Source organism: Chroicocephalus ridibundus, chromosome 3, assembly GCF_963924245.1.
Source record: "Chroicocephalus ridibundus chromosome 3, bChrRid1.1, whole genome shotgun sequence".
NCBI lineage: Eukaryota > Metazoa > Chordata > Aves > Charadriiformes > Laridae > Chroicocephalus > Chroicocephalus ridibundus.
The window spans coordinates 112,972,521-113,116,699 of NC_086286.1; the positions used below are offsets into that span (position 1 = coordinate 112,972,521).

At 41.9% G+C, this 144,179-nt stretch overlaps 3 protein-coding genes across 5 annotated transcripts; 1 reads left to right on the forward strand and 2 right to left on the reverse strand.

Moving 5' to 3' along the window:
* Positions 1-9,100: 9,100 nt before the first annotated feature.
* On the reverse strand, positions 9,101-67,626 carry NOL10 (nucleolar protein 10). Of its 3 annotated transcripts, XR_010070459.1 has the most exons (23): positions 67,538-67,621; positions 67,016-67,061; positions 66,156-66,254; positions 65,255-65,332; positions 63,395-63,432; positions 58,929-59,065; positions 58,121-58,186; positions 56,589-56,649; positions 55,980-56,065; positions 55,543-55,621; positions 54,227-54,376; positions 51,815-51,881; positions 46,298-46,350; positions 28,683-28,809; positions 26,936-27,015; positions 26,657-26,755; positions 25,913-26,002; positions 23,969-24,142; positions 23,329-23,576; positions 17,911-18,013; positions 14,039-14,571; positions 10,192-10,262; positions 9,101-9,565 (listed from the first exon to the last, which is right to left on the reverse strand). XR_010070459.1 is itself a non-coding variant. In XM_063330474.1 (21 exons), exons 1-21 carry the CDS (start codon positions 67,601-67,603, stop codon positions 14,452-14,454), a joined length of 2,067 nt encoding a protein of 688 aa, XP_063186544.1. In that variant the 5' UTR covers positions 67,604-67,626; the 3' UTR covers positions 14,039-14,451. The 3 variants fall into 3 exon arrangements, 1 of the variants encoding a protein (XP_063186544.1); XR_010070458.1 differs by having other exon boundaries at positions 9,101-10,262; XM_063330474.1 differs by lacking the exons at positions 9,101-9,565; positions 10,192-10,262 and having other exon boundaries at positions 67,538-67,626.
* A 5,218-nt stretch (positions 67,627-72,844) lies between these two features.
* ATP6V1C2 (ATPase H+ transporting V1 subunit C2) lies at positions 72,845-95,864 on the forward strand. The gene is made up of 13 exons (XM_063330476.1): positions 72,845-72,943; positions 73,671-73,829; positions 75,388-75,455; positions 82,315-82,400; positions 87,004-87,098; positions 88,113-88,204; positions 90,552-90,650; positions 91,747-91,815; positions 92,741-92,833; positions 93,260-93,353; positions 93,654-93,751; positions 94,158-94,287; positions 95,465-95,864. The coding sequence occupies exons 2-13, from the start codon at positions 73,701-73,703 to the stop codon at positions 95,558-95,560; spliced, it is 1,149 nt and encodes a 382-aa protein (XP_063186546.1). The 5' UTR covers positions 72,845-72,943; positions 73,671-73,700; the 3' UTR covers positions 95,561-95,864.
* Positions 95,865-96,892: 1,028 nt separating this feature from the next.
* Positions 96,893-111,782, reverse strand: PDIA6 (protein disulfide isomerase family A member 6). The gene is made up of 13 exons (XM_063330475.1): positions 111,672-111,782; positions 108,689-108,830; positions 107,450-107,507; positions 106,525-106,651; positions 105,926-106,032; positions 104,352-104,485; positions 103,822-103,936; positions 102,741-102,881; positions 101,571-101,655; positions 101,405-101,477; positions 100,173-100,331; positions 98,119-98,215; positions 96,893-97,385 (listed from the first exon to the last, which is right to left on the reverse strand). The coding sequence occupies exons 1-13, from the start codon at positions 111,703-111,705 to the stop codon at positions 97,317-97,319; spliced, it is 1,341 nt and encodes a 446-aa protein (XP_063186545.1). The 5' UTR covers positions 111,706-111,782; the 3' UTR covers positions 96,893-97,316.
* Positions 111,783-144,179: the final 32,397 nt, after the last annotated feature.

Genomic DNA, 144,179 nt, shown 5'->3' on the forward strand with positions numbered 1-144,179 from the left:
CTTCTTTATTTTTCAATTCCCTGGGTGATGATTTATCTTTCCAAATCACTTACAAATACGTGGGGGAGCACAGGGCTCCACACAGGTCCCTGGGAGACTCCACCGCTACCCTCCTTCTGTCAGGGAAACTGCCCATTTACTGTCACCCTTTCTTTCCTAGCTATAATAAATTATTAACCCACAGGAGGACTCTCCTCTTACCCCACAACAACTGACAGAATCCAAGTCTAGTTTCCAAGCAAAAGGCAAAATACATTATTAATAGCATTTCAGAAATCCAAGTGCACTGAATTGCTTGTGGATATCCCAAACACGGGGCAGCTTCTGTACAAGGCGTGACTGAGTAGTTCAGGACTCGAGTCTGGAAAAGAGATGACTTAAAAGGGTCACGAAAGACGTCTACAACATCAAGAGTGTTGTCACAAAGAGGATGAAAAGGGAACAGCTGTCTCGCTATTTCTTTGAAGCCAAGAATGGGAACGAAGCTCAAGTAAAGCCACAGAGCCAGGGGCAGCACTAGCAATAGGAAGTGTCTCACCACGCAGTGGCAGTAGATGGTGTGGATGCTAACATCTACAGGATTCAAGGGGAAGCTGGAGCAGTGCACAGAAGCTGGGGTACCAAGGACACAGAAACCATATGGAGCTAAGGCTGTCCCCAAGCTAAACAGTGCTGATAGCTGGGTGACTATTAGGTAGAAGCCACTGCTGCAGAAACAAGTGTTACACCTCCCAGCAGACATGGGCTACACCATAACTAGTCACTGCTCCAGGAAAAGTTCTGCAAGAGAAGTACCAACTCATTTGGAGCTGCACATTTTCATAGGGCCTTTGTCTCTCCCCAAGCGCTCTGACAGTTTGCAATCCCATCGCCCTTGTCTTAATCCCATAACCACGTAAGAAACCTGTGCAGTCACCAACAGATACTGAACCTGTTCTCCAGGGGAAACTTCAAAGCCTTCTATGTATAAAATGCAAGCAACAATGGCATTTAAAACCTGAACAGCTCCTGGTTGTGGCTGCAGACATCTTTGTGAGCAGGATCCATAGAATTTCAAGGGCACAAAGTACCAAAAGTAGACTCTGCTGGTCTCCCTTGGCTCATCAGAAGTAAAGCAGAAGAAAAAAAAAATCAATTAATTGTTTTGTTTATTTCCAAATATTTTTTAAAGATTCTCCTTTTTTTCCCCCTCTCAAATTGTATCTTCTCAGAGAAAAGTGTGTCTTTGGTTTAAATCCTTAGCAACAGCAACTGGGGCACGGCAATGTTTTGACAAGCACTGTCTCCAATTTCAGAAACATTACAGAATCACAGAATCACAGAATGGTAGGGGTTGGAAGGGACCTCTGGAGATCATCTAGTCCAACCCCCTGCCAGAGCAGGGTCACCTACAGCAGGTTGCACAGGAACGCATCCAGGCGGGTTTTCAATGTCTCCAGAGATGGAGACTCCACCACCTCTCTGGGCAGCCTGTGCCAGTGCTCTGCGACCCTCAAAGGAAAGAAGTTCCTCCTCATGTTGAGGTGGAACTTCCTATGCTCAAGTTTGTGCCCATTACCTCTTGTCCTGTCCCTGGGCACCACTGAAAATGCACCTTTGTTTTTCCTGCCTCCCACGTAAGGCAGCACCCATTTGCATTTAACCACCTTTCTGGTGTATGATGTGCCATACTGCCAGGAAATCAACGTGCAGCTGTAATAGGTCTTGTCCATCAGAGCAGACCGAAACTTCGGCTCCTTCCCGTGCCTGTTAAGTCATTGCTCTGACAGAACCACTCAGTGGATTCAGAAACTTTCACCTTGCTCTTCTGAGACACGGTCCTTGTCTCATCCCTTCCCGTTTCGGGACCCACTGTAGCACATACATTGGGAACGGGTGCAAAGGGAGGGAGCAGCAGAAATCCTACAGAGCTTCCAGTGTTTTCCTGTGTCCTCTTTCCACTTTGGGAAATTATTTGGCACCCAGGAACTGGGTCTATCCAAAGCATACGGCAGGTCTGACTCCCCGAGGAGGGCACCCTGCTAGACTTGTGCAGGGCAGGAATCACGGGCTACGCTGCGTGGCCATCATTAGGGCTCGGGGCAGCAGCCGTTAGAGCAAGTGAACTCACCACACCTAAAGAGCCGTTTTCCCTTACCCCGATATGATATACTCCTTCCCCTCAATTCCACCCACCAGAACAACCCAAACCACCAGGCAACCAGTAAGGCAGACAGTACCTTGCAACTGTCCCAGTAAACATACGGCCAACACCATCTCAACACGGGCAAAACTCCTTTGATGTCAGTGAGAGCGTTGCGTCAAAGCAGCAGGATTGACCCTGTTGTTTCGGAGGCTGTGTAGGTGGAAAAGACAAGACCTGCAGGTGGAATAAAAGCCCGAAGAAAATGAATTGAGAAAGCATTCAGTCACAGTTCAAAGCCCCGCATGTGGGATGAAAGCCGGCTTATGCTTAATAAATCTAAGAAATGATTCAGTACTAGTTCATCCTGTGCAATGGATTCCCTGTAATTAATGTAAGCAGCGTCCATGAAAGCCAATACAAATTAAGTACCAGTCGTTCAAATTAACTCTTTGCCTTTGGGCTGCTTTACTTATGTACCAAAGTAAGAACTTTTAATTGAGAGAAAAGTAAGTCTTTCTCAACAATCACGTGCTAGTCAACCCACGCTACAGATCTGTTGTTGAGGGATTTGGAGCACAGTCACCACAGCTAGCTGCTATGGTTGCTTCTCTGGTAAAAACACAAGAGATCCCATTGATATAACAGAATTTCCCTCTTTCGGTGCTAGAAATCCGCATGCAAAAGGGTGTTCAAAGAAAACTGTTCAAGTAGCTTTCAAATTTCTTGCTTTATTTTGAGGCATTTGCATCAGATGCTTTGAGAGATCGACACTGAAATGCCTCAGAATTGCTTTTGTTCCTTGTTTATTTATGCCCTTCTGCCTTAGGGCTTAGTCCTCCTGTCTCTGAACCCAGTGGCCAGCTTTTCTTTACTTTCAGAAACTTAATATTTATGGAAGAAAATAAAATCTACTACGGACAGTTTTGGTTGTATTGCTGTTCAGCTTGGTGGTGAGGAACGTTGCCTAGGCCCCACAGAGAGCTTGTGGTACCTTTCTGAAACACCAAAGGTATTTCTAGATACATTGGCCTCAAAATGCACTGAGTCATCACAAAGAAAGGATCATTCCTTAAAATTTAGCTGCATTAAGTCCCTGATAGTTTTGTCTGCACAGCAATCCATTTGAGTGGCAGTGCTAGGGAATCTCAAAGGGAAACTGCTTAAAAAGGTTCTTTTTTTAAAAAAAAGAACATCCTCCCACCCCATCCAGAAATGTAAATCAATAAAACAGCATTTAGAGAATATGAAGCCCTCCCTGACCTTATCATAGAATCACAGAATGGTTCGGGTTGGAAGGGATCTCAAAGACCATCTAGTTCCACCCCCCTGCCATGGGCAGGGACACCTCCCACTAGACCAGGCTGCTCAGAGCCCCATCCAGCCTGGTCTCTGAAGGCTTTCAAAAGCGAGCAGGAAGATTTCTCAGAGAATGCACGGTAGAAGGACGGCTAGAAGCATGGCGGTTGCCTGGCTCTTAGGACAGCCTTGCGCTGAAGATTTCTGAGTGTGGTCAAAGCGGGGATAGGCCTACGTTCTTAAATTCAAGCACCTTTGAACGCTGAGCAAGCCTGGAAACCAGTCCGAATTCTTGCCTTAGCCAAGAGGCAGAAATGTTGACCTATGGGAATTACGCAATCTAATAAAGTAGAAGTTGGTTGGCCGTATGAGTACCTTACACTGTGACAGATTCTTAAGCCCATCCAGTTCTTCAGCCTGGTTTGTATCTTGATGTATTAGTTTAGATGCCCTAAAATGCATTACTTAATGTGGTGAGACAGATGAAGTGATGCATGAAGCAAGCCAGAAGTAGGCTTGCCTCAAAGCCAGAAGCTCCAAAGCTTCCTGTGATTAAGAAATTATTTCCACTTAGCTCCTATCAGTTAGTTGTCACCAAATCCCAACTACACTAGGAAAAAAAAAAACACATCAGCACTGATAATAATTTTCATCCCCACTATTCCTACTTAGTGCAGAAATTGGTTTGCTGTTATGACTTAAGAGCTAAAGGCAGCTTGAAGAAACGAAGAGGTTGTCTGTCAAACTTGCTGTAACTGTTTCATCCTCTGAAGAGCATTCGCTAAAACCATTTCCCAGCAGCTGAAAGGAGGTTGGGAAACCTGTTGCTGACAGCTGCTGTGGGTCGTTTTCTGGATACCGTCAGTGGCAACACATGCCTACCCAGAAGGAAGGGAAGACAGAAAGGGTTCAAGGCAGCTCAAGACTTCAGCAGTCTGCAGGCACTTCAGACTGCTGCTCCACAGGGGCGCTCACTGACTCGGGGCTCGTGATTAGATAATGCCCAATTATCTAACCCCCAATAACTCCAGATGTTGAGGGGTTGCGGGGAGAATCAGAAAAAAAGTTTGAAAGAGTTTGCATTACTGTTTCTTCCTGACCAGCTCTAGTAACCTTGCCATTCCGGCTGGAGGAATCCACTTCTAAAAAGACACTGAAGTGCAAGAAACCTGAGCAGCTCAGGACAGGACTGTACCCTCGAGGAGAAAATGGTGGTAAAATTAGAAGCTAGAATGTCTTCACTGAGAACCCCAAACCAGAACAGGTTAGTTTCAGCTCTTGGAAATTTGCCTTTTACATCTATAAGCTCTTTTCTCTGTTGGAATATGTTTTAAGAGAAACATTTGGCCAGATCTCAAATGATTTTCCACCTCTCCTCTCTCCATCCCTTCCCAGCTGCTTCACTGACTGCCTCACTAGACAGTTACTCTTTTTCCAAATGGTCTATGAGAAATTCCTCTAATTTCATGGGAAGCAGTTGCCTTTTTGAAGGACGGAGCTCTGCTATTTCTTCAGAGATCTTCAGAGGCAAGGGGAAATAGGGCATCTTAACTGACACGAAAGATCAATTACTTTTCTGTGATTTAGAGGAAGCATGAACATGCTCCAGTGCGCCCAGGTGGCCAAGAAGGCCAACAGCATTGTGACTTGTATCAGGAATAGCGTGGCCAGCAGGAGCAGGGAAGTGATGGTGCCTCTGTACTCGGCACTGGTGAGGCCTCACCTCGAGTGCTGTGTTCAGTTCTGGGCCCCTCTGTACAAGAGGGACATTGAAGTGCTGGAGCGTGTCCAGAGGAGAGCTACCAGGCTGGTGAGGGGTCTGGAGACCAGGTCACCTGAGGAGAGGCTGAGGGAGCTGGGCATGTTTAGCTTGGAGAAGAGGAGGCTGAGGGGAGACCTCATTGCCCTCTACAACTACCTGAAAGGAGGTTGGAGAGAGGTGGGTGTTGGCCTCTTCTCCCAGGTGAATAATGACAGGACCAGAGGAAATGGTCTGAAGTTGCGGCAGGGGAGGTTTAGGTTAGATATTAGGAAGAATTCCTTTACTGAAAGAGTGGTCAGGCACTGGAACAGCCTGCCCAGGGAGGTGGTTGAGTCACCATCCCTAGAGCTGTTTAAGAAACGTCTAGATGTGGCACTTCAGGACATGCTCTAGTGACAGAGATTGTAGATTGGTTGGTTGTGGTGGTTTGTGTTGTTTTTTTTTGGTTTGGTTTGGGTGCTTTTTTGGTGTCTGTATGGTTGGACTTGATGATCTCAAAGGTCCTTTCCAACCATGAAGATTCTATGATTCTATGATAACTAGAGGCCAAGACAGGGCATTACTTTCCAGAAACTGCTTCAGTAGGTATCATGTACACATCATATAACAAGGGAAGCTAAGAGAGATCCTCTGGAAAAACGCTGGAGAGAAGGAGCTGCCTTGACTGTTTGGCTGTTTCATCCTCCCGTACCCTGAGGCACAGTGGCCTCTCCACTTGGGTGTAAAATCTCCCTTGCTTTGGTCACATTAAATATCCCCCATAGCCCTGCCCTCACATCTGTCCAAAATGCCACCACTGAAGTCAGCTTTCATTTCCACCATTCCAGGGAGGTCAAGCGTTTCTTGAATACCTGAAATAGCCTCACCTCCCCTCTGAAAAAGTTTCCACCTTCTTCCCATTTTGCCTGGAACTGCTCATGGTTTGAGAGACAGACCATGAAAATAAAGGATCGTCTCTTTTTAATTCTCCCAAAGTAACTTTCTCTAGACTTCACAATACTTCTAATTTCTTCCCTTAACTGGCAAACTGCAGTTAATTCAGTGGTACTAGTCCCCACCAACATGCACATGCGGGATATTACACACGATGTTCTTGCTTCTGTCCATACTCGTAAACTGAACAGCGTCAGGCCCCGTCCTAAACACCGGGGCGTGATCATCTGTGCTCTGCTTCTAGTAATATTTAAAATGCAGCAACGTAGTTACCATAGCATTGTGCAAAAGTGATTTGTTGTAACCTGTCTAAAATATCTCAGATAGAGGATATATATTTGCTGGGGAGATCTGTTTAAAATATTGCCCCATATTTTCAGTACAACAGTGTCATAGTCCCGTTGGGCAATCTCTCATTTACATCCAGGAAAGGAGAAAAACACAGTAGCTATGATGGGAGTGTTGCAAACTTCCTTTTGATTCAGTTTACAAGAATATCAGCAAAATCCTAATGGACAAGATAATTGCTTTTCACAACATTCTCATTTGCATAAGATGATTAAATCCTTACAGGTAACTCAACCACATCCTGGGCTGCATCGAAAGAAGCGTGGCCAGCAGGTTGAGGGAGGTGATTCTGCCCCTCTGCTCTGCTCTTGTGAGACCCCACCTGGAGTACCGTGTCCAGCTCTGGAGCCCTCAGCACAGAAAAGACATGGACCTGCTGGAGTGAGTCCAGAGGAGGGTCACAAAGATGATCAGAGGGCTGGAGCACCTCTGCTATGAGGACAGGCTGAGAGAGTTGGGGTTGTTCAGCCTGGAGAAGAGATGGCTCCGGGAAGACCTTATAGCCCCTTCCAGTACTTAAAGAGGGCCTACAGCAAAAATGGGGACAAACTTTGCAGTAGGGCCTGTTGTGATAGGACAACAGGTGATGGTTTTAAACAGAGAGGGGAGATTTAGACTAGATATAAGGAAGAAATTTTTTTACAATGAAGGTGGTGAGACACTGGAAGAGGTTGCTCAGAGAGGTGGTAGGTGCCCCATCCCTCGTAACATTCAAGGTCAGGCTGGATGGGGCTCTGAGCAACCTGATCTAGCGGAAGATGTCCCTGCTCAGTGCAGGGGGGTTGGACTCGACGACCTTTAAAGTCCCCTTCCAACCCAACACATTCTATCATTCTAAACATGTGGTCTTTATGACCCCTACTGTATGCACTTCACTTGTGATATGAAGTTCCAATATTACAAAGGTTAAAATACATAAGAAAATCCATTTACAGAAGAAGTGCTGGTAAATGGAATGGACATAATATTAATTACTGAAGTCAGATGATAAATAATTTGAATGCTTTTGAATGTTGAACGTTTTGTGCTATTGTATACAATGTAATGTAATTGTGCATGTATGTAACTGTACACTGGAATTGTACTAACACAGTAGTAAAAGTCTTGAAAAAATTATAAAACAACTCCAGCCAAAACACCCAGACCCTTACTGAAGCAGAGCTAGTACAGGGGTACAGATGCACACAGAGCGGTAGGAATAGAATTTTGGGCGGTTAAAGCAACATTCCCCCCTGCCTATCACTAACGATATGCACAGGAACACGTGCCAGCTCTCCGAATCCCCCCCATGCACTTTGATGTCACAGCTCCCCACATCTCCAAGTTTATACAAATCCTTTCTGCTCAAGGTGTGCCTAGACACGACCTGACTACTGTTACCATTAGTGCTCGTTCTCAAATCTGTGCTATATCTGTACAAATTTGTACTATAGATCCTGATATTAATAGAAAAACTGGAGCATAAGGATAGGCGCTCCACAAGAAATAGCCAGATGTTAAAACAAGAGATAATAAGGAGACAGAGCAGCTTTGGCAGAAACCGCTGTAGGGAAGGGAAGGGTGGTTCCAGGAATTGGGAGTATAAATTTTGATTAGGGCTGGGCTGGTATTTCCCACTTCAACTGCCTAGTTTTCTCTTTAATGAGGAAACGGGATTTTCACTTTTGCCCCACTCAATGAAGAATTAAATGGGAACAAGGGCTTGCCTTCATAGGTAAGCTGACCCAAACGTCACTTGTAAAGCATGACCACACTGGGAACGGTAGTGTTTTAAACTCATACCTGGTCTTGCTGTAAAATTATTGTACTTAAACTCTAATTGAATGTAGCTGTCAAAGGAAATGCAGTACTTATCTCTGCAATTATTTCTTTCAAACAGTAAGAGGAAAATTAGTACTTTCTGAACATGCCGAGGGTTGATCTTCACTCCTTGTACGTGCACCACCATCTGAAACACTGAGCAAACAAAGATCAGAGGATGAGATCCTGAAAAACACGGTCAGCAACTGACACGCATTTCTGAATTTATACTAGTATGGATGATTTACAGTCATCGCTGTTTTCAGAAATCAGTTTAATTTACCTTGGCTGATGTGTGAGCGTGCAAACTTGTCTGCAGCACAGGATGCCCAGAAGTATTTTGTACAGAAATGCCACTTACTGTAGAAACACAGGGTCACGTGTGATACTATCCATAGAAATTTGCCACTAGGCCCCATGTGGATCAAGGATGTGAGCCAAATTAAAAAACAAAGGAGGAAGGAAGTGATAGTAAAACGCAGTTAACACAAGCAGAGCTATCAGAGAGAGGAAGGGGGCAGAGAGAAAATGCCTAAATTATAGGCGGGGGAATGGGTGTGGAAATTAGCAATACCCAGTTTTACAGACAGAATGATTTATAAACCGCGTCGCAAGGTTTACAGTTACCCATCGACAGAGCCTTTAAAACGCGGGAATTCTTTTTCCTCCAGTTGTGTAAACTACAAGCTCTGCTAAACCTGATTATTTTCTGCAGGCTGTGCTATAAATTGTTCATTTTGGTAACAGACTAAGACCACTTCTTCACGTTCATCACAAACAGTCAGTTGTTGAGTAAAATCAGCTTTGAAACACAGAGATAACGATCAAGAGCTGAAGTTTATTAATAGATTTATGTGCTTTCATTCAGCTTAAAAACCCCATACTTCCCAAGATCAGACAAAATATATTAGCTATGGAGACAAGCCAAAAAAAGTATTTAATCTTTATGAAAGAGATAAAAAGATAAAACTAGTGAGTGATTCAGTTGAAGGACGGGACAAAGGGGGAAAAATGACTCCAGTCAATTAATGCTGCATGCCTCTTCCTTATGCCCTACAACCATTCATGGAGTCATTGGGCTGGAGAGGTCCTCTAAAGTTCATTAATCCATTCCTCCTCCTCAAGGCAGGCTCCACTCTACCTGTGGGGTTCCTGCAGAGCTTTAATCTGACACTGCAAGTCTCTTGGCGGACACTGCACAACCTCCCCAGGTCAGCTGCTGTACTGCTTTGCTGTCCCTTCTGCATCTGGAAGTTGGTCCTTTCTTCCTGGAATTCAAGTCTATTTACTCGTTCTGCCGTCTGGAAGGAGAACACAAATATAAAAGACAGCCGCAAAGCAAGATGGAGTAATTTGAAAACGTGTTACACCCTCCCTCACAACTCTTCCCGAAGCTGGTAATCTCAAGCTCCGTATATAAATGAACCCCATGAGTATAAAAATGTGTATATGTATTTTTCACACACTTGCTATTTATGCAGACGAATGTTTTAAATCATATTTCACTGTTTTGTTCAGAGATTAGGAACCAGCAGTGTGGTAAATTCTTTTATTGTTTTGTATAAACTGATGGATGCTCTCTTTTTCAGACAATTATACCAGTCACAGGAACACAGCATGCTGCTTGGCTTGGTAACAGCATTTTGGAAAGAACATTACACAAATAGTTTTGGTCCAACGTTTGTTCAATGACTAATAGCCCATCTGAAGTAAACTATATTACTTGTGGAGTAAAAAAGTATTGACTCATCAGACCCAGGTCTTTTCTTTATCTCACTAGGATTTCACTCACATTTAACCACTACCTGTAAATTTTTTTAAAAGGAGTTTTTAAACTGATTCTCACCACTAAATTCTCATACGTATGAAACAATCAGGGTTTCCACAAGGCTACAGCATCTGATCACTCTTACCGTAGGGTACGAACCTTAAATGTCAAAAAGGACCCCAGCAGCTGCTCAGCTTGTAGGAATGGCAATACTGGATCAATACTGGTTTCTGCAGTATGGAAAATAAGTACCGTTGAATGCAAAACGGTTGATGTAATCAGGCTGATACCCAAGAAATGCCTGCTTTTGTTCCATTAAGTTAATTGGTTGCAATGATGTTGCATTAACGCGTCAGCTTCTGATGAAACTCGCAAATCTTCCCCCAGATATCTGTTCAAGGACATTAACCTGCTTTATCAAACTCAAGAATCTAAACATGCTTCATGTCGGGTCCCTATGTAGGACTTTAGAGCTCCGCTACCCCTCCCCCACCTTGCCAAGGGTTTGGCTGTCTGTGCTGCAAGCCAGCTCTGGGAACAGTATGGGCAAACAACCGGGGACCAGACTGCTATGAGAAGAGATGTGGGAGAAAGACCCCTGAGCAGCCTTGCTTTGCTTGGGAGCCGCATCACCCTTAGTGCCCAAGCGCCTCACGGATCCCGACCTGCTCACTTGACCTTGGACATCTCTCTTTGGTCTGTTGGTTGAACCTCATTGCCGTCACCCTACTCTATCTTGCTTTTAGATAACGCAGGACCCCCAGCCTGCCTTCGCTCATAGGGCTGCCCTCCTGCTGCTCCCCAATACCTCAAAAACAAAGCTTGCAAGGAATCTTCATCCCTATTTCACCGAAAAGCTCTTGGGCTCAAATGCGTGCCAGGTGACTCGGCACAGCCTACCAACTATAGCTCCCCTGCGTTCCAGAGTTCCAGCACTGGACACCCTGAAGAGCCATGCCTCACTGTTAGCAAAATGCAAACATCCAACACTTCTGACCAACGTGAGCAATACCTACAGAACACCACCCTCTTTCAAACATTTAATAGTCAGATCAAGGTTAGGAAATCGACTTTTCTGGGTACTGCTGATTCTAACCACCTGCTGGTTCATGGGAAAAAGTAGCAGGAGAGTAAATATTAGTTCAATTAATTTATGAATTTTAAAATTATATGCTATCTTCCTGCTTTAGAGACATGCTGGGTTTCCCTCTGCCTGTATTAGAATCATATGTCCTCCCTTTGGGAATACGGCTGCAACAGGAAAACACTTTTGGCACTACAGACCTGTTTTTTGGTTAATTCTCTCTGGTCTTTCAAATTCTACACGAGCCACTAGTTATCCAGCAGAGCACGAATTCAGTCATAGCTGAGACAGAGACTGCACAGAGCTTTACTTCTTCTTCACCTTACACGAATGCCCTATTCCACCACGTTCTCAACCAAGCCCAGCGCACAAAGGAATAAACTGGCCAATGATGAAACATCGCCAGGGCAGGCGTTCCTGGGCAAAGACAAGCAGACGAATTTACGACGCAGTACAGTCTTCCTCCTTGGAAGGGCACCTCACAACCGGTTGTTACATCTGTCGTTCACAAGTATTAAGATTCTTGAGCCAACTCTAATATTCTCATTAACAAATGCTATCTGCGACCTCCAGTTTTCTAGGATTGTTCTCCAGAATAGCTGGTACCTATTACTCACACTTCTATCCTTAATTAGCCTTATTATAGCAAGATCATATACAGCATATACATACACATAGTAGCTAAAATACAGCATACTTACAGGCAAAGCTTGCAGTGCTTTGGGAACCCCAAACAGTAGGGACAATTGTAGAGCATTTGCTAAACAACATAAGCTACTATAAATGCATCAAGCCCATCTTCCAGTTCCCACATTGGCTTTTTATAATATGCAAACCACAGTCACAGTCCTATCTTTCCAGGCATCTCACTGGTTATGCCTAGTATATTTAAACACCATTGAAAGTGTATCCCAAATATCCTTTATGTGAAATAAACGGTGTGCTAAGCAAAGTTTACGCGTGCTTTTTCTCTAACAGTATGAAGTATGTTCTTTTAATCATACAAGCTCCAACCTAAATACATGGCCAATATTATCATAACGAGGTACTCTAAGTGCATGAAAAACAAAACATACACTGACCTAAACCGGTGCCAGTCAGGAGAATCTCAAAACAGAAGAAATACAGCTTTTTTTTTTTGAAGCTGAAAGTTAACTGCTTCAAACTCAGTTCACTACTACCCTGCAGATCAACCATCTATTTTTTTTTACTGCTCTTGACAGCCAATAAAATCATTGCTGAAATACAGATGCCTGAAACCACAAATGCACCTCTAGCTCTTGATCAAACATCATGGGATTTAGGCCTACCATGAGAAGGAGCAAAGTCCTCCGAACTCCTGTTCTTACAGAACCAGTTCTGTCCACCTAATCCCCAATTCTCCCTGTTTCAACCAGAATGGTGGCAAGTTTCCACCGTTAATCTTTCCACGTTCAGGACAGCCATGTACATGAAGCGAACACACCTGAATTGCACAAAGATAATTTCCAAGAGATAAAACAACACTCCAGGGGAAGATGCTGCATTAGTACAAACTTTAACTTGTCACTGCACTTGGATTTCAAAGGCTTGAACGTTATCAAAAGACAAGGCTCCAAAAAGGGGGACATACCCTGGAGCAACTGCAACTGCGTTACGTTTTCTCAGTGGCTAAGGCAAAGTAATAATGGTACTTCTTGATATACAGCATGGGTGAGACTGACATTGGAATACCAGATAGTTCTGTGTTAAATAGAAAGCAGGAGAAGCTTGTGGGCAATGCAGAAATTTGACTGTTAAGAGGTAAAAAACAGGTATGGAGAGACTCATCCTTTAGTTGGAACGCAACGACAGAAAGGTGATGATTATAATGTATGTTTTAAACTGAAAATACCAGGTGCAAAAGGCATTTTTAAATTAAAGGAAACAATATAATTAAAAACAGAAGCACCAAGGAATTAAAGCAAGTAAAATTAAACCAGGGAGAAGAAAATAAATTTAACCATGTGACTGATTAGTCTACCATCTTAAAAATAATAATAAAAAGCATCAGGCTGCGAGAAACCAAGGTTTTTACTGAAATAACTGCAAAAATTCTACGGTAAATAGTGTCCAGGAGACCTGATCAGATTAATAACCTCTCTGGCTTACAAAGCAAAACACTTAAGAACCTCCAAGTCTCTTAATAAGATTTACAGTGATGGGGAGAGTCACTGATTCTTGTTGGATTCAAAGTTCACAGTTTCTTGGCTTTAGCAAAAAGACAATTTCTAAAGTCCTTTGAAAAGCAATAAACAAAGCGCCTTTAGAATCAAAGGTAAAAATTAATTTATTTGCTTAAATAGTGAACTGCTTATGTAAATGATGGGTTTGCAAGATAAAAAAATCAAGAAGAGATGTTGTATCCTGGTTAGCAACAAGCATTCTGTTTGGAATCAAAAAGACAACATAGAAAAGAATCAATCGTTTCCTTAACATAGGTTCTAGTTTCTTAAGTTATTTAACTAAATTAACTTTTTGAATAATAGGACTCTACTGTCATGGCCTTAACGTGCTTATTATGTGAACATGTACCACTTGATCTATGTAGAACCACGGCTGGCTTACCAAAACGTATTAAACCTGGTCCTAAGGATTCTGAGTAAGGGCCATACTTACCAAATTTAACTTAGTAAGACTATCCTTCCGAGATTCCCCTTTGTACATCGGTGTGGCAAGAGAAGTTTCCTTATGGAGTGATTTAGAGGAACCTACATCAGGCATTCTATTCTCAGTTGCCCTCAGGACAACCATTTGTAGCTCCTTCTGGCTACTAAGGCAACCCAAGAATACAAGGCCACAGTCAGTTTTTAAAAAAGACAATTGTGCATCATCCTTCAAGAACCATGAAAGGAAAATTTGTTGTGCCCTTGTAAAGATAAATTTTTAGACAAAATAACTTACCCTTGATCTTCTATCTAAAGAGTCACAAAGCCTTCAGAAAGCAAAAACCCACAGCTCTTTAAGTTAAATAAAAGACAGGCAGCCTTGTTGTATATATAAAATCTTATATAGAAAACATCCAGGGTTACACAAAAACCAGTTGCGCGTGATTTCTGCACAAATCAGTTCACACTGGAGTTTATAACACACCATATTTGTAGTGTCCTTTGGTCAATACTTTACTTTCATAAGCTTTTCAGTAATTAACACGGGGTTTAGCAAGTTCTGTTTTTTGTGTTCACCAATGAATCAAAATACAAATACATTGGTACTGTGTCCCAATTTGAAAAAGTCCCTTTTTCAAATGAAAAAGTCCCTTTTTCAAATGAAAAATGAGATAAAGGAAGTTTCTTAAAAAAATAATATAAAATAAATCAATGAAACGGTCGTCCTCTTCCACGTTTGCTCTTGAGATGACTAGCAGAACGCCGAAGAGTTTTCCTCTCTTGACGATGCTGTTTCTCAGCTTCCTGCTGTTTCTTTTGCTGCTCTGACTGGAATGTTAGAACAAAAACAGACTCAAGCTCTTGTAAACTTACACATCACCTCATTGTTCAAGCATCTATATATCAAGTCAGAATTCTACTAAGGAAATCTGGAAGCGTTACTTTAAATGGTCCCATGCTACCTTGTCTTATACCATACCTGTTGATTCTGGGTACTCCAGGCATTATCATTCTAAGTAATTCACAGCACACATTTAAGGCAAAGATATCGAAAAACATGAAAAAAGTGAAAAAAAAAAATGTATTTCAGATGAAAACCAATGTCTAACAATAGACTGTAAAATTACACTCTGGAAATTATGTTTTAATGCCCTTAAGGTAGAGCACAATTTGAGGATATTTAGTATCTCCTTTGGGTAACTAGTTACGCATACATTTAATATTTGCACAAATGCATTTTAAAAGACAGAAAAATTAGTTAAATTTGCTGAAACGTACAGGTTTTCTACAAAGTGTTCTTACAAGTTCTTGAAAGAGTTTGATATGCTGTATGCAATTCTACAAAGACTTTCCACATGAAAATAATTTAAAATCTCTGCTCCTGTGGCACATGCTCTCTTAATGTTTTTCCTCTTCATCAAGAACATGCTGAAAGGGTTTCATTTACATACCACATAGATGAAATGACTCTTACAGCCATAAACTACTATTTTCTTTGGAAGACTAAGGCTTGTCTTCGAACTAATCATAAATTTGAACTAGCAGACTTGAACTAGCCAAGCTCAGGCAACTGTCCATGCTATAAAAAACTCTAAATATGCTATAATATACTCTAAATAAAATTAGAGCAATTTCAACAGCATCACAGGAACAGTGTGACAGAGTTACTGGTCATGCAACTGTATCCCCACTGCATCTAATCCGTAATCAGCAGCACTTATATGTCAGCCCACCTCTCCCTGAGTTTCCCATTAAAGTACCATTTAAACCTGAGCTAGAGATTTGCACGCATAGACAACATTTTGGCTGAGGTGAGATATGAACCAATCTACCAAATGTAGCAATAAGCCCATACCAGTATCACGGTAATAAAAGCTAGTGAGCTTTAGACGTCACTGAAATTTATTGACTCCCGTTTCCACTGCAAGTAGGGAAACTAGAAGCCCGCTATGTGAAAATGTAAGTAGTTTCTCTCTGTCTCCAGACTTTGTCTGAAACGGTCTGGAGAAATCTTACTTAATTTAATGTTGACTGTTACCTCTAGTGTACTGAATGATCTTGATTTGCATTTGAAGCTTTGTGGATTTTTTTTAAAAACGTCCTCTATACCTCCCTAGTAGTGTAAGTACTTAGGCATTTTAGAAACCCTGCTGTTTTGTCATAGCTATTTGCTATCATAAAGCACGCTGAAATTGAAAAACAGGATGCCACACTGTAGGAACCATACTAAAAATCCCCTGAAAACTAAAGTGTGAAATATCAATGCCAAACAATTTCCTCACTGGATCTGTCAGTACTTGCTGGCCATTTGGGAGGCTGCCAACATATCACAACTGTAGCAGCAAAGTTCAGTCTCAATTCCACCGATCTATAAGGTCGAGTGATACCAATCCCAGAGAAGCACAATTCTCTCCTCCACTAAATCTTTCTACCTACTCCCAAATACACTTGCACTTTAAGGAAAGGGCGTCACAAAGCAGAAGTCGATGATCAGAGTAACACTAAAATCCCTTTTTGGATTTGCCAACTTCATCTCTTCATCCTCTGAAAAGGAGCGTCAAGACACAGCATACTGCATAGCGTGAGCTCTTCCTAGCTCTCCCTGCTCCATTCCCTGTGACTTCAGAATATATACAGGGCGTCTGTTTATTTGAGAGAAGACTTGTAAGTCTTATTTTGCTATTCTGTTGACAGGAGGAAAGGTCTCTGTAGATGCGTTATTTCTCTTTTAATTAGACTTCCAAAAATATTTTTAATGCAAACGAGCACAACGTACGTATTTCAATAAAGCAACATCAGTTAACAGTTAGCAGCAACATAATTAAGAAAAATAAATCAAAACTATAGCATATCTGATAGAATCAAGTAAAATAGCATTCTGAACCACTGCTGTATCTCTCTTCTTCCACCTTACTCCCAAATTTTCACAAAACTGTTAGCAAAAGGTGATCATTTATTGTTCAACACCAATTGCAAGAAACCTTCTGGCTCTGCGCTTTCTAATTTAAGGCTACTATAAAAAAGACCGTGCTTCCAAAGCCCTGCAAAGACCATTTAATTAGCTGCAAGACACTAAACATATCAGTTACAGCAGTTGGTAAAATCCCTGGAATGGTTATCCTACACAGCACTGCAGAGGAATCTGTGACTTATTCCACAGTCACCACATTTTAAATTCCAGCAATACAACAATCAAAAACAGATGAAAAAGAACATCTGCAAACAGACAATAAATAGGTAAAACAAGTAAGGCAGAAATAGTCCAATCAATTTGGTTATTTAGAATTTTTTAAGGCATACTTGATGTGACAATCTTGGCCATTCTTATGACAGCAGTTTACCAGCGAGAACAATATTTGACCACTGGTAAGGAGATATGTACTATAGCAAAGAGGCTTACTGAGGAAAACCAGTTTAACTGAAGTTCGTTTTGTCAGCTCAAGTATGAATCAATATGGGTTTTCAGCTTTTATAACGTGTCCTTTCATCAGTTCTAAAGCCATTTTCTAGCAAAAAATCCTTAAGTGTTCTACAGCAGCAGTAGATGCACGCATGCATTTAACTCTGCCCACACTATGAAGTAATCCCGTCTGCAATCTACAAATTTCCTTAGGATGGGAAATCAAAACCCTTTGGGAAAGTTAGATAGGCAGCAGTTAACTACACACTTCAAAAGGAATTTGGCAAGCAGAACAGGACCAGAGCTCATTCTTGCAATCTGTGTTACACAAGTTCAATGACAAGGTCGTTAGGAGCTCTGTTTTGATCATGCTGAGACCTAGCGATGTGACCAACCAAGAGCAAGCCAGTCACATACAGCATCCTGATTGCATTTGGACCTGCAGACCAAGATCTGACCAGTCCTGGCACTGAAGTCAGGTAAAGTCACAAGCTTCTGATGGTATGTCTGCAAATAAACTATCAAAAGATGGAAGGCAGTATTTTCCACCGGAATATAAGATTTTATGAGCGCTGTCTGAGTTATAAGGGTATAAACACACAGTGTACTACCGGAGGCTTTCATTCTCTTGGCAAGAAGCAGAAGAGTTGGCAGCTTATAAAGAAATGAAGAGGGACATTTGTTTGACGGTTTCAAAGTTCCTGTTCTTTCATGCAAAAACTAAAGTTACTTGTGTATTATCTTAAAAAATTATATATATAGCTCACCTTCTTTAATTTGAATGTTGCCTGTTTGCTGCCTACTGTGGTATCACACACATTGAGCGTGCCAAGTTTTTCTTCAAGCTTTAAACGATCTCCAAGAGTTTTCCTGTGGAGAATAATTAACGTTAGTCCATATTCTTGCCATCTTTTTACTACAATAAAGGCTGATAATGCAGTCAAAACTAATCTCAATTTCTCTGAAAGCCTGAAATGCCATGAGTCTAAAAAATAAACATTCAGTAAACAGAAAAGACAAGTTCAAATCATTCCCTCCAGATACTGCTTTCAGTAGAGAAACACTTTTAAAATTTATGTAAAGTTCATTGTTTTTTCTGCTAAAAAGCAACAGGACTCTAGTTGAGAAAGAAACCACACCCTTCTATTGCTATATTTTTCTACAAAATGTCAGAAAAAGTCAGGAATATTCAGTTGCAGTAATAGATACATTCACAAATAAAAAACCAATAAGGCTGGATATATACAGCCTTCTTGAAATCTTGTAATTTCTGAATTGGAAACACTTTTGAGGGAAAGGAAATAGTCTCGACTACACATCAGAATGAATTCGCCACCAAGCGAACCACTTCACTGACAGAGACAAGCTACTTAGTGCAAACACAAATGACTGCTCGGACACTGCGCCTGTAACAGTCTTAATGCAAACAGTTTTCTAAATTAAAGAACGATGCAAACAAGCGAATGTGTTAAGACAGACAGACCCTGACCCCAGAGAGGAGCTCCAACGTGAGCATTCGCCTTCAAGCGCACGGTACTCATCAGTTAGTTTCTGTGAGCAAGCTGGTGTCAAGCCTCTCCCCTTGGGCACTGAACTCCAGCATTTCTACGGAGCAGGTAGCTGTTGTGGTCAAAACTGACAGTGTTTTCAGCTCTCCCCCCACTGGAAGTTAGCGCCCCTACAAAAGCAAGACACGCCGATGTGCCCCGGCTGCTCCAGGTTGCGAGCTGATATTTAATATCCCCCTTGCTGACTTCAGTAAGCCGGGTTGTAAAGTGGAACAGACGAGGAGTGGAAATACACCTTGATCCCGCGTAGCCTCCAGCACAGGGGTGAGGCAGGCAGGCAGGGACGCTGCTGGCTTCAGCCACCCCCCTACAGGCACCTGTGAGCCCTGGCACGGCTAGTCCTTCCTCTGTAATGTGGGCCCTACGAGTATAGATAGTGCCACCTGAGAATACGACATGTGTGATCAAACTCACTCTGTCTGGAAAACATTCGCCTAACTGTAAATGAAATTAGTTCTGCAATTTGAGATGCTGCTGTTAGCATCTTATTAGATCTCTCTGAAGAAGGCTGAGAGACGTTTTTTTTGTACAGGTTTTAAAGTGGAAAATAAGTCATCATAAAAATACAGGTGATTAGCAGCCACCACCGTCAATGGCATTTCTATGGACAAAGGGCTCGTGGATTGTGGCCTACGTACCAAGTCTCTGAAGTCCGCTGAATTTTGGTTAATGAGCCATTTTATGTAACAAAGACTTTTCAGATTAGCAATTGAAAATTACTGTCAAGAATTACTTTATTTCTCATGACTAGGTACTTTGATTGTATTTTTTTTCTTCCCTGTAGTATATTTTTCAGTGAGTACATGTAAAAACTTGTTCCATCTGTGCGAATCGGGAAGACAAGCTAAGCCTTAGAGCTAACTATGGCAGAAGATCAGTCACCGACATTGTGGTGGGATTTCTACATTCAAGTGAAGTCCCATTTTTTCTCCCCTTTGAAAGCAAACTGGAGAAATATGGCTACTACCCAGCAATTATTTAGCATGACTGCCTAGATACTGCTTCAGTCAGGAGAAAAATTAAAATGAGGAGATACTAGCAAAATGCTGTGGGCTTGCCATTTTACTGAATAATTGCAGGTACGGCTGTTATTTATCTGAAAATGCACACACCTCAAATGATAGTGAATTGCAAGCACTGATACACAAACACAACAGCTGGGTTGTTTGGGTTTGGTTTTGTTTTGTTTTTTTAAATCATCCTCAACAAATTGATTCAAGGGATACACTAACAGTGTTATTAAAAGCAACTTCCCCTGCCCTACAGTAAAAAACAAACAAACAAAAAATTGCCTAGGCACTTCATTTTTTGGGGTTATAAAGTTTTTCAGGACTTTTCCTGCTGTTTTACTTTAGCGATACCGAAGAATGTCAACGGTGCTTTTGTTGGCTTTTGTCAACTTTCTTGACCATCTCTGAAGATACGACCACTGTACTTTTTAATTTTGCCATGCTCTAACTTCAATAACAAACCTTTTAAAGGGACATCAAGAAAATCGAAAGAGCTTTTAGCACACATCATGATAAAAACCCTTTCCCTTTATGGGTCCTTTTAATACTATGTAAGGAACTTTTGCAGTAAGTAAACAAAGCAAAGTTCTGCATCTTTGCTAATATGTTCAGCAGGCTTTCACGTGTAAGCATAAGAGTGCAAAAGGGGAAAATCAAATGCAGACTGATTTGAGACAAGGTGGTTTTTTACAACCAGGAGTAAATTTTGCAGCTTTCCTGCACAAAGAAATGCGTAGACTGTTGATCTATGAAGAAATGTACAGTACGCACCACTGCTTTAGAAGTTGGGCTTGGAGCCGAGCTGAGTCAGGAACATGTCAAAAGAAACACCCAGTTTTATATAAGCCATAAACTGTTTCCTCAGGTAGAACATTATACGATTAGAGAAAAAAAAAGAACACCTAACCATTAAATGCATAGTGAAGGTATTAAGGTACTTAATTATATTGGTCACAGACCATCATTCCATAACTTGGATAAATCAAATCAAAGACAAACATGCCAGCCTCACCGGATTGTACATGCCACTACAGTCTTTCCAATTTTCAGTACACTACTTGAATTAATTATTTTCATGCTGACTACTTATCACTGAATAAAGCCAGCAGAAGACATATTTAGGTATTTTCTTCATGAAATTCTATTATGTAAAAATGCTTATTAACCAAACAACTTAGCTCACAACACAGACTAAGTCATTATGATTACAGAATCATATCAGCTATACGTTATAAGAAATGGATACCAGCTGTTAATTTTTAAATTTCCTTTAAGAATTAGAGGGATATCAAACTCCACACTCGGAACAATACCTGGATAAGCACAAATTGGATCACTGAGTATAGAGCTAATTGCTTGGCCAAAAATAAAAATGGAAAGACAAGTCAATGAAGCAATTCAGAAAGTCACAAAGGATGTAATGCTGTCACATCCATTTTTTTGTCATCCTATTCTAGACTCAATTTTTTCTCCTCTTCTTTTTGTTTTTTAAACATTTTACATTACGTCTCATCTGTGCATTTACCACATAGAGGGTAACTAACCCAAGCCAGCCTAATTATGCACCACACCTTGCAAAATATTCTGCAGAGAATTAGCAGTGAATCTTAAGACAGATTCTCTCTGCCCTAAAAGTAGTCATTTAGAAGTCGTTCCGTGGTTTATATCATCACTGATATTCCTCCATCCACTGGACAGATCTGTGGTATTTGGTTTCAGTTTTCCTGAACCAAAGCAATAATTTTTCTCCCTCTGTAAACCAGATGAAAGAATTTATTTTGTCCTGCGTCACACTATTTTAGTTTTTTCTAAATGTTTCTCTTCCTTACACCTGTCCGGCCTTATTTACTTAACTTTCAGTATCCCTGTTCACATTTAAGCCTTCAATGTTTTGAATGAAATAAAATCTTAATACTTCAAATTGAGTGTCCTTGAGAATTTCCTTTAGAAGTGCGCAGCTGAATTTGCGTAAAAGAACAGTACGTGAGTAGGCTGCAGCCGTGCTGCCTTTTAGGGAAGTATTTCAATGGCAATGAGAATACAGTGCCATTTGACCACTCTCTCAGGGCCCTTTTCAAATCACTTGCTAACATGACGATAAATCCAAGTACAATGTAAAAAATATCCTTAACCTACAATGCTCTGTCAGAGTGTCCAGAATGGATTTTCTCCTGGACAATGGAAAAAAAAAAAAACCTGACAGAAGTAAAAATTTGCTTCACCTTCTGGAAGAAAGAAAGAAAAATAATCAGAAGAAAGTTGATGGAGAAATCTAAGAATCTTAAGAGTCCAAAATGAGTGGGTATATCCAATATAAAGAACAAAGAAGAATCCCTGTGTGTAAACACTTGCTGATAAAAAATAGCTAAGGAAAACATGGGAAGCGGTTCTGCAGAACTGCTGCAGAACAAATCCCGATTTATAAAACCCACTATGTCTATTTAAAGAGGTCTTGCAGGCACAGCATGGAAATCATAGACTACTAGACTACTGTAGAAACACTGGCTCAGTAGGAGTTGAAGACCATTTTACATGATAAATTCCAGTTAAAAACTTGCACATTAAAGGGACAGGCTGAATTTTTATCAAATGTTTCTTTCACATGCCTCCACCAAACTTTCATCATGAAACAACTAGGTTGTAGAGTCAGTCATTAGTGACATAGAGAAACAGTCCCATTATATGTATTATTCACTTTCTTTTCTCTGACTGTATCACTTCATTCTAAGTAAAAACATAATGGCTATTACAAGATCCATCTAGCCCAGCAACTTGTTTCCAACATTAGTCAAAATTCTGCTCTGCAACCAGTGTGCTGCAAGAACTTTGAAGCTATTGTCTTTCAAGGTTTTAATATTAGTGTCTGCGCTCCAAATAATAAAAGAGTATTAAAGCTCATCTTCTGAAGAGCTCAACTCACCTCTGGAAAAAATAATATCAATGAGATTTGCAGGTATTAAGCACCTCAAAGCCAAAGCTTTGGTTTGACGTGCTCTTTACACAGTACCCAATTACCTGATCATCAATTTAAGGAAATCCACATTTTAAAAAAAGTCTGAATGTTTGTATTGCAAAAAGAAAAACAGAGATAGTGAGACCTGCCAAAGTAAGGATAGCATAGTTTTCTTAAAGTTTCTAGATGCCATAAAAATACCCAGATAGAACAATTTTTGTTTACCACCTTGATCCTACTTACAAAATACTGACTATGCAGTATTCTATATCCTTTTAGAGGGTCAGATGAAAAACATCCAGACTGTAAACCTCAAACTGACGCCAGTGGAGAAATATAACCACTCTTATAGACACCAGTGTTGTTAATTGTGAGAGCAACAGTTCACCAACACTGAGTAATGGATCCCCAAATTGCACTCAGAATATTAATATCTCATTTGTGTTGTCTCTCTGCCATACTTTAAACACTGTATTTGTTCAACTACAAAACAAAGCCTTCAACAACTATGTCACTTTAAGTTATATTCCTGAGTCGCCAGATGTGGCTTTACTAGTAAGTGCTTCCAAGCCAAAATGCCACTGGCCTGCATTGTAAGAGAAATACTTGAGAATCGTCCACCCCCAGCTATTAAAATAGGAACATTAGTCTTACTTCATTAATTTTTGTTTTTTGGCAGAGTCTTTGAAGCTTCTGAATTCCTCTCCTTCTTTAATCTCAAAAAACTGAGGTTTCAGTGATGTTTGCTGATCCTCCTTGAACCTTTCCTGCCGCTTTACTTTTTCCTCTTGGCGTAGAAGCTTGCGCTGTTTCCTGACCTCTTCAACCCAGCCTTTTTCATCATCTGAACTCTCAGAACTTTCTGCATCGCTTGCTTTTCCTTCTGGTTCTTCCTCCTCTTCCTGAAGACGAAAATAGTATAAAAATAAGAAATCATCCACTAATTTGCTTTTCAAACCATTCCTGCAATTACCGTATGTGACAGCTTTTACACAATACAGTTGAAGAGAACTGAAATTTCAACAAAAGCAGTAGCAGCAAAGGAAGCAGAAGATGTATTATAAAATTGTTTCCACCTACATATTTTATGTTTTTCAAAGCTATATTCATGTAGACGCAATATAGTTCATATATAAAAACTAGGATAACATCACACATCAAACTTAATTACTCCAGTTAATAAGACGTTCTTGCATTGCCCCCATCTTTCTAGGGTGAAAATTCTGAATGCTTGAAACAAAGGAAAAAACCCAAACCTATGGGTTTTTCTTAATCCAAGTGCAAAATATTTTACCTGTTCTTGTGCTTCCAGTTCCTCTAAGAGCTTTAGTTTCCTCTTTCTTTTCTCACTTATTTTAGAAACAAGTGGGTTAAGTAGCCTAAATTCTTCACTCTGCTCATCCACCTGGAAATCTGGATTCTCAAACATAACCTTAAAACGATCATCTTTGAGAAGGCTAGGCAGATTCTGGAAAAGAAGCAAAGCATGAGAGAGTTATAAAATTCTGAAACAGACATGAGTAAAATAAGTAACAACTTTTTAATTAAACAAAACTCAAAACCGGTATGTGAAACGCCAGTTGCTTTATCCTTCCAGGTCATGTAAAATCAAGATTTATGCTTACTAAATTTTATTACTTTCACAAAGATCAAATAAATATCACTCTAAGGTACCTGTAAGCAAGACAGGACTTTTTATGCACGCTATGGGCACCTTAAATACACAGTTACTAGTATTTTTGAATTAATGCCTCTCATACATTCTGCCAGCTAGTCTGGAAACGTGTTGATATCTATTGGCTAATCAGCAGTACCTCCAAGGCAAATACCCTGTCTGACAGGGATGATTCTACAACATGTACAACAAGTTATCAGGGTAAACACGTCTTTATGCAATGCTACTACTGTTTTACTGTAAATACATAAGTGTTTCTATACATCTTATAACACTTTTTCTTCACTGCCCACACATACAGAATGGAAAAGACAGTTTCATTCATGTTAAAGTAAAATGATCTCAGTGTAAATTATGCTACTGTTGAATTAGGAACAGTTCAAGCTACAGTTTCAGCTTAGGTGAATACCTGTTGTCATACTTTTAAAATTCATGAATACATAGCTTTTTATTATAAAAAGCTGATCTTTCAACATTGCCAAACTTATACCAGCACATTCATCCCACCCCAGTATTAAATTTCCATTGTTACCTATGAAGTGGGGAAAAAAAAAATAAATACAGAAAACAATAAGTGTAAAATTCAAGCACAGAAACTGTTACAAATATGCGACTTGCAGTCACACACCAAAAAAATTAAATCCCAAAGCCAAAAATAAATTGCTTTTCATAAGACTCTAATGTCATTTCAGGAAAATAACCAGAACACGTATTTTTATGTATACTCTTTCTAGTCCACTTCATAACGCAACCTGTATGTACTCCTAGACAAATCAGCCCTCATTTATTGAGCTCATATTTCCATCGTAACACTGGCTTCGACAGGCTGCATTTAAGGTTTTGCCACCACCTACTTTTTCAGTAGTTCATTCTTCCTTTTAACTGCAACACGCGGGATTTCATTAGATGCCACACGAAGCTAATGCCTGCCTTCCATGAATTCTATAGTCCTCTTGAGAATGAGCACCTATGAAGTGCTACCTATAGAAAGACTCCCTCTCACCAGCTACTAAACATTAACTCATTTTTTCCCCTTAGACTCCGCTTAGGATAAAAATGGATTATTTTCGACATCCGGAAGAATTCCTGTTGCATAAGAGCAAACCATTTTGGCTATTTTACAAAATGTAGTTAACTGTGTACACAAAGAAAGGCAATTCTGTCTTCAGTTTTACAGAAAACACCTATCTTGTGGTGGTCGCCACCAAAATACCAACAAATGCAAACAATAGGTCTCTCTAGAACAACTTTGGTATTGACTCTGCATTTAGCTAACTTCTGGAGTCCTACAAAGTCCGTATCACTTTCACAGTGAGTATGTCATCATTTTAAGGTCTAAGTTACTACATGGCCTTTTTGGTGCTGCGGCTACAGCAAAGTTCACCTTAAAGCCACTTACTAGTTATTTATGAGAAACAGAACAATGGAATTTTTAATCTGTTTGTCCAGATAACACACACAAATAAAAAAGAAAACAAAACCCAACAACAACAAAAAAATAATACTTCAAGCATTACTATTTCTGCATTCCCAGTTAGAAAAGTCTCCAAAACAAAAGCTCACCTTCTGTTTCCTTTTTCTAGTAACCTGTTGCTCTTCTCCTTCTTCTTCAATCAGTTTGAGTGCAAGCTCTTTATTGACTTTCGGAAGTTTCTAAAGAGAGGAAAGCAATTAATCAGTAAATTATGCTTTTGCACATGCAAAAATTGACATGCTTTACATTCATAGATGTGGTGAAGAGAGAACTCTTATTCATTCTTGTAACTTTTGCTGAAAAGCTCCTTGTATGGTTCCAAATATTTCTAGGTACTAGTAAAGCTAAAGCACTTGGAGAAAATTTAAGCAGAACTTTTGTATCATTTCTTCCTTGCAATACATCAGCTTTAGTACTTTAAAAGCAATTATTTCTCCTTGTATGTTGAGAAAATTCAATCTAGAAAGCTACTTATTATAAACACAATACTATTTTTATACATCTCTCTCCAGAGTATTATGTTTTAATGGCTTAAGTCATTTAGTTTGATGACAAAAGTAGAAACTGCAAGTTTTACCAGTGGGTTACCCATTCAGGTGGCAAATGTAATGAGAGCTGCTCGTTTACAGTTTGGTATCAGTCCTTCTCATCTGTGGTAATCACACGCAGGGGAATTTTACGGTTCCATTCAAAAAGTTCTATAAATTACTTTGTGTCTCTGATGATAAACAGAATCAAATCCTAAATCATTACATCTCTGAGATACACTTAAGAATATATTACTCTCTATGAATAGTTTTCCCAGAAGTATACTCATTGTTTACAGCATTTACCTTTATTTGAACTCTCTGTGCACGTGTTTCTTCTATCTTCTGCCTTATTTTCTCTCTTCTGTATTCTTCGTAGGCAAAGGGGTTGGCCATCATTTTTGCCTTTGAACAAGCAGGAGGAAGTCAAAGGAAAACAACATCAATACAGGACACAGTCCATATTTTGGAGGAAAAAAAAACAACCCCAAAACACAAAAAAAAAACAGAAAAAAAGCCAACAAAAGCCCAACACGCATAGTTTATTGTTAAGAATAAAAATTGACGAGGGTCAGTGTCATTTACCTTATGATAAAGTCTTATGTCCATGAAAAAGCCATGCATATACGCTCTGAGCAATGACGATCCAATGAGATGAGCAAGGCCTGGGAAAAAAGTTACAGAGGATTTCAAAGAGGTTTCATATATGAAGAACTCCTATTCCAAACTAGCCACTTCACTTACCCGATTCAAGACAAACAAGCACTGCCAACGCATCAATCTAACAGTCACATCCATTACATCAAGACTAAGTAAAACCGCAAAAAAAAAAAAAAAAAAAAAAAACAGTTTGGCCAGCAAGAAATTTGAGCTGCTTCAGAGCAACAAAATCCATTTTTCTTGTCATAATACATGTTACTGTGCACTTTTTAAAAGTGCCCACAAGCACTATGCTCCATAAAAGTTTACTAAGAAAAATTCAAGAGGATTTTTTTTTAAACTCCATAGATGTTTGACAGTCACTTTTTTAGTGTGGTATAGAGATGTTTTTAATTAAAGAGTTTTGCCTTGGGTCACTGTCTTTGAAGAATCAACATGTTGAAAAAAAATACAGTACCACATCAGGTCATAAAACTGTCACCCTAGGCCCTAACCTAAGTAAGAATGAAAATACTTAAGAGTTCTCCGATTTTCCTTCCATGTATCTTCACAAATTCCAAGACTGAGAAGATGAAAAGCTTTTTATAGAAAAATATCCTCTACAGACCCCAAATCTTTAGAAATTAAGAATTAACAAACAACTTCTAGAACTAAATGGCAAAAAAAAGTGAGAAACCACTGTGCATCTCAGAAAGCAGAGTTGTGTCTCAAAATTTTTTTAACTGTTTCCAGGAAACAGTCTTCCTGTGTATTCCAAAATGAGAGTACTCCAGCTAGTAATACAAAGAAACCCTGATGAATGAAATACAAAATAACCCCTAAACTGGTTCTTCATTTGAAAACTTGCATTTATGGGGAAATTAAGTTGACTAAGTTCTAGTGAATTTAAAGTAGAATAACTATTCCCAGTCAAATCTCTGTGTAGATAATACTACATTGGCTTACATCCCCTTACAACCAGGACAGGGCTCTGCAGGATACATTCAGACCGTCTAGAACTAGAACACTGAAGATGCAGGTGCTTTGGATGACCTCCTCCTTGTATGGCCTCCTGCCAGGCCAAACCCAACTCCCATATTCAGAAGTAAATTAATTAAATTAAACTGGAGCAAAACATTGCAATCAAAACACGTAACAGACAGAAAAAGGACTAACTACCTTGGGAGAAGCATGATTACCTTCTCTGCTATATAATTTTCAGCATTCCAATTCCTTGAAACTGTGTTTCTATTAGCCTTAGAATGATTTGTATTCTCTGGAAATTACGACATTCAAACAGGATAGCCTTTGGCAGATTTTGCTGTAAGTTCCAACATACTATTTGAGCACCTCAAAAATATTTTGAAAACTAAACCAACTTCTCTTCCTATGTCTTCCATTTAGCGTCTGAAAGCACACATGAGATTCCTAGACATATTAAATCAGCAAATATCAATCATCTTCTTGGGATAAAAATCCAAGAAACACAAATATCTCGTGTTGCACAGGTTGGGAACCAAAGAACATAAAGCCATCAGTCTGGTATATTAATAACCAAGACGACTGGAGTAAACTACTGCCAGTGAATTTCTATCAGTCCTCATATGTCACATCAGAATTACAAAACTCACACGTGTAAATGATCAAAAACTGAACAAAGAAGTTAGCTAAAGAGGATATTTAGCTGTTTTACCTAAATTTTCAAGGTCTTGTCTGGTAACGAATTTGTAATCATCATAAACTGTGGTCTCTGGATTCTCTTCCAGTTCTTCAGTCAAGTTGTCCAAGAAGGAACACCATTTTGGGGCAGGTCCTAAAACCTGTGGACATTATAGAAAGTTATAACATTATATATTCTTACAAAAAAACCCTACAGTTAGGCTCTCAGGTACTGTGCCATAATGGAATAACAAATTAATCCCTCTGAGATCAAACAGACTTTAAGAGCAACAGCAATTACAAAGCACAATTAAACCTGTTGCTTGCCTTACCAATAAGGAGTACTATAGATTTTGTAAGCGTTATTTTAATTTACGTCATTTATTTGAGACCAACAACCTAGAGCTTTCCAGTTTAACTGTTTCAAGTGGTCCCAGTCTGATTGATTTATTAAAAGCAGAGAGCCAAACATTATTGATTAAATTATGAACCAATGGCACCAGACAGCAACTAAACTCTACAGCACTGCTGCATCCTGAACTCATTGGGCTCACTATGCAACCATGTTAAATCCTATTCTGCCCTATTTATTTTAATTAAAACACCACAGGTATATTTCATGTATTTTTATTCAAGGATAAGCCCAGACTGTATAAACAGATAAAGGGGAATAATAAAAAACTTGCATATTTCCACCATGAGGCAAAGGATTTATTTGAACAATATTATGTTGCACTATCAATGTACTTTTCCATATAAACTTCCTCCAATTTCCCAAGTTAACAATTAGCTCTCTTCGCTTTTCCCTCCCGCTGTTCTGATTGAAATTCCTCTCTACCCTGATGCACGCAGCCATACTCAACTGTTCCAATGCTGTTAATTTAGTAGGTGAGCTAGCTGAATGGAAAAATCTAACGCTACATTTTTCTCTCCAGAGCAAATCAGCTGACATTTGAGAACGTAAAGTGGCCAGTTAACTCCTAGAGTGGGACTTCTGACGAGGCTTCTGATTTGTTTGCTAAAAATGTATGTTAAAACCTCCGACGTCAACATGACCGTAGGAATGTTTGTGATTCAACAACATTTAAGATCCTATTTGATTATGGAAACAAGTAGAAGTCATTTTATATACAGAAAATACACATAGTTTGTTTTAACATGATAGTGTGGTAATAGTATGAGATAATGCCGTTTATTTAAAAGAAGTTGTTACTACTCATTCAGAAGTCCTCTTTTGCAGACAACTAGATACGAAACATTGTAGAATTGTATCCTAGACCATAATATTCTACTAATATTCTAGTCCCTAACACTCCAAACAATAATATTGTATTCTAGACCACAATTGTCTCTGTATCAAGTATGATCTACCTTTGTAAGACTCCAGCCCTAGCTGAGAACCGTAACATGCCAAATGAAAAATTTAACTTTTTTTACTGTGCTGCATATTTTATTCCATTGAGTAAGAGCTTCCAAGGAAAAGACCTAACATGTCATTAACAGGAAAGACTCTACCTACTTAATGAATTAACCAAACTCCTATGCCTGATCCAGTAAGACTCAGCTTAAACACTATATAACACTCAGACTGATTTCCTGCCAACATTTAAGAAGCTGTTGTGTCCATCTTGTCTTCATCCGGATTTTACTCTTTTCAGTTGTTTCCCCCAAACCCACTTCTTCAAATCTAAACACCAAACTTTAATATTAATAAGAAAGCGGTCTAGATATATTAAACTGGTTCTCATGCCATTCAAGCAATCAATTATCTCTGCTTCATTACCATCAAAGCATGACTGAGGTGGAGGAATATTCTCTAAAGTTTATCTATAGTTTTGTTTTGGATTAAACCGTCTGTCATTCTTACACAATCCAAGTTGCTTACTAACTAAAATTTCATTACAAGAGAAGTTTTAAGTACAAGTTTCTCTGCTGAAGATTATTAGAAATGAGATTAGAGAATCCTTGACTCGCGTCCATTTCTATTAAATAAAAAGTTCCCCTTCGTTCCATCTTGCTGACTCATCATGTAAAGATCTCTATCACTTCAATAAACCTTTTTCACCACTTCCATGCCTGTGACACTACCTGCTCAAGCCTTACAAAGTGCACGTTACTCATTTCGAACTCAGGCCACTCCAGCCACTTACGGTAATCCCCCAATGGGATCTTGAACGAATAACCAATGCAGAAGTCTCACAAATGAGGAAAAACAGTTTATTTGCTCTTTAGCTGTGGCTCCGCTCACTGTTACAAGTATCCCTGTGCTCAAACCCTGATATTGAGAGTAAAACCTTTCATGGCACGTGATCTGTGACATGAAACACACAAAGCCAAAAGACCTGATTATTCATTATCATCTGTGAAGCGAGTTGGACGATCAGATCATAGAAAACAAGGGAGGGGAAATGAGATAATTAACGGAAAAAAGCAGTGGCAGAATACCAGGAAAAAATAGAAAGTCCAACCATTATTCAAATTTCACATGTAATCTGACAAAAAGGAAAACCCTACAGAGATGTCTGCGTATGTTTTATTGCCTATTTCCCCCTCTTCCACCCTCATGAAACCACTTGCCTACCTATTCTAGGTCACTTCAGGAGCTTTGCTTTGTATGCTAAAATGGAACATATTTTAAATCTTAGGAAGAAATTTAAAAATAGAGAAGGCAAACTATACCAGCCACAATCACAAAAACATAAACTGGAAGTGTCCTTCTCTTGCAATAGGGATTCTTCACAGAATTTAATTGCCACTGCAGACTTTAATGCTCTGTTATCCGCTATCAACCAACAGACTTGGCAGGATGGTGCCGAGAGCACTCTGAAACAGCCGGCTCTGCCACTCCTGTGCCCAAGTACAAATGCAATCGTTCAGAGGGCTGGTCTGCGCTGGGCCACCAAGGATGAAACCTGTCTGTCCTCCCCATTCACGGGTCTCCATACAGTGGGCATGCAGCAGAACAGTGGGAACACCTCAGAGCTCGTGCCACCACCGCAGCCTGGTGTCCAGTCCGTGCCAAACCCAGCAAAGCAGCCACGAAGCTGTGGAGTTTGGGGAGGCTAATTAATACACTTGTCAATTAGATTGGGAACGTACAATTCTGCCATACTGAAGGGAGAAAAAAACGCACGGGAATTCACAGCAAGGTAATCGCAGGCAACTAAAGTGACAGATCTCATTTTTATGGTATTCATACAATACCACATTCATATATATTGCTTCTCTGCAAGTTTTAGAAAAGCTGCACACAGCTAATGGGAAAACCATTACTAAATGAGTGCACATCTACACTCAGCTTTTACTCTAAGATAGGAAAACCAGGCATCATCACCAACAGTGATGGAACCAATATTTTTGCTATTTTCATTATTATTCCATTTTCAGGAGGATAACCACTTCTTGAGACAATTTCTGACAATTGCTGGTGAAAGAAGATTGCCTTTGAAAATACTTTTGCCCATCAACAGAGAAGCCTCCCCTGCAGGCTAGGGGAGCTGCTCCCTGCTCCCCTCCTTAACCAACTGGGAATAGCACCCAGGAGGAGACCAAAACACGGTTATCCCACAGCGTGTCCCACCACCGCGCTGCAAGGCAGAGTGGCGGCTGGGTCACGCTGGGCAGGGGACAAGGAGAGCAGCCCTCTCCTCCCCACAGGTGAGCCACGCGGCCGGACTTACTATGGGGGGCTGCCATACACGGGTAACGCAGACATCTCACCACTGCCTTCCGTGTCATATACCAAGCCACAAGAAGCAAAGCTGTGGACTTCATAATTATTAGCATCATGCCATCCAATGGAATTTTTTTTTCAGACACATTAGAATCTTCTTTTTAAAAAGTTTAGACACAGAAAACACAAAACATCATGAGTAATCTGGCATGTAACTGAGTGGAGATGACAAGTGTAAAGCCAAACTGTTCAAGTAAAGGGAGAGAAAAATGTTGCCAGAAAAATATTTGTAAAAATTGTAAAATAACTTCAAGAAACACACTTCTTTGTATTCTATTTTACAAGATGTTTAACTTAGTGATTTTGTAGCACCACAAATCTTACGTGGGACAGCTCTGCAATGTCCCGTTCTTATGGCCATGCCTAATTCCTGAGCACTTGTGTCGAAAATATCACCCTGTCATCAGTCTGTAATTCCCCTAAAATTAATGAACCCTAGAACAGAGCAGGTATTATTCCCAACCCACAACAGATGTTCCTTATCTCCAATCTGGAACACCAGACAGCACTTGTACACTTTTAAATGCCACTCAACAATCTGGCAGCCAGCTCCGCAGAGCCCTTAGAGCCCCAGAAAAACTGGGTCTAATCCTAACTAGTATTAAACATGCTCAACAACTTAAAAGAAGCAAGGATGAACGGCAGCTTCCAGAGTCAGATGTCACGAGATTTAAGTTAGACAGCTTTGAATGCACATACAGACGAGTATTGTTAAGTATCTGTCTGAAGGTTTCAGGGACCAATTCTACACGAGTGAACTGAACAGTTGCTCTTTCCTTGTCAACGAGTCAAAACAGGTTCCAAAATCTATTTTTCAAGATGTTAAATAGCAAGTCCCTGGAAGATTTCATACAAGGCAGTGATAAACTCTTTGGCTGTAAATAAGTTGTCAAAATATATTAAGACTCAACCGCAGCAGAAACTCCTCCCAACCTTCACTGATGTATTTTAGCAATCAGAAATACGCAAAATGTTCACAGACAGCATAAATCAGACTTGAAAATAATTAACTAGAATTTGCAAAGTTTACACTGACTGAATTCCCTCTAGAAGACTACCTTAGTGTATGTGGATATCATTCAACAAAACACTTCCAGAGGCTTTGGAAAGCAGAAGTGTTAGCTGCCGCGGCTGTAAAAAATAGCAACGCACAGTTTCACCGAAACTTCAGAGTTTCATGAAAATTAACACTGTAATGCTGTATCATGTCATACCACAATAAGATAGTTAATAACAGACAAGTATGAAAATACATCATATCACTGCTCAAAAATCTTCAAATTATTTATTGTCATACCTTCTATGGATTTTAAATTAGGCTGTAAGACCTTTACCAGGTAGCAAAACCTGTACTAGTTTATTCAAATAGTATGGCAGTGAATAATTTATGTTAATTACAACAAAAATAGCATATTTTTAAGGCCTTTGACAGAGCCCTGGGTACAGTGTATTGTGTAAAATTACTAAGATAAGAATTTTAATAACTGCAAGGCAAGACAGGAACTTACTAACGAGAAACAGTTTATGCTGAAAGGGGTGCTACTGCCCAGAGAGCAGGTTACAAGTAAAGCTCCAGGGGCTATCCTATTAAATATTTTCAGTAATGACTGCCACATATAGTAGGAAAATGCCAATAAAATCTGCTGGTGGCAAAGTGTCACTCAAGAAGGGTCAAAACCTCTCGGGGGGGGGGGAAAAAGCTACCTTGAAAACTAAGATGCTGGAAATCGGATGAACTATGGAATCACAGAATCATTTAGGTTGGAAAAGACCTTTAAGATCATTGAGTCCAACCGTTAACCTAACACTGCCAAGTCCACCACTAAACCATGTCCCTCAGCACCACGTCTACTTGTCTTTTAAATGCCTCCAGGGATGGTGCCTCAAGCACTTCCCTGGGCAGCCTGTTCCAATGCTTGACAACCCTTTCAGTGAAGAAATTTTTCCTAATATCCAATCTAAACCTCCCATACATAGCCAAATCACTATCAGCTGTAAAGAACAGAATACGAAAAAATGATACCAACTGATCACAAGACAGTAAAATAGTCATATAAAATCATTGTACTCGTATAGGATAGGAATAATGACTCAGCGGAGGCATCTTGTACAACTCCAGGCAATAATGTTCAGGATATGTGAATGCAAACTGTAGCAAGTACAGCGAAAGGCTGCTAGGATGATTTCTGAAACAATAATGCTTGCACAAGAACTAATGCATGCAAAGCTATCACAGCGACACTGTAAATCAGAAAAGTTAGCTAAGCATCAGAGGACTGTGACTCTTCAACAGCCTTTTAATGGAGATAACGAGGAAGAAACAAACAATTAATTTGCAGATTAAATCTGACGTTCATGGAAAAGATTATACAGTCTCATTGCCTGTGATAAGATGGGACTGGACTCCATGACCCAAGGAAGCTCCTCCATTTCTCTGTTCCCATTTGAAAAAAACCAACCCAAACTTAAAGCACTTTAACAAAGAGCGATAATCTTTTCTAGACTAGAATTTCTGTAAATTACATTTTACACATACGACTCAATGACTTCACATACATATTTACCTGTAGGAGACAAAAATAACTTTTGGGGGGAGACAAAGAATAGTAATAAAATCTTAATTTTGGTGTTCGGGGTTTTTAATAAAATGGTACAATAAAAAACATTTTAAACTTTTGACAGGAGACAGTTACTGGAGAAAGCAAATGCACATCTAAACGTGCATATTCTCAGCTTCAACAATGCCATTTAACAGGAGAAGGGAGATTACAGAAGGCCTAATGAGGGAGGAGAAAAAAATAGGTGATCCCCAGGGTGTGGGCAGTGATTGAAATGTGCAATTGCGTTTTAAACATAATTAGCTCTCTAATTGCATAGCCAAGTTTAATTAATGCAATTACATGAGTAATTAATTACTATCCATTTTAAGAGTACTGCTTTCAATGTTTTGTTCTCTAATTTTAAGAATTAGATCTCAATATGTAATAACTTTGAAAAGTTTCCATCTATAAGCATTGAAAAGGCAAAAGAAGAAAGAACACCTGGTTGTACCTCGTTAACAGTCAAGGTTACATCAATTGCAATTGGTTACACTCAAAAATCAGATGGATTATTTGTAGCTTGTAGACATGAAAAGCTGTGGCTCTCCATCCTTGTTTCTCTGCTTTCAGGCCTCAGTCATACCCAGCCCAAGAGCTTCAGAGAGCCCAGGAGATTACCTCACGTTAGAAAGGACCCGTGCAAACACCTTGCCTTGTTACGTTTCTATCCACTATGTTTCCACATACAGTGTTTCCCTTAGTAACCAACAAGCTCTGAACAATTTGTGATTTTGAGTTTTATTCTGCCATTCCTTTCCAATCTTTCTCCCTATGAATGCTTTACAATCAACTCCAATTGCGCCCTGTTAATCTAACGAGTAATTCCATTTAATGTACTGACTAAAACTCTTTAATTCTCTAAATTAAATGGGTTTTGGCAATAAACTCGGAACAAATCTCCCATATATTTTCATTTTCCGTAATTTCATGCTTTCATTCACCCTACATTATATGGCATAGATTTGATGCTTTTACAGCCATCAAGTAGCTCACTGGAGTACAGCGATGACCGAGAGAGACTGAATAGCACATTTTTCCTTTTCGGCATATTACTGACAACAGCACTGCGTTTGGTTTTAAGCCCACGCAATCATAAATTTCACTGAACTATACAACGAATTGGCTCTTTCTCTCATCCTAACTCCAGCACATCCAGACATTTTTGGCAGATTCACTAATCAGAGAGGTTGGTTTTCCTACCTTTCAGTACGCTATGGAAGCTGCCAAATCAACAATTTGGAGGTTTTACTCCTTAGAGAGCATGTTAAAGGAAATGTTGCTTTTAAGATCTTCCCAGTGTTAAACAAAAACTGCTGCAGGAACATGCACGCATCTTCTAGGAATGAGATACTAAATCTTTCTGCCCTGGTAGTTATCAGATAGTAAGTACTTCTTTTTCTAATCCTAAGTAGTCTCTCTTAATAGTGTCGGTGTTTTGTTTGTTGGTTTTTTTTTTAAATCTCACATTCTCTGATACGACAGGTATTACAGTCAGTTAACCAGTCACAGGTCTGCTCTCACTGTGAGTGCCTTCTTGGTGAAGCCACCATCTTTTGAAGGAGTCCTCTTGCTCATAATGTTGGGAAAAAAAATGCCCTCCAACATAGGAGCAGCAAATAATTTTTCAGCAAAGTTACTCCGTAAAATTGTAAATAACATCAGCAGAATAGTTCTTTTCCTCACAAGACAGGAAGAAAAAGGGATACTTCTCACAATTCACCTGTGACTTACCAGCCATGGGCATTAAGACTAAGGAGTCGGATGCTTTCACCAATGTCCCTCTCATGTTCTGACATGCTGACATACATAAACACTTGACACTATTGCTATGGATCTTTTTATTTATCAGACTCCCTACACATTTTAGGTCTTTAGACAACTGGAGCTCAGACAATTTGAGGTCAGAAAAAGAGGTAGAAATTTGAAGTACAAGAACCTGCTACTTCCACATTAAGTCAACTCATCAAATGAGGTAAGAGAGTCTGTTCTTATTCTAATGTAGCAGCTTCTATAGCATTTCTCCTGTAATAACAGAGGCATAAGTTACTTAAATACTGAGCAGTAAGTTCAGCTGAGACTCACTTCACAAGATTTATTTACCTGTGAACATCCGCTGATGGTCTGTTTCTTTATCCATAATAAAAAAAAGGTGCAGATCAGGTATGATCAGCTGTTCTAATGCCTTGCTGACAATAAAAGGCAGCAACCACGTTTTGTCTTTTATTTATATCCACACCTCCCATTCCCTACTGCATCTGGCTATGTGCTCTTACCGATTCCTTTGCAAAGGTTCTGGGATTCATTAGACCCTTCATGAAGCCAATTTACCGTTCAGTGACTCAACGTCAGTGAACCAGCACAACTCCCCTCACAAACACAACATCTCCACATTTTATAAGAAGTCTGAACAAAAAAAACCCCCACCCTATCACAATTCTCCTTGAAGAATAAATCCCTCACAATGCTCTCCCCCTGCATTGGCAATTTTGACTGCAGGGGAGGCAGACAAGGCAATTACAAGTGGGAGACTTCATGACTGCCTTGGCCTTTTTCTTACACAAGGAGAAAACTTCTACACAGGTTCTACCTGGTCCAACACAGTCAGAAGTATGCTTCTCAAAATTTAACAGCATTTCTTGCAATACTAAGGGCATGGGCCATCAATGGACAAAATTTCCACTACTAATCGAGATGAGAGTAACATGTGCATTGATTTTAGTATGCATGTAATAGCCTCTTATCGCCATCTAAATTAACAAGTTAAGAACCAAGAATAAGCCAGAAATGCAAAATCTCAGCAAGTCTCCTTCTCCACTTCTCTGTTGGGACAGCAAAATTCCCAACTGTCATACAGTGTGTGGGGGGACTTGCCCCTCGTGCTTTTAAGTGGCTGGGGACAACAGGGCTCTCACAGTACAAGCCAGATGCCAAGGAACGGTACAGCACAAATACCTTTACAGCCATGAAAACAAAACTTACCGTACTGGCGCTGAAAGCATGACCTGCATTATAGGGAAATTTGAGGGATGCTACAGACATAAAGGTAACGGCAAATCCAGCTGTACGTCTACCTTACATAACCGACAAACTACTGGAAATCTAGGAACGCATGAGCTTCTAATTACTCCCTACCATGGCAGCTTAATTGCTCTTTGCAAACCTGGGAAGACGACTGCTCTGTGAGTTCATACAACTACTGCCAGGCAACACAAAGGGAAGGAAAGGCAACTACCTGTTGGGAATATGCTACTCCTCCAGACAGATAATGAAGATAACCTCAGCATAAACCAACATGCTTTTTACAGAGCATAATGCTAGGGAGAAGAAATTTTATAAAACTTCTGCAATAATTTTCTTTGAGTAGGAAACATCTTTCAAATACATATTTGAAAGCTTTCACATATTTGACGGGTTTATTTATCTCTCAGGTTTGTGTGATAGAAATCTTAAATCCTCACAACTCTTGTTACTATTTTTCTATAAAACAGTCATAACTCACAACACATTTGGTTCACTGAACGCAGCACAAAAGATGACAATACAGATAAGCCACAAGAGTCACTTGCCTCTGCTTTCTAATACAATGAAATAAAGACTTAGTTGAAATTATCACATAGAGAAAATTCTCACGTGCTTTGCCTTCTCTGATCCAAAAGCTAAAAAAGACACTAATACTTATTACATGCTGACAGACCATAGTATAGTACAAACTTTGTTTTCAGCAATCACATTTTTTTATTATCTGTGACTGCTTCTCTCTTCACTGACTGAAGTTGAGCAGCAGCTGCATCTCTAAATTTTAAGAAACCAGGTGAAGAACAGATGGTCCAAAGGAAGGAATGAGTGCAACTTAATAAATAAAAAATATCTTTCAGATACTTACGGCTTACATTTTCTACCGCTTAAAAAGGGGAGCACACTCCCCCCTCAAAACCCGTTTTCTTAAAACAGGAACTCAAGAACAGAGGGTCCCATACTACCAGTTGCTTAAGAAACAGTCACAACATGAAAACACATGTGAGTCTATCAACTGGCAGAGCAATCACCTGGTATAATTTAGTATAACTTCTGCTTAAGAGTTTTCTCCTTTGCTCTAGGAAGGCTACGATGTAAACTATAAGGAAGTATGGACTGAACAGTCAGCATGCTACTACCTACTAAAAAAATAATGAAGAAGTGCTGCCTATCATACTATCATTCACAACTGCAGCATGCAGGGATCATACACCTTCATAATCCATACATGATGTTGAACTACTTCTTCATCACCACCAAAAAACATCCAAAACAAGTTTTACCGGAAGATCAGAAATTGTTTCCTGATTATCGCATGTTGGTGTTTTCCTTCTATATATGTGTGATAAGTGGTACAGTGTCTCTCAGCCAGCGCATGGGAAATGGAGGATATCCTTTGTTGGGAATAAGCCCAGCATGTTATTTTTCAGTTTGAACCTGTTTAGGTTAAAAGTAGGAAGCTCACATTTCTGTTTGTGAAGATAAACAACATTTTTCCTATGCTTGTAAATATTGCGAGATAGGTAATGTATCATTCACCAGACATTCTTTTTATATTGTTTGCACAATTTTCCGTGTAAAGGATTGTACTGTTCTGGATGGAAAACACAGTTCTAAAAGAATGATATACCAAAACTCAGAATTAACTTAAAGGCCAAAGATGCACTCAAGTGTCTTTATATTAATGGAAAGTTTTTTCTTTTAACACTTGGCAGCCCCAAAGCATGACTGTAATATGCTACTTCATAACAACCCTGCTTCCCAGTCATTTCACAGTTCTCAAAATAAGCAAACTAAGGCTAAGACCAACACGTCCCATTCTATGTCATAACTACTGTATTTTTATTTTACAACATTTTTTCCAAGACAATGAAATGTTTTTCTACACTATATATTGTTTCAGGATAAAAAAAGAAATCTCTTAGCACAATTGAGTTTCATGGCTGCTTTCTACTTTACCTAAAATTTCTTAGGTAAGGGTTGTATTGAAGGAGACGAACAACTGTCTTCTAAAAAGTACAGCCTCATCATACGATCTTCCAGAAGAGAACTGAGGCAGCGTTAATCCAGAACAACCTCATACTGCCAACCAGAAGACATGAAAACATCCTAAAAGAAATCAAAATCTCACACTCCAGCCCTAATCTGTTCTATTAGTGTCAAAATGCCAGTCATAAATATAAAAAGAATTGCATCATTTGCTTCATAGCTTTTACCATGCAGAAGCCAAAAATCAGTTCAGTTCTTGCTGTAACTCTAACAGCACCCATAAACCATTTTAATGACAGCTGACTATACAGAACATTGGTCTTAAGGGCATGAAGTACAAGGTGTGGATCAGTGTTTTTCTCTAATTGTATCCCCACCATATAAAGACCCAAGAGAGGAAAAAAAGACAATAAGTAGATGAGAGAAAGGATGAGAACTTTACGTCTTCTGAAAGGCTATGACCATAGAGGTAAGCGTGAAATGTGCTACACATGAGAAACCTCCCACATCTTTTAAAGTGAAAAATGGCAGACTGTAAGGATAGATAGCTGATGATTATAACCCCTCGCACAGAACTAGTGAGACCAGACTGACAGAAAATACTACCCTATTTCAGATAAATGCTTCTTCTGTCGGTAAATGAACTGAACACAACTCTCTGGTCAATCCAGTCACAAGTAGGTTTAGAAGAAGCTGACCTGGAAGCCTACAAGCAAAGCATGTTCATCCTTAATTCACAATCCAGAACTGTTCCAAACTAGTATCAAGGAAAAAAAAAAAAAAAGTGGTGAACTAAGGTATTAAAAAACTGCCTTCACTTGTATTTCCTTCAGTAAAAGTTCTTTGCAGATTTTTTTCATCAAATAGCCAGTGCATTAAATGAAAACATATAAGCTAGTAGAATCTGGTGCCTTAGTCTGTGATTATGCTATTTCAGGGTTAACTACTAAGGAAAACCTAGCTTTTTCTACAGTTTTGCTAAAACTATTTTTTCTAAATCTAAGTAAAAAGAACTTTTTCTTTTTTTTAAGAATGAGCATATTCGAGGTATATTCAAAACAAAAAGACGATGATAAAGAGTAATTAAACCAGGCAAAAAACCTAAAAAAAAGGAGAAATGAAATAATTTAAAATAGCATGTATGAAAAGAAAGAAGTACCAGCAATGGCTGGTTTAGCTGAAAAGCCACCCAATCTGAAGGGGATAAAATTCATAAATATTTCTAGCAATAAAGAGATCCACATATCCAAAGTGGGTATTGTGTTAGAAACCAGACCCATTATAAGATATTCTTGGAGAAACTGAATCATTGAATAGGCAAGAAATACTTGTCCTTGAAACATTTCCAGTTTATAACTCCAACAACTCTGAACTAGGGGAGTGCTAAGATATCAAATGATTTTCCAAAACCACCTGAAAAGAAGCCAGAGACGCTCCAGGATTTATTTTTTCTTAAAGAGCTTAATATCTTCTCTACACCAAAAGTACATTGCTTCTAGCCTCAACAGGGAGTTTTCTGCCAAGACTGCAGGAAAGTAAAAAAAATAATACCCAGAACACAGAATATTACACTCAATTAATTACATGCTTAATTGCTCTCTTCTTTTAACAGCCTAATGAACAGAGCAAGTTTCAGTTTCAGTATGTATATGTAGCCCAAAGTTTCAAGTCCAATAAAGGAGACAGGACTGATTTGAAACGTCTGTGCTAAGATCAGACATGTTCATGTAACCAGTAGTAAACACCTATGCCCCTTGCCTTCCACCCAGAGCATCCGGGAGCTAACACGCAGGGCTTTTTTCTGCACAACCTGAAAAGAGAACATTATGTATCGTGGAAGCTGACAGCCTCAATTAAACTTAAGAGAATCCAGCTCATCTCAGATCCCAGGCCAGTGGACCACCATGTGTTGGTGGAGCTTCTTCCTCCCTTTGCTTCGTTGGCCAGGACCTGGTTGCACTATTGACTCAACTTACGTTTCTGAGTCAGTAGTCTGAAAAGTATCCCAAGGCACACACATCTTTCATTTCAACCTTCCCGAGGCACACATCAAAGCGATATACCAGGAAGCCAGCTGGCAAGAAGTACGTTTCAAATGTTTGCATAAACTGCAAGTTAACTATTAAGCTATTGGCAAACAGCCCAATTCCAGTCAGAGGCACTTGCCCTCATTAAAGCCCAACAAAATAAAACAAAAACAAAGTCTCTAAGCTAGATGTTACCTATGTAAAACAAATATTTCATTTTAATGGCCAGTGAAGGCACAGAGTTACTTCTCGTTCTCGAACTGTATGAATTTAACCAGATTCGGTTTGGCTTTTACTCCCTCCCTGCAACTGTGTACCTGTATAAGGCATCTTCCTGCCATTTAAAAGCAAACCTGCCTGTCCTTTCTAGTAAACCAAAAATCATCTTCTTTTCCCTCTACTAACAGCTTTGCACACAAAAGAAACAAGTGTGGCAATTATTTCTTTTTTTTTTTTTTTTTAAGAGAAGCATAGTTCTCTCAGACATTCCTAGTCTCAAATGTCATTGCTATATTGTTGAAAATTCTGCAGGAAAAGCTGATGCATGCTATTTCATTTACAGACAATATTATGATACCCGTTGTCAACTCTTTTATAATCCTGAAGTTCAAGAGACAGTCATTTTTTTGGTTCTGCAGTGGAAATTTAGCTTTGGCATTAACAATGGAGAGAATGGGCACATGCACACAGATAATTCAGTCAGACATGAGCTCAGTCAGACCATACTCCAAGCTGGCCGGACAGGAGCCAGCTCTGGTTCACAAGCGATGGAGCTGTGTTAGCTCAGCGCTGTGCCCACACTAATAAAACCTGCTGAGAGGCTGGGTATATTGGGCTGGGCACAGTCCTGCGCTGTCTGGCCAACTTCAATCAAGGACCGAGGACGCTGGGTCTGGCTGCACCCATCCGCGTACACATACACTCCTGCTCTGCAAGACTCCGACCCCTGCGCATCTCTTCTTCTTCTTCTGCACATTTTTATTTCTTATGTTGTAAACTAGAAGGCTGGAGCACAGCACCATCCATTCAACACGTTAAGTATCCTCCTTGACCATGACCATGGTAATTCCTTGTAGCTGTTCCAGTGAAGATTTAAAAAGAGAATAGTTACTAGCACTACAGGGCAATGAGCAGGCTAGGGCAATCGAATGGATTCTATTTGCACAAAAGTACTTCCAAGAGCTCTGAAACACAGCTGTCCTTTATAGTAGTAGCATCTCCCCCAGGCATTTATTCTGTTGTGGAATTCAAGAATTCTAACTCAGTTCTTGTCAACATCTCAAAAAACAGATGACGCATTTTAAGTAGTATTCATGTCTATCTCAAAGTAAACAAACAAACAGAAAATTAAGCTATTCACTGGAAAAACAGTGAACCCTAGCTCTTGGAAAAAAGCAGAAAACTAGACTATGGAAAGAGATCAGGTAATACAGCAAATCACTACTTCTTTAAAGTTTTGCTCCAAACACACATGCAACCAAACTCTTCTTTGCCTGTGCAAGGAAATTACTCAGTGTTCCAAGGATGGAAAAAAAACCCATGTCTTAATAATTTACTGACATAGAAACCAAAGGACAGGTGTGCATCTCTGAGCTCAAATAACTAGCCCAAAAGATCAAGGAATAAAACTGTAACATGCACACGTTAATAACATTGAGCTTTCCTTAATAACAAATGCCCTGGAGCACCTTAAGGCTGACACAACTTCTCCATTTTTTATTTTCTTCATTTAAAAAGGAGATTAAAAAAGAAAAACCAAACTCAAAACTGCCAACCAAAACAGATTTACTGAGCTACATACTTGATTTTTAGGAAATGCAGTAAGAAACCCTTCAATTATACAACGCTATGCGCCAGTCCCTTCAGTCTTGCTTGTGAAAAGGCAGACAGGGTAAAAAAGCCAATTACTTAAGCGTGAGACCCCTGTCTCTATTTCAGAGGAACTTCTTCTCATTACCTTTAACTTGTCTATTGTCTAAAATAAGCATTCTGTCTTTTGAAATGAACTACAGCTCGTTGACTAAAAAAAAAGTCATGCCAGTATTTAAGATACCTTCAGCAGCCTTCAAACTCAAAGCCATTGACGTGAACTGGAGAAGTTTACCTTATTCAAAAAGCGAATTTAATCTGGGCAGTAGCCTTTGAATAAAATTTTAAATTTTCTTATTAAAAAATAGAACTCATATTTATTTTTATGCATTAATGTTCATAATTTGGATCCATTTGTATACTCGTGTCACTGTGAATGTAAAACCCATAAAAAGGTATGATCCAAACAAGTTCAGGCAGATTCAGGTACCGCTAATCAGAGAATGGTGACAAAAGAAGATGGTTTAAGGAAAGATTTGTGTTAATTTTCATTGGAATAGCCTGCACGCTGCAAAAATACTAGATAGTATTAGTCAATATTTTGGTTTGCAATAATGTCTGCTAAGTATTATATTTCTTAGCTAAAAATTACTTATCTGACTTCAGAAACATGAATTCAGTATTCACAGAGGATTCTGCAAGAGTAAGATTTCTGAGAGAGTAAAAAATAAGTATTTTTCATTTTGATTTACAATATGTGCAAGAATACTCAAAATAATACTGGCTAGAACGAGTTCTAACAAACATTCATTGCTGGTGACAAGCAGGGCAATGAAATAGTTTTTTGGCTAAACGGCAATGTTGGATATACACCTCTAATATACTATAGCTGTGAAGTTCATACATCATGCACACCTGCATAAAAAAAAAAACAAACTCAGTGCAGAATTTTCAGAGAGAAGCTGAACCTTGCCCTTAGTGACAGAAGGAATGCTTTTTCCATCTGAATTACTTAAATTGAGTAACCAGTCCATTCAAGTTTTAAGAACACATCAGACTTTGAAAACACAGGAGTTTGTCCTCCCCAATCCATTAATTAAAAAGATGATAGATAAAAAAATGCTTGGAGAGTTACTCTCTAAACCTTACAAAGGACAAGGTAAACAGAAACAAAGCGTTCTGCTTCTACTACAGCTAATATTTGTCTTAAATACAAAAGTATTTGTTGCCCCCCCGCCCTTTGTTATCCAAAGCATGGAACACCTCCAGTTCACAAAATATAAGTTGGTTAGAGCTGAATTAGAGAAACAGATAATTTATACCTAAAGAACAGCAATGACACACAAAATATAAAATTTTACCTTTCTGTAAATGCAAAAAATCTAATAATAAAAGCAAATATAACCAGACTACAGAATTGTTTAGAGGGGTATACTGTTGTGTTTAGACATGTCCATACAACAGCTATATTGTACCTATTCCACAAAGAAAAATGTCGACCGATGAACCTCCATCTTAAATGTAATCAAGATCATATGAGGAAGGAAGGAGACGACCCAGAAATAAACTAAAGAAATTTAAATTAAAATTAATTTAAAATTTATTATCTGAATTCAGACTTCTTGGCCGATTTAAAAAAAAACCAGTTAAAAATATATTTCAAACTTAAGAAATTTTACAGTTTGCCCAGAATGTGAATAAAATTAATGAAGATTTATAGTCTGGTCAGCTATTCTGCTTGTAACATTGGCGTATACATCCTACTATTTATCTGCAACGGCGCCAAAAACGCCCTAGTGCATGCAGTGCAGAATCAGAACCAAAACAAGAGTGAACGGCAGGTGTAGCTTTCCGCACCATTCCCTAACAGCAGAAGGCTTGCTGTTGAGTCTCCCTAAAACCAACCTGCAGAGACGTAACGTACCGTTAACCTACAGTTAAGCCTTTCAAGTGAAGAGCTTCTCATGTGAAAAGCTGCAACTCAAGCAGGGCACTGAGCAGAAACTACAGCCACGAGCCATACTTGAAGGCACACAATAACATTTCTGGGTCAGAACAGAGAATAACATTTATTGCCATGACTACGTCACTATACACCACATATTAAAGATAATAATGAAACATTTCGCAACAAAGCAAAATTATTATCTTGAAAGTAAGGTATACGGTCCCTATTTAGGAATTATTTTCTGATTAGCTATCAAAAACTACTTTTTCTGGCAAAGCTCCACTTGAATTTCCTACTGCCACCAGCCAGTTTTGGAACTGGTAGCAAAAGACAAATTACAGGCTGTTTTTTTTAGTAATTCAATGAGTTACATTAATAAATTATAATTAGCTTAAATTTACATTATCATCAGAAGTCAGAGAACGTAGACATGAATTTGCAGAAGTCATTTTCCAACATGAATACCTGAATGGCACCAAACAACTGACTTTTAAAAGAGCAATATCAGCAAGAATTTGTATTACTTACTGGTATATAATAGATATTCATTTTAGGGGCTTCATTGGCAGTCATTAGCATTCCTAAAAAGAGATTTCCGCATTAAAAATATTGGTCACAAGAGGATAACACTACTTTTAAAAAAATATATATATATATACTTGACGCATTTAATTCACATGAAGTAGATTTGTACAGAGAACTTAAAATATCTTTCCAGAGAAAAAAATGGAAAAAATGGAAAATTTGCTGGCACAAAAAAAAAGTTAAATAATTAGAATGGCAACCTGAGTATTTGTAGGGAAATAATCCTTCCTGGGTTAGGGGAGGAGGGGTGAAATCACATTACCCGCAGCTCATACACTACATAGTCTGGGCCGGCAATGGAACAGCTAATCGGGACCCATAATAAATTGTTGTGTCAAATGCTAAGGAAAAAGTCTGATAGCAGCACAACTAATGAAGCTTTGTTTCCTACATATTCATCCCCTTTTGTTCTCCCTCTTAACAAGTGTTCAGCACCACTCCAAGCAACACTAAGTCCTGACAACTGCGGGCTGCCAATTCTCATAACAAATTTAAATAGTTCATCCCATAATAATATTTAGAACAAATCCAGTTAGTACTGCACTTAAAAACTACCTTGGCCATAAACTTGTATTATTAACACAAAGGGGGTTGTTTTTTTGGTTTGCATTTAAACACATCTATAGTCTAAACAAAGTCATAAATCGTAAGGTGGTTTACACCTTTATTCATATTTCATCTTGGGAAATCAACGCAACAGTAGCCTGTCAACAGAAAATGAGAGACACGATATTGTGGCTTCAAATGCAGTTATATTAGTGATATCAGCCAACTGGGGCAAATGTAAAATTTGAAATATCTACGAATATACCTAAGAAACACCACGAATAAGGGTTGCAAATACTCTGAATATAAAAAACTCCTGCGGAAATATTAAAATCCATGGAAAATCTCCAACTGCTACAAGACTTCATGAAGTTCAAAATGAGAAATGCTATCAATTTCCTTCTACAATAACAGACAAATAAGAAGGTTGGGCATATACTTTCACATTTATCTCAATTTTGTCTTCCAACGTAGCCGATCACCAGGTAATACAAGAGATGGAACATGAAGAAGAAAAGAACAATCACGTTAGATAACATTCAGATCTGAAAGTATTGTAAGATACGCCACTGAGACTATGAATAACTGGGTCAATTACTACACACCCAGAGGGTAGAAATATAATTTACACCCAACTAGAGGAACGCAATTAACATGGGTGGAGTAATCCTTCCTACCTAATCCTTTTATTAAAAACACACAATGCAGCTTATAATGTCAGCAAACAGGGGGCTTGCTTTCCTGGCAAAGCAAGAAATTTGTGAAAGCTTAGTCAGCAAACTGAGGCTAAAAACCATACCTGGAAAGGTTTGCAGGCAGTTTAAGGAAAAAGCAAGAATTTATAGCATATACACAAATATACAGACGCACACACACACTCTTGTGCTATATGCATATATTATAGAATAGTATATAGATGACACGGTCCTTTAACTTATCACCATGCTCACTACTGTTTCAGGAGACAAAACTTTTCTCCATTGACTGAATATGAATCAGTAGGGATAAAAGGATAGAAATTAATTCTGCAGGTGCTACCAAGATGACAGTAAAAGGAAAACCTCCTCTTTCAGATTCTTCCACCAATAACTAAAGGAGGGAAAAACGGTCTTTGGAACAGTACATGGGCATATATTGCAAGGGAAATAAAAGAGTAAAAAAAAAAGGAGCAATTCTGTGAAAAGAGAAGTCTACTGCGCACATTTTCATTGTTTCAGCTTGTTAGTTTTAAGCAATTTTTATGAGAAGAGAGACCACACCCTAGCAAACTACCCAGCAGCCTAGTTTGATCACTTTAAAAGAGAAATAAATGAGAACTCTCTTTTTCAGAGAAGTTTTAATAAGACCATCTTTGGAAAGTGGTCTGCTATACAGTATCATCAATTTAAAGCAAAGAAAATATGAGTATGAAGCAACAGTAAATGGGAGAAACCGTTTCAGAAAATGCAAATTTGTAGCTTCAAAACTTTTTTTTTTACAATAATTGAAACAAATGAGGCACAGATTTCTATACGCTGAAGATGCTGTTACGTTTCATTTATATTTTACAACTTAACTGAAGCTGAGTCAAGGCTACTCAGTAAGTGGTAAACCTTTTTTCCCCAGCCCCACTCTGTGCATGTGTGATCAGAGAAAAAGAAATTCATAACTAGTTTAAGAGATCCAGTGGGTTTTTTTATCACCATGTAGTTTGGTCAAAGATACACAAGGGTTTGCTTCCCATGAAAGGCAGTAGTACTGAAGCTGCTGATAAAATAATTAAAACACCCAACTACAACACAAAATACTGTTGAAAAAGAGTAATTCACATTATACTGAAAAGAGTAATTCACATTATACTGATCAACAGTTTACCATAAATATTTCAGGATGTTTTACGTTACAATGTAATTTCACTTTTCCAATTATTTTTTTAGGTTTTTTTTAAATAATTGTGACACTACACTGTTAAAACTATTTCATTACTGCACATGCAGCAGACATTTTGAGGTAAAAAAGGGCTGCAACTAATCCAAAGTAGCAGCTACCTTCTGTGGTTTTAAAACAAAACTTGATTATTACAACTACTGTAATAAAATCATAAATAAAAAATGGAAAAGTAGAATGTGTAGACATACTAGATATCAATTTTCCCTAAACAAAAGCATTCTAAATACAGATTCAATGACTTCTGGTTTGTGGCATTTCTGAAATTGTTCTCTTCAATTTGAAATAAAACATGAAAGTGTTTCTAATGAAACAAATTCTGAATTTTGATCCACATCAGTGAAATAAAACATGGAAGCGTTTTGTGCTTTGCAATGATGAACTGCAAAGCTGTTTTAAGTGAATGTAAGAGCATGAGGGTGAGATTAGGGCATGGTCTTTCTGAGCAGCAGTTTTGTAGAAGGTGTTAAAACACAAGCTAGGCAAATATCTCTTGAGCTTCCTGTGCCACGCTGGCTCCACCAACACCCATCCAGCGGTGCTCTGAGAATGCTGGGGCACCAATGAGAGCACTCAGCCACACCCATCCTGGTACCTAATTGATATTGTATGTCCATCTTTCTACAACTGCAAGTTCGTATCACTGAAAGTACTTCTTTCTTTTCAGATATTCAATCATTATTATTCTTTAAATTCTAAATGAGCATGAGGTCATGCTAAGCACCTTAAATTCTGGAGCAACAGTATTTATGACAAAGACGTAATGCACCACCTCTTACCTTAAGTCTCTTAATTTTCACTGCAACAAGTTCTAGTTTTCCCTCCTCTGCCTCCATATGATTATAAAATACAACCTAGTTTTCATCCCACGACAGTTCTTACCAAAAGACATCAACCTGCTCCGCTACAGACACTACAGACATGCTCGAAGCAAGAACAATAAGAAAAGCAGAACTGACTTAGGGAGGAGACATGGGACACAGGACTGGAATGCACAGTCTTGATCACTGACTTGGATCCAGATCAGACACATGAAAAAGTAATGTCCAATAAGCAACATTAGGGAGATATGTGCATTCAATTCTTTGTGCTACAAAATTCTTCCGGCAGAGCCTTATGAAAATCATTTCTGCAGAAGCACCTGAGGCATGTCTACATACCACAGCGGCTACAGAGCGTCCATAGCTGAGTAACATCCATCCTTGTAGGCATTCAAACTTGACTGGTTATGACCTGAGCAACCTGATCAGATTTGAAGTTAGGTCTAACTTGAAGTTTTTCGTTGCTTTGAGCAGGAAATGTATGACCCCCAGAGGTCCCTTCCAACCTAAATTACACTAAGATTTTACACTGTCAAATAACTTGGTTTACTCCCTGCCTTCAGCCCTTCATTATGAACGCTGCATGGATGTTAATTCACTCCTGGGTTCTCTTTTGGATAAAATCAGTGAACTCAAAGGTGAAACCTGGATGAAATGCAAAAGATAATTCACTCCAATGACCTCTCTCCACAGTCACTACTGGATGAGAGATGACCAGGTTCTTCTACTTCCATGTTGCACGGTCCACACTTTTACCACACAGTTATTCTCAAATACACCCAAATGAACTCATACATACAACCAGGGCACATGAGATGTACCCTCAGCACCATGCCATAAAGTCCCTGTGTTGGCAGGCTTACATTACATTCTTTGCTTACATTATTTCTGGCACTTGGATCTGGGAAAAACGAATACATGGAACGCAAATAAAAATTATATTAATGCCTTTTTGAGGGCTCAGAAAAACCTAGCCCAATTCCTAAGTAGTGAAACACCACTCTGTTTCAGAGGGGTCTAAACCTGAGCACCATGGAAGCAAGTTAATATTTTCATCAGCAAGGTCCTGCAGACCATTACATTTCTGCCGCCGCAGAAGGTCAAAAATGCCCACCCTCTCAGCAGGGATCAGTACTTAAGTGCTCATCTTACAAAAAAAAAAAAAAAAACCAAACCACATTCTCAACTGAAGTTGGCAGAAAAGACAAGATAAGTTTTAACTCGCTAGAAATCTCAAACTCACTTATCTACAATCTTGAATTTGAGCTGCTAGTATGAATCAAAGTCCAAGTCGCTCTGTCTTTGCTGCTACCTCTCTCTAAAATTAAGGTAATAGCAGAGTTTGCAACACAGGCATTCTCTGGATCAAGAATTTTGTCCTCTGCCATCCTAGTGGCCCTAATTTTTATTTCATCTTTTTCAGTACTTTCTAAAAAGGAAGTAGGTGTCACATAGTAGATAAGAACTAAGCAACTCAGATCAAACAGGGAAAATTAAGGCCAGTTGCAATCTGAGGTACAACCAAAACACGTGTGCACGTACAATCAGCATTTTGTAAAGTACTTTTACTCATAAGGTAGGATCTGGATACTTTGGTTAAAAGGGACCCTCAGTTTTGACCTCTAACATAATGTTATGAGACACAGCAATTCTGAGAAGAGTCACAAAAAGCATGCAAATCTATGCACTTATGAATCTACACTTAAAACCAAAGAAATAATTTTCAGGGAGGGCACAATAAGCACAATATCTAAAACGAAAAAAGATCAAATAGTTGTAAACGCTTGTAAAAATTTGTAAACTTGCTGTAAAGAGATTTTTCCTAGCTCTAGAAAGCAAGCTCTGACTTATCTGTGACTTAGCCGAGACAAAAAGCCAAAATTCCTATTCTTATGAAACAAAACACTTCAGATATTTGAAAGGGCAAAAGAGGTCAATCACCCAATAGACAGCACAGCAGCTCCTAGCTGCAAATAGGCTCCGATTTAAATACAGAAGCAGAGGAAACAATGACACAAACTGACAAGTAACCATTTTTTCCTAACTGTGTCACAAGGAGGAAAAGTGGACCTAATTCATATCACCTCAACAGAAAAAAAGACCGCAGCTTGGGTTAACACAAGCTTTCCCTTTTGAACTTATGAAGACACTGATATATCTAACATACCTGAATTTGGATACAGGCAGACATCATTGATACCATATTCTGGCTCCATTGAAGTAAATATCTTCCCCTGGAATTGTATAAGAAAATAGATTATAAAGAATTCCAAACAATATAAATAAATTTAGTAAATCTAAATATGAAGAATAGGCATTACAGAAGCTAAGAAATATGACAGAATAAAGATGGAACAGATTTTGCAAAAGAATAAAATGTTATTAAAGTATCTGAACATAACACAAGGAACTCAGTATTGTATTTTGTCTCTGATCCGATCTCCTACAAGGAAGCGTAGCCTACTGGTTATTGAAGACACAGCAACATACAGTGGCACCTTGAATTTCTCAGCTCACACTTCCGTGTTGAAAATATGTGTGTCAGATCTGCTTTATTTTACTTTATGCACAAGGGGGGCGGTGAGGTCCGTAAGTTCCTGGCACATTGCCAGCGCAACCCTCCTTTTGTTCAAGTCTGAAAGGGGTTGTTTTAAATAATTTTATTTTAGTATCATGAGCTGAAATGATGGACTTGGAGTGGAATTCAATTCTGGAGCTTGGTTCCTCCACCCTGCTCATGCCTACGTAAATGAAATATAGTTCAGCACTTTATCTGTAATTTATAAACTCAGTATTAAAAAAAGGTCTAAATACAAAATAAAAGTAGTAAAAGCATCCTGTGGTATCTAGCTTAGATCAGATTTGAAGTTATAAAGGTTATTTAAGAAAAAGGTAAAAGCAGGAAACAACATTCTCCAAAAAAAATAAGAATTGGAACAGAGTCTGAAAAACCCAGACAAAATACAGGTGCTCTTATAAGCCAACACACAAGACAGCCAGCAAAGGAAGAGTCTCTAAGAACTGGGCCGCAGAATCCGAAGCATGAGAGTACATGCCCACATGGTTCTAAATGAGGGACAGGAACAGAGCAAATTTTGATCCTATTCCTCTTTTTTCTTTCCCTGCAGCAATCCCACCTACCTTTCTGGGCCCTTCCTTTCCCTCCCAGTTACATGCTGTTACCCCACCCACCTCTGGTCTCTCCCCGATGATTAATAGGAGTCCTCCCCCACCCCGGCTCTTAGCAGACAAAAGCCTCACGCTCCCCACCCCAAGGCACGTCTCAGCATGGGGCTATTCTGGTATCAAAGCCATATGCTCTCCACCCCACAGTCTGCCTCTGCAGTTGGTTCCCAGCCAGAGATAGTCAGGAACCAACATCTGGGAGAGGTGGAGCCAGCTGGAACATACTCTAGGAAAGAGTCCAAAGCTATCTTTGCCTTCCAGCAGTAAGAAACCCTCCCTTTTCCCACTGCGGAGGCCACCTGACAAACCTCACAGTCTTTCATGCTCAATGAGGGAAATGTATATACCTAGGAAAAATGGAGAGAGGCCGCTGCAGATGTTTTAAATAATAACCAATAATTTATTTGCTCTTTTAAACAATAAAAAGTAACTGCAGAGGAGCTTCCCAAAAACTGTTTGCGATCACAGAAAAAAAAAAATGAAATGAGGCTGTTGAAAGTTCATGAAGAAGCACAACAATAGAGAAATGACTGCCTGAAATAGTCAGGAAAAAGAGCCTCTAAACTACTGTAACAGCTCTTGGTATGTTTCATTCTAAAGCTGGAAAAGCATAGATGGAGCGTGTTTTTTAGAAGGAATACAATGACTAAACATAGCCCCTCAAATCAAACCAAGTTACAGTAGTGTTCCTATGAATCTATGGAGTAACACACTTTGTGCAACCTGCATTGACAGAAAGATAAGAAAAAGAACAGCACGATATAATGAAAGCAAGTCTTGTGAAAATTAGAGATTTCAACTTCACTTAGGGTGTAAAAGGCAGGGATAAAGATGCTGCCTATTGCAACGCAGTCCATTAACACAGCATAGTACACATTGGTATTTGGATCCAGGCATTGTATCTGCTTCAGTATACAAATAGCTTTCTGTGAAAATAAGCCTTATCCGATTTTAATACATCATAAACTAACTGATCTACCTCTGAAGTTAGCCCTTCTTTGAGCAAGGAGGTGGAATGACCATGTTTTCTCTCATGAAAAACCATAACTGGATGTGTTCAAGCACACTGTGAGAAACAGACAAAGCAAGGCCATGGCTAAGATACTATTTTTTATGTTTAAATCCTTCTACTGAAAGAAGCATCTACTGAAGAAGCATAGGCAGACATGTACAAACAGCTAAAAAAATACCTAAAACTGTATCTTTATACCTGACAGGCTGTTGAATACCTTCCCAGATGTTGGTTTATTTAGTCAGACAGGACAAAATGCTATGTAAATTAGGATACATTAAAAACACAACTTCCTACACTGAATTTCAGCCTTATTATTCAAGCTGCATGAAAAAAAAAAAAAATTAAACATTTTGAAGGCAGCAACATAAAAACACTTACCGTATCTTTGTTCCACATTTTTATGATTCGACAATCTGCAGAGATAATTAAATCCAACTGATGCTGAAACTGAATTGACTTAATAGGCAAGCCATAGTGGTGATCTTTGACTATTAATGGATTACTAGACCGGAGATCATATAATAAAACCTTGAAGAATAAGAGACACATTAAACTTACAATATTGAAAGATCACGAGGAAGTCACGCACACCAGATCTTCACTAAAGGTTAAACTAAACTTAAGATTTTTTTTTACTTAAATACATGGACAGGATTTATGTAAAATAAATCAGTTTAAATTCTGAAAACAGCTTATTAAATGAGCCCAGTTTATTCTGACATATATTTTAACCTCAGAATGCTTCAGTCTAGAAAAATTAAGAGAAAATTTGAGAGCTCACCATCTTTCTAAAGTCTTTTTAATTTCCATTGAAAAAACGAACCATTTTCAAGGCTTTTAGTATTTCTTAATTACTAATATTTCACTTTCAGATTCTTGTGCTGTTCTCACAAGATTTAAATTTTCAGACTCCCTTCCGCATTCAGTATCACTTTCACTCAGTGGAACATCAAGAGAATGTTAATTTTTTATTTTAAGGAAAATAGAGAGTACAGGCCCTGTCTCCAAAGTTTCCTATGGAACTTGAAAAAGACCTTAAATCTTTCATACGCAAAGTTATGAATAGTAATAATTTTGAGAAAAAAATATTATCGGTTTAATAAAAAATATAATCTCCAATAAAACTTGCTTGACATGTATACTGACATTATCATAAATACAACTCTAACATACCTATCTGCTCTTGAATAAGCTACAGTTTTCTAAATCCAACAAAAGAATGATGAAGGCAGAAAAAAATCCCCATACTCCCCTTAACAAATATTATGGTAACAATGAAAAAATGAATCTAAATGATCCCTTATAGAAAGATAACGCAGTAAGAACAATAGTTGAGAGACAATCGCTTCTGCTTTGTTAGCCACCATCAAGATATGGGATACCATATATGTTGCATCGAGATAGTACTGATTCAGTCTCAAAAAACAACAACTTCCCCACATACTTGACTCTTTGAAGTTATACGTATGTAGGTTGTGATGATTTTCAGTGGTCCCTACAGTATTCTGAAGAGCATGACCATTTGACAAAATTAATTTGTAGCTTAAATCTATACATGTAATTTATGCTCTTATAAATGCTTTTATTAATATATATTGACATTACAATAAGCGCACTCAATGTATAATAGACCTGGACTGGCAACTGCAAGAACAGGATCTCCTAAGAACTGCTGTAGATGCAGTTAAGTCTACCTGCCCAGTAGATGTTCCAACAGCCATATTCAAAGCTCCATCAAATTTCAGTGCCGAAACGGACGGTAAACCATCTATCCTGCAAAGCACAATGCTTATAGTTAGACAGTCTTTCAATAAAGGCTGCAAATATTTTTTTCAATCTTAAAAATAGCTAAGATAATGAATGTAAATTAATTTACAGATATGACACAGAAATTCTACTTCAAAAAGCTGTATTGTTTACATTCACAACTTATGGTTGTATAGAAAATTAGCCACTACTACTCATATCAATAACTAAGAGACTCCATTTATGTCTAAGAGAACTCTTTATTCACACTAGCAATGAGAAGACCACGGGCAGCTCATTTTCATACAAAGTGGGATTTGTTTCGAAAAGCAAAACTTCTGAAAAAAACAGAACACCACACTTTGGAAAGGTAGCCTTTACTCACTCTGTGTCTGCTGTCACACTGCTTAAAGCACAGTCCAACAGCCCAACGCGATTTCTAGTTCTCGGATCCCAGCATTCCACTTTACCCTAAACAATTTAGAAAATACATTTCAAGCTTATGCAACATATGTCTGGTATTCTGAAAATGTTTAAATAAAATTATGAATTACTTAGTCTATGAATAATTAATCAAATTTCCTAGGTTGACATGAGTTGTTCTAATAATAGCATACAAGCTCCACACATCTGATTTATAGTTTTAAAAAACGTGATCTGAATCAAAACCATTAACACGAAATTTCTGAAGATTAATGGGGTTCACGTGCTAGTTAATCTCTACAGATGGCTATACTGTAAAGCAACATAACATTACGTTCTCTCCTATTTCCAAAATCTCAAGCATCTCAGCAACCAAGGTAGCTCAGAAATTATTATCTGCACTATGCTCTAAAAAGTCATTTTGTTTAACAGATCTATACTTAATATAGCAAATGAGATCAAATTAATTAATGAGGTTCCTGTCATGATTTCGTCTTATCCTCATGCAAACTTACATAAAAAAAGAAACAAACACTGCTGCCCTTTTTATAAAAGGAATGCAAACATTTACCTCAGCCGTTCCCATAGCAAACAAGAAGTGTACAGGATTTATGTCACAGGCATTACTCTCTCTAAAACAGAAAAAGGAGCAAGTTTAATGACCTCAGAATAATTTAACACATGAAAAAGATTCACAAAAGATTTCTGTAATCATGTATACTATTGCTCAGCTGGGAAAAGCAAAAGCTGGAGGGCGGGAGGGAGGGATGGATGGCCAACTAACAACAGCTTCCCATACTTAAGAGGAGCTTACCAAGAATTTGGAGTAATCAGAGACAGTGCTGATTACTTGAAACAGGTAAGGTTCCAACTGTATGCAAGGATAATATTTTTACACTATGAGGATAATTAAGCACTAGAACGGGTTGCCCGTAGAGGCTGTGGAATTTCCATCCTTGGAGTTTTCAAAACCCTCTGGGAAAATTCATCTGAATTCAGTGTGACCATGCCTTCAGCAGGAGGCTGGGCTCTGAGGTTCTTTCCAACCTGAATGATTCCGTGTTTCTCTGCCCATATCCGCCACCTACCACCACGCCCTGCCATATCGCTCTGCTCCACTATATTCTTAAGCCACTCAATTATGCAAAAATGTCTTCCCAATTACTTACGTTCTGAAGCTTACATCTCCAGCATATTCTGATGAATGGCCTGTCTTCCCTTCCCTCACCCAAGTACTTTATTTCTCAACAGGGCATCCAAGAGCCCTGTATTTCTCCAACAATTCTTCCAAAGTACAAATACTTCTCTTTACACCATTCATCCCAGCACTTTCCAACTTCTTCCATGCAAATCCCCCCATCTCTAACTCTGTAACTCATCCAACTCCCCCACTTCACAACCTTCCCACAACTTCAAGTCTCGTCTCTCTAATTCAGATTTTACACTACACCCTTAGGTCTCCTACTCCAGGATTTTCCCACTTTTTTTTTTTTTTTTAATGCTGCTCGGTTTCTGTATTGTGCCTTCCCAAATATTGCTTCGTCCATTAAGCTATCCTACCCACTGAACACCAGCTGTTGCCCACCAACTAGCCACTTTATCTAGCCAAGTCTGTTCTTCTCATCTGCCTCTCCCCACATGAAAGGAGCCCAGCTCCTGCTCTGGTAGGGTTTTCAAAAGAATCAGACACATGCTGGAGATACAAAAATTCTCTTTGGGCTACTCCAAGAGCAGAAGGACAAAGACATGTCTGGGAAAGTACATACCCTGTGGGTAGATCTCTATATGATGGCTAAATTGAGCAATAATGGCAAAGTTTTAATGAAATGCTCTTAAGATCAAGTTATATAATACCTATTACAAGTCTATATTAAGCAATTTTAGAATATCCACAAAAGAAAACTCAATTAAAGCACAAAAACTAGAACAAAGAATTACAGAACATAAAATAAAATGAGGCTCACACTCAGCATATGTTCCTTTTCAACTCTACAATGCGTTTGGGCAGTATTCAGACACAGTACTGATGGTAAGCATTCTAGTAGTTTGCTTCCACCTGGTGGAAAGAAGACAGATAGACGCCATGCATTACAGATTACTTACGAAGCATCACTTTGCAGGGAGTTGAGAAACCTTCCTTGTTCCAGATTTAGCCTGTATACTTCAGAACTACAAAGGAAAAATCCAAAATTACTCTTCTTTTACGAATACTGAAAATACTGTCATAAGGTAGGAGGAGTTATAAAGATTCTTGCTGACAGCCTAATTTTACCAAATGCACAATTTTCAGACTTCACATTCTGAAATATAAGACACATCTATCCTTCAGTGTGAAAAATACAGAGAAAAATGTGCATGTTCACCAGAGATATTTATTACACTGCGATATCCCTTCTTTTCCCAGGGAAGGGATGCATTAATTCCTTTCTTAAAATCTTTTCATTTACTATGATTTACATTACATCTTGAATTGCTACTTATTTTATTTGAAACCCTGAAGACCTCATTTTATTTTCACTATGTCTTCTCACAAACTCAAATAATTATTTTATGTGATTTGACTCATGCTTTAACAGCAACAAAACACCAACCAGGATAGAAGTTAATTTTCCTTCCTTAGATGCTAATCGCTTTTAGGACAAGACACCGAACTGCAATTTTTATAACAAATTTGCAAATACATAATGTACCTGGTTTTAGAATCGAAGAAAAAAAGTCTTAAAACAGTACAGGAACTGAATTAATCTTAGTCTTCCCACATTTTCCACTGTTCACAAACAGTCTACATTACTAACTTCTAAGGAACTGCCACTTCTTCCAACTTTTAACATTTCTGGTATTTTAATATTAATTTTATTTTTGGAAAACATTGCTAACAAAAGCGAAACAATATAATCCACTTAATCAGTACCTTGCTCCTACAAAATACAGGTCACACGATGGATAGTGATAAGAGAAATCTCTACCAAATTTTGGTATTCTTGTCTTGTAGTAATGGCCGTGTTGCGAATGAAACTCCACAAACCTACCACACTGCAAGAAGACAATCTGAAAATAAAACAGAAAGCACTGAAACAAAGAGAAGCAGATGACAATCTCCTCAACTTGTCTTACAGCATGAACTCCAGTGATTTATTTTTATTTCAAGCTCACACAGGTTTATCACAACTCATTTAAACCACTTCGATTAAAATGAGAGAATCAACTAGTGCTTCATCACTCTCACTAGCCGCAACAAAAAGCTTTATTAATAAAGATTAAATGTATATTCACGAAAGTATATGCCATACCCTGAAAGTGACTCTGCAACCAGAAGCAGCATCATCACCTCAGTGTTATGCTGCACTAAAATTAGTATCTGTACTTCTTTCAGACACCAGAGTTAATAATTTCTTCCAGGTACAATGCCATGCAGACACCAAGATGTTCACAGGTACTAAACACATCCTGACGCATGACAGTGTTCCAATAAACGACACCAACGACCTTAGTGTATTTTTTTTGTTGTTTGCCAACTGAAGCAGCACATTGTTTCTTTCTGAAACTTGGACAAACATCTCACTCTTGGAAGAGCCCACAGGAAGGCGTTACTAGAAGGCTACATCTAGTCTAGTAAATAAAATAAGCCAGAACCTGCCCCTATAGCCCTGATGGCAAGTTAAAATGGCACAACTCACATCCATATGAAGGAATTCTCCCCATTTCAAACAGAGACAGCCTCATCCACACCATCCGTTATACTCATGCTGTACCTCAAGCCATAGCCGGGCACTGTCTGATGGAGGAACAGTTGGCCTGGCCCAAACTCGTGCCACGATTCATGCCAACAATTAAACGAGATGCACAATCACAGGCTGAGTCTTGACTCTGAGCCTCATCCCTATTTAGCTTAGATTAGAAAAGTGCTGGTTTATTTTAGAATATGTAGAGCCCATGCATCTTCTAAAAGTAGTAGATAATGACGATTTTAAATTTCCTACTGCTGGACTACATTAGCAACTCAAATAAGGATGAGAAACTGCGGAAAGGTGAGCTACAAAAGTTATTTTGAATCTGTCATCTTTACTTATATATCTGTATATTCTTCCCTTATGAGACATGGAGAAAGTACAGACCTGGGCTAGTACTTCATGCCTATTTATCATTAAGCCACCCCTTAATTATGCTTTTTCTGATATCAGAAACCCCAGTGTTTCAACTTTTATTCAGGGACTTGCTCATCTTGGTCCAAGACTGAGTAACATCTTTCAGAAGTGTAACTACAACTTTGAGATTACAGATGCAGCTGCACCGTGGTTATACAATGATGTTTTTCATATACATCCCAATCAATCCTGTGTGTGCCTAATGCCTTGATTCTTTCTACCGGAAGTTTACAACAAGCAAAGCTCTTTACTTGTCTGTTTGAAACAATGTCCGTATCAAATCTTTTCTCTGTCATCATTGCAAAAGAATAAACGTCTGCATCTTCATGCAGTACAGAAGCTACCTAAACTATGAGAAGAATACAAAATTAAACCACATTTAATTTAAAAATATCAGTATCACATTACTTTAGTTCACTACCAGCAAGCCACCAAGAACACGTTACTAGGAATAAAGATGCAGTTTGCTTTCAGTGAGAAAAGTGAGTTTTCTTCTCACCAACTCTACCTCCAAAAAGATTTTAGAAAGTTTTTGATAGCTGCCAAAAGCAACCAAATATTCTGCTAATGAATGCCTTAGCTCTAATAATTTTCTATTTTAAGAAAAAAATTCTCCAAAACTGGACTTGAAGACAAGAAGTCTGGAGAGGGCCTTTTTACAAGGGCATGTAGCACCAGGACAAGGGGTAACGTCTTCAAACTAGAAGAGGGTGGATTTAGATTGACATCAGGAAGAAATTTTTCATTATGAAGGTGGTGAGACACTGGAACAGGTTGCCCAGAGAAGCTGTGGAGGCCTCTTCCCTAGAGGTGTTCGAGGCCAGGTTGGATGGCGCTTTGAATAACCTGGTCTAGAGGGAGGTGTCCCTGACCAGGGAAGGGCACTTGGAACTAGATGATCTTCCAACCTAAACCATTCTGTGATATTTGTGTTCTCTTTCATTAGCAGTGGATACAACTCCCTGTAAATCATGTTTGTCTTTCTTTTGAACTAAATTAATTTTGGTTACTACCAGAAAACTACAACTTCAGGGTAGCAAAAGCACAGCCACTGGTGTGTGGCAAAAATACTAAGCAGAAATATGTGTCTCTGCAAAAGGCCGTGGAAAAAAAGACATCACTCTCTCCTAAGTCTGAAACTTCTAAGTCTAAAATTTAGGAGAGCACCTAAGTGTAACTGGCCTTATGGATACGAATACCAATGAAAGCCAACAGCACGCTCTCATGGTAAAAATGCCAATAAGCCTCAAAAGGTGACAAGCTGAAACACAGGAAATTCCATCTCAACATGAGGAAAAACTTCTTTACTTTAAGGGTGGCAGAGCACTGGAGCAGGCTGCCCAGAAGAGGTTATGGAATCTCCTTCTCTGGAGATATTCAAAACCCACCTGGATGTGCTCCTGTGCAGCCTGCTCTAGGTGACCCTGCTTTGGCAGGGGGGTTGGACTAGGTGATCTCCAAGGGTTCCTTCCCAGCCTTACCATTCTGTGATTCTGTGACCTTAAGACGACAGCAGGAGCTGGGGAGAAGCTATTTTTGCTGTGCTACTAAAGCGTGCAGCAGTGTGTCTAGTGTCGGGCCTCCCAATTCAAGAGGGATGTTGAGAACATCAAGGGCTACCAAGACAGACAAGGGGCAGAACAACAAATGTACAAAGAAAGGTTGGATGAATCTCAGCTTGTTTTGTCAGGCAAACAGCACCCTGCAGGACTACCTAATAGCAGCCAGCAACTGAAGTGCAGTTACAAAAATGACAAGAGTCAAGCTCTCTGCAATAGCAACAGTGAAAACTTCAGATTTTCCTGGGCAGGTGGGACAGGAAGGAAAAATTCTTTACGATGAGGTAGTGCAGCATTGCAACAATTTATTCAGTGAATTTGTGGAACCTCCATGCTTGCAATTTTTGACAGTCCTGGTTCAAGCATTAAATGACATCTGGAGGTCCCCTTTCCAATCAACATTTTTACGCTTCTAAGCATTTCAAGTGTAATTTCTCAAATATTGTTCCCTCTTTCTAACATGTTCAAAACATTATGGCAGCTACATGAAATTAATTTTCTTTCGAATGATTTGGTAAGTTTTAGGAAACTAAAACTGAAAATAAGGCTGTATTACATTGTGAAAGTAGGGCTCCATTCTGAAATTTCAGTTGAAAACACACACAAGCCTTACTGTTTGTAACCAGTCAGAAATTTATTTGTGAACACAATGTGTTTGTCAGTCTCCCAAATAACTGTTTGGTCTGTACAACCAGAAACATTCTCCCCCAGACAGACAAGTGGGAGGGTACTGTACTCCATCAGTCACCACCTTCTGCGATTTGAATTCATGCACATTCTCAGAAATTTCACAGGGGAAAAATTTTGAAAGGACTAAAGCTAGAAGGCTAGATGATAATGTCTCTGATCAAATAGAAATATTTATTCAAACAAACCTGTACCAGAAATGCTAACGTCTCTTCTCAGAAAAAAAAGTATTAAAATAAACGTTTAACTAAAAAAACCAACAACCAAGGTTTGTCCTAATGAAATGAGGAAAATTATATGCTTAAATTTCATATTTAACACCTTGATGAATCAGCAAAGCAAAGTTTACAGAAAGAGGTAACATCTATTATTACACCAACTGCTGCAGCTGAAGAAAACAGCCACGTGTTAATCAGAATTGGGTGCAGTAACTGTACTGGGCCTGAAAAAGGGCTGATGGTCAGCCCAGCTGATGGAGGAAACTCAACTGTTTCCTCCATGTACAGCACTTCATAAGAAAAAATAAAATAATAAAAAAAAAAATTACTTCTCTCCACAATTTTTGCCTCATTGATACGCTTAGAATCACCATGGCTACAACAATGCTGACAAATCAGGCTATATAAAAAAAAGGTGCATCTGTGTATCACTTAACACAAGGGACTGTGACTAAATGTTATCCTAGAAAGAATAACTAATTCCATTTTTCATATTATTTTGTTTGTAGAATAGATCATTATTTGAAGTTTTTCTGTACTACAGACAAAAGACTTTAAAAGTGGTAAGGCAAATTATAACACAAAGAGACAAAGAAAACAAACAACATTTTGAATGTACAAAAAATGTTTATCCAGTTTGCTTCTTTAAAAAAAACTTTTCTGTTCCAAAAGTTGTTTTGATTGACTGCCTGTACTATATATGAAAATGCATTTTAATATACATATTAAACGATTTTTTCATTTATACATTGAAAACATTAAACATACCTTTGAGTAATCATCTGATAAAATCTCAAACGTAACCACTAGAGGAGAGAGCAAGAGAATTTTAAGTCAACTAGGTAAGCAAACTTATTTGCAAACATTGGCATAAATCCTGAAAACATTTACATCCATGCTAACCTTTAGTCATGTAAGTATTCCCCACAGGTGTCAGTGCATAATGCAGGCACTGTGATAAAATCTTTAATTATGTAACTTTATTTGCAAAATAGTAAGTAGTTTTCTAAAACTTTAGAAACATATGAAGCATCTTGTAATCTTTTTATCATCTTGTATACTTGACACGTTCCTAAACACAACGTTCAACCATGTATTTATTGGCTCGGGGAAGGTCTAATCAAATAGTTTTCAGTGAGTGTGTGGTCCATGGATCTTTGGTAAACCGTCAAAGATGATAAAAAACGATGTGAGTTTGGACATACTGCACACAAACCCGCACATGCGATCCTTATAAGGGGTCAGCACTTCCACAGAAGAAGTTTTAAGGTTCAAAAAAAAAAAAATCACAAATTTGAAAGCTACTATCTATGATGAAAACTGCAATGTATTGAGATTTGCCTAGCTCTATATGAGATGGGTTGGGAGCATTAGGGAGTAGCTGCTTCAGCTAAATTGGTTCCATTTAAATGAGGTAGCTCATTTAAAGTTACCTGAAGTGACTCTACGATACACTTCAAATTAAACATACTTCTGCAGTCTAGCAAGATGCCAGGTCAAAAAAAACCAACCTCACTTTAAGCTCTAATTACCAGCAAGCATTTACTATTACAATGACTCCTACTCTTTTAAAGCGGGTCTCGCTCTTGCCATACCTTCCTCTCCCCAGCCTCTGAGCCCCTGCCCCTACCACCTCCCCTCCTACTATGTTGTAGCACTGTCCCTTCACCCTACATGACTCCTTGGAGTCCTGAGGCACAGAGTGAAGAAACACCACCACGTGCTACTCCCCTTCTCCTGACCTTTCAGTAGTTGTCAATTTTTATTTTTCACATCACTTTCGCACACATCACAGACCAGTTTCATTCTTCCGTAATGATTTACGATTTCTGCCACTCTGTACTCATCCCCTCATTGCTTTGGTGACCCCTGTATCCCAGTTTTCAGCCATTGGTCTTCTAACATCCCACTCTTTAACAAAAAACAAACCAAAAAAACCAAAGCACCATTCCCCAAATCCATGCACCCTAAAACTCAGAGCCACAGCAGCCCTGACCTCTTCCCCTAGTCTAACTGCCAGCAGATTTTCCCTTTCCCATTGTCTATGTGGCTCCTTGCTTTCCTCACCATAGTTGTTTTCCCTCCAAATTTGTAGCAAATAAGGTGTAATTAGGGCCTTGGCCATGCTACCATCCATTCCTAAGCATCTTGCTTCCAAAACAAACAAATTCACTCTTTACGCTGTAACTCACCTACTGAGCTTGGGCTCCAGAGGAGAAACTGTGGTAACACTGTTCAGTAACAATGGCAGAACCACTGTGCATTCGCCTACTGTACTGCTTCACAGAAGAAAGAAGGGAGAACTGACCACCGCCCAGCCGTTGTACCCGCATCGCATTCCCCAAACAAAACACAGCCTTCAGCCACATTCACTCTCTGAGTCTCACGCTTACTGGATTCAAGGTAAATCTTACACCCTTCACACCGCTCCAAGAGAGGAAAGAACTTTGAAGAAGGAGGAGAATGTAAAACTACAGAGAGAAAGAGAAGGTGACGTTTTACTCTAGATTCTCATGTTCCTCCAAAGTACATTCTGCCCCCCAGCATAGGGAGGGAAATTTCTACTTGAGTCCAACCTGAATTACGTAGGAAAGATATCTTGTACTAACAGCTACAGCTTATACTAACCTTCAGAATCTAAACATCTTTCAAATTTCTGGGATAACTGATAGGTATCAAAACAGCGGATCCTTGGCTTGTAAGTTCCTGAAAGAACAATTTAATATTTAATCAAAAAATTAAAAGATAAAAATAAAAATATTTTTAAAGGATAAAAAATAAAAAATATAATATTAAAGCTTGTTTTGGTTTGGTTTTTTAAATATAATGTCTTACATGCACAGGCTTTACTGTATTTCAACTATAAGCATTCTGATCTTACCAGAGTCTCTGTGACTGGAAAAACATGCCTCTTAGTAACACAACCTTATGGCCTGTTTATTGTCTTTGGTGCCTGAAAGCACCCTGCTCGTATGTAGGTTCTTCTGATTACCAGATACATTTAATAATGCCTTCCAGTAAGTCTGAAAGACCAAGTCTCCTTATGCTGTTAACACCTACTAAAGCATTCATGTTTGGATCCTGCTTTTACAGTTACAAAATGTAGCATTATCCTCCATCCTTTAAAACTATACTCAAACAACAATGTTCAGAAGTTATTTAAAGCAAATTTACATACATACAATAAAAATAATTAAGAACTTAGTTTTCAACTCCATTATAAACAGTTTAGTTTTCAATTGCATTATGAACCCTTGATGGCAGGGGGGCTGGACTAGATGATCTTCAAAGGTCCCTTCCAACTCAAACCATTCTATGATTTTAAAAACACCTGAATTCTAAAAAAAAAAAAGTGTTTCACAATACCACTACCACGACAGCCACTTCTATCTCATCTTAACAGTAAGCTTCCAAAACTCTGCTGATTTAAAAATGAACTCTTATCAATTCTACCTGAAATAATGTCATTCTGCAACCGAAATTTTCTACCACTTTCGGCCTCTTCTACAGAGACACTTTGTTAACTCACCAACTGCCATAATATACTGTCCATCTCTTGATACCTTAATCTTTGTGCTAACCGTGGGCATTTCAAAGTCTTGAATAAGTTCAATTCTTCTACGGATATCTATAAAGAAAAAAAAAATTTTTGTAAAGGTAGCACAGTTTTATCAGTCCAAAGAACTGTAATGGTTTCTTATGCAAGCATGTTGAGTTGATTGAATATAGAGAATATCTTTTCAGACCTTTTGAAGTATAAATATCTTTTAAGTATAATTAACACTTTATAAGCAGATTAATACAACCTGTTAACCCTGAGCAGGTGACCTCCATGCACAATCAATGTCTATTCTGAAGCAACTCTGTAACAAATTATTATAAAGTGTAGTAGCAAACATTTATCACACATTTTACACAACTAAGATGCATGATGTATTCTATCCTCCTTTTAACTTTGTGCATTTTTTTATTGGTTGAGTTTCTTCTACAACACTTCCTATGGTATGTAAATAGCCATTTTTATGTTGTATAACAAGTTTAGGCTAAAACGATGATGTTCCTGCACTCTTAAGACTAGCATAATACTATAGAGGAGTTTATAGTTGGACTTTATCATATGCTACGCATGGAACTAATCCATCATGTTTCTGTACAATCTACAGCCCCGATGTTTAATGTCTGAAACTTCAAACAATATTGGTAATATTCTGTTCACATAGAGCTATAAAGGGTGTTGAAGTAACTATTTATAGCTTTAATTTTGCAGTTTTAAAGAGATAAACTAGGCATGACTTCCATCTATCAGATAGTAAAGTGTCTCCTTTGGGACTTGCATGTTGTATATGTGTGGCCGGGCATTACTGAGGACCCTGTGCCAGCAAAACTCACCCACATCTTTCTTCTGTAAAGCTCTTTTCTTCCTGTCTGAGAGCCACTGTAAGAAAACATATAAATCAGTCTTCAGCTCATTACCCATAAAGACAATTGCTTAAAGTTTATCCAGTTCGGGAGTGTAAGCCATCCAGGCCGTTAATTCTTTTCTTCTTGATTATTTGAAAACTTCCACTGGCAAGTTTAACCATCCCACACCTAGAAAACTCACAAAGTCGCGGTTTTTAAGGGTCTGTAAAATGACACACCGGCAGTTAGAGACGGCCGCACTGAAACTGCATTTTTAGTTTAAGAAGTACCGGTAGCTGGTTTTAGTTAATGATCCCTGTCCTCGGCACCAGGAGGGGCAGGGGCAACCGGGCGAGTGGCCCTGGCCCGGGCTGGGGCTCAGGCCCGAACCCTACAGCACGTTTTTAAAGCCTCCTGCCAAGGAGCCGCCGGCGGCCCGAGGCCCGGCCACCGGAGAGGCCAGGCGAGGTCGGGCCAGCGGCGGCGCGTCCCCTCGCCCCGCTCCCTCACCTCCGGGAGGCTCCTGCCGGCGCTCAGGCTGTAGATCTTCACCTCGTTGAGGCTGGAGACCTGCATGGCCGCGGCCGTACCCGCCTCTTCCCGGGCAGAGGGGAAGCGGAAGGCGGATCGCTGCTTCCGGCACGGCGCTGCTTCCACCCGGCGGCGGCCGGGCCCTGAGGGAGGCCGGGGCGCGGCGGGCCGGGCCGGGCCGAGCTCCTGCGCGGGGTCCAGGGGCAGCCCGGGTGAGGGCGGCTTTTGCACCCTCCCTCTTACAGGGAAGAATCATGGAATGGCGCGAGTTGGAAGGGACCTTAAAAATCACCTAGTTCCAACCCTCCTGCCATGGGCAGGGACACCTCCCACTAGACCAGGCTGCTCAGAGCCCCATCCAGCCTGGCCTTGAACACTTCCAGGGATGGGGCATCCACAGCTTCCCTGGGCAACCTGCTCCGGTGTCTCACTGCCCTCACAGTAAAAAATTTCTTTCTGATATCCAATCTAAGTCTACCCTCCTTCGGTTTAAAACCGTTACCCCTCATCCTATCACTCCACTCCCTGATAAAGAACCCCTCCCCATCTTTCCTGTAGGCCCCTTCAGGTACTGGAAGGGGCTATAAGGTCTCCCTGGAGCCTTCTCTTCTCCAGGCTGAACAACCCCAACTCTCTCAGCCTGTCCTCATAGCATAGCTGCTCCAGCCCTCGGATCATCTTTGTGTCCCTCCTCTGGACCCGTTCCAACAGGTCCATGTCCTTCTTTGGGGAACCTACTTTGGCAGGGGAGTTGCACCAGATGATCTCTGAAGGTCCCTTGCAACCCCTACCATTCTGTGATTCTGTGATTCTTATGCTGGAGACCCAGAGCTTGACACACTACTCCAGGTGGGGTCTCACGAGAGCAGCGTAGAGGAGCAGAATCACCTCCCGTGACCTGCTGACCACGCTTCTCTTGATGCAGCCCAGGATGTGGTTGGCTTTCTGGGCTGCGAGTGCACATTGATGCATCATGTTGAACTTCTCATCCACCAACACTGCCAAGTCCTTCTCAGAGCTGCTCTCCATGCATTCTCTGCCCAGCCTGTATTGTGCTTGGGATTGCCCTGACCCACATCCAGGTCCTTGCACTTGGCCTTGTTGAACTTCACGAGGTTCACACAGACCCGTCTCTCAAGTCTGCCCAGATCCTTCTGGATGGCATCCCCTCCCTCCAGCATGTCAACCATGCAACACAGCTTGGTAGAAGCAGCAAATCCTTCTCATAGGGAAGGATGCAGATCTATGAGAAAGCGAGCTTTGCCAGCACCATCGCTCATAGCAAAACAACTTGGCTGCTACCAGCTTCCCCAAGCGTTCATTTCTAACATTCAAAAAGCACCTGTGTAAGAAGCTGACAGGTGTCACAATTTGCGGAGATGGCAGGTAACAGGGGTGGCTGCTTGTGCCACATGGTCTGTGGCTCTCCTCCTTGGTAGGCAAAACCCCATCTTGAAACATCCAAAGACCTGCGTGGTGCCATTCCGTGTGGCCTGAAGGTTACATCAGGAAGGCAGTAGTTGCTTTTGGAGACTTCGTGTAGGAGGTTAATTTTCTCATGCTACAGTGAACCATGCCCATTACTTACAGAGAACAATCAATCCAGGATTTGTTTGATCAGAACCTTGTCAGCAAATGTAAAAAGACCCATTTTTATTGCTTTGTAGCACCACCATTTAAACAAGAACGACATCCAAAATTCTTAGCTAATCTATTCTAATTTACAAGAGCAATGGCAAGGACTGAAATTAGGTATATCCGATCTATATGCATCTTTAAGAAACAATGAAAATCACAACTAAATTCTTATCACAACAATACATAACTCCAGTACAAGTTGCAAACCGAAGCTGTTTCAAATAAGCCTGAAGTATAATATTCCCTGGATGATGGTTCTCAGCAATGATGATACCAATATCATGACTAGAAAGGACTCTATTCTAGTTCATATTAGAGGGCATGATAGCTGAGATTCATGGGAGATCAACACACCTAAATATAGGTGGTTTTGTGGGTGCTAGACATCTAAACTCCCATTTCAGAGAGCTAAGGCTTCACTTGCTTAAATGTAGGTTCTCTAGCGGCATTTGAGATGCCGTATGGTATCCAGGACACCTAGATGGGGCTGACACAAGACCTATGGAAAACCCATCTACGGCATGAGCAGGCAGGATGTGCAAGGCCATCTCAAGTGGCACTAGAAGCTCAGGCAGCTGAATCTCATGCCTAGTAAAAGCTATTAATGACGCCTGAGGAGCAATGTGGCGCAGTAGCCACTAGATGTCTTCTTCGGGGTGAGCTCAATCATTTCTAGGTTCCACTGTCTAATTACTTAGACCACCATAAGCTATGAATAGACATTTAAAGCTGAATTCACTTGTCCACACCCAGAGGTCTTGTGCCATTCGGGATGCGCTAAGGAATCCCAGACATCCACAGCAGATTGGTTGGTGTGAAGCAAGATGTGCAGAAGACCAGTGCCATCCTGGAACAGTGGCCAGGCAAGGATGCTCCAGGGCTCCTCAAAAGGTGTCAGGAGGGGTCAGGAGGACTGAACCCACGAAGAATTCCTAGGGATATAAAATACTGGAGTTTCTTACAGACTGGAAAATGATGTGACTTTCTTTAGGTGGGACTGCTCAAGGATTCCTGACGTTTTTGTCCATTCTCCAGATGTATTTAGCTGGCCACAGCGCAAAAGAAGAGGGGTAGAACCCAGAGGTTCTGCCTCCGCAGCAGGAAACAGCGTTGTATTTCAAGTTATTTGAAATTAATTTTTTGTTCTTTTAGTCAAATTCAGTTCTCAGGCAAGGTTGATAAATCTGAGCCTCGTGAGTCGTACATTTAAGACTTCCTAGAAAATCGAAGAGGAAAAGATCAACTAGAATGTGGACTATTAAAATTTCAATCCAGGTAATTTAAGAGCAGACAAATCTGCCTGTTACACTTACTACGGAGTTAAAAAAATCAGGATCTGAATGATGAAGGAGCAACTATGACAAAGCATTTTGCTTCCTGTATGTAATGAATCTTTGTTGCGTGTAGTAATTATATACTTTCAGGTTTTCCATTCAGATGAACATAGATGAGCAGGTAGGTGTACTGACTGCAAATAGGTGTGATATAACATGCTTTCAAACAAGAGTGCATCATTTTCCTTGCTTTTTCTTTGTTTTTCTAGTGCCAGAATTTGCTGTGGGCATTACCTGGTGAGACATGATGCAGTATACTGAAACAACATGGTGATAAGCAAACTGAACGTAACCTTTGCTGATTTTAATGATAACTAGACAGTGCCCCTTCAGTACGTACAATACATATGCTTATGTTAAGTATGAGTTGTCAGATATATTCACATTGAAACAACATTTCATTGTACATTTCAGTGTACAAAAGCAATTAATCAGGAAGGTTCTGTTGCAATTCACAGTATGGAGAGAGTGAATAACCAATACTCCAGTATTCTTTAACATAATTAAGAAATAGATACACAGCTAAGGAATTATGGTAAGTGTTTGCACACTAATCTTAAAAATATACATAAAAATGCTTTTATTTAAATAATATTTTAATATGTTAATATAAAGTTATTTAAGAGTTCCTTCATTGAAATAGTTTAGACTATAATTCAAATACATTACTACAATAATAATAAAACACTCACAGATTTTTAAAGATACTTTTTACACAGAGGGGACACACCCCCCCCAACCCCCCCCATTACTAGAAGACTAAACCGGTAATGCACGTAATAGATATGTAAATTGTTTTATAGAGAACTACAGCTCTGTGGTTGCTGTTTTGCAAGCTTAAAACATAAGCTTTACCGTTAGTATCAATGTTATAATTATCTAGGTAATTAATTTTGGTTATCAGTTAGAGAAATTTGCCTCGGGAGATACTTCGAGTAGGGTATTTCAGTGCTCTTAACGACTTTTTGGAGGCAGAGTTTTACTCCTTAGTGTGACATCTGAAGAAGTAGTCATAAAACACAGAGAGAGGCAAAGCCACGGAAAGGTTCACTGCATTAATGGGCCAAAGAAAGCAGAAAGACACATGATGATCACAAGGGAATTAGACAGCTTGGAGATCACACGGCACAACGCACAGTACCAGCCAGGGAAATGGCAGGGGAGACATGAGCTATCATAGCTGTGTTACCACCAGGGTGTGCAGCATGCAGAAGAGAAGCAAGAGAAGAAAAGAAGAGAAGCAAAGGAAGAAAAATCCTTGCTAATCTAAAGAGTCTATACATTTAGAGTCTAAGACCTTGCCATGCACGTTAGCCACCTAAAGTGTGATTTAGATGGAACAGTCCAAGTCCAAGACTATGATGCAGGATATCTTCCATCAGCTGCTACTACCTAGTGCTGGAGATACTTAAACCTGTTTGGGGTTTTCATTTAAGGTTCTTGGAGGTGTCAAGAGCTCTGCCCCCGAGCGTGACCAGACCTGCCTGGCCCGAGCAACTCAAACCCTCTCAGTTGAGGACAGATCATGTGGAAAACCAAGACCATCCTTCTGTTTAATTTCTTGTGAGTGGTACACAGTGCTACACAGAAACATGAGCAAACAATGCACTGTCTTTTGAAGAAAATAAAGCACCAGTAATAGCAGAGATTGCCTAAGTGCTGTAGGATAGTATAGTGATTAGACTATGAAAATGAGAACTGGATGCACCATGTACCCTTCCTGAGGGGGTTGAATTCCCGCTTGCAGAGATGCCGCTCAAAGGCAGGTACTGGAAGCTTTAGACTCTTGCTTACATCAGAGCCCATCTGGTTTAGGAGGGTCTGCAGAACATTACTCCATACAAGCTACAAAGCACTCCCAATATCTTAAGCGAGCTTAAGGCAACTGAAGGCAAACTCAAGACTTAGAAAGGACTAAAAGCCACAGCTACATTCTACCAAGGGAGAAGCATCGCCAAGGCAGGCAGCATCGCTACCTTGCAGAGTCCTGCGCCGCATGAGTATTTCTTAAATAAAGCATCCAGGGAAGTCCCACAAACAAAAGTGTCACAAAAGTTTCTTCATTTGTTCCAAAACCTTCAGACTTGCTAAAGCCAGTCAGCGTTTAACGAGAAGAAATGCCCTCTGCAGTCTTTTCGCGAGTTTAAAAGACAGCAAAAAGACGGAAAGCCGCAAGGATCAGAGCCGCCGCCGGCTTTTAAGGGATCGTCTCCCCGAGGGCAGCAGCCCTCCCTGCCCACCTCCTACCCTCTTCGGTCCGGCTCCGGGGGCTGCCCTCCCTCCCGCCTGCCCGGCCTCCCCCCGCCCCGCCCCTCCCCGTCCGCTTCACCGAGCATGTCCGCGCCCGCCCCGCCGTCCGCCGCCGGGAGCCGCCGGGCTGGCAGCAGCGGGCAGGGAGCGGCGAGGAGCGCAGGTAAGGCAGCGGGCAGGGACACACACACCCCCCCACACACACACCCCCGCCGGCAGCATCGCACCCCCCACATCGCCGCTCGCAGGGCTCGCTTCTGCTCCTCGCTCTCCTGCCCTGGTGAACACCCGTGAAGTTGTCCCCCGTGGGTTCTCGCGACTCTTCTAGCTGTGGTGTTGCTGCTGATATCGTCTCTGTATGTCGCGACGTGCCTTCCTCCAGCTCCTTCCCTTCCTATCCAGCCTGGGGAGAAAAACACAGGAGAAAGTAGTATTCCATCATGCCAGTGGCATCTTTTGCAGCCTATAGCTTGAGCAGAGGTCTTTGCTTTCAGCTTTGCCTGCAAGTGTCCAAAAACTTGCGAGACAATATTTGTCAATCAGAAATCCTTAATTACATTTGGGTGGTTCAGTGGAGTCCCCGAACTCCACAATGGAGGCTGGACTGACAGTGCAGGGTGAATGGAACAGACTGGGAGGGAAAAGGGGAGGAGGAAGCTTCATTTCTTCATTCAGAAACTGGGTGAAACAACCCTGAGAAAGGAGCAACAGCCGTGACATTTTGGAGAAGGTCATGTTCCATTTCAGCCAGAGACACAGGACTGACTCCCTCTCCTTGTGTTTCTGATAAAAAAAGAATCATTAATCTGTTCTAACTTTTTCTGTTCTTAGGGAATAGCCTGTTTTGTGCTGTTCTCTTTTAGCCACTTACCTGGTTTGTGTTTCTACAGTGTCCGGGAGCAAAGGGAAAATACTAGATCATGTCGGAGTTCTGGCTAATTTCTGCTCCGGGCGATAAAACAAATCTGCAGGCATGGGAGAGAATGAACATGGTGACGTCTAAATCGAGCCTGTCCAGCAACAGCAAATTTCATATTCCAGACTTAAAGGTAAACAAGGAAAGGGTTTGGGTGTGGGTGATACAGCAGCATTAACCAGGACTACAGACGTTCGGGATAAATGTGGGATTTATCTTTTGGGATAATACGCAGGGAGTAGAAGAAGATTGGTGTCAGGGACTGAATTGTGTTCAGTCAACTGGAAATTGATCAGAGAGAAAAGAAGTCATTGTGCTTGAAGCTGACCTTCACGTTGGAAGGATGTATGTATAAGGAGGGAAGATGAGTGAGATGAGTTAAATAACTCATCTATTACATTCGATGTACCGTTTGCTCCCAGTCGTGAAAGTCATACAGCGTTGTACATCTTGGATCGCTAATGCAAAGGGAGTAGCTAAGCACGTAGAACCGTGCCAGTGAGGCTGCTGACAGAGAAAACAGTGCTGTAATGTACATTATTCCTTGGGGAACAGATGTGTGTCTATATTCAGCTATATTACCCAACTTCAAATCATCATGTAAATAGGAACGGTATTAATCCATGGGGTTTTTTTATATATATTTGCATTATTTAATCCTTATTTTATAAGATCTGCACCTTATTTTTGTTTCAGTTGTGGCTATGAAAAATCCATATTAAAGTCAGGGGAGCTACTATTGATGTAGAACTTGGTTCCTTGGGGAGTTGCCATAACCCATCACTTAATGAAGCTACTCTTAGTGCATCCAGGATCTGGCTTTAATCCAGAAAGACTGTTAACAGTTATAACTTGAGCTATCCCAGTTACATAAGGATGCAAGTAAAAGGGGAGCGTGGCCTGTTCTCAAGTAATAGCCTACTGAATTGTCGCATGGATCTTTCAGACTGGGAATGTTGCTTTTTGTGCACCTGAGATTGATATGGTTTTTACCATCTATGGGTCTTACCCAGTAGATGTTGGTGCGTCTGCTAACATCATAGGAGATAAAGCATTCACAGTACCTGAAGGTGCAACTGGCCCATTAATATTCTGATCTATGTAAAATTTGTTTCTTCTTCTTCAGCTTGACCCTTCGTAATGTTGAGCTGGCAACATTATAAGAAAAGGTTTGGCAATATGTTGCAATACCATAAACATAAGATTGTGACTGTGACAGAGTCGTACAAAAAGCAGATGTAGGTCTTGGAGGAAATGGCTTTGTGAGAGCCTTAGTCGCTGGTAATAGCAAAGAATGCAGACAGGGACCCCCTTCTGAATAAGTGCTGCTTCCCTTCATTCGCTCAATACATCATATTTGTTTCTATGTATATTGTGTGCATTTCTAGTCACTATTTTATCATGTAAAAGACCAGTCTGTGCTACTTGATGATACAGGAAGGAAAACAGGAAGGAAGACACTGACGTGTAGTCTTGAGACTACACATACGTTTTTTCCTTTATTGGAAAAGGCTTTTTATGCCCTAGGTCTTGGGTAAAGGAATTGCTACTATTTTCCACTAAGTAAATAAAGTTCCACCAAACTACTGGATTCACAAGTGCTAAACACAAGTCGGTGTCCCTAAGACTCTGCCAACAGAAGCCTTAGACAGACTTGTGCATCTTTCACCTACTTCTCATCTTTTGCACAGGTGGGGACACTGGATGCTCTTGTTGGTCTGTCAGATGAGTTGGGAAAACTTGATACCTTTGCTGAAAGGTAAAATAGATCTTATTTACTGCCTACAAATGAGAAACAGACATTGTTTTTATGGGACGGTATGTCCTTGTGTTCACCTCGGTCTGACTCAGTTCAGCCTGGACTACAACCGGGCTAAAGTGGATAGGCTTTGTTTAACCCTTGTGTTGACTGCCATCACAGTCATCACAAAGAAAGGATCATTCCTTAAAATTTAACTGCATTAAGTTCATGATAGTTTTGTCTGCACAGCAATCCATTTGAGTGGCAGTGCTAGGGAATCTCAGAAGGAAACTGCTTTAAAAAGTTCTTTTTTTAAAAGAAAGAACATCCTCCCACCCCATCCAGAAATTTAAATTAATAAAACAGCATTTAGAGAATATGAAGCCCTCCCTGACCTTATCATAGAATCACAGAATGGTTCGGGTTGGAAGGGACCTTAAAAATCATCTAGTCCCAGCCCCCCTGCCATGGGCAGGGACACCTCCCACTGGACCAGGCTGCTCAAAGTCCCATCCAATCTGGCCTTGAACACCTCCAGGGATGGGGCATGCACAACTTCTCTGGGCAACCTGTGCCAGTGTCTCACCACCTTCACAGTAAATAATTTCTTCCTGATATCTAAATCTACCCTCTTTCCGTTTAAAACTGTTACCCTGGTCCTGTCGCTACACTCCCTGATAAAGAGACCTCAATTCTCTCAGCCTGTCTTCATAGGAGAGGTGCTACAGCCCTCTGATTATCTTCATGGCCCTCCTCTGGACCCGCTTCAACAGGTCCATGTCCTTTTTATGTTGGGGGCCACAGAGCTGGACACAGTACACCAGGTGGGGTCTCACGAGAGCAGCGTAGAGGAGCAGAATCACCTCCCTTGACCTGCTGACCACGCTTCTCTTGATGCAGCCCAGGATGTGGTTGGCTTTCTGGGCTGCGAGTGCACATTGATGCATCATGTTGAACTTCTCATCCACCAAGTCTTTCTCCTCAGGGCTGTTCTCAATCCATTCTCTGCCCAGCCTGTATTTGTGCTTGGGATTGCCCTGACCCACGTCCAGGACCTTGCTTTTGGCCTTGTTAAACTTCATGAGGTTTACACGGGCCCACCTCTCAAGTCTGTCCAGTTCCTTCTGGATGGCATCCTTTGCCTCCAGCATGTCAACCACGCCACACAGCTTGGTGTCATCAGCAACCTTGCCAAGGGTGCACTCAGTCCCACTGTCCATGTCACCCAGAAGGATGTTAAACAGCAGCGGTCCCAGTACTGACCCCTGAGGAACACCACTCATCACTGGTTGCCGCTTGGATATTGAGCCATTGACCGCAACTCTTAGGGTGCAACCATGATTTTCCCAGAATATTTCTCTTTAGCCTTCTGCCCCTTTTCAACCAGATACAGGAGTTCTAATGAATAAGTTCTTATGAATGAAGTCTGGAGCTCTCCTCTCTCCAGGCTTTTAAACTCCTTGAAAACCACAATATTGACTCACATTGTATCTTAGAATGTGTTGGTTTGGAAGGGACCTTTAAAGGTCATCGAGTCCAGCCCCCCTGCAGTAAGCAGGGCCATCTTTAACTAGATCAGAGTATCAAACCTACTTATGCAAAAACTCACATGATCTCCTTGCTGATCATTGCCCAGATTGCCTTTTGGGCCAAACTGACCTGGGTGCACAAAGAATAATATAGTACAGCAAGCTGAGAAAATGCCAGGTTGTAAGATACTTCATGGCACAAAGTAGACTTTGTTGTTGAGGCAATTAAAGTACAAGGTGTTGGGGGTTTTTGGGGGGGAGGGGGTTCTTTTTTGCTTTGGAAGTATAACTCACTTATAGTTGTGGTTTTGGTCACAGAGGCACGTGTTAGCTCTGGGGCTTTTTATCTTTTTTTCCCCCAGCCAGGACTGATAAGGATTTGCTTGTCTAAATATGCTTGATAGTTTCATAAATTTTGCCTGGCAATTGCAAACACATACAGAAGCACCGATATAAACTGTTTACATCTGTGTGAGGCAGTTTAGGTGAAAATAAGTCTTCTAGAATACATTTCTCTGTAGTATTTTTTTTTTTTTTTTTTTACTATTTTACTGGTGCTACAGCAGGGCTGTATTAGGATGATTACATTTGATCACTCTGGGTTGCACACAACGCTGATCTTTTTAGAATCATAGAATCATAGCATATCTCGAATTGGAAGGGACCCATAAGGATCATCGAGCCCGGCTCCCTGCTCCTCATAGAACTACCTAAAATAGACCCCTATTGCTTTTTTCAGGATTTTTAGCAGGACAGAACAACTTAATACTCAAGTCATGAAGAAAACCATCTCCATTGTGACCCTGCCAAAAAAACCTGTCCCAAATTCTTTGTAAACATGTTCAGGCCTGTGGTTCATACTGCAGAGATTCTTCCTGAAGTGGTGAAGGGGGCAAATTTGGGGAGAGAGAGTGGCAATACCTGCTGTCTGTTCTACTGGAAGGTGTTGCTAGTCAGGGCAGCAGATCGGCAAGCAACTGTGCAATCTGCGTTTGAGGGCTGCCAAAAATCATGCAGAACTGATTTTCAGAAAGGCTTAGCTAATTCCCAGCTTTGTGAAGAATTAGGACTTCTGAAAAGCCGTCTGTTAGATCTGTGTAAGGTCACGGAAGCTAATTTTAAGTGAATTGTCAGTATGAGCTTCCTAGGCTCACCGTCTCTTTCTGTTACCTTTGTCCTAACTTGACAACGTGGTACAGCTCCTTGTTCAAGCCAAATGCCACTTTGCTCCACTAGTTGTCCCTTTAATGCCAGTAATGACACTTGCCATATGACGTGCTACAGGTACCGAGCAAAGGAGTCAGCAAGGCCCTTCCACCATAAGCTTCTGCGGTAAGGACTCTTCCTATGTGTCCTGTTTGTCCATCCAGTTAGGTCAATCAAGAATGATCAACAAGATTTAAAAATAAGAAAAATGCGTTTAAAAAATAAGAAAAATGCATTAGAGTAGACTAACAGCAGAGAATAGTCAACACAGATCAAGTCCCACACGGACGTTCAAAAGCATTTTGCGTTAAATAAATGCCCAAGGTTTTGAGTCTAAGTTGTGATTCAAGGGTTAAAATGCCAAGCAGTCGCACCTTGTTGAAGTAAATGGCATCCAGAGGGTTACAAGACTCTTCAAATGACCCGAACATTTGTGTTCCTGCTCCTCTGAAACAGCTACTTGCTGAACTGTTGCTAGATAAACAAAACTGCCAGTAAAGCCGGGCAGCACAAACCTGTCAGCGCTGCCTCCTGCCAGGACAGCAGAGAAGGGGCAAGAGTTTGCAGGATCTATTGTTTCCACATACTTTTATTATTTATTTACGCAGGGAGGCGGAGTGTTTTTCCATGTCACACTGTGGTAGCAGGGAGCGCTCTCAAGCTGATGATCCCCTCGGTCACTCTTACCCGAGGGTTCTCCTGAGCCCTCGGTCGGCAGAGCGTTCTGCAGTGGCCTCAGATTGCAGGGCTTCTGCTCCCCACAGTATTTTGGAGTCCTAGCTGGTAGCACCCTTTAATACACAGTGTCATTTAAGGAGTGTTAGACTTTTTTTTTTTTTTTTTTTTTTTTTTTTTTTTTTTTTTCAATTAATGACATAGCAGCAATTTCAGAAGCAAAATGTGAGAGTCTTCCAAGCCATTGAAGGCTCAACAGAGGGACTGAAAGCTCTACAAAGGGACCTGGACAGGCTGGATCGATGGGCCAAGGCCAACTGTATGAGATTTAATAAGGCCAAGTGCCGGGTCCTGCATTTCGGTCACAACGACCCCAAGCAACGCTACAGGCTTGGGGAAGAGTGGCTGGAAAGCTGCCCAGCAGAAAAGGACCTGGGGGTGCTGGTGGCCGGCCAGCTTAACATGAGCCAGCAGTGTGCCCAGGTGGCCAAGAGGGCCAACAGCATCCTGGCTTGTATCAGGAATAGCGTGGCCAGCAGGAGCAGGGAAGTGATGGTGCCTCTGTACTCGGCACTGGTGAGGCCTCACCTCGAGTGCTGTGTTCAGTTCTGGGCCCCTCTGTACAAGAGGAACATTGAAGTGCTGGAGCGTGTCCAGAGGAGAGCTACCAGGCTGGTGAGGGGTCTGGAGACCAGGTCACCTGAGGAGAGGCTGAGGGAGCTGGGCATGTTTAGCTTGGAGAAGAGGAGGCTGAGGGGAGACCTCATCGCCCTCTACAACTCCCTGAAAGGAGGTTGGAGAGAGGTGGGTGTTGGCCTCTTCTCCCAGGTGAATAATGACAGGACCAGAGGAAATGGTCTGAAGTTGCGGCAGGGGAGGTTTAGGTTAGATATTAGGAAGAATTCCTTTACTGAAAGAGTGGTCAGGCACTGGAACAGCCTGCCCAGGGAGGTGGTTGAGTCACCATCCCTAGAGGTGTTTAAGAAACGTCTAGATGTGGCACTTCAGGGCATGCTCTAGTGGCAGAGATTGTAGGGTTTTTTGTTTGGGTTTTTTTTTTTTGTGTATGTGTGTATGGTTGGACTCGACGATCTCAAAGGTCCTTTCTAACCATGACGATTCTATGATAATAATAGGCTAAATGGAGTTGTTATCCGTACAGGTTTTTATTACTACTTCTTGAGGCAGTTTAGCTGAAACCCTCTCCTTTTATAACACATAATTTGAGCATGATATTTGCTCAAGGTGGGATTCATCTCATCTAAAGGCAGAGCTTTAAGGCTTGTTTGTGAATGCTGCTCACTGTTGGATGTCACTATAGTTGATGGGGCTCCTCTGGGGGTCTGATTGCTCTCACTTGCCTCAGACATCAGTGGTACACAGGGTGCGCGTTCTGTCATTGCGTGGGGAATGTATTGGATGAGTGAATCCCGCTTGCATTTCACAGGATGCAAGGCAAGGCACAAGACTAAGCTGGGACTGGAGAACGTTTCTCTGGCCCAGCATGTACACGCATTCCGGCTGGATCCTGCTGCAGGAACATTGGGGCGTGTGGGCTGGAAGGTAGTTGGATTGCTGGGTACACGAAAGCACCTACATGTTCCACCATCTGTACCTAAGGAGACCAGAGCTAACTGTCTCCCAGATATCAGATTAGCCCCCAGCTGCACTCAACAGTAATGAAAGCAGCTCAGCTGGCACCGGGTCCCTAAGCGGCTGCAGCCAGAAAACTGTGGCAGCCCTGAGAGGGCTGTGAACTAGAGTACAATGGTACTCTGAACTGTACCTGTCCAGGACTGTGAGAAGAATGGTTTGGGTTGGAAGAGACCTTTAGAGATCATCCAGTCCAACCCCCCTGCCATGGGCAGGGACACCTCCCAGTAGACCAGGCTGCTCATCCAGCCTGGCCTTGAACACTTCCAGCGATGGGGCATCCACAGTTTCTCTGGGAAACATGTTCCAGTGCCTCACCATGCTAAGAGTAAAGAATTTATTCCTTATGTCCAATCTAAATCACTTTCAGTTTAAAACTGTTGCCTCTTGTTCTGTCACTACAGGCGCTGATAAAAAGTCTCTCTCCATCTTTCTTATAAGCCCCTTTTAAATATTGAAAGGCTGCAATAAGGTCTTCTCTTCCCCAGGCTGAAGGACCCCAAACTGCAGGAATTCTGACTACTGCATTCTTGGCAGCATCAGCAATCTCAGATTTTTCCTCCCTATCACAGGACTGGAAAACCTTTCCAAAGACTGCACAGTCCAAAGACTGTGAGTTTCTTCACAGGAATGGAGATAGAGAGAATCTTTACCTCTATGAATTACTACTTTTAAATGGCCCATAAATCTGCTTTGCAGCACATCAAAACAAATCCTTTTCCCTGATGCTCTTATGATATCTATAGCTGGTCTGAAGACCCTTTCCTGAACTCTTGAAAGCCACAGGATGTCACAAGACACATTGTCCAAACACTGCAGGTGCTCTTTCAGTCTCCAGCTCATCTGCAGCTGTAGTACTCTCCCCTCCGTAAGAAAAGAAAGGGAGAAGAAGCCTGTCATTATGCTCTACTCCATGTCACCATGCCAAGGATTATGTCCACTTCATGCCTCTGACAATTTCATGATCAGGTGGTTACTTTTTCACTGTTGCTTTTTTTTACAAGGAGTAGTCAACCTGGAACTGCTAGGGAACTGAAGGCCAAATTCTGTGAATATTTCTGAGTACAGAAGGATACTAGAAAAAACAGAAAGGCTCTTGGCCTGTATGAGATAGGTACTTTGTCTGGAGCCAGGGGGATCTACTGCTGTAGGGACTTGAATCCATTTTTTAAATAAGCAAAGAATAAGTAACCGTGTGGAGACAATGTTCTCCAGGCGGGGCTTTGTTCAAATCACTGCTCTGAATCGGGCAGAAAGAGGATTTGAATCTAGTTTTCCCACACCTTAAAGGAGTGGCTTGTCCCCCACGCTAAAGAGTCCCCTAAAGAAGAGGAATAAGAAGGAAATTTTCTCTGTCAAACAAGAGAACATTGTCATTTTCCCCTGCGAACTTTGTAAGAACCTTATCTCAGTAAGCCCTCAGGGTTTATTTAGCATCCTATGGAACAGAGTCTCAGCCAGAGTTAGTCTGTATGTAGCCTCTTCTTCCTCCATCACCTTCAGAGTTTAAACATGGGTTTCTTGCCTTCCGGTTTCTGCTATGAGTATCACAAGCGTACAGAAGACTGAATCGTGATCTTCTGAAAGTCTAGAGCACTGGGGAGATGATATTACCTGTATGTTTGCAGAGATCAGTGCATTTAGAAATAAGGCAATATGCCATAGGTTGTTTATCATAATTTGAGTTGCAAAGTAACCTGCCTTGCTTCAGAAATGTTTTGGGTGGGCATCTCCGTGTTTATCAGATTGTTGTGGCAACTGTTTTATATTCATTTTGTTTCTTCACTAACAAAGCCTCTCTTGTTACACCTAAGCGTGATAAAGAAAATAGCCCAGTACATAGGAGAAGTTATGGAGGATTCAAAAGATAAAGTCCAGGAAAATCTTCTGGCCAATGGAGGTAGGTGCTGTGAATGTGTTTTTTTTTTTTCAAATGCATTGATGCTGCTTGTGTTTGCTTCAGAATATGAACATGTGGAATTGAAACACTGACACATTAGAAAGGACAAACATCAGCAACATTTTTTAGTAACACATCTGGCCTGCTCCCATTTTTCTCAAAGTTAGCAGAAGCTTTATCCAGCACCGGCTTTGCTTACAGGAGTGTTCAGTGTCTAGTACTAATGTCTGCCTGAACTAGTTTCTAACGCCGGAGCTGAGGATTGAAGAGAAAAGCAGGAGACAGCCTTTTTCCCTCCTAAAATGACGTAGCACCTTTCTCTGCCCTGTATGGGCTTGATCTCTTACAGGCAGCTAAATCTCATTCTGTATGGCTGCATGAGATCTGTCAGCGATCTGGTAGCGATCTGCCTTCCCTCCTACAGTGCTGGGATAGATCATGTTGTTAACTGTGGATCACGGGTGGACGTGTGAGGCAACAGCTCTAAACCACGGAGCCGGGGCTGCACTCACAAGGTTGTGCCAGGGGCTGGCAGGACATGCAGCTCCTACTCCTGTTAGGAGAAAACGTCCTTCAGTGGTGTCCTGCCCTGGCTGCCAGCACCTGTGTAGCGGAGGAGAGCAGGCAGTGAAGGCAGGGACACTTGGGACATGGGAGAGGGCCATGGGAGCCCACTACCTTACTGTATGCTCCCCTACATCATCACTAAGTACTCAATATGGTGTTTTTATAACCTCCATGAACTAATTTTCCACCTTTGTTATTTAGTATGGTACTCGAGGTCCTAAAGGGAGCCTACGTCAAGGACAAAATTAACACTTAGAAACTGATGGCTCCTAAATCTCCGCATGTTTCAGTAAACCCTGATTGTGTTCCAAAGCAGATTCCCATCTATCCTAGAAAAGTACAACGAAATTGGATGTGTTACACATGGTAATTACAGGCTTGTAGAATGACGCTTGTAAATAAACTAAGAATGCACGCTCCATCACCCTTTGATGCCTGCAGTGTTGCGCTTAAGATCTGTATGAGTAAAGGGTGGGGAGGATGTTCTTTTAGAAATGTTCTCCTCGCATGACGTAAGACTGGCATTTGATGAGTGCAACTGCTTGACGAGTACGATAATCCCACTTATTGTGTTCCAGGGCTAAAGGATAAAATGAAATGTCTCAAAAGTATGTTGAGGATTGATGATTGCAGTGATGTTACAAGCATGCATTTGTGTGTATTAGTGCTAGAGACAAGTCTTGGTCTGGTTGTAGAGATACAGTGATCAGGTTACGATGGATTTCTCAAGTAACAACCTCGTAGCTTGATCACGATATCTCTATGACTTGAGAAACAACAGGTTTCACCTATTTCCTTTGTTTCCTCTTTTTATACTATTTTCCTTCCCTGTCAGCTCTGCATGTATTGTAATAGAAGGATGTGGAAATTACGTGGCTGTGTTACTGATTTCTGTCCTCTGTTTGGATTTGATCATCCAAACAAATCATATTAAACTAAGACATTAACCTTTCCAAGATTATTGACTGCATCTTAAAAAACTGAGTCAGCTTTAGTATATGAAGATTCCCCTAATACATTCCAGTGTCATTCTTCATAAGCAGCAGCAACTTCACTGTATGAATTCTTCCTCCTCCCCCTTCTGGTTAGCAAAAGGTCCCTAAAGTTGAAGACTTCCTCGAGGTCATGAAATCAGAAACAAAATTATAATTTTATATTTATGTTATATTCTTGCTGCATGGTCCTGTTTCAGACTATTAGACCATCCCAACTCAGATTTTGTTTTAAGTGACACTGTATAAGTTTTCTGATCTTAGCTCAGTTGTATATAATCCTGACAGCAGTTTGGTCGGATTTGTGTGCAGAAAAATGCAAAGTACTAGAAAATACAGCACTCTTAGTTAAATGGCCACACACTACTTTCCAGTGGGCAACAGTCGAAAGCAGCCGTGTGGAGATCTCTCTTAGAGAAGGAAAACGTGTGTTTGTGTAATAAAGGGATTCTTAGCATATCACAACAGCAGGAAATGCTTTCTCGCTTATGACAAAATAAACAATGTGAAAGGTAAGGAAAAGCTTTTCTTCAAAGATTCAGTCCAAATTCTCTTTGTTTATAGTAATATTGAACTCAACTGAATTTTAAAATTTAGTAAGTGGTGGAGTAACTCCGTTCTTTATAATGAGCTCAAAACAAAGCATAATGGGAAGCATAACAATTTTGAAGAAGTGTTTTGGAGGGAAAGTATTTAACATTGCCTCTTAGAGCTGGGTGAATAAATCAGAGTTACGAGAGATTCAGGCTGTGGGGTTCCTGGGCAGCTGTGGCTACGTTGGGGTAGGTAGGAAGCATGTCTCCTGGATGTGAAGTCTTTTAGAAGTGACTTGACAGGTTCCATAAATGAAAGGTGCCATTCCAGGAGCATCAGGGTGCTTGGACTGCTTGGCATTTTAAGCTCAGTTCTGCTGATGCATTCACAGTAGTTTGTGCCATCCCCAAGATCAGGCTGCTTAACTAAATTGCACTCATGCCACAGCACTGCTCAAGAGGGAACTTGTAAAATGGGCTGAGAACTCATGCTGTGCTTAACTGCCTAACATTTGAATGCTGCTGAGATTCAAGGAATGCGAGGATAGAAAGGGCACGTGTAGGTCTACAAGGAACTTTCGTATCTTCTCAGCTATATATAGGTCAGAGCCCGTGATTACACTGTTCCTCCGCACAGCCCAGTAATACCATGCTCTTTGCAGGTCTCACTCCTGTTGAATTTAGCAAAGCCTAAGCAAGAAAGCTTGGAAGACAGGCAGCAGGATGAAACCCTTGTGTCGGGTACCCTGTGCTGAAAATGCTCCATGAATTTTATTGCTCAAGTATTTTCGATCTCCCTGCCTTTCCACCAGGGACCACGAGCAAGCGCTGCTGGAGCTGTGTGATAGCTCTCTCTGCCTTCTGCGGTTTTGCCCCCTTCCCACACACTTGCCGTGCAGGAGAATTCGCTGATTCCCGATCAGACCTTAGCAGGAAGGGTTGGATCTTCGCCTCGTGATTCCTGCCCATGGGATGTGGGGGAGGTTTACACAGCTGTAGTTTTAGAAAGAGGGGGAGAACGCCTTCATGCCAGTGCTCTCTGCCTCCCAGGCAGTTTATCCCTTGCTCAGAAGCCTGTTTCCTCCTAACATAAGAGTTTCCATGCTTTAGAAATCTAATAGGGTAAACTGACTCTGTTGTGGGGCGAGAGAAGCCCATGGAAAGGACAGCCCTGTCCTGCCAAGGGTATTCGGTATCACGCGAGACAGGGTAGTACCCTCAGCCTGGTAGTGCGGCAGTTGCACAACTCTTCACATTCCTTCCCGTGCATCTCGGTTCATAAAATTTTCCCCACACCCTGGAAGTCCAGCCCATAAGGAATTGCGCTCAAACCTCGCTATGGGACTGAATTAATTCTTTGGAGAAGGCGGTGAAGAGCACTGAATGGCCCCGGCATGCTCCTCCTTTTACCTGGCACCTGGAACTTGTTTTGGTCCCCATCTCCCCAGGGCGACTTCCCAGATATTCTCCTGGTCTGGAAGAAAGCCTACCCTGCAGGTGACACTGCCTCTGGCTTCCTTGCCTAGACATTGAGACCCTGCCTGCTGCCTTTCTCTAGCCTCCCTTACCTGCAGGGGGACAGTCCCAGCCCCTCTGCTTGCTGTGAGTTTATCCCATCCGATTAAGTTGCTCAAGAACACTATGTAGGAGTGTGTTTGGCACCCTAAGGACTCTCAGGAGTCAGCTTAGGCACAGAGCTGTCTGATTTCATGAGCTGCTGGAGGAGAATTCTTTATTTGGTACCATAATGTACCAAATCTTAATGTTTTCTGATGTTAAGGAGCCCTGATCCTGAGATCCACAGCATGATCCTGTTCTAGAGCGGCTTATGTGTCATCTCCCCTCAATTCTGGGAAGAAGCTATGGCTCCGCTCCCCATGGCCCAGGGCTGCCTTGTTTTGGGGGCTGCATGCACACAAGGCCTTGCTGTGAATTTCTATCGCTGGGTGCTGTGACTGGATTTATCCATTCAGAGAAACACCGTATGGCTTTGTGTGAGCTGGGGAGCTCCGTGTACAAAAGTCAATGAGGAATTCCTCATCCCACCTGAATTGGTTTGATTTCTAGTGAGTGCTTGGCTGAATCACAGAGAAGTAACATCAGTTACACTCTTAATGTCTTTGATCAAACCCTCAATGACCCTGAGCATTACTGCTGGTCCTGGGCACAAAGTATTTTTCTGATAGCTCTTGCTGGGATTAAATTCAGGCAAATTGCAATAATCAAGACTGAGGTATGTTACATGAAGCTGTTTCTGCTGTGAAGATGATGATTAATTATAATTAAAAATATTTATAATTCTAATTATAAAGATGATTAGACTGGGCATATGTTCTGTGTGGATTTGATCTATATCAAATTTCTATAAGGATTCAAAGGTGGGCTTCTGGTTCCTTCCCATCTCTAATGTTAATCAAAGATGTGCCTAGGCCGTAGCTGGGGACTGCTACCCAAACTTTCACCTGCCATCTGGTAAGCTGTCTGCTTTAATGCATCTCTTTGCATTTTCAGTTGATCTAATTAGCTACCTGACACGCTTTGAGTGGGACATGGCCAAATATCCCGTAAAGCAGCCGCTGAAGAATATATCAGAAGCATTAGCAAAGGTAAATTGTACTCAAAATTTTAAGAAGATATCAGCAGGGGGAAACTTGTCTTTCGCGGCTTTTGGTCCCTCCTCTCATGGTAGTCAGTGACAGCTTTGCCTTTGGTTTAGGCTGTCAGACTCAGAAGCGCGCACTCTGTACTGAAGCAGTTGATATTTTAGATTCATAGAACCATAGAATGGTTCGGGTTGGAAGGGACCTTAAAGACCATCCAGTGCCAACCCCCTGCCGTGGGCAGGGACACCTCCCACTAGATCAGGCTGCTCAGAGCCCCATCCAGCCTGGCCTTGAACACTTCCAGGGATGGGGCATCCACAGCTTCCCTGGGCAGCCTGTTCCAGTGTCTCACCACCCTCACAGGAAAGGATTTCTTCCTAATATCTAATCTAAATCTGTCCTATTTCCGTTTGAAGCCGTTACCCCTCGTCCTATCACTACATACCCTTGTAAAAAGTCCCTCTCCATCTTTCTTGTAGGCTCCCTTCAGATACTGGAAGGCCACGATATATATATTTAAATCTATCCAGTCTATAAGTGTATGACACTTTATCAGACTTAGTAGAGTACATTGATATGCTTTCTGCAATAGAATCCCCTTCATTGTAACATTTTATTGTTTTTATATACTGCCATATCATTCTCCATTTTGGAGTTCTTTTGTGAAATCGTTGGCCTGACATTAAATCAAACGCATTGCAGGCTGGATGAATTATATACATGGTCGGTCCATTTGGGAAGGCGTGATGTGTTGTTCAGTATGGATAACAAATAAAGCTGTGACCTTGCCCTTAGAGACAGCTGTAAGGCACAGAACAGCAGCTCACTGCATCCCACTTTCTGCAGAGGCCTTTGCCACAGGGGAGCTCCGACACCGGCTCCCCCTTGGCCGCACTCAGGGGGTTTTACGAGGGGCTGATACCCATGTCCTTGCCCTATGGCGCAGAGGGAGCGGGAAGGGGGGTGAGGACGCCACCTCAACCACCGAGTTGACTCACTTTTTTTACTTTGTTTTAGCAAGTGACTCAAATAGAGACAGACCTCAAGACCCGATCAGCTGCATACAACAACATTAAAGGAAATTTGCAAAGCCTGGAGAAAAAAACCGTGTAAGTATAACACATGCTCATTCGCATCTGGACCGCTGCATGGCTGAACTGAGGGCAGTGCACGCTCACACCCATTGCTGTGCTGTGGACCATGTGTGTTCTGGTGGGAACACATTTTTCTGGCTTTTGGGCACACTGAGCATCTGATGGTTGGACTCGATGATCTCAAGGGTCTTTTCCAACCTATTCTATGACCCAGCGAAAGCTGGAGCGGGGGGAGCTGGTGTGATCAGCGTGTCTCAAAATCAGCTCTGGGAGACTGTAGTTCCTAATAGGATTTTATTGGCAGCGTGGGCAGACAGTCTTGGGAAAGAGTCAAAACTAAATGTACTGTATTGTTCTGATGAGATTTCTGGGAGTCAGAAATTAGATCAGCTGGGTCAACCAGTGGATTCCTTTGCAAGACAGAGCTTTTTCCTTCGGGAGCTCTGCAAATGCTGTTTAGAAAGTCGGTTTTACAATATTCCAGCCAAAGGCATCTGTTCTCCATCCCTGCTGTGTCTACCTCACCAGCATATCCCACTTGCATTTTTCTTTTCTTTGTTTCATTCTGTTAGTTCAGGTGATGATCTGTCAAGGCCTTCCCAAATGTTCTGTCTCCTCTCTTCAACTGCTTATTGTCTTTACCTGTTCCAGGGCTGATAAGCTGGATTTTTCTCTGGGGTATCACTGGGGAGAATAGTAAATTCCAGTGCGTAGGAAATTTAGAGCAACTTAGACCATGCTGTGCAAGCTCTTGTCCAACACATGCTCCTGTGTGTCACGCTTTCCTGCTGAGGCCCCTTGCTCTGGGCACGGGACACAGGTCCTCACCTTCCTGGCGCATCAGCCACCCAGGCTGGCAGCCTGCCTAGAAACCAGCCTTTACCCAAGGAAGATACTTGCAGGGGCTCAAACCAAACCCCAGGGTGGCTGGAATTTTATTCGGAATGTGGAGCTAAAATGAGCATTCCTGGCACCAGCGCCACTGAACCCAACCGGAAACCACAGAAAAAATACTTCCAGGTGGTGGTTTAGAATGAGTTTGTCAAAAAAATGCTATCTCTCGCGGAGACCTGCTCAACATGGGGACTGCAGTGCCCGTGAGGGTCAGCAGAATCATATGCACAGTTACATCTCCCCCTCTCTTGCTGAGTTCCTGTGTCCATACCTCACCACCGCCAGCCAGCACCACTGGCCAGTGCTTCCAGCTTGGTATAGACAGTGTTAGATACATTTGTCTTAGGCTGCGTCCATGTGGATAATAATGGGTGGGAGGGACAAGGGGACAACAGCTCCCATTTCCCTTTTCTTAGCCCCATTTGAATTCCCAGCCGCTTCCCGCAGCATCTTTCCGGCTTCCACATCAGCTTTAAACAACTGGAGAGAGGCAGAAGCTCTGGGTGGGGAACATAAGCAGCGCCAGGCCTCCAGCAAGGTGATGAGGGAGAAGAACAGAGACCTCATGGTCCAGGCCTGTCTTCCTCTCACCATCCCGCCACTTTTAAATAGGGGCGTATCTGGTGTCTACCAGTGCCAGCTAGCTTGGTTTGAACAAACATCTAATAAGATGTTACTGGCCAGTTAATGTTTAGACCGGCACAGTGAACCTCAAACCAAAACCTACTGGTTTAGGTCCTTCTTCACTCCTGCCCAGTTACAGGGAGGGCAGCTCCTCTCTTCCCATACACACCTAGTGCCCACCAGCCATGCCCAGCCAGCCCCAGCCATCTACACCTCCGAGGTGCGCAGCACTAGTGGGTCTTAATGTGATCAAGTGGGCTTAGACCATGAAGAGACTCACTCCCGCAGATCCCACCTGCCTGCAAGACTGCTGCTCCCACTGTCCTTCAGCTGGAGGCATCTCTGTGCCCATGGAGTTTCAGGGTTGCTTTGGTGGCTTGTGTCCATACTAACATTGCTTACCCTGACTGAAGCGTGGTCAGACAGGCAGCTCGACAGGCAGCTCGACAGGCAGCCTTCCGAAGGCGAGTGCCTCCCGCAGGATGCGGCAATGACTGGGAGCGGGGTGGTAACTTCAGGCGCGCACTTGCCAAGCATCTACACCCTTCCTGTAGAAACAACAGCAGCAGAATGGTGTCATTTCACATAAAGGGTGTAAACTACCCTAGTCCTAGTCACCAACATTCTGCCATTAGTATTAGTTGCTTTTTTATTCTTTTTAGTAGCAATAAAAATAACTGAATGGCCATTTTAGAAGTGTAGACGTGTCCTTTAGTCACCTCCTTCCTGGCCACCTTCTACCCCAGTGTACACTATTAGCGATTATACCCGCAGCACAATACCTCCAGTGTGCTGCTGCTGGTTCCCTCCTAATGTTATTTTTTCTTTGTCTTCGTCACCATAGGGGAAATCTGCTGACCCGGACCCTAGCAGACATCGTGCATAAAGAAGACTTTGTTCTGAATTCCGAGTACCTTATCACGCTGCTCGTCGTGGTGCCAAAGTAAGGCAATAGCGTGTGCACACGCGCTCCGTGTGGCATTGAGTTTCAGGCAGAAGCTCCGGATCCAGGCGATACTGGGTCAGGTTGGGGCAGCTCATCAGTGCCGCGGCTGGGGCACAGGTGGAGTTGGTAGCAAAGAGAAAGAACAGTTTCTGCCACGCATGGTGCCGGCACAAAAGAAAGAGACAAAGACTGCTCCGAACTGGGAGCAGGACAGAATCGGGATGTAGGTTTTTAATGGTTGCAGAGTGGGCTCTCAAACAGCCTTCTGCTAGGAATAGTACGAGTTAAAAAAAAAAACAGAAAAGCTGATTCTTACTGGAGTTCAGCCACTTTATAAAAAGAATTAGACCTGTCAAACTCACAAGGCCTCTGCTGGCCGTGATTCGTAAGTGCCTGCACGTAGGATGACTGCCATCACCATCAGCTGTGAAGTTACGCGATGTCCTTCTCGGAAGCCTACACAAAACCCTTCCTCTCCAGATAGCCCTGTCCCAACACACACACATACAGTACCGGCACTTTTCTGTCTGTGAAAACCGTGTTACAAAAAGCTGTCTGAGGTAAGTTTGCTGAGTTTATTTGCACATTCTTTCAGATTCTCCCTATAAACAGACTTCTTGCTTTGCAAACTCTTACCATCCCCTTGACCCCTTTCTCCCAGTGCTGGCGCTCGCCAGGTTTGCGGTGTAGCACCAGATCAGCCCTGGGATTGCACACAGCAGATGTACCGCACCTACCCATGGATCAGGGGCAGCTTGTACGGGGTCCTGGAGCACGGGACACGGTGTGGCAGCCTGGAAGTATGTGCCAAAAGCCACCTTCTTCCCATCATCACCTGCCTGCTCTGGGCCCTTCCTCATGCCAAAACCCAAAGTGAGAATTAGGGGTGCAGCATTGAGGGAGATACCTCCGTAGCTGGTGACTAGGAGAGGAAAGGATAGGAGAGCCTGATGTATCTTAATCACATAACCCAGCACAAAGAGCTCCAACCCTTCTATCCTAAGCCGTTAGCTTAATTAGCTGCATTTATCAACATATCTGCTTTCTAGTGTATAATATTTATTTACTGTGCTTTGTTTTGTGTTGCTCAAAGGTCAAGCTACGTACAGTGGCAGAAGACCTATGAATCCCTCTCTGATATGGTAGTGCCTCGTTCCACCAAGTAAGTGAAATTCCAAATTAAGGTCTCTGTTTCAGAGATCCCTGCCATACTTCAGGCCCTCAAATTGCTGGATCCTGGAAGGAATCACTTGTCTAATGCATGGGCTCCATGTTAACATACAGATTTGCCCAGTCTCATTCTCAATTGAAATCAGAAATTATTCTGTTGAAGGGACGTGCAGATGAAAGAAAAAAAAGTCATCACTTTTTTTTTTTACAATTAGCTGCTTGTTCCCTTTTCCAGTAATCTAGTTCTTTCTACTTTCAACCAGAGCCTTTGTTTTTTGTGTAAAGCAGGCAAACAATTTGTTACTGTAATCCAGGCATAATTCAGACACATGCAATCACATACAACTTTATGGAAACTACTTTTTACAAAGATCAAACACTGTCTTTGCATCTTTAAATGCTTTCTGCTGTAGAATAGGATAATTCAGCGTAGTCATTTCCACTAGCAAATCCAATATGAACTTATCCTTTCACCTGGAGTAAAAAATCCTTCCTAGGAATTAAATATTCCACTGTTTAGCTCCCACAGACCATCAGGTCCAATCCAGGGCGCAAGAGGTGACAGCGCGATTATCTGAAACAGAGGAAGTGGAAAGCACAAAGAAGCAAGCTGTGTGCTACTGCCTGTCTCAAAAACACAAGTGCAGGGAAAGTAGGGGAAAATTATCAGGAAACATAGAAAAAGCAGGCAGGCAGAATGCGCGCGTACTACGGTGGGTTCAGGAACTGAACTTGTGGGAGTTTTACATTGGAGATGGCGTAGCCAGTGGCTAGTTCCCTATTTCAGTCACAGCAGTTCTTGAAAAGCAGGGTGTTGTTCAGTATCATAAATGAAAAAAGAACTGCAGAAGAGGAAGGTAAAGAAGGCATGAGGGATTTGCCATGTCAAATCACAGCAGTGGATTTCCCTCCCGCAGAATGATTGCTGAGGATGCAGAGGGGGGACTCTTCACCGTGACGCTATTTAGAAAAGTGATGGATGACTTCAAGGCTAAAGCCAGGGAGAACAGGTAAGGAGCACTGATTGCTCGGCAGGGCAGGCTAGCAGGCAGGTGGTGAGGGTGTGAGGTTTGTTCTGTGTGCAGTACAGCTGAATCCATCACTGGTTTTTAGGACTTCCTTACTGTTTGGGATGCTGCTGGCCCTAAGGCCACTGAGAAGGCAGGGTGGGAGGAGCTGTGGCAGCAGATACGGTGATTTCTATGAGTTAAGCACCAAACTGCAGATCCTGGAATTGTCCTTCCTGCTCTCGTGCTACTGACAGCAGGAAGCTTGCTTTCTGGGGGTGACTTCAACTCTCACCCTCCACATACTTTAACCAGCTAAATGGCTAGCGACTTTGAAACATCCTGTACCAGCTTGTCCAGAGGCAAAAGAATCGAGCACACACATTGCTTAGACTATGGCTTGTGAGAGCAAATGTCATTCAATTGTAGGTTCATGGTTCGAGAATTTTATTTTGATGAGAAGGAACTGAAATGCGAAAAGGAAGAGCTGATGAAATTAGCTTCTGATAAGAAACAACAATACGTAAGTAGCACATCAAGTCAACGGCCCATGTAACTGCTACAGGCGTGCCTAAGCACCTCTCACTCAGAAATGGCTTTATGGTTCCAACAGAATCCTGTGAGCTCCATTTAGCCCAGAAACCCAAGGCACAGGATAGATAACACAATTTGCCCAAGGTCACTTGAGTTTCCGATAAACTGGGAGCCACGAACAGGCTGCCTGAGAATTCTCTCAGCAGCCCATGATGGACTCAGTGGTGTGAGCTGTGGAGCTGCTTCACCCACCGAAGGCGTTGCAATACTGTTATGTCTGTTCTCACAGGGCCCGTTATTGCGCTGGCTGAAAGTGAACTTCAGTGAAGCGTTTGTGGCTTGGATTCACGTGAAAGCCTTGAGAGTTTTTGTTGAATCTGTCCTGAGGTAAGCGGGTAAACATGCAGTGCGGGCAGAGATTCCTGGAGAAGTCAAAATGTACAGCTCTCTTCCTGGGGCAGTTCCTTCATGGGAGGGAACATCCCTGACGCACCATGCTCCAGAAGCTCACAGGAGACAATACAGATGACCACAAAAAAGGTGAAATACGAAGCTGATGAAAAATAGTTCTCTGGGGGCACTTAGAGGGCAGCAGAAAACAGAAAGACACTATTTAGTTGACTCTTGTCTTAAAAAAGAAAATACTTTCAACTAGAGGCAGCACACCACCATGGAGATTGTTTCTGCAGTGCACCATCAGCTAGTGTGCCTGGAGACTGACGAGGGAGAAGGGCAGGAGTGGAAAAGTGTGCCCCTTTGCAGCAGATGATCGTGTATGTTGATGTGTTTCAAGGTATGGCCTCCCAGTGAATTTCCAAGCAATGCTGCTGCAGCCCAATCGGAAGTCTGTCAAACGCCTGAGAGATGTCCTAAACGTGGTCTTCAAACACCTGGATGAAGTTGCAGCAGCAAGTATAATGGATGTATGTATTTGGTCTACAACTGCACATAGAATCACAGAATGGTTTGGGCTGGAAGGGACCTTAAAGACCATCTAGTTCCAACCCCCCTGCCATGGGCAGGGACACCTCCCACTAGACCAGGCTGCTCAAAGCCCTGGGCAGCCTGTTCCAGTGCCTCACCACCCTCACAGGAAAGAATTTCGTCCTAATATCTAATCTAAATCCACCCTCCTTCAGTTTGAAACTGTTACCCCTCGTCCTATCATTACACTCCCTGATAAAGAGCCCCTCCCCATCTCTCCCATAGGCCCCCTTTCGGTACTGGAAGGGGCTATAAGGTCTCCCTGGAGCCTTCTCTTCTCCAGGCTGAACAACCCTGGCTCTCTCAGCCTGTCCTCATGGCATGCTGCAGCTTGTCTCAGTTTAGCCAATGAACAGGTTCACAGTCCAGGGGTTAGGGCAAGGCACTCCTCACACCTTGCACTGCCAGGGTCCCTGGATGCAGCTCTAATACCTGGTGGTTACAGATCGGGTTAAGGTAACGGGCAGGCTCAGATTATAATGGAGAAGCATAGAGATTGCGTACATTTTCTGCTGAAGCATCTGATGTTTACAGCTACTGGCCTGAAATAGGTCTGCTCAATTACGTCCGTTCCTCTAGGTAAAAATTTTCTATAAGCATTCAGATCAATACAAGCAAGAAAAATGAATTCAGAACTAAATGCTATGAGCGTGATGGCTCCATCCCCTCTAAGAGGCTGTCGTTGACTAAATACCTCAATCTAAAACTTCAGCAAGCAGCAGTACTTGCTTTCTCCCCACCCACCCACCCCCCACCCTGAGCGCACAAATGATTTAGAATAAACCAGTAGGTGTTGAAACAGCCTAAAAACAGCAAGCATAAGATTCGCAGTGCATAGAGGAGAAAGAAATGAGCTGCTCTAGAGCTGAAGCACACAAAAATACGTGTTCATAAACTTGCACTAAGCAAGCATGAATTCTCAGTGCTAACTGCCTTAGGCAGCCTGAAAACACGCAGCAAACGCCAGATTCTCAGCGGTGAATTCCCCATCTTGAGCACAGCAAATACAAAACTCCATTCCACCTGTGGAAGAGGAGCACAAAAGCAATCCAGTGTAGCTTCAAACTGTGAACAGTTTGTTTACTGATACTAAAGTCATCCTGTTTCCTTTTGCAGCCTGGCATGGACATCCCTGGTTTACAACTGAGTAATCAAGAATACTATCCTTACGTTTATTTCAAGATTGACCTCAGTCTTCTTGACAGCAGTTAAAAAAATATTGCTCAAGCTTCATCTATTGTTTTACTGTGACTTCAGGGTCTCAAAAATTAATCTTTAGCTACTGAAAGTAAAATCAAAATGCAGATGCTGTAGCAGGATAATTGCTTAAGGTCTTCCTACCACTTCCAGTAATTTTTACAGTGACTTCATATAAATATCTCTTGTTCATAGTTTTACAAAGACATATTTCAGAGGCAGGAGGTACTATGGTAGTATTTATTTTTTTGGTAAGTTACAAAGATGGAATATCTATTGGACTTGAAATAAAACAATTTAAAGTGTGGTGGCTAATGGATCTACTAGATGTGTACAGTCCTGTTCTTCTAACAAAGCAAACTTAAAAGAGAGAGTAGAAAGTATCAGGAACAAAACCCAATATTTTTTTTAATTTAAAAAAAGATAAAGCTTAAGAAGAAAGATCCTCAAAATTGCTGTGGAACTTAGTGTAGCATGACTTGTAGTCCCAAGTACTTGTAAGTTTAGTTTTTGCCAAGATATTTCAATTGGAACAGTTCCATTTGATTTCAGCTGCTGGGATAACTGAGAGCTGGAGCACAGTTCCTGCCCCAAATCAGCAGTCAATCTGCTGTTGGCTACCTGTGGTTCTTACACTGCCTCTCGTAGGGACAAGGTATGGGCAATCTCTTACAGACACTAAATGACAAATATCCATTTTAAGTTATTTCCTTGAAAGGAGGGGAAACTTTCATTCTTTCCTTATAAACCATCTGATCCCATGAGGGTCACTTCACTAGACCCTGATACACAAGACATTCAGAGCAACAAAATATAATAGTATTTTTATTAAAAAAGCAGCAGTATCCATCCCCATTCCCAGTGCTGATTCCCCTTCCAAGGAAATAGCAACTTCAAATCAAGACAATGCCAGATGGGAAGTGAAGAAATATTATCCAATTTGCTGGAGACAGCACCATGGTGGTTTTCTGTTAGCACCTGGAAATCCTCATGCCCTATAATGGGGAGTAGCTTCACTGTAATCCTGGGGAAGAGACCAACAGCTCCCAGCATCTCCCACTGCAGCAACAACTCCACTTCCATTGTATTAATGGTCTTACAAAGTCTGGCACAAAGAAAGAGAAAGCCCCTGAGAAGGAACAGGAAGACTGAAGAGCATTTAAACTAAGATTGTCCATCTAATCAGGCTTTAGGCCAAACAGTCAGTATCGTTCAACAGCGAGGGAGTGGTTTAGGACTCCCCTCTGCACCAGCTTCTCTATTCTACAGTTCATTTTTTCCAAGAGTCATCCAAAATGGGATAGCTTTTATCACGTGCACCTTTGTTATTCTATACAAGACTAACACTGTGTGTCAAAAATATTTTGTTTTATTCTTTAATTGAAACAGAAGCTGACCAGGTTCCACCTCCATGAAAAAAAAAAAACCACATTTAAAATTGATTACACTAACAGCCTCCAGTACACTCAAACAGCACACTATCCACAAAATAAAAACCAAGATGTTTCAAAGAAATATCCATGATGTCCTCAAAATATTTGTTACACAGAATACAATCAAGTTTACTGGTTATGACAATTCATAGAATTTCTGCAATGTTTTCTTGAGATGCGTACAGTTCACTGCTGCAGTGCATCAAATAGCACAGTGTGTCACATGCTATTTCTCCATAAAAAGGCCACTGGAATATCCATCTGATTGTGAACCAGGTTGGAAACTGCTGCACAAACTCTCCCAAGAAAAAAAAAAAAAAAGAAGTTTCCTGAAGATCTCACAGCTCATCTTTATCCCAGTCATCCAGATCCACATCACTGAGATCAATATCATCTTCAACTGGAAGCTGTGAAAGAGGGAAGGTTTTGAGCACACATTTAGAAGTACTTTAACACCAGGACATCACTGACTTTGAAAGACGCTTATTTCATCCTGAGTAAAGCTCCTGCCTGTCGTCTCTTTCATTCATAAAAAAACAACCTCTAAAGCACAGGACAAGTAATCAGAGTTCAGACTAGAAAGTTGTTTTCTAATAAAAATAATCCAGATGAAGGCACATACAGATAAATGCTGTAACAAAGCTACTACCATATTCTATATTTTAATTCCATTTGAAGGAGATCAAAAGATTGTAGTAACTTTGTTTTTCACAGCAATGTTGAACCTTAAGAACATACTCAATCACTGTGTAATTACACAGGCTTTACCTTACAAACTTTCTGACATTAAGACTTCGATGGTAAGGTCAGCATATTGCAGAACCAAAGCCTCCACAAACATTCAGGTCTTGAATGCATCCACTACCACCTCCCTTACTCCACGTGGGTAGTAACAGGTTTCCGCCTCAAGGGATTCAACTTCCAGATTACACCCTAACAGCCAGGCGGGAGTATCTGTCCAGTGTCAGACAATGAATCTGGTGTTTGGTGTAGTGGCAGAATTTACGTAATGGGAAGCCATCAACACAACTTGCCACAGTCTTTGAAGAACAAGAATTTTCACATCGCCAGTTCTTAGTTACATTATCCTACCTGAACCTAGCAAATCATCAGCTCTTTTAGAGATGGAACACCTCTTACCTCACCATCTTTGCCATCCCAAGGTTCAACTGAATGAATTTTAGGGAAAGCTCCACCACCCACTGGTGCTGTAGAGCCACGACCAACAGAGAGTTCCCTGAGAAAAAAAAAAAAAAAGTAAACATTAAGAAATTTCTCCAGTCTCCATCCACCTGGAACAATGCCTACTTCAGATAAAAGGAAGTTAACTTTGAAGATTGCTCGCATCTCTTGAAGCAAATCTAAACTGTCTGGAAGTTTTTCTTTTCCAGAACTTTCTGGAAGTTCTCATCTTTTCAAATTGAGAAGCAGAAAATGAAGCAGCATTGTGAATTTACCATTGGATCCAAAGAGACAAACTATGTGAGCTACACTGTTTCATATTTCAGCAGTGCCCCTTGTAACGCTCATGAACAAACATGGCCCCTTTAACAGTATATTGTGTACCATCTGAGACAACTCCAAGAGGAGGCTATAATTCTAGTTTTGGAAGTCACCTGCAGCTGTTACTTGAAATCGCTAGTGATCCTTTTTAGTCAGTTCTAAGCTTCCATGGGTATGAGGTAACAGTTTCTGCTTTGAGACACTGTGTCTTGCACTTGCTAGTTACACTTGCTCAAAAAGCCCAAATTAAAATCCTGAAGAGCTAATCCCTTTTCCTTCTTTCAGAGGCAAGTAGGACTGAAGCATTCCTCCCTAGGTGGAGTATACAGTTTTTATGCTCTTCTCAGTGCTTGTTTCCTTACTTTTGGTCAATGCTATTGAGCCTGCACGCAGCAAGCTGAGTTAACAGCCAGCTACAGCAGCTGGGATTGTACTGCTTTCTCTAGGCAGCACAGCTGAGCTGAAGTGTCAAGTAAGAGATTATTCCAGCACGTATTGCTTTGTAGCAAGACAATACCAAACCAATTATCTAATGCAACATAAGCTGTTTACATTGGCTGTTGTGTCCTGGAAGCACCATCCACCCTCATGAGAAAAGGCTTCATTAATATACACTAAGAGAATTTGCTATGCCTGAGAAAAGCAGACATTTCTCATGTGCATTATTAGTGCAGACTGACTGGTATTACTCTTCTTGCATATGAATCCTGTATTTTCACTTGATGCTCTGAGAGCCTTCCCTTTTTGGCACTAAGAAGAAAGTCTGATCCCTTACACAGGTAAGAGAATATAGCACTGTTTCCATTAATCCAGCAGGAACAGGGTTCAATTTATGGTGAGGTGGGGAGGGACTTGTATTTGCTTTTTCAGTTCTGACTGTCCTTTGCCATTCTCCAAGCAAGGACATGGAAATAACACTGCTAATGTAAGCTCTCAGAGGCTCTTACACACCTTATAGCAGGTGGCATTTGCAAAAGCAGAGTTCTCACTTCACTTCGACCATGCTTAAGTTAACAGCTTAAGTTTAGCTGCTCTGTTTCAGTGCTGCTGCTGCCACCTTCTGTCCTCTTCCCCTTTTCCTTTCCCCATTCGATTCTTCTCAGCACTGGCTCCTGCCAAACTACGCAAGAGGCAGTTTCAGGGAACTTGAGCTGAGCAGAGAGCTCTTTTTGGATGGACTGCTTCAGCTCCCCCAGTTAGTTTACCAGATGCCAGGGGAATGGGAAACGGGAAGACAGGACCCAACCAAACCAGAAAGATGAACAGCAACATACAGAATCTCAAGAACCTCAGTAGCACCAGTTTAGACTCCCAAACTGGGAACTTCCCAATTACTAATCAGAATACACCATTTGAATTTAATAGTATTGATTACTAAATCCCACTAATTTCTTGGGTTACCAGAGAACCAGAATTTTTCCAAGATCAAACCTCGCTTTATTTTCAAACTGTTTTCAAAAGTTGTCCTAAAACTACCACTTAAGTTTAAGTGTCCAGCTTCTTCATTTTGTCAACCACAAAGAGGACTGCTTTATTAGCTGCAATCCTCACCGAAACCATTCCCTTACTCCAATGAATGCTCATCATCTTATTTCTCTTAACTGTGCAAGTCTTGTCTGATCCAGGAGAGTTTTGGGCTGGAGTTGCAGCCCCAGTTACAGAAAGACTTAAGTCACATAAAGATTTCATACCTGAGAAACTCATTAATCCCTTGCTCGCTGAATGATCCTTTCAGAAGGGCAAATTTCATCTTCCGAGCATTAACAGCTGCCATTGCTGGATACCCAAAGCCTCCAATCCCCAAAGAGCTCTCAAGATCTGACTGAGCACCTGCTTCTGTCCACAGCCACCTTGAGGAAAAGATAAAATATAAAACAAATAATTATGATAGGCACTACAATTGTTCAGAAGTCACACATACCCTGCAGCCCTGCAGAGTGCAAGCTGGGCTTTCAACTGCCCTTGAGAATGTCAGCCCATCCCAGTTTGTTATTGAAGGCAGCAGGAAACAGCAGGATCCCAACCTTGAGCCATGTTAACAGAGGAAACCCCTCCCGAACAGCACCTCTAGGCCAGCACCATGCTCACAGCCACTGAAAGCTGGATCAAAAAAAGACAGTCCAGGGAAAGAACTATGTTCCCAATCCAACGAAACTGATGCACTTTAGCCTGTATTAAGCAATGTTTGAAATGGCTCAAGTTACAGATCTAAACACAACAAAGTACTGCCAAAATCCCATTGTAGAGGATTTCTAGCCAAAGACTGCAAGACCAGTATTTGTTCCTCACTGGTCAGGTCTCAGTTCCTCTTATGCTTAAGAAGTCCCCTGAGGAACCTCTGGAATCAGCCAATCTCAGCATTTTCTCCCAGGCTTTCAGGCCATTTTGCCCCCTTTTCACAGCAGTCACAGTGTGTCAGAAGAACTCTCACTTCCCAGAGACGCCTCAGAGATCCTAACCTCCATTTGAGAGGAGGAGAAGAGGCAAAGCCTGCTGGCCTGCTTCTTTGTGAGAATGAAATTTTTTAAACTGCAATTTACTTTTTTTTTTTTTTTTGAGAATTCAGTCATACTGTCAGATTGACCCACCAGCAGAAGACTCTAAAAGAGATTGGATAAGTACTGCCTTAAAATATTTTATCATTCAGGACAAGAGTAAAATGTGGTTAATCTGATCTCATTAATGCTTAGATATCCCTTGTAAACACAGGATTTGGGGTAGATAAAAAAAAAATAAATCAGCAGTTTATTCTAAAGCCACAGCATCCACTCCCACTGTACATTTAATGAAATACCAAGATATACTATCCTGAACAAGGAACAACTCATATCTGCAGATAAATCACTATCATACAAATTCTATGCTGTTGCCTCTAAAAACGTTCACATCTTTTCCAAGATGACCAGTCTATAGTGACACTTACCCCCACATTTTCTTTTTGTATTTTTCAGCCATTTTTAACATGACATCCAGGTAAGAATTCCTCCCTGAAGCTCCTGTTTGTTAGATAGCATTGGACAAGTTAAAAGATACAACTACATGCTTTAAGTGACAAACTCATACAGAACTCCGCCAGCTTTTATGTCTACCTGTGTCAAGAATATGAGGCAGGACAGAAATGATGCAGAGCTGATGAGCATCACAGGTACTCTTCAGAACATCTTCACTAATTATCTAGAAGAAAGTGGCAGAAAGTCAATAAGAGTAAGACTGGGTTACCCAGCTGTGACTGTACTACCCTCCAACAACTCCATCCTACAAGGTAATAAGCACTGAAACAACTTCATGCAAAAGCTTACAAGACTCCCCTCCTTCACTGGCCCCAACACAAGGCTAATTACAAAGAGTTCAAAGTCTTCTGTTGAAACTTGCAGCAACAGGAAAGTAAGCAGTATCAAATAAGGCTTACACAGAGCACAGCAAGATGTCACTTCTTGCTCAAAGTCACTGTCCTTGGACCAGGGCTGGAAACAGCACACCCGTACCTATGCATGTGCCCGTAGATTTTATTCATGGTATTGCTACCATAAGGACAGTCAGCAGGGTGTAGCATTTGCTGAAGATGAGGATATTTAATTGACATTAACAGAGCAATACCAGTTTTGTGTGATATACCTTAAAAAATAATCATATGTACGTAAGGCATACAGAAAATAGACATTTTAAAAGGATGACAAAGATGAAATACAAACCATTTTCAAATTTTTTTTTTTTTAATTAATGGTATAATTTTTTCTGCACCCCAATGGATTGTCTTGCATGCACTCCACTTTGGAGATAACTGATCCCCATTTCCAATCTACCAACATCAAGCTGAAACTAGGAGTCACCATACAGAGAGTGGAGTTTTTTTGGACAACGAGCAAAGTTAGTTATCATACAACTTCTAATGGATCGCTTACAATTGATAAAACCCTGCCCTCTTGTAAAAAAAAAAAAAAAAAAAAAAAAAAAAAGAGATAGGGCACAGAACCCAAGGTGTTCACTTGTTCCTCAAAGAGGATTCAGACACCCTGGCACCATCATGTCAGTGTGTGTCTTCGTTGTATCAATTCTGCTATTCTTTCAGTCAACAACAAATTTGCAGTCAAAATTAAATAACAGAAAGCTGAACAATCAGACTTGTCACCTTTGACATTCTGATGCAAAACAGTATGGAAGCAGCACCTTAGGCTGTTTTCTTTAGTTAATATAGTTCTGTAAAAACTGCTGCAAAGGATATGATGGAAAAGGAATTTGAGAAAATGATGTAGAGGTACCTCCAGGAGCTCAGGTGGTGGCGCGTTATCAGAAAACAGATCCAGAGCACGAGCAATGATATCAGATCTAGTTCTGCCACCATCATAATCAACAGGGTCTTCTCCTTTCTGGAAGATTTTAATTGTAGGAAATCCACGAATCTGCAAGACAAGTTTAAGCCATCAGCTCAAAAAAATCTGAATATTTATGGTGGAAGTTACCTGCTACTCAGATGTCTTCCAGATTAAGAGAAAGGGAAGAGATTTAATGTCTAGATGAATCAAGGCTCACAGCATGTTATGACTGAACTGGAACAATTTTCTAACTTCCTACACGTGCAACAATTCAAAAAAAGGGTAACGTACACTGAAACACTGATTCAAGTTTTAGGCCTGATGAATCAGCAACAGTTTCATCTCAGTTTAGATGCACCAAGCAGGCTTAAGTACCAGGAGGACTATCTTAACTCTTTGTATTTCTTGGACATTAGTTTCCCTGATTTGTCTGTGGGGAGACAATACTGTGCCTACATGGCAATAAATGGACCTTAAGCTCCCTCTGCTACACTTCCAGAAAAACTTGTTTAGTCTTCCTGCTGACCGCCAGCCATGTGCACTTACAGTGTGTTGCTTTGCTTCCCTGTAAGCTCCCTGTACTGTGTTAAAAATGAACGAATATCAGTTCACTTTGGGCCCACAGCATAGCTGATCTGGGCAGCTAATAGGGTCTGAGTGATCCCTGACAACTGGCTCCAAGATGTACAGGCACATGTGTGCGTTCTGGCGGTATCCAGCCAGCATACAAACAGTCTGAAACGAGAGACCTCTCACTTCAGATAAAGCTATACAAGACATGGTAATAAACAGCCTTTTTCATCAGCAACATCCAGATTTATTCCTTTCCTCTCACTCCATTTATTTATAATGTTACTGACATTCAGGAATGAATTATTTCTGCAAAAGTGGTATGTGTCACTTAACATTATTTTTAGCGCAAAACATTTAAGTGTTACCAGATAAGGAACAGTTCAGCAAGCATTAAAGGGACATCTGACTTACTAGAGATGGAAAGGAAACTGCAACCACTGCAGAGCACACTCACCCCATATCGGCTTGCCAGCATCTGATTGACTGTTGCATCTACTGCAGCCAATTTTACTTTTCCCTTTGTTTGTTCCTTCACCTCAGTGGCAGCAGCTGCCCATTCTGGCTCCAGGCTGAAAAACAAAGAGTAAGAGTGCTCTAAGCTCTCTTAGAGCTAGCAGAAGTATACCACATTCCAATATTACCTAGCATATTCCACCCAGGAAAAAAAATTAAAGTCTTTGTAGAGAATGACAGCTAGGAGGGTTATTCTAAATGAGACTGAAGTCCTGCTTCTCAGGGAATGAAAGTGTCAATATAACTCCTGGATCTTACTTCCACTTCTAACCAGGAATTTAGCTAAGGAGCACTGCAGCCAGAGCAGCACCAAAGTGCCCTGAGCAGAAGCCCACAGTTTTGTCAAAACACCTTAGAGAAAAACCCACTTCCAATATACTAGAGATGCAGGGACTCTTTTAGAGGATTAAGGGTATTGCACAAAACCAAGCACTAATGGGAAATGAACTATCAAAGAAAAACCTCATTTACTTTTTGCAGTGCCCACACCATGGGGCATAAAACTCCACCATCCACACATCGTCACTGTTTATGACGTTCTTATCAAAGCTGTCATCAGTCAGCTCAATCACATCCTTCTTATCTCCACCTCCACTCTCTCGGCTCTGTAAGAAACAAACAGACCCGCACATAAGTAACCAAAATTAGTTTCCCACACAAGCCATCTCTTGTGTGTCATGTTATACCAAATGGTCTTCATTTGAATGAGATACAAAACAGGCAGTGTTAGGTCATACAACTTTCCCATTTTAGAACTGACAATACACACAGCCTACTCCCACAGCACTTTCAAGAAACAGCAAGTAACCTTGTCTTAAAAACAAACAAAAAAACACCCAGAAAAAGAAATCGGGTCAGACTGACTAACAAGAAGCTGCAGGAACATCTCCCATCTGTCCAAGAACAAAGTCCTCTCCAACTCCCCCACCCCACTGTGCTCTGTTTTCTAAGCAACAGTAACATGCGAGTGCAGTACACACTACAGGGTACAGTCCACCCAGGTCTTTTATCTGGCCAACTTGAGAATGTTGGAGTGCACTTGCTCCATGATTTAGAAACCGTAGTAGCAGCTAGAGGCTTTTCAATTTACCTTCAGAGAAATCCAGCAAGCCAGCTTCAGAAGAACACTACCAAATTAAAAAAGCCCCATCCATCTAGCTTAGACTAGGCCTAGGCAAATAGTACCTCAACTAGTTGGAGAACAGTGCTAACATGGACCTCAAAGTTCAAAGGGAGATGTAAAGTCTTGCACCTGGGGAAGAGTAACGCCATGTACAAGAACATGCTGGGGACTGACTAGCTGAAAAACAGCTTTTCAGAGAGGGACCTGGGGGTCCTGGTGGACAAGCTGAACGTGAGCCAGCAACACACTCCTGTGGCAAAGGGAGCCAACAGCCTCCTGAGCTGCTTTAGGCAGAGAGTTGCCAGCAGGTCTGGGGAGGTGATCTTTCCCTCTGCTCAGCACTGCGTGAAACATCTGCAGTGCTGGGTCCAGTTCCGGGCTCCCCAGTATAAGGCATGCACACACTAGAGCAAGTCCAGCCAAGGGTCAAAGCTGCTTACAGGCTTTGAGCATCTGATATATGATGAGAGGCTGAGAAAGCTTGGATTGCTCAGCTGGAAAGAAAGAAGGCTCAGCGTGGATCCTACCCATGTATATAAATATCCAGGTGGAGGGGACTAAAGAAAACAAAGGCAGACTCTTCTGTGCAATGCCCAATGTCAAGACGAAAAGGGCGTAAGTTAAAATACAAGAATTTAATTTAAACATAAGAGGAAACTTTTCTACTGTAAGGGTGGTCAAACACTGGAACAGGTTGCCCAAAGAGCAGAGTCTGTGTGGAGTCTTGGTCCTTGGAGATGCTCAGAACTTGATGGGACACAGCCCTGAGCAATCTGCTGTAGCTGACCCTGCACTGGGCAGAAGGCTGGACTAGGCAGCCTCCAGAGATCCCTTCCAACTTCAATAGTCAGGAGCAAAAGCTCTGATCTCCTGTACAAGACAGCCTCCAGCTGAAAAAAAAAACCACACGGTGCTCAAATACCTGTTTCCCAGAAGTATATCCTCCACTTCTGCCACTAAGACGGTCTTTCACAAGGGACCGAAGAGCACTTAGAGCAGCATCAACAATGGCATCACTTGTCCTGCCACCTGCAATGCAGCAAAATGAGTGTTTAAAGCATCAAAAAGACAGTTTAAGGTAGGGCCCTGACTTCAATACAAACTTAATACTCCCTCACCCTAATGATTTTTCAGGAAAAGCAAAACTGGGCTATATTCATAGATAGGGTACTAGTGGTGGGAGATCACTGACTTAACAGAAGCAGCAGGACTGACTTCAAAAACTTAAACACCTTATCTGATGGGGGGGTGACTGTGGCAAGCTCCCAGTAAACAGGAAGAAAGGAATAATTCTTTAGAACTGCCTATCAACATCCACCAATTACAGACTACAAGTGGAACTGTGAGCCCACGCTAAGACATGCACAATTTGTTCAAACAAGTCCCACCCATCTGTCTCTCAGTTACTACAAGCACTTGACAGGAAGGAAGCACCATGCAAGACGGTATTAACAGCTACCATAATTACTGTATTCCGGTAAGTTTTTATATGTGCAACACATGAAAGAGCATCACATTTACCCTGATAATCCTCTGCTTTGTTTTTGTTGGCTCCAAATATCTTGATAGTTGGAAACCCTCTGACTCCATACTGTCCACCCAAGGACTGATGCTTATCTGCATCTACTGCACCGACTTTCACTACACCCTGTGGAAATAAAAACAAGAAGTAAGACAAGATTTCTACAGTGATTTAATACATTTTATACTCTGTGCATGCTGGAGAGAGAGAAAGTTATTAGCAGGGTAAGAAAAGAGTCATCGGAAGAGAGGTATTAACCCCCCTAAAGCATTTAACTGCAGAACACCATATACGTCCATTTTTCTTCGTCCTGACAAACTAAATTTACAATTGGGGTTTTTTGTTTGGCTGGTTTCAGGTTCTTTTGTTTGGTTTTTGTTGGTTTGGGTTTTTTGTGGGTGTTTTTTTTTGTTTTGTTTTTTAAGAGGAGGAATATATTTTACATAGGCAAGAGCTCAGCAAATCACTACATGACCAAGCTTTCTGTAATGAAAGAAATACTCATCACCAACAGCTTACAAAGCTGTTGTCGAATGTTCAGTTCATGTTGTTCCTGTAGTTCAGAGGCAGGTGACATGATAGCGAGGAATAAAAGAGAAACACGCTATTTTAGGGGATGGATGGATTCTAATGTCTCCTGGTACTGTTAAAAAAGTCATCCCTGGAAAGTTGTAATGTGAACTCACAGGGTCTGAATTTACTTGCTTCCTACACAATTTGATGGCTTCTTTTTTAAAAGAAAAAAATCCACAAAAATCCTGACTTTAAGTGCCTCTGACTAGCCACTTCTCTGGCTGGACAAGCATGATTAAAGTGATACGGTTTTGGGGACCAAACCCCACCTCCATGTTCCCAAGCCAGATGACCAACAGCCAAACTTCCCTCAATCCACTGCCACAAGCACATCTGAAACATTAAACTTACTTTTAATGCTGTTGCTGCTTTCTTCCACTCAGGGGTTAGTCTTTGACAATGGCCACACCTTTTAGAAAGAAAAACAAACAGCAATTGTAATTCAGATCTGACAACTATTTCACAAAGTACAGAGTGGCCTTGTTAGGTTTGCAATTACAGAACAGCCGCTAGCAGCAAACTGTGCAAGATTCAAGATCTACTCATGAAGAGGGGAAGAGGCTGTGCCACAACATCACATCATCACTCAGACTTCTGAAGAAAAACCTCCATATGTATTAGGTAGTGCATACACACCCCCACACAGATATATACACACACATCTCAAAAGCTACCTAGCTTTCCTAACACAGAGGAAAACATGAGCATCAAAATCCAGATTTGTACGCTAGTCTGCTTGTTGGAAGCCAAAATGGACCCATAACGAGGCCTGAAAAAAATTATTCTAGAGGTAACTTCTTAACTAGCAAGAATTTGTGGCACAAAATCTCCTGGATGCATCTGTGGAAGACCAACAGCTGACTGGCAACTAGTGTATAATCACAGTAACACAAGTCTGGAGGGAAAGAGGAGCTGCCAATTTACTTTATTGCCATTGTTCAATAAAGTTTCTTGCCGCCTGTAAAGCTGCAACACACTTGAAGAGCTTCCCCATAAACCTCATGGTCAGGCTATGGCTTTGAAAGGCCCTTTCCTCCAGAATGTGGAGCTTTGCGTGGCAGTAACAGAGGATTTGTGCAAAGATGGAATATACGTCACTCGAATTTACATGGAAGATGAAGACAGTACATGCTCTGGACATGATCAGGATGGGAGACAGAGATGCGAAATTAAGATGCACAAAGCAAGAATTTCCAATTTCCATAGAAAAATACTAAGTGTGAATTCAGATCTATGCTTTCACATCCACAGCAGATTCTGAAAGACAGAAGTGAGGGGCCTTCTCACTTAGTTATTCCACTTTGATCAGTCATTTTTAATACTAATTTCAGTAGAAAAATTGAAGCAGTAAAATGGCATATAAGGCTTTGTTGTCAGACTCTATGCCAACTTGAAATCAATTCCTGCCTTTTTCTCTGGTGAGGCTATTTAAAATAGGAATCCCAACTACAGCAATTTTGCTAGTCATGAGGCCATCAAACCAACAGCTGTACTGCCAGCAACCGAATGAAACCCTGGACTGATCAGCAGCAGATTCCTATGCTGCTCCTCCAAGATACGAGCAAGCAAGTATGCAGGTGTATTTCTTACCATGGGGCATAGAACTCCACAAGCCACAGATTCTCACTCTGAATGACCTCCTTGTTGAAGTTAGTTGGTGTTAGCTCTATCACATCATCACTGGCTGAATACAAACCGTTAACTGCCAGGAATAACGTGCAGCTCACTGTTCCTAGAACAAAAAAGCAAAGTAATCAGCACTCCTGCAGAACATTTATGGCTCTCCTGTTGCCATGGCTAAATCATGTCCCTTCCCAGCAAAAATCAGCAAGAAAAAAAGGGAAAGGGATTGACGATATAAAAAGGAAGTTAAGGCCACATTATGTATTCCCTCCCCACTTAAATCATGGTTCTACAGGATCATGTAATACATTTTCTGTGCCTAAAGCTAGCTGGAGTTATGTCACTCCCATTATTACTCTCCAGAGAGCATTTTTATCAAGCTGCAACCCTAACTACTACTGGTACCAAACCAGCAGAACTTCCACAGGGATCCTCACAGCCAGCTACATTTTCTATCAGTTCTTTCTCACGGAAACTCCTAAGCCTATCGCCCACACCTCTTGCACAGCAGGCACTTAAATGCACCTTTCACAGGATCACATAATGCAGGACTGTCCCAAGTAGTCTTAGTACAGTTACAGTGATTTTAGGACCAGCACTTGATGCACTAGTAGCGTTGGGAGCTCCTTCATTATTGCTCATGACGATCTTAATCTACCATTGATTTGTCTGGAGACAAATCATCAGACTGGAGAACAACAGCTAAATCTTTCTGGTCAACAACTCGAGCAGTCTTAAGAGTGATAAAAAAATAATCCTTAAAAGGTACAAGGAAATTGCTTTCTCTTCAGAAAGACTATATTTCTGGTCACTTCTGGATCTTATTATCTCTTGAGACTAACACGTAAAACCTCATAATCCTTCCTTCTACCTAGTCAAAGAGATTAAGAATGACTTGATGAAAGATGACAAGCACCTCTGACAAAATCCACGTAGCAAAAGACTTTTCTTAATCCAAAGAGTAAGGGGAGTAAGAGCTCAAACACAAGAGTTAGACCTAGGCAAAAAAAAAAGCGAACTTTGCTGTGAGTGGTTAATAACTTGAATAGGAAGCTGCACATTCTCTCTCAAGACTGAAAATGACATGAAGATAGAGTTCAGTGATGCAGAAACTACAGCACATGGTACACAGACGGCACAGCATCACCTACGCTTTATCAGTCCCGCTCAAGAAAAGCCAGTTTCATTACACCTATTCCACAGGGGAGAAGCTGACAGAAATAACATCTTCCAGGTTACTCAACCAGAGATGGGACTGAATTGTCACAACCAGCAACCCAGCACCCCATTCATTGCACCACTCCCCTTCCTAACGGCTTCTTCTAGCCCTAGGACCCAACCCCTTTCTTTTGGGGTGATCCTAGTTGGTTTCCACCTCCAGATTTACACATTAGATGAGCTCTCTCCCTTCAGCATGCCCACACACAAGACACACTTTAGCAGCACTGATCAACTGACTTCCAGGGCGATCCGTGGTTGTCACAGCATGTTACGGTGACCTACAGTAGCAGCTGCCACTGGGGTAGAGTAAGAAAACAAGGATGAAAAAAGCTACTTGAATGTTACAGCCACTCTCAAGAGAGAAACCCTTCTCTAGATGGAATGAGACCATTCAGTTGAAATCAGCATATTTTGGTTTCATGTAAAAAGGTATCTCTGGCAGAACACATTCAGAAGCTGAACAGAATTCATTCAGCTATTTCTGCCACTTCAAATAGAGAAGTTCTAGCTTATGCAAAAACACCTGCTAAAGAGAACTCACAAAAGAAAGCACATGGTGAAATTAATCTAGTCACGTATCACTGCATTTTTTTAATTATGACTCATTAACTGCTGGCATAATTTTCCCTTCTATAGTGTAATATTTAAGGTTTATTTCATCTTTAGCAAGTAAAACCATCATTTTCTTACAAGCATCTAAGCCAGGAAAATACACATCTGTCCTTGATATTAAAGCCAAAAAAAATCTCAGATAATCTGACTTCAAAAGTTGTTTTCTAATGTAAGTGAATTACATAGACAGGAGTGTTGTTAAACCAACTAAGGCAGCTCCATGCTAGTATTACTAGTCCTCAGCAAAAAAACAAGTTGCAACTCTGAAGGACCGTGAGGATAACTTTTTGCTACAGGATAACAATGATGATTTTGTGAACTTCCTCCTTAAAATACCCGCACCTTCTGCAACAGAGCTGGGTGTGCTGAAGATCACACATTTTCACAGATGTGCCCTCAGTGAGTGAGAGCCTTTCCCTTCGGCCCTGAGCAGCGTTACCTGCACCTCCAGCACTACTATCGCGGGGTCCGAAGGGGTCCACTTCACAGGGTTACCCATTTATTGGGCACAGGAGACCCAGCAGCAGGGGGAGGGGAAGAGGAAGCACCATTCCCCACAGACTCCTCCCTTTGTCCTCAGTCATCACTTTCTTACAGCCCCAGATCCCAGGTCAGGGCAGCCAGGCAAGTAACGGATCGCCGCTGACTGTAAATCAAAGCTTTTTTCTTTTTTCTTCCTTTTTTTTTTTAATTAGGTAGACAAGCACAATTTTTTTGTTGCTGGGATCTTTAGGCCGCCTGTCTGCGCTCCGGTAACGCACTGAGGATTCGGGATGGGGGGCGTCCCCCACCTCCCCCTCCCGCCTCCAGTCCCGTCCCCCGGCGGGGCAGCGGCTCGGGCCGGCGATGGCCGAAACGCAGCTGTAGGCGCTGCCCCCGATGCCACGGGTTACCCGCCCCGACGCCACAGGCTACCCACCCTGGAGAGCGGCCCGCACGGCCTAGAGCCCTCGCCCCTCCACGACGGCTCCTAGCCCATTTCCAGCGGCCGCTCAGCTCCCTCCCACCGCCACGGCCCCACACCCCCGACGTGGCCCAGAAAGGGGAAAGGGAGAAGCAGCGGCCCGCCGCCCCCTCAGGCCGCCCCCGCGCCCTCCGTCCCCTCAGTGGCTCCTACCCCACCACAGACGACCAGCTGCACGCGCCCCCATGGCTGCCCTCCACTCCCTGCGCCGCCGCCGCTACTAGAGACAGCCCGGCCCAGCCCGCCCCGCCCACGCGCCGCGCGTTCCCCGCCGTGGCCACCGCCCATTGGCGGCACCGGCGCTGGCGCACTGGCAAGAGCCAATGGGGGGCGTCCGCGTCAGTCGCTGTGGGGCGCGGGTGTGCGGAGGAGGCTGCGAGGGGCGGAGGAGGAAGAGGGCGGCGGGGCCGAGCCTGGCCTGGCCTGCTGGGCCAGGGGCGGAGTGGGGTACCCGGGGTTGGCCGAAGGCTGACGAGGGCAGGAGGGTGGCGGAGGTGTGCCTGGGTAGGGTGGTCACCAGGCTGCCCGTCCCGGAAAACGCGCTCTCAGCCTGCCTCTGGCAGCTTGTCGGGGTCCTGCCACAGCCGGAGCGCCCTCAGCAGTTCCCCTCCTCGCAGCGCTGAGGGCTTTCTGTGCCTGGGCTGAAACCCACGCAGGCCTTCGAGGAGAAGGAAGGCACGCTGGTGCGTGCACTGTTTGCTGCCCGAGCTTCTTTTGTGCTGCCTCTAAGTGCACGCTAAGTCTAAGGATTTGACAGGCTAAATCATGTCACTGCGAAAGGTGGGGCTGGCATCTAGATTCAAAAGAGATTTGCAAGCCACAAGCTTGCGTGTAAAAGCAGAAGTTCACCTAGCTGTGCCTGCTGTAGGCCAAGGAAATGAAAGTAGGGTGAAGGGAGGGCTGGTGCAGGCTTCTACAAGTGCTGTTAAAACCTGGATAACCTGCTTGCCTCCAGCAAAGACTTGGAAAGTTTGGGCTGAGCAGCACAATATCTGTATAGCTATGAAAAATCAGCATCCCAGTTCAAAAGCTCTAGAAACAACTGATAGTAAAAGCTGATTGTTCCCCACAACCATGATTGCAGATTGCAGGAGGGTACTAGAGCTTGGGGCTGTGTTGTCAGTAGGCATAGATCCAGAGAAAGGCTTTTGCAGAGCTAGGATTCAATGATTAAGTGAGCTGTGAAGGTTTTAGTGTAGTACTAGCAGCTGGACTTAATGTAGCATTGAAATAAGAAGTTTCAGCAGTTGGATCTGAAGTAATCTAAATTGTCCCCCCATCATACACCCATTACTTCATGCTCACAAGTAGCACTTTTCAGGGCTATTAAGTCCTACTTTTTAAGAGCATGAAATTGTTAGCACGGTAGTGAGAACAGGCAGCCGTTTTCACACACAAGTTGTTTCAAAAATAGAGGAACAGGGATGCATGAAATAAAAGGTTTAATGAGATGCAAGATACCGGCATCTTGGCATTTCCATCTGTAAAAGAGCAGCCTGATGAGCAGGCAGTTTCAAGTTTGTGATGATTCCTAGTTCTTAAGATAAAACATACCTCACCTCTTATTTTTACTGATTCCTAAAGCAAACAGGACTTGCTTTGCCGACGACCCTTCCCAAGGGAATGAGCATCTCTTAAGTTTCTCTTACATTCTACCAGTATGATGAAAAAAGTAGACATGACACCTTGGGCCAGTCCTGAGCAGTTAGCATGACACGAGCTCTAGGTAAAATCCTCAAAACCAGAAACAACTAGAGGATAGTTTTATGGCATGTAAATTCGCAGAGAAAATTGATAATTTGGAGGGGGAGGGTATGTGGCTAATAGAAGGAACTGCATAGAGGTAGTGTATTTTATTTTTCATCAGTGTCATGCAATAGTAAGTTGAATGGATGTGTTTAACATTTCTATGCACCAAGAAGCGTGTGTTGAAGTACTTATTGCCAAATAAGAAGCTTTTAACACAGATCTTTACTGACTCAGTAAATTCCTAGTGAGTTTCTACAGGAAACAATTCTGCACCAGGAGCTATTCAACATTTTTATATGTGTTCTGGAAATACATGTAAGATAGTGCTGATAAAACCTGCACCAACACAAATATTAGCAGAGTGATAAATAAAAACAGGGCAGTGATACGGGGTATTTGATAAATGAGCTGCCTTCAGACAAAATGCATTAAGGGTTTTAATGAGTGTGCATGGGGCTTTACTATCTCAGTGAAGACAGTACTTGAATGGAGTCTCTGAAAGAGATTTAGATGCTTTTTCTCCACTGCAGCATGAACTTCTGTGATACTACTGGCAAAAAACCTGACATGACTCATGGCTACATAAAAAGGGAATAATGGGAAGATACTTTGCCTGCAGATTTTCATGAGAAGTTGTTGAGCCTGTATTTAAAAATGCATAGGGAATTGCAGGAACAGGATTAGAAGGGACTTTGCAGATTTCTGAGGTCAGCACACTGATATGGCAGACATCGCTCCATATAGGACATGGAGGTGTGCAGGGGAGCTGGCTGATACAAAACCTGAAATCAGTTACCAGAGAAAGGAAATACAGTGCTTGAAGAACACTTGTACAGACAGCAAGAGTACTGATGTTATAAATGTGAGAAATATTCTTGTATTCCAGGGATCTTGCCTAGTTCCTGCCCTGGCAGATGAGTAGGAGGAATATAACGCACAGGGATTCTGGCTTTACAAGTTCTGGGTACTTCCGAACTCAAAAACTGAGACGTGTTTGAGCGTTCCTGGAATGCAGTTCACTGTAAAGCAAGCTTCGCCTGAAGGAGCATTTTTCATTTGTGTTATTAACATGCGCTTAATCTTAGTGGTCTGTAATTACCAGAAGGCAGCGGACAGAAGCTTTTACTGGAGACAGAAAAAACGGGGGAAATCTTAGAGCTAGTAAAAAGAAGTGGGGATAAGGATTGCTCCCTGGAACAACTGGCTTTGTTTCCAGCAGAGAAGAGCCAGCGGCTGTCTAGCCTCAGAAGGAACGATGGATGGATCTTAAGAAAAGCTATTCTCTGCTTAATGAGGCTTATTATCTGTTTAGGATGAGACTGGGGTGAAGGTTTGGAAGCTGTAAAAAGGCCTTTTGCTGGCTCATTTGATACACATGACCAGAGCTGACTTGGAAGGCAGCAAAAACTTTGAGGGGCCTTCACTACCTGGAGGGTGTAACCCTACAAATATTCCAGGCTCCAGCATCTGCTGTTCAGAGATGCAACAGACATCGTCAGCTTTGGAGCCCGTTTGCCTTCATCAGGGTGGGGCCATCACAGGGAATGAACTCAGTTATTAGGCATCAAGGTTAACCTAAACCAGATACGATTGTTTTAGCCTTATCCCCACCGCAGCTGGAATCAGCCACTTCCATTACTTAAGTGGAGCATTCACCTCTTCAGATCCAGGCCTTTCTCTCCCAAGTCTGTTCTGTCATAGACATTCAGATCCCCCACAGGACCTGTCATTCCCCTTTTCTGTATCATAATTTATTTTGGGATTAGCCTGTTACGCAGCCATTTTATATTCACTTCTGGACTCTCAAAATGGCATTGAAAAACCAGTAGTTTCAGGTGCACCGAGTCTGACCCAATCGTGTAGGTTCCTATCACCACATCACCTGGTGCAACAATATAAGGTTTATTCTTTATGCATAACAGCAGAAGGCATTGTGTTTTCCAGTGCCAGATGTTTCCTTTTTTTAGGTTATATCCTGGTAATAACCACCACCACCAGTGGTCCTAACTAACTCTAAGAAGGCCCATCCCTGCCATCGGCCCAGTGCAGTGAGCACAGCATTACTAGCGTAGTTAAAGCTTTTTTTGGCATGACAAACTGTATTTCTGTGCAAGGCTTTCTGATGAGCTAGGCTTTTACCACGCAAGGGCTTTTGCTTAATAGGCGTGCGTAGTTTTACACATCTGATCACTGTGACTGCTAGCCAAGCAGTGCATGTGTATGCACAGCATCTCTGTGACCACTTAACATCTCCGCTCAATAAAGTCAAAGCATCAACGCATTGAAAAGCTAAGAGCCAGCACCGCAGACCTGAGTTGAAACTCCTGTCAGATTGCATTAAAGGGAATGTAAATAAGTTAAAAAACATCAAGTGATTTCTAGTTGTCCTTTAAGGGCTGAAGCCACATAAATCTTACTGCAAACGTGTATTTCAGCAGAAATCTGCGTTTTCAGACATCTCACATACAGCTCATGAGTCCACCTCAGCTCCCCCTCTCGGTGTCTTGCCTAATAAATCATTGAATATAGAAACCCTCTTCCTTTAGCTTTTCTGGGCTATACCGGTTCTCCTCTACTCCTCAACAGGAGAGTTCACCTTAAACTTTGATAAACACGTCTCAAGGCCAGCCTGGCTTTGGCTGTGGTATAGTGGGGCTTTTGGAAGTCTTGATTTTAAAGGTTGAGAAGAGTAAAGAATTGGCTGGAACAAGACTAAGAGAAAGCAGATATTGAGGACACCAAGGGGAACTGTAAAAAGAAAGGAAAAATACCAAAGGGGGCAGTGAGGGGGAGCATTTCAGAGGTTTTATAGATGTAGATCTCTACTAGCTTGCTTGTGTCAGGCAGGTGGAAGCCCAGTCTGGCTGGCAGGGGGACCCTGCATACCCCCCCAGCTCCAGCGGTACCTGTCACCCTGGGGCTGCTGGCTGACAGGGCAGGGTGCTACAGCCCTGTCCTGCTCCTCTCCTTTCACCTTGGTCAGTCCAGGCTGGCAGTACACTCCACCAGACTATTTCTGCGCAGTAGCAGGCTGTATTTTTGGCTGACCAGCAGACTACTTGTTTACTGTGATTGACTGCTCTGCCTTATCTTGTCCTGAAGGCACAGGGTTTTCCACGTGGCTGAACTGGCAGGAACGCATATAGGACACTATAAAAAATGATGAAAGACAGTGAAGGGAAACTCAGACTCAAAAAAATGTTATCAAGACTGAACTGTGCGAGACATAATTTTGAAAGCATAGCCTGAATATTGGCTGTCAGACTGTAGATAGTATAGGCAAGGTCGCAATAAAATAGAAACATCTCTGGTTAGGACCAGAATCAGGAACTGTGGGAAAAAGGGAAAAAGTGCATCAATGAGATCCACAGGCAGTGTTATTCTGGAAGTTGCTAAATACAAAGAAGATCAAAGACTTAAGGGAACCATTGGCGAGATCAGTGAGACTGGGTCTGGGGAGCTGCAGGCCAATCTGCCTGGGAGACTGGCTTGAACCTCTGGCATCTGAGCTGTCAAAGTCTAGAAATACCTGGAGGTATACTACTGGTCCTGACCCCGCTACAAACCATGGCAAGTTTCTCCTGGCTGCAATAAAGGAAGGATTTTGTTCAGTTAGTTCTGGTGAGCAGGAAAAATAAAGGCACTGTGTGGAGTGGAAAAGCTGAGCTAGTTTCTGCTCCCACGTGACTCCAGAAGGAGAGATGACTCAGATGAAGAATAATGGATTAAAAGTTGTAATTTACTGCCTCACTAGCAACACATATGGTACATTACAGATTAACGCGGTGGTAACAAACTGTTCTGTGTAACCTTGTGAAGTTTTGTTTTAACTTACAGTAAAAGCAACGGAGTTAATTTTGAGTGGCATGGAGACAGTGGATGGGGAGCAGCTGCTTATTGCCTAATACAAGAACTAGAGTTACTCATTAAGAAACAACAAATGAAAGTAATAGGTGTTTGGTTCAAAACCAAAAATGCAGATACGTTTTCCTATGGGTAGTTAAATTATTGAACTCCTTGCTGCAGGGTATTTTGAACGGTAAAAGTTTAAATGGATTAGAAAAGTGACTGGACAAAGCCATGGAAAGAAAAGCCACTCATGGTTGGTTAGCCATGAACCCTGTCTTGGAAAGTCTCTTAACCACAAAATTATGAGGGTTGAGACTGTGCTGGGAAAACGTATCTATTTTTTATTGTTAATACCTTCTTCCAAGCTACAGAGCTGGATGGCTCGTTGGCCTGCTTTCGTATTGCTGTTTTATGTTGTCAAATGCTTATCTGCCATTCATTAACAAGTTAATTATTTTGGGGATGGGTGTGGAAAAAGCTTGGGTAGGACAGTTACCGCCAAGCTTGTTTTGCCCTTTTGTAATTTCTTAGCTGGAGATGCTAATGGGCGACAGAAACTCCCTCATTAGCTGAACTGCATTTATTTGCACCATGACAAAAAAAATGAAACTGCTTTGCTAAAAAAACCCAAACAATAAATTGAAGTTATTTTAGAGAAGGGCATTAAGGTGACAGAAGTTTAGACAGGTGAACTGGAATGACCTGTTTGCTAAGTAGTGAGTAAATGCTGAGTAGCTAGATGGAAAGAGATGACAAATATCTGTATAGTACAAATATCTGGGTGTTAAAGGACTTTTTTACTAGGGTATGTGGAAGCAGAAGAGGGAGAGGTGGGAAGAAATTAAGGACAGGTTCATTTAAGCTGTTTGTTGGGCGAGGTACTGCGAATGGCACAGCCCAGGGGGCAGCCCCTGATGCCAGGGGTTTTCTCTGCGCTGGAGTTGGAGGCGGAAGGGCAGACCTCCGTATTTCCCTTTCCCTGACACCCTCTTTATATTCCTCTCTCTCAGCACTAATGAATCAAGAATTATTGCTGGTTATCAGCTAATGCAATGAATGCCCACTAGATGCCACTGCGCCGTTTCTCAATCTGTGTAAGACTACGTGCCCTTCGCAGGCAGGAGCAGAATATGTTCCTTTCAGTCACAGCCCTGATGCTTTTGAAGGTGTGTGTGCGCGGTTTTGTGTGCATGTAACCCAACAGAGACTAATGACAACACTGTCGTAGAAAACAGCAGGGTGGGTTGTTCATTGGTGAGGCAATGCTGAAGAGGTTAGTTGTTATACAATAGAAAGCAGCAGTGGCCATTACTTTATGTGGCGTTTGTAACATTTCCCTGCAAGCCCTTCTTTGTGCCCAGCCTGAGTTGCTGCGTGTTCGTGGCTGTGAGCTAGGGGGCAGCCAGTGAAATCCTCACTCAGGGCTACCAAGTAGGGTTACAATTGCATAAGAGCTCTGTAATGCACCTAAGCATTTGTAAAAAAAAAAATTACATATGGCACCTTCTTCTGTGTTGCACCAAATGGTCACCTTTTTAACATTGCTTCACGTTGCCTCTGTTGTGGCATGTTCCCTCCTTGTGACGTTACCTGTGCTGTCATATGCAACCTCTTTAATCACCGTTAAATCAGAAGATTTTAGTGAGGTTTAGAAAGTTCTGGTGGGGATAAACCACACTATCCCCAAGCTAAGAGCTCCCCCTGGGCTAAATATCCCTTAGAGAAGATTTAGGGCATTAGCCTTTCATTTGCTTTGGAATATACTTTCTTGTCCCATTTCAGTTGTAATTTTGTTCTGACTTTTTCTCTCAACCTGACCCTAAGCCTAATCCTAGAGTGCCCCTTGGACAGAGGACCCCAAACCTTCTCCCAGTTATGCCGTGTCCAAGGGAAGATAATTTTTGCAGCCTTCTCTGTCTTCCTCCAGCCCTGCTCCAACTGTGGTCTTGCTATTGCTATCAGACCTAATCCTGACCCTAGCAATAATCTAAGCCATAGACCAGAGGCCCTGCTCAATCCAGGGACTAATTATTCCTCAGATAAGAGCTCCAGTAAAGCCAATGCTTTATTTCAGTGTGGGGTTGAGAGAAAGAGAAAGCCCAGAGTTTCAGGAGCAGAGCTGACGGCACTCTTCTGAAGTGACTTCTGGCATCAGCCCCTAGTTTACTTGGAAAGACACTTTCCAGCCCCTACAGCTGGAGCTTTGAGTTTATTTCTTGGCTCTGAACTGCACTGTAATCCTTGGCTGGACCTTAGGCAAGGTACCTAAGCCTTTCCTCCAGCTAAACGGTCCCCATGGGAGAGATCTTTCTGCAGCCCCAACCTTTCTTTGGCAGCCCCTTTCCAGCTCCACCCCGGCTGCAGCTCTGATCTGTCTCTGTCTCAGCACCCAACACTAGGCTGAGCCATTGGCCAAAGACCACTTAGTTATGGGGATGAAATCAGCGCCTCTAATTCACTTTAGCTGATGGACCTCTGACAAGAAAACTTTGTAATAGACTTGCGTGGGTGTGCACATGTTTGTTGAGTTCCAGAGAATTTGCAAAACGTAGCAAACTTGTAAAAAAAAAAAACAAAACCAAACAGCACGGGTGCTTTCATCATCAAGCTCATACTAAGAAGATGAGAGTATGTAAATGTTATACATTTGAAAACAGAAAAAAAATGGCTTTTATCCTGCAAAGGATCTTGTGACCTTCTCCTGTGCACTCTGTTTTGCTCTTAGCCTTGTTTGCCACATGCACATCTTTGTAAGCGTATGGATAGTGAGGGCCACAGTGCAGGAACTTGTCTGTATGGCAGCTCCGTGTATGTTTGATGCTGTGACAAAGACAAAATGTGACGGATACAGAATTTCTCAGGAAAGATGCTAAAATGAAACAGCAGCCAGTTTCACTAGAGTCCTTCCAGTACAAAAGCTTTTATATGTGGTCAGTTGGGTGTTAATAACATTACAAGTTGCAGAAGACCTGTGGAAAGAGAGGCTGAGCATGAGCAAGGTGTCAACAGAACGTAGAACCACCATGAAAACTGCAGCGGTCCCTTTTGTCTTGCAGCTGGCCAAGGTGGCCAGGCTGGTCATGTGACGAGCCAGAAGTTGGTCATCCCAGATGCATATGTGCGTTTTTTGGTACTCTGTTTTATTTAGTATTCCAATAACTTGATGCGTGCTCTATGACTTAGAACCAGATAGGTTCCCAACTCAGTGCTGCTCCACTGCCTACACTTGTTGGTTTAACAGGTGGAATCCAGGCTTTCCCTGGAGTGATGCCCTTTATTTTTCAAATATTGGTTCACTTGTCTTGTGAGTTCTGCAGTTTTTCATTTGAGTGACAAATGAGTGACAAGCAAGAAATCAAAGCACCTTATCTCCAGACACCAGCTGGTTCTCTGTCTGGCCTCAACTGGTGACATTTAGAAGTATGTGAAATCTGTATTAAGCATCCAAAAAGGCATGTGTTTTCCTCATGTTAATGTTTGGATCCTGCTGGATTCTAGTTCTTGCTGTGCCACATGTTTTCTGTGCCAGAAGTGAGTCTGGAGACTAACTTATCTTCTTTTCCTCTCACTCAGACTGCCATTGTCACTAATTAAAACATGTCATCCATGAGAAAGCTAATTATCACTACTGTACAGAGGAGCAGGCTGAGGAAAGGGTATTGCTGGCAGATCAGAGCTGTGACGTGTTTATTCTTTGGAAGCTAGAGGTCTAGAGGACTATCTCATTTTTACCTTTTTTATTCCCCCCCTCCCTTTATTTTTTTTTTTTAAATCAGGGAGGATGACTTGGATCAAGTCCTCAGAGAAGTCCTGGGGGCTGTTCTCCTAACTAACCTGCTTGTGTACTACCAGAAAATCCATGGCTTCCCAAAAGTTTTAAAAAAAGAATATTTGGAAAGTCTCTGTCCAGCTGTGCCTGTGCAGGGAGGAATGTTCATTCAGATACCCACACATCTGGAAGGGGGTGTGTCTGGGCAAACGGAGGGAGGGAAGCGTGGAGACACTCCTTGCTCTATTTCAGAGGTTCTCTGGGACACAAATTAGAGGCTCATTTGGGACAAAAGATTATTGATTATCTATGAATGCCTGTGGTCAGGTGGAGGCAGAGTCTCTCTTACCAGATATCCATCTTGGACCTTAGAAAACATTTCCCCCAAAATCTTTAAATTAAACTAACGTATGACTTTGAATACTTTTTTTTATTGCAACAAATCAAAATGTTTTGAAAAATATGTTGTAGTTTGGTGCATTTCAAAAATCCTTGATTACTTTGAGTCATGAACTGAATCGATGGCGCATGAACAGCTATCTTTACTGTAGGACAGGGTGTTGGGGAATGTGATCTTTCCTTTTCTCACCCACGGCTACCGCAGGATTGCCCAAGTTCAGTCTGAGCCTGCTGCTCCTTGCAGTGCTCTGGAAGAGCTGGCAGATGGTGCTGCTTACCTTTGATATACAGCATATTTTATCATTGTGCTGTTTTACTGTCAAAACAGTTTGTTCACACAGGTGCTGTACACTGGAGAGTGGAGATCAAGGGAGGAGGAGAATACTAAAAAGGGGTGAACAGGGGTGAGTCTCACAATCCTTAAGATTTTGATCAAAGATAACGTTAGAGCAGTTGGAGCTTGTGCATTAACGTGACAAGTTGCATTGTTTGCTAGCATTAAAATTGAAACTCATATGTTTGTCAGCCTGGAGAAGAGAAGGCTCTGGAGAGACCTTATAGCCCCTTCCAGTAGGTGAAGGGGGCCTACAGGAAGGATGGGGAGGGACTCTTCATCAGGGAGTGTAATGATAGGACGAAGGGTAACAGTTTCAAGCTGAAAGAGGGTAGATTTAGATTGGATATCAGGAAAAAATTCTTTCCTGTGAGGGTGGTGAGACACTGGAACAGGTTGCTTTGGGAAGTTGTGGATGCCCCATCCCTGGAAGTGTTCAAGGCCAGGCTGGATGGGGCTTTGAGCAGCCTGGTCTAGTGGGAGGTGTCCCTCTAGTTTGATGACACCAAACTAGGTGGGAGTGTTGATCTGCTTGAGGGTAGGAAGGCTCTACAGAGGGACCTGGACAGGCTGGATCAATGGGCCAAGGCCAATGGTATGAGGTTTAATAAGGCCAAGTGCCGGGTCCTGCATTTCGGTCACAACAACCCCAAGCAACGCTACAGGCTTGGGGAAGAGTGGCTGGAAAGCTGCCCAGCAGAAAAGGACCTGGGGGTGCTGGTGGACGGCCAGCTTAACATGAGCCAGCAGTGTGCCCAGGTGGCCAAGAAGGCCAACAGCATTCTGGCTTGTATCAGGAATAGCGTGGCCAGCAGGAGCAGGGAAGTGATGGTGCCTCTGTACTCGGCACTGGTGAGGCCTCACCTCGAGTGCTGTGTTCAGTTCTGGGCCCCGCTGTACAAGAGGGACATTGAAGTGCTGGAGCGTGTCCAGAGGAGAGCTACCAGGCTGGTGAGGGGTCTGGAGACCAGGTCACCTGAGGAGAGGCTGAGGGAGCTGGGCATGTTTAGCTTGGAGAAGAGGAGGCTGAGGGGAGACCTCATTGCCCTCTACAACTGCCTGAAAGGAGGTTGGAGAGAGGTGGGTGTTGGCCTCTTCTCCCAGGTGAATAATGACAGGACCAGAGGAAATGGTCTGAAGTTGCGGCAGGGGAGGTTTAGGTTAGATATTAGGAAGAATTCCTTTACTGAAAGAGTGGTCAGGCACTGGAACAGCCTGCCCAGGGAGGTGGTCGAGTCACCATCCCTAGAGGTATTTAAGAAACGTCTAGATGTGGCACTTCAGGACATGCTCTAGTGGCAGAGATTGTAGGTTGTTTGGTTGGACTCGATGATCTCAAAGGTCCTTTCCAACCATGAAGATTCTGTGATTCTATGATTCTATGATTAGATCAGTATTAATTTATCCCTGCTGAGGAAATGATACATTACATTTTGTGCACTGAATTTTGCAGTGCTTCTGTAGAAGGAAAAGCTCACGTTTCCTCATACTGCATCACAGTATTGTAGGAAAAAATGCTACACTGTTGTAGAAACAATATTATATAGCTCAAAGCCAGGTGTTACATGCAGAGAAAGGTTATTTTATTTACAAAAAAAGCCTGTTTCTCCCATCCTCATACCTGCATGATCTCAAGCACTAAGACACACGTGTCCAAGTATCCTGCCCAGCATTTAGGCTTCTAGAAGGTGATCTGGTGGATCAGGCGGACAAAGTGGTCTGGTCCAGATTACTTGTGGTGAAAAGATGTACAAAGGACTCTGATTACTCAGTACACATCATGTCTCCTGGGTTCTCCTTAGGTTGATGACCATTTGATAGTTTTAGATAAGCTTTTTTGCACCCATAGAAGCTGATGGTGATTTTGATCTTTTATCTCACCATTCCATTGCATCTCACTCATTAGAATTTACTCATGGTCCTTTGCCATGATGGGATTTTAAGGATCCAGCGCTGTTAGAATCACAGAATGGTTAAGGTTGGAAGTGACTTCTGAAGATTGTCTGGTCCAGTATCCCTGCTCAAAGCAGGGTTCACCAAATTAGGTTGCTTAAGACCTTGTCAAGTTGGGTTTTGAGTATTTCCAAGGGTGGAAACTCCACGACTACCATTTTTAACCACCCCTTCAGGTAAATATTTTTTTTCATATGTTTAAATGGAATTTCCTGTTCCTCATCTTCTGATGATCATCTTGCAATGTCTTGAGTCTTTGTCTTAGTCTTGATGTAGGCTGTCCTTTGTTTTAGGCTCTCCTTTTTTTCTCCAACCTGGGTATGAAGCATACAGAAGCCGTTGGCAGATATGCTATGATCTTGATGACATGCTAATCTAGGTGCCATCAACATGTATCTTTCTTACGTCTCCACATCTTCCATGCATTCTGCTGCATCTGCATTGGGATGTTTCCCTTCTTTCTCCACTAGGAACCATCCTAAAGTTTCTGTTACAAATCTGAACATCACTGCTGTCCTATAGGGACACTCCATTTAAATCAGGCAAATGTTAGCATGGAGTAACCAGGTGTAAGGGAAATAGGCATAGCAGAGTAAGGCATTTTCCTTCTCACTCAACTTAGAGAAATAAACTTAATTGCAGAGAACAGGGCAATGTTTCAAATTAAAAACCACGAGTTGACCTGTCAGCTCAATCTATGACAGTGGAATAAAATCTTGAATGTTAATTTAGGAGGCTGACAACGTGGTAATGAAGGGGAATGCAAAAACATGTCCTTGCAACACTGCTAAAAATTGGAAGAAGTGATTTCTGGAATGCGGAAGGACATTTGTTTAATGAGCATGGTCCTGTATGGATGCTAAGAGATTCAAAAGGAGGACTCATGAAACTGAGGAGTGTTTTTGTCAGAGACTGCTTCAGAAAATCTTTGCTTTATTCAAAGGGAATTCTGCCTGTTTAGGAAGGTTCACGTACATGTAAATACCAAAATTGATCTGTATTCCCATTGTGAAATGTGAAGTTTTAGGAACTCACCATTCTTCGTCACTTATGTGAGTTACTTGGATGAGATGTGAAGACAATATTTGTGTACGTAGCTGATTTTTCCCAATACTGATTGAAGCGTGGTCTTGACGGAAATTTGCAGGACGTTTCACTACTTGAGACCTGAGTGCCACAGTTGTTCGCAAAGTGCTGATTTTGTGTATATTGGCATGTATTCACCCTCAGGCTTCACAGAGCCTTGCAGCTACTCCATCTGAGCTCTCAGGTGAGCAGCCACTAATGTTCTGCCCTTCAACAGGGCAGAGGATAAAGGGCTGGCTATGATTTTAGATGCCACCAGATCTACTGTGCTCAGGTTGGGGTGGCTGAGGTGCCAAGGCTTCAGCACATAAAGGAGAGGCCTGGTTTTGCATAGCTAAAGCTGCTTCTGAAATCTCACTGACAGGGCAGCAATACAGGAGACAGATGATGGATTTAAATGTCTGCTTTTTATTGTCTAAGTTTCAAACTGATGTCCTTAGCCTCTGGAGGTGCCTCGTAAGAAATAAATATGATCATACCAGCTGGCCACACATGGTGGTGTGATTAGGGAAAGGTCAGTTTGCAAGTACGCATTATTAGGAGGCGAGGTATAATTCATGCGAGTATCATTATTGTTTGAACCTCTGTGCCTGTGCAGCTCTGGTGTTACACCCTGGCTCTGTGCTCTTGCAGTAACCGGCTCAGGATATTTCTGTTAAACCCCTCAAAAACCCCAGGTGCTTTCCTTACACTGCTGTATATGAAAACAGTAACACCAACAGCGAATGCAAAATCCAGAGCCTATATTTCACAAAGAGAAATAATTTATGGTTAGTTTTATGTTATATTTTTAGCCTTAAACACATAAGGCAAATTTATTACCACCGAATTGATCAAGTTCAATGTAATTACAGATCTGCTGAGGGGAGAATATGACTCTTTTGGCTTCATTGCTTTGGATTGTTGATATACTGCAGTTATACTGCCACTGGTAAGCTAAGAAAAATCTGTTTCCCTTTTTGGCCTTGAGGTCAGTTGGCCTGGTCTGGCCATTATCATGCCATGGAGCTCTTTAGCTTCTAAAAAATTTTGTGTGCATCTGGATTGATTCCTGGCTTGCATTAACTCCAAAACTGTACCCAAGGATTTTGTAGGAAAGTGTTGGTTGGCCTGGGACAAAATTGTACCGTGGATTATTCTAACAATGTCACCACTCTAGAAAATCAAGTGTCCAAGCCTATGCCTCTAGCTCAGTTTATTCGTACAAATATAGTCTTAGAGTTTTCAGCGTAGCTTGTTTTTTCACAGCAGGCATAGTTCCTATGTGACTTCTAGAGCCAGGAGACAAGATGCAAAGCAAAATTTGCACGTGACTCTTCCTTCCACAAAACCCAATCACTTTTTTACTAAAAACGCTTAACCTGTATTTTTAAAACTATTTGTTAAAGTGAGTTTCTTTCTGATTAGAAAAGCCCAGGGGACAAATGCAGAAAAAGAAGCATCTAGCATGGGAGTCGTCTGCTTGACTTCCACATCAAAGAGTTACATAGATGATGAAGGCATCTTAGGCCGCCTTTGTAGTTAAGAAAGAGAGATGACTACTAATTTCATACGAAAACAAGTCTCTAGATAGGTCACGTGAGTTGCATATTTCTATCCAGGGACTGTACCAAGAACCTGGGTGAACACAATATCTAACCTTCAGGTAAGATGAAACTTGAGCAAGTGGATTCCTGCCCATTATGGCCCATATTAGCTCCTCCAGATACTATCCCCATGTATAACAAAGCCCTCAGTTGTTTTGGAAACCTTCTGTTGCGGAAAACTCAAATGATTTTGGTGGCCATGAAACACGCTTATGGAAACACCCACCCCTGCTTCCTCAGGGGTGTTACAGGCACCACCAGAGCTGTGTGAGACTGCCGCTTTCCCCTTTGTTTTACATAAGCTGTGCAAAAAGAGACCTTAAACTTGCTTTAATCATCAGTGATTCATCTCCCCTGGTTTGTGTCAAAAAATAATTAACTTCGGTTTGCTAATTTGCATATCTCGTTAATGCAGACTCTAAAGACAAGGAAATGAAGAGCTGTCATTCAGAGCCAGTTCATCCCATTCGTGCCGTGAGGAGCTGAGGATGAGAGCTCTCCAGCTGGGACAGGTGGGCAAAGGGAGGTGGAGGTGGGCGTGGGAGTCAGCATGGCAGCTTGGCCCCAACCACTGTCTCCATCCCCCTGCCCTAGTTCTATCTTCCGTTCCTTGCTCATACCTCCTAAGACAGGTCAGTGCAAGTCTTGTATGCAGGTACAGGCTGAGGCTTCACCCGGAATAAGCCACAGAAGCGGGAGAGGGAGTTGTTTCCAGTGAGGCAGAGGATAAATTCTGACTCTTCCCTCCTTAATCCGCTGAGCTAAGCAGGAGGGCAGCTCCTGTGAAAGGAGAGGTGTCCAAATAGCAAAGGCTGTGCATGGCAGGCTCTGCTCTGTCAGAAAGGGAATGATTCTCCAATCTGAGCTTTTCCTTGCAGAGAAAAATTTGTCTAGGATTCATGTCAGGTAAACATACAGAGGTCATTCTTCTGTGTGAGTTTTAAGCTGATCTCTGTTTGAAGAAGTGGTCTAAGAATGCACGTAAGTTGGGCTGCAGATGATGAGAAGAAATCTTTAGAGCTGAGAGTAAAATCCAGGATGGAGAAATGTAAATTGTTCCCTAGCAATAGTTGGAGGGATGTTTTTCTAAAAATATACAGACAATTTAATAGTCCCCTGAAGAGTTACTGCAGGAGTTATGGAGAAAAAATTTAATCATAAAAATATGAAATAAAGGAATTTTAGCTCTGTTTTAATTACAAATTTCAGTGAAATCTCTGCTGTGACATTGCTACCAGCTCCTTCAACCTCAGCCATGACACTGTTCATTCTTCCAGTGCCAAAGCACCTCTATTAATTTAACTGAGGACTTCACGTAATTTGGAGAGGAAAATTACTATTTCCTAGAAGAGATAGCCTTGGTTTGTCATAGTAACAGCAATAAATACCAAATAATGCAATAAATAATTATCAGCTGCTCTAGGCCCAAGATGAGCTTACCTTTCTATGAGTCATGTACTTTGTTAGGACTGCAGGTCACCGACCAAACACTGGCCTGAGGTGAAGCTGCCTGAGTGAGATGTGGAAAACTGTGGGACGTGACATGAAAAATTGCTGCACGTGGCCGCAGTGTGAGAGACTGACAAAAGTTACAGCTTGCACTGCAAGGGAAGGCTGGATTGCACAGGTCCTTACGGGGGAGCTGCGTGAGAAACGGCTGAGCTTCACAGCTAATTGGAGGGATGTTTTGGGGAGTATGTGGGACCTCCTGGGGAGAAGAATCTTGCAAGTCCAGCGGTGCCTAGTGCATGTCAACATCACTATGTAAGTCCAAGGTGAGCTTGAGCTAAGCAATAGCATCAAAATAGCAAATTTGAGTGCAGATGCACCAAAACGGGGACAATGAGAGGAGAGCATTTAGGCATGGCTTTGTTTAGAGAAGACTGAGGTGCAGAAAGGCAAGTAAAAGGGTGGTGAAAAGGAGTGTCAAGGAGTGGGGAAAGGAATAACAGGATACACAAATCTTGTGAGCGGAGCTGTCTAGGAGTGCCCCATGGGCAGCTCAGTGTGTCGTCACCACAGCTGGAGCAGGACAATAAACCAGGTGTGTTGCTCTGATCATGTCACACCAGCCAGTCCTGCCTCCGTGATCAGGGGGACCAGGGTGGGAGAAAGGAGGGATACTCTCCTGGCCAGCAAGCCAAACACCTGGGTAAACGGATTGAGCATCCTGGTATCACCATGTCAGTGTCTGTTCCAGACCTGATGGCTTTGGCAGGTGTCCGCTGCTTCGTAACACAGTACTGTGTTATCTGGAAGATAATATAGCTGTAATACAGTCCCAACCATACCAGAGTAAAAACTGAGTCCCCTTCCCATTGGAACACAGGATTTACACACTCTGAGCAAGAATGGAACATCTTTCGAAATATTTAATACAAGTCCATCATTTCTAGACTAAGCAAGGCAGTAAAACAAAAGAGAAATACAGCTTTTCCAGCCCTACGTCACATCCTGACTGTGATCTGGAGGATATGTCTTTTAGGTCAGTTAGTTCTGTTCTTAAATGCATAGTGAAACTGCAGAAACTGTATGCAAAGGTGATGGTGAATTCGATGTCTCTGGCACCATTCCCATATTTCACTGCCCTGACTGAGCATCCCCATTAGGAGAAAAATGCATCTGGATTCCTGTCAAAAGGGTCTACAAATTTTTTGAACGCATGGGAGATATCTCTCATTTTTTTTCAACTGCGACCAGATTGTGGTACACGGTTACATGACTGGGTTTAGTGAATGTTTTGGTTGGATCAGTGTCACTCTAGAACTCATATGCAACAGTGACTTTTCCTTGAGCCCCTGGCACCCAGGACTTACAGCAGTGAATTAACTTTACTGACCGTCTCTGAACTCAGGATTTAGCATCATTTGAGGGAAAGTATGTCTGCACTGCACATGGCAAATATACACCATAAGTAGAAATTTCTTTGTTTAAAGGAAAACAGGAAAGCCTTTTTGTAGTGTATAGAGTGCTACTTGCACTAACCATCAAGTAAAGTACAAAGCATACATAAAAAGGAGAAAAACCCCACCGTCAGCCAAGAAGAGCCCACCAGTAAAAAACATCACAAAGACATTATCCATACGGAGCTCAGAGGGTGCCAGGACACGTGCTGGTGACTGATACTCCACAACTGAGCCAAGAACCAGAGGTATCAGTGTGGCTAGGAAGGTTTGAAAATTGAATGGTTTTGAATTAAGAGCATTGATTTCTTTTTTGACCTTAAATGAAACATTTCTTTGCACCAAGATATTTGATATGTTCAAATTACCTCGCTTGCAAACGTCAAACTATACAAATTGAAAAATCATTGTAAAGACTATTCTATCATGGGGCTTTCTAACCAGTGGCCCAAGATGACCTCCACTCTTGAGGCACAGCCAGGTAACTTGCCGACAGGCAGAGACCCCACAGTTATGAATATATCTTTAAGGTTCAGGGTGTCCCTGTGGGCTTTGCATGCCACCGTGAGGAAATCACACTTTCTGTGTTGGGCAAATAACCTCGACCCTTGAGCATGAAAACAACTTCAACTATATCTTGGGAACCAAAGACCTAAATCCTCAAAACTCCCATGTGGTGCTACCAGAGATGCTTGAGCTTCACAGGCAGCTCAGCTCTCTATAATAGTATAACCAAATGCGGGGACTTCTCCTTCTGTGCATGCTAGGATAACCTTGATTTCTACAGGGCTGTGCAGTTGTTTATCTCATACCCATGGCCTGCCAAGACCCAGTAATTCTGCAGATTTGATGGATTCCCTACAGAGCTCAGCCCAACCAAGCTGCAATAAAACAGGGTATGGGGTGATTATTTATTCTGTTATATTCTTTGCTTGAGGAGCTTCAAACCTACATCTTATGTAGGGAAACTAAACATTGAGCTATGTGGTTTTGGATGAAAAAGAGAGAATATTGAACTCCTTCTATCACTGTACGCTTGTACACTAGTGTACACTAGGCTGGAAGGATTCGCTGTTAAGCAGGCAGGGTAAGCAGGCAGCAAGTTAGTGCAGGCAGGGAAGGTCTGGTTCGAGTTCTGGAGAACAGGTAGTATCTGCTGTGGATGGGAGCTCTGTAAATGATTTGGTCTTGCATGGAAACAGCGTCACAGAATAATGCCTTTTGGCTATGTGTGTTTGTGTGCACCTCATTCCCTTCAGGCATAAATAAACATTTAATAACAGGTAGACATATGTGCCATCCTTTAAGTTACTGGGTGATGGCATGTGATGTTAAACTGTGATTTGTCTAGCAGTAGAGCAGTTCCAGAAAGCAATACAGTCTGTGAGAAGGTATTGATTCTGGAAATTTCGAGATGTCCTGAGAAAAGAGAGAAATAATACATTTACCAAAATTTCCTGATCATAAGTCTGTTGTAGCACTTAAAGCTGAGGGAGAAACACAATATTAGGATTCCGTTAAAAGAGTAGCTATGACACTCTGGGTACAGACACGAAGAAAAATAAAGAGTGCCAAGATGTGGACCAAGGACTTGGGAACTTGATTGTCCACGCCGTTAACTTGCTAGAAAAGTCTTCAACATGGTTTTGGTCTCGTTCAAGTAGCACTGCCCCAAATCACTTCTGTGAAGAACTGAGGAGCAATGCCAGGCTAGGGAATTTTCCCAGTGGGCAGGTCTCACATCGCCACCCTTCCCTGGAGGCTGAGAGGCCATTTCTCTGTCCTGCTCCTGCCAGCTGGCTTCAGGCCCAGAGAGGGGCCCTGACACCGCTTACAGCCTTAGTATAGGTGTTACCTCTGCAGGGGTTTTGTTTGCTCGAGTGTGGATGCTGACAATACACATTTAAATCACTGTCACTCTCAGCTCTGTGGTGAGAAACAAGAAGTTTTGAGATGTGATTCATGTCATCTTAATGTAGACATCTAAAATAAATCAGATTAATCCCAGCCTAAAACTTCTACGTGTCTCTCCATTGACGATGGCAGCACGGGCAACTGATCCAGGTGGAGGGCCACCTCCATCGGTCCAGACAAATTCCTGCCTTGATGAGCAGAAAGCCAGTGGCTGTAGTGTTAAACTGTAAGTAGGGCCACCGAGGCCAAGGAGAAAGACAGGACCATGGTGTGAGTATAAATGCAGCTGGAATCTTGTCCCTGCTGCAGAGAGAGGCACTGACAGCCAGGGAGACACTCTTGCTTGCTTCAAAAGGTAAAGGTCCTACTTTTTAATACCCACATTTGTTTCTGTAATCCAGCTGTCCAGTCTTCTTACCACTGACATCTTTTATTAATGTTTTTTTCCAGACCTAATACATGAATGCTGCTATTTGCAAATGTGGTCAGGCTAGAACCGAATAGGGTGTTATTCCAAAGTTATTAAGAGCTGAAAAACTGTGGTAGGCTTTCAGGGTAAGTGGAAAACACAATCAACTATCCCATTATGTATTGGACATTGGAGACAATAAGCTACTTCCCGAGGCTGCAGCCAGCATGGTAAAGTCAATCACAAGCTAACGAGACCGGGCTGTGATGAGAACAGCAGTAACAATACTGGTTGTGGCGTAAACTGTGCCAAATGAAGATGGCAGGCAGCAAGGGGAGCAAACGGGAGCGCTCGGCAGGGGGACACGGAGGATGAAACCTGCAGGAAAGGCTCTGGTGGGCCCTGGGTTGCATTCTTTCCAGCGTGTTCCAGAAAACATTACAACAGACTGGGAAGACTAGGATGGCCTTTCATACTGCCTAACCGCTTAGAGCAAAGGAGTAGGAATATCTTAATTTGGGAATGCAGCATCCACAGCTGATCTTTGCTTAATAGGTAACTGCAGACAAATTCTTTCATTTTTAGTCCTTTAACTGTGTGGAACTGTCCTGGCAAGATGAATGTAAGCCTTTTGGATAGCTTTGTACTAAATTGCTAATGCTAATTAGACAGTCACAAAATCTAGTACAAATTACGGTGTTGCACTAATAATAAACCCTTGAAGTTCACTGGTAGTAAAGGAGAGGGGCAGTAACAAGGGAGAATGCTGACAGTTCGCAGAAGCTTTCACAATCTTCCTTGTAGCCAAGTCTGGGAGGGGGATATGAAGGACTAAAGGATCAGCCCTTTGTCCCATCTGCAAGCCAAAGAAAGATGAAAGTTTGGATCTGAAGGCCAAGGGCACAGGCTTAAATGACAGGTTAAGAGACGAGGAATTAGCAAAAAGAGCAATGCAGGTTTTAGCAAGCACAGAGAAGGGGAAGGTTAATTAACAATCTGTTTCAGAAAAGAGCATCTACAAGTGCTCTTTTAGCCATTTTTGGATCTGTCTTAAAATGAACCTCTGGAGCAAAGTAAAATGATAACCCTTAATTAGCTCCAGGAAGTGTTGAATTGCGGTGTGCTTAGAACTGCAAAACAAGGCAGTGCAGGATAGGGGTTTTTTAAAGCTACCTGTTAAAACCCCCAAATATTGTGAAACCCAGGTTAAAATATTGGTGCATTTCAGTGGTGCTGAAAAGTAAAGGAGAATCGAGTGAAGTTCGTTCCTGTCAAGTGCCGAGGTCCTGATCAAAGAGGGAGCCTGGAAAATATTTACACAGGCTTGAAACCCAAACCTGCGATTTCTTACATACTGCGAATTATATCAACGCGTAATACTGTCTTTATGTCATGAATGATAGATGTAAGGTGGCATTCATCTCCGCTTAACTATCTGTCTAAAAGGTGGCTAAGTCAAAGCTAATTAACTGAGACACTCTTTGTAGTGATTGGACACGACCAGGCTTTTCCAGGAGGCAGTTTCTCTCAGGCTGAGATAGCTGCCTACATGGGTCAAATTCATTGCCCTCTGCAATTGTCTCTTGACTCTGAAGTGACCATAGCCGAGCAGTTGACACATGGGCACCTAACTTTCCAACATCTACAATTACATCAGTTAAATCCTACCATTTTTACTCTTCCATGGTCTGTCACACAGTAGGAGACAAGGGAATGGATTTGAGAGGAAGGCACTTGTCATTAGTGTATTTTTAGATGCAAGCTCAAATTTGAATATCACAGAATCACAGAATGGCAGGGGTTGGAAGGGACCTCTGGAGATCATCTGGTCCAACCCCCTGCCAGAGCAGGGTCACCCAGAGCAGGTTGCACAGGAACGCGTCCAGGCGGGTTTTGAATGTCTCCAGAGAAGGAGACTCCACCACCTCTCTGGGCAGCCTGTGCCAGTGCTCTGCCACCCTCAAAGGAAAGAAGTTCCTCCTCATGTTGAGGTGGAACTTCCTGTGTTCAAGTTTGTGTCCGTTACCTCTTGTTCTGTCACTGGGCACCACCGAAAAAATTCCTTTCCTAGGAATCCTTTGAGTTAAGCCGAGGCGATGGCAGGATTTCACAGAGATCACAAAGCGTAACTTTTCGTTAGTACCCACTTCAGGTTTGCAAAGCCAGGTAGAAAAACAGAGAAAAGCCACAGACAAAAATTGGTTCATTGGATTCAAGTTGATCCAAGTCTTACAGAAAAAAAAAGGGCCATTATAATCCACATTTTCTTGTGAAGGATGACAACTGCAAACATTGCCTTCAGCTGTCGTCCTGAGGTTCACAAAGGCAGCATTTACCTTAACAATTTCATCATTCACCAGGAGAAACCAGTGGCCTCAGCAAAACTGTGATGGGTGATTTTGGAACAACTAACTCGCTACCTGGACAGAGCAATTGCATATCGATCTGCCTTTTGTGTTTGATGAGTATGGCAGAGAAGAGTTTCTCAAATTTGCTTTTGAACCCAGCCGATAGAGTGGTAAATCATGTAACATCTACACAAAGCAACTCCTTTGGCCGTGAGAAGAGTCAAACCTGAGTCACGTGGGGAGATTCTGTCCTGTGAAGATAATTATCCCTTATCATTTAAGGGAGTACAAAGATAGCAAATGGAGTTACATCGCGCAGCAGTGCTTCTTGTTCGAGTGCTGAGTACTCTTCCGTCCTTATTTGAGACAGCAAGGAATGTGATATGGAAATAATCCGCGTTATTTTCGAGCCCCAGTTAATTAGCAAGAGCAAGATAAAGCCACTAGTTGATCTTTTGAGAAAATGACCACATACTTGTTTGACTGGATATCGTTAGATTACAATTTGATTAGTAGATTATATTTTATCCTCTTTTGTTCATATTGTTCATTAGAATGACAGGCAACGGCTTAATGAGAGACTGTGGTTAATAATTAGCAGTAGCATCTCTGCTAAATTTAAAGCTTCGTTTCTACTTCCTACTGTTTAATGAATTAGGCAATGAGCAATTTTTTAATTGGAGCAAGCTTGACGTATATATGTAAGTTTCCTTTCAGCAGGTCCTTTGACAGTGCTTGCTTTGATTAGCAAGATAATGACAGGCCCTGCTGCGTGGAAGGGGGTTGTAGTTTCTTGGATTTTTTTTCTTCCAGAGGCAGAAGCAACAGGGTGCCAGTACCTAGAGTTTGAATTTCCGCAGAAATTCATGGAAATCCAGGAAGGTATGAGCATAGCAAACACCAGAGACAGTTCCCAAACTAAGAGGAAAATGGATTTTGGAGCTGCAAATGTCCCATAAACCAGTGCCCCTTGAGGAACGTCAGTGTAGGATTATGTGCGGACCATATTCCTACTAGTAAATCAAAAAATGCTATGGCACAAATCCAACCAACTGCAACCCAGGTGACCGCAACCCAGTCACCTATGCAGTTAAATTGTTAGCGTGTCCCCTGATCCAGTTTAACACTGGGAACATTACAGTGCCGTTCCAGTTGGTTTTGGGGCCAGAGGCTGGTGTCTGGCATTATTTAATTTATTAATGCAGCCACGGCCACAGAGCCCCCTCACCCTCCTTTCAGCGCGCAGGTGACAGCTATTTCTCACCAGCTTTCCATCACAGTGGAGAGCAGGAGAGGGAACTGGTCCATGCCACTTATAAGGCTCATTCCCATTCTGGACTTTTTGCTTGTTCTGAGGAATTCTGCTTTTGAAAACCTCCTCTTAGCCATATCTCTGAAGTCTGGTAGCTGTTGCATCCCTGCCTGCTCACGCTCCAGGTGCATTTACTGCCTGTGTTCACAGCAACGGGGCAATGACTCTTTCAGCCATCCTGGCTAAATCCACCTGCAGATATGAGTCAGAGCTTCATGCTCTGCTCATGCCTCACTGCTGAGAGCTCTCAGTGCTCTCACTGGGGCAAAACTCCTACACGGTGGAAAAAAAGCCCAAACATCCTTGGTCAGTTCTATCTCGCCGCACCCTTTAAGGGGGAAGAGTCTATTTTGGTAGTGGTCAGAAATTTTAGGGTCAGCCCAACACAAATGGGTTTCTGGCATTTGAAGTTATGTTAATGTCACACCGTCACTTCCAGTGTTCGGCTGGCAGCTCATCACAAGAATGGGTTCTCACGTCTAGCAGTACTTTGGAAGGTGGATCAGCTATTTTTTTCAATACTGGAAAAATAATCATGTTAAATCGAATGTCTGAAAAGCAAGTTCTGGGCCAAACCTGTCCTTAGTAGAGTCGTGGGGCCAGTTTTTAACAAGCATTTAAGTGCTTAACAAGGCAATTGGGTGCCATGAAGGTTGTGTAGGAGCTGTTGGGTACCAAGAAGAACTCCTGGCAATTCAAGCACTGAAATGTTTTTGTAAGTCCCAATGAACACCTAAATACCTTTGCATGTACACAATCCACACTCTTAAAATATGAAAACTGACTCTTATACTACAGGATAATTGAACCATACCCTGGGTGCGAAGCCCATAGTCTAAGGTGTGGCTGAAACCCGCTTATTCAGAGACTGCAGTGATCCTCTTCTCATAGCACCAGGGAGGAGACACAGGTAATTCGCAAGGGCTTATTGCTGCTGCGCTGATGCAACAAGTTCTGGGTATAAATGAGAGGAAAAATAGGTGAATATTATTCATCTAAATTTTCTGATGCATTTCTATATAAGCATCTCGAATAACTACTGCCCAATTACTTTCCTGTTATTAAGACTGGGGCTCTTTAGTATTGTGTGCTCTGAGTGTCCTGCATAATCTGGTTATTTCAATTGCACCTACAACACAGAAGTCTAGTGAAGTCACTCCAGAAAGTACGTAGTGGAGAGGAGGATGTCTCTGAAGACCTCCAGAGGAAGCCTGTCTTTATAATTAAATTCAGGGAAACAATCTCCTTAGATCTCTGGTCTTTTAGTTTATTCAGGTTATTTAGATCTACTCAAATGAGTATGTGTATTAAAAGATTTAATAAAAAATAGATAGAATGGGCTAAAACTACAGGTTTTTTTAATTTCAAAGTCTGAAATAAGTAATACGTAAACAAAAAGGGAAAATGAAAAATTTGATTTATTTTGCTAGGAAGAAGCCAAATTAAACTCTGAACAAAAGCAGACTTTTTGCTTATTCTCATTTTGAACTTTTCCGTATAAATATTTGTATAATGTTATTTAGAATTACAGTAATATAATTAATCATCATAAGATTAAAAATTTTAGAATGCTTAAGTTCAGAGGGATAGAACAGTACTGTGGAAAGGCAGAGAGAAATGCATTGCAGCACTTCACCTCTGACCAAAATGAAACCTACTCCTTCCTTGTCAACCTCAAAAAGTAAAACACAAACTCATACAGTACAGATAAATCATTCTGCAAATGGAATCCTATATATTAAGTATAGTTTTAGTCTTTTTATATCTAACTAAATTTCCCTCTAAAGGTATAACACAGATCAATTACCTAGCATTATTCTGAGATCTAATTAATTTCCTAATACTTTTATAAACTATATAGAAAAAAACATTTACCAGTGATCATCGAGATACAAATGTAGTTAAATTCCTGTGGCCCAGACTAAGTACATTTTTCTGTAACGAATGTTTCCTTATATATGGAAAGCAGAAGGCTTATTTACGTGCCTGGGTATGGTCTGTGATCTGTTCACTATTAATTTCCTTGCCCAGAAGTGCCCGAGTGACAAACACTAACGATCGGGAAGTACGTTGCCAGTACAAGCTATAAAGGGAAATGCTTTGTTTGTAGGATGTGAATGTACGCTGCTTACAGGCTTGCTAATGCATGTGAGCATACATGTAAGTGCGTGCACGCACACAGAGGGTTAAATTTATTTTATTGCATATGTTTTATGTCCCAGGGCCTACGCACTGTTAAATATCTGGTTGATCTCTCCATTTTCTTATTACTCCACAGAGACCTTAATAATTAAATAGAACCTGACTTCCACATGTGGAGACTCTACCTTCTAAAGCCATCTTAAAAATTTATTGCCATTACAGCTGCCAGAGCCTGTAGTTCCTGAGATTTATACTTGCTCGCAGAAACGTTTTCTTTTTCTTCTTTCTGGTTCTGCTACGTATAACAGTATATCTTCCAGTATCATTTAAAAAAATAATTTAACTAGCGTGCGTAACAAAATTCAGCTGGCTGTTGTTCTTTCTAGGGTGGCTCAGAAATGCGTCTGCTTTTGTATTTATTTCACGTTTTTGAAAGCACAGGGTTATGCTCATCTCCTAGAGCTCCTGCGGTGACAGCCTTGGCAGGATGTCACTTCCACGAGCCATTTGCCGGGTGGGAGGTGTGGAGATGGCTTACAGCAATGGGGGACCCTCTGTGGTGTCAGCCAGGGCCTCTGTGGAGCTGGTGTCCTCTGTCTTGAACAGCAAAGGGGTTTCTTCCAGAAGTCTGCGGTTTCTTGAGCAAATATGGCCTTACTGAATGCCCCCTCTCTTGAGAGCAGTATAAAATTTAAGCACTACTTAAGCCCCTCTTAAGGCCTGTGTTAAGAACCTGAGAAGTATATGAACATTGATCCATTGCAGGGTGGAAAATTTCGTCTCTGGTAAGAAAAAGGGCTTTGAAAATTATGCTACCAAGCAGGCAGATGAACAGCAGCTTCTTCGGAGGTGAGGTAAAGCAGTGTGCAATCATCCTACTGTTTCTCTCGTTTTCACCACCTCAGCTGACAAATTGCGTTTGTTTTCAACTTTAATGTTTTATTTGGTGTCTAGAGCTCTTCTTGCAGTGATACTGACTGACCTGGTCGGAAACTGGCAGGTGAAATTCTGTGTCTGTGACTGCAAGGAATGCACAGGAGAGGAAATAGCCCTCGCCGAAGATATGCACAGCGAAGGACCCTGGCTTAGCTATTAGCGCTCAGGAAAAAGCTAGTATTCAGGTAGAAGGGCAACGGGAAGATTTGAAATTACTAAGAAAAAAACCTGAGAACTAAACAGAGATAATGATTTAGGTGGTGTAGGAGTCGGTGGTGTCCCCACACCTCAAACGCTGGCTGCACCCAGTGTCACCCAGCTGATTCAAATTTCCCTTAATCTCACAAGATGTAGCAGAAGTAGAGAATGGAAAGATATAAGTGAAGGGAGGTGAGAGGTATGTTACAAGAATTCGTGGTCACTCCTGTGATGTGGAACCCCTTGCTGCAGGACACCGTGGGCACAGCAAGTAGAAATGGGTTCAGAAAGGGATTATACATATTAGTGAAGGATGACTCCATCAGGAACTATTAAACATAGACATCTGAATGTAGCCTCTGGCTCAGGAAGTCCATAAACACTTACCTGTCAGATTCTGCAAGAAAATCAGATGTATACACACCTCAATCCTGTCCACCCGTCTTCTATCTGGAGACAAGTTGCTGGATGACAGGGACATTTCACCCAGGTAGTCCTCTCATTTTTAAGGATTTAAATGCAGTTGGTTTTCCTCCTTTCTAAATAAGCTCCTGGTCAGGGAATCCCACTTAATTCCCTGAGTTTTTGCAGCTGGTAGGTGCAGGGCAATGCTTTGCGAGCTTTGCACAAGCTTTCTGTGTCTGCAGGCAAATGACTGCCTAAGTGGTTTTAGCTGTCACCGAGCCATCTCTTTTTCCAAACACACAATACCAACATATATTTAAAAATCCATGGGGCAGAAAAGAGTCTTCAGAAATGGAGCATTAAAAATCAGGTGTTGGCTGGACGCATTTTATACACTGAGTTTCTTTGGAGTTTTACTTAGAGATAGCAAGTATTAGAAAAACACAACCTCAAAGGAATGCACAGCCTACACAGGGGTTATTAGATAACTCAAGCTGTCCCACTTCCCAATAGAGGGCCAAGGGGGAGACAGCTGTGTCTAAAAGGTTTAAAGGAAAATAAATAACTTTTATTTCTGCAGCATTTTTTTCCTGGCGATTAATGTTGCTACCGTAGAAGGGAACCTATATATACAGGGATAAGACATAAGAGGAGACAAATTAAGAGATACAAGTGCTGTTCTCTCTGGGGTTTTAAGTTTCTAATAGGAGCAAAATCGCACAAAGCCTGATAATTATGTCTCACCTGCAAGGTCCAAATTTTGAATTTTCCCAGTCACAAGGTGCCCGTGGGCAGACTCTATGGAATACTCAGGGTCCCCAAAGTAAGAAGAACCCCAAAAAACCTCCTTTGCCCCTATCAAACACAAAAAGCCCTGCTTCCCCCCTATCACATTTAGATTGTTGGATGCATTGGCTGCTGTCATCGCTTTTGGTGGCTTTCGTTGCCTTACCATTGCTATCGGGAAAAAAATAGCTGTAAGATGGTGGTGCTGGAAGGGACATGGCACATGGCAGGAGACAGGAGGGAAAAGGATATCAAGTGAAGCAGGGGGACTGACTGGGTTATGAGTAAAGGGTAAAGGTTTATTTCAGGTTTGGAAGGCGGTATACTTAAGGGAATCGTAGAATCATAGAATGTGTTGGGTTGGAAGGGACCTTTAAAGGACATCTAGTCCAACCCCCCTGCAGTAAGCAGGGACATCTTTAAGTAGATCAGATTGCTCAGAGCCCTGTCCAACCCGACCTTGAATGTCTCCAGGGATGGGGCTTCCACCACCTCTCTGGGCAACCTGTGCCAGTGTTTCATCACCCTCATTGTATGTTGTTTTCGTCCTTGGAGAAATGAGGGGGTTCTTGTAAATAATTAGGGGAGAGATTTCTGTACTTATTGGAACCCGTGCCAACCTCATGAAGTTCAACAAGACAAAGTGGAAGGTCCTCCATCTGGGTCGGGGCAATCCCAAGCGCTGATATAGGCTGGGCATTGACTGGCTTGAAAGCAGCGCTGAAGAAAAGGACTTGGGGGTGCTGGTGGACGAGAGGCTCAACATGAGCCATCAGTGTGCACTAGCAGCCCAGAAAGCCAGTTGTATCCTGGGCTGCATCAGGAGAAGCGTGGCCAGCAGGTTGAGGGACGTGATTCTCCCCCTCTACTCCAGTCTCGTGAGACCCCACCTGGAGTACTGCATCCAGTTCTGGAGCCCCTACTACAAGAAAGATATGGATGTGCTGGAACGTGTCCAGAGAAGGGCCACGAGGATGATCAGAGGGCTGGAGCACCTCTCCTATGAAGACAGACTGAGGGATTTGGGGTTGTTCAGTCTGGAGAAAAGAAGGCTCTGAGGAGACCTTATAGTGGCTTACCAGTATCTTAAGGGGACTACAAGAAAGCTGGTGAGGGACTTTTTAGGATGTCGGGTAATGGTAGGACTAGAGGGAATGGATCAAAACTTGAGATGGGACGATTCAGATCAGATCAGACATTAGGAAGAAGTTCTTCACCATGATGGTGGTGAGACACTGGAACAGGTTGCCCAGAGAGGTGGTGGAAGCCCCATCCCTGGAAGTTTTTAAGGCCAGGCTGGATGGGGCTCTGAGCAACCTGATCTAGTGGTGGGAGGTGTCCCTGCCCATGGCAGGGGGGTTGGAACTAGATGATCTTTAAGGTCCCTTCCAACCCAAACAATTCTGTGATTCTGTCATTCTATGAACTGCAGTATGTTCACTGCATTTAGAAAAATAAAGAATTTTTGGTAATTCCAGACAGAAACATTCCAGTGTCATTTAGTTTTGTTCTCCATACCTTGTGCAAACCTAGTTGCTAGGTAGGAAGGACTCTCCTCACTGACCCTCCCCAACCAGAGCCTGCACATCAACTCTAAAACGTGTTTCTAATTTTCACCCAGCCCCCTGTGCTGTGCGGGAGGGCTTTGACCGGCATTTGGAGGTGTGATCCCCACAGCCCCCCTCAGCTGGAGGAGCGCCGAGCTGTGTTTCAGCATATGGCTTTCACAGAAATGCTGCTTTCCTTGCAAGAGCACGCAAAGAAGCATAACACTGGCATTTCTCAAATGTCAGGTAAGGTAGCTCGTTATCTGGCACATAATTATATACTTTAAACATTAGTGGAAAAGGAAGAACTGCTGGGGCATAAGAGAGCCCATCTTTTCTGGACTTTCTGTGGAGCTCTGCTCGAGGCAGCAGTACTACGCTGCAATAACATGGCTTTGTTTAGCTCACTGACTATTAGACAAATGCTTTGGAGAATAGTGCAATTAGAGATCTGAACAATAACATCAGAGTAAATAATGCAGGGTAGGAGTAGGGAGAGAAAATGCTATTATGTCGGCAGACACCGGTGACACTGGGTTTGTGCAACGGCGTTTGTCTGTCCCTTCCTTTGCCCTCCGTGTTTGCCTGCGGTATCCTGCCCAAATGCAGCTGTGTGGGGTATGGCCCTGCTTTACATTTTAGCTTGTCAAGGTGTGTCCATGGGCTCCTGATCCTTGGAGAGAGGAGGTGGCGGGGAGATGCGGGGTTGCTGCCCCAAGTGACGGGAGATGCTGCAGAGGAGAGCTGGTCCCGGCACGACAGGCGATGCGGAGAGGCCCTTTCCATGGATGGACCTCCAGTTGTGCTCCTTCTTGACTGCCATCTCATGTCTCTTTCCTCCCAGACCCCTCCAGCCACCTTGGGCTCCCACCCCTTGCCTGTGCTCCTGGTGAGCTCCTCACCGCTGGGAAAATGCCCTCTGGGAGAGAGTGACTCATGACAGACCATGGTAATTTAAAGCATCTCTACTCAAATAACTATGCCACTTTTTTTTTTTCTAAAAGATACATAGCAAGAAGAGAAAAGAGGTTAGATGTCTAAAAGGCTGCCCATTTAAGTCTTCATTAAGGTTTACAGTTTTTCTCATAAACGTGGATGTATCTAACCACCTCAGACTGACCTCACAAGCTCAAGATCTCTCAGGCTTGGTTGTGAGAGCAGCTCCTTGGCAACTTAATTAAAAACCAAAACCTTTTTCTGTACAGGAAGCTTGTGATCTGCCTTAGGAAAATGAGTTGTTTAATTATAGCTGGCAGCTGAAAATAGTATCTTTCTAACCAATGGTCGGGTTGCTCTTCCCTGCCTCAGGGTGACTTATTTAGAGATGTCTTATACCTGTCTGGTTTTTTCCACTTCTATTTCTGACCAGGTCTTTGAGCCAGCCATGTGGTAGGATGACATATGAGGCAGGCAAACCGTACAGTGTATAGGTCTCCTCTGTTATTCCCACATACGTAGAAATATAAGACCAAATATTTTTCTTTCATTTGAGTAAATGGTTTCCGTGCAAGGCATACGAGACAGCAAGTTTGCTCCAAGACATTAGGACAGATGTACAAGCAGAGAAAGGTTGGAAATGCTTCTCCTCCATCCCAGGGTAAGATCCCTCTGGCATTGCTCGTAGCCTTCCAGGGCTTCTCCTGGCCACCCTTCCAGTTACGCTGCGCTCCTTCAGGAGCTGCAATGGCTAAGTTGGAACTGATCACAAACACTCCTTTGAGAGCTGGCAGTGATGGTTTCTGTGAGGGTTTTTCAGCATATTGCTGAGTTTTATCAGATTGTCCCATGAATGGGATGTCTCCAAAATGCGTGTAAGAACCTTAAGTGTGTCCCAAGTGATTTAGGAACACATGTCCCTCTAGTCACTTGGATCAAACATCACAAGGCACATAGAAAAGTGGCTTTCCTATCTTGTGAGTCAACGTGTCATTCTGGACATGGTGACCCTCAGGGACAACTTCTGCACCTTCAAAGAACATTGGAGAAGGGACGAACCATCCCAACCTTCTTCTCCTCACTTAGTTCCTGCTGTGCAGGACTTTACGCAGCTGCCAGCACTTGTGTGCTGTTTTCAACAGCAATTTGGCTGTCAGGATCACACACAGATCACAGAATCATAGGGTTGTAAGGGACCTCTGTAGATCATCCAGTCCAACCCCCTGTCAGAGCAGGGTCACCTACAGCAGGTTGCACAGGAACGCATCCAGGCGGGTTTTGAATGTCTCCAGAGACGGAGACTCCACCACCTCTCTGGGCAGCCTGTGCCAGGGCTCTGCCACCCTCAAAGGAAAGAAGTTCCTCCTCATGTTGAACTTCCTATGTTCAAGTTTGTGCCCATTACCTCTTGTCCTGTCCCTGGGCACCACTGAAAAGAGCCTGGCCCCATCCTCCTGACACCCACCCTTTAAGTATTTATAAGTGTTGATAAGATCCCCCCTCAGTTGTCTTTTTTCCAGACTAAGAAGACCCAAATCCCTCAGTCTTTCTTCATAAGAGAGGTGTTCCAGTCCCCTAATCATCTTGGTAGCTCTCTGCTGCACCCTCTCCAGCAGTTCCCTGTCCTTCTTGAACCGGGGAGCCCAGAACTGGACACAGTACTCCAGGTGTGGCCTCACCAAGGCAGAGTAGAGGGGGAGGATGACCTCCCTCCACCTGCTGGCCACACTCTTCTTGATGCACCCCAGGATGCCATTGGCCTTTTTGGCCGCAAGGGCACATTGCTGGCTCATGGTCATCCCATTGTCCACCAGGACTCCCAGGTCTCTTTCCACACGTTGTACAGCCTGCATGGTTATCAGCATAGACAGTGCAATTTACTCTGAACCTACAAGTGTTTGGTTTTTTTACATCCTAGCAGGTTTTAGCACCCTTAGTTAAGCTCATGTGCAGTGAGCTCTTGTAGTCCCTCAGGAGCAAATGCCTTTGATGGTAGCTCCTCGCTGGACAGCCAAGACGCTTGCAGCAGCTTACAGGAGAAGTTCTTTAAAGCTGATGTGATTGAGCTGCTGAGATACCTGGGCTTTCAGGCCAGCAGGA

Coding starts and splice junctions, on each gene's coding strand:
- NOL10 (XM_063330474.1), bottom strand. CDS start 67,603: ATGCAGGTCTCCAGCCTCAACGAGGTGAAGATCTACAGCCTGAGCGCC. Junction 55,622..55,979: donor AGTGTGACAGCAGACACAGA/GTGAGTAAAGGC, acceptor TGTGCTTTGCAG/GATAGATGGTTTACCGTCCG. Junction 18,014..23,328: donor AAAAAACAAAAATTAATGAA/GTAAGACTAATG, acceptor TATTCTCCACAG/GAAAACTCTTGGAGATCGTT.
- ATP6V1C2 (XM_063330476.1), top strand. CDS start 73,701: ATGTCGGAGTTCTGGCTAATTTCTGCTCCGGGCGATAAAACAAATCTG. Junction 90,651..91,746: donor CTGCTCGTCGTGGTGCCAAA/GTAAGGCAATAG, acceptor TGTTGCTCAAAG/GTCAAGCTACGTACAGTGGC. Junction 91,816..92,740: donor GTAGTGCCTCGTTCCACCAA/GTAAGTGAAATT, acceptor TCCCTCCCGCAG/AATGATTGCTGAGGATGCAG.
- PDIA6 (XM_063330475.1), bottom strand. CDS start 111,705: ATGGGGGCGCGTGCAGCTGGTCGTCTGTGGTGGG. Junction 101,656..102,740: donor CACCACCTGAGCTCCTGGAG/GTACCTCTACAT, acceptor ACTTTCTTCTAG/ATAATTAGTGAAGATGTTCT. Junction 100,332..101,404: donor TACAAAAAGAAAATGTGGGG/GTAAGTGTCACT, acceptor CTTTTCCTCAAG/GTGGCTGTGGACAGAAGCAG.